The sequence below is a fragment of the Ursus arctos genome, unplaced genomic scaffold (assembly GCF_023065955.2).
Source record: "Ursus arctos isolate Adak ecotype North America unplaced genomic scaffold, UrsArc2.0 scaffold_14, whole genome shotgun sequence".
Lineage (NCBI taxonomy): Eukaryota > Metazoa > Chordata > Mammalia > Carnivora > Ursidae > Ursus > Ursus arctos.
In genome coordinates, this window is record NW_026622808.1 from 14,358,565 (window position 1) to 14,481,698 (window position 123,134).

Genomic DNA, 123,134 nt, shown 5'->3' on the forward strand with positions numbered 1-123,134 from the left:
CATCTTTGAGTTCCCCCCCACCATGGTGTTCCCCCGTGTGTGCATCTCTGTCCACATTTGTTACTGATGAAAACGCCGGGCCTGTTGGACTGGGGCCCCTGGAGCGATCACAGTGTTAGCTTGCTTACCTCTGTGAAGACCCTGTCTCCAGTACGGGTCCAAAATAGGGGTTTTGGGTGGGAGACACGATTCAACTCATCACACCTTGTTATCAATGTAGACGGTTCGCTCTCCTGGCTGTATAGTATTCCCTTGTGTGAATGTGCCTCCCCTTCTGGTCTGTTCTGATGGGCGCGCGGCTCGGAGGCTGTTTCCAGGGCTGGGTTCTCAGCGGTGAAGGTGCCGTAAACGTTTGTGTGTGGGTGCGGCCCCGCGGCAGCACGTTCCTGCGGGGTGGGCGCCTGGCAGTGTGGCCGTGTGGTGACAGACTGCTTCCCCGGGGGGCTGCCACTGCCCAGACTCTCATACACACGGATGCGCGCGCACACGCACACAGGCACGCACACTGACGCACGCACACGCGCGGGTTCTCCCAGCCTGGGCAGCTCCTGCCTTTTTCATCTCTGCCCCTCTGGTAGGCGTGAGTGTTGCGGCTCGTGGAGCCAGCACACCCCGGCCATCGGCCTGGCCAGCTCGATCCCCACTCTGTTCCGAGTGCCCGTCGTGGGACAGAAATCCTTCCGTTTTTTGTCAAATCCACCGTGGTCCGCGCTCTGGCTTGTGCGCCGGAAATTCTATTTAAGTGTCCCCAAGTCGTGAGGCTCGTCCGCTCTAGTTTCTTCTATTAACTTTCCTGTGTAAATTCTTAATCCAGGTGCCCCCACACACATACTTCGGGGGATGTCAGTCAGGGGGTCAGGCTCCCATACTCTGCAGATGACAGGTGGGGAAACTGAGGCTTGGGGAAGGAGAGTGTTCCCAGATTTCTGCCGGTGAGGGGGTGGGGAGAGGCAGCACTGGAAGCTGGGACAGGGTGGAGGGATTTCATCGGTTTGATGTCTCACCGTTCATCTAAAGCAGGAGTTGCAAACTCTCTCTGTAAAGGGCTAGACGGTCAATCATTTCGGCTTTGTGCCCTGGACGGTCTCTGTTGGGACCACTCAGCTCTGCCGTGCAACACAAAAGTAGCCACAGATGACATGTAAACAAGTGGGTATGGCCGTGTACCAATAAAACTTTATTTGTGAAATCAACGGGTAGGCCAGACTTGGACCCTGCCTATAGTTTGCTGACCACCAGTCTAAATGTTCGTCAAGCTCCTACTGGGTACGGAGCCCTGTTCCAGGCCCTGGAGAGCCAGCGGTGACCAAGACAGATGTGCACAGACACGTAAACAGATAGGATAACATCAGACAAGCGGCCAGAGGGGAGAAGGGAAGGCAGGAGAGAGTGTTCCTGAAAGATGAGAAGAGGGCAGCATTGGGGAAGGTCTTCCAGGCATGAGGCACAGCCTGTGCAAAGGTCCTGGGGCAGGACTGGGCTTGGCGTGTTGGAAGAACAGCCAAGAGGCCCGTATGGCTGGAGCAGAGTGAGCTACAGGGAGACAGTGGGGAGGAGAAGGCAGGGATGGGGCAGGTCCTCCAGGGCCTCGTGGGCCCCTGAAAAAGAAGACTCGATTTTATCTGAAGGGCAACGAGGAGCCATAGAGAATTTAAGAGGCACATTTTAGGGATGGGATGGGATGGGGTGGGGGCAGGAGTGAAATCCCGGAGACCAAGGAGGGGCTGGAGCAGCCTCCACGGGGCCAATGGCTACACCTTTCAGCTCCCCTGTGAAGGGAAACTCAGGGCACCCCCTGATTCACACAGCAAACCAAGAGCCCCGGGGTTGTCCTCGGGTGCAGGTCTCGGTGGGATGCAGCTAAGCTCTGAGCTGAGCTGGAGGCAAGATGTACATGCGGGCCTATCAGCAGCCTGCAGGCCGTGGGCCCTGCACAGATGCTGAAGGGGGTGAGCCGAGGCTGGAATCGGGCCACTGCCCCTCCGAGGAGACAAGGTTTGGGGCAGGAACCTCTCCCGCCTACTGCCATTCCTGCTGTCTGGTTCCGTGCTGGCCTCAGGGAGGGCCCCAGAACACGCTGCCCCCGGATTCCGCGACTATCGGGTCAGGAGACAGGTGGCCAGGTGGGACCGCATGGATCGTGGAGTGGAGTGCCGGGGGGAGAGGGGCAGCCTGTGGGGCCGTCTGGGGCATATCTGGGGTCAGGGAGCCTCCCTGTCTCCAGGGATGCCAGACACCTGCTAGGGGCAGCCGGCCGGGCTAGGAGTGGGGGCAGCGGGACTTCCGGCCACTTCCCGGCCCAGTCGGCTGCCGCTGCTGGCCCAGGGGAGGCCATGACCTTTCTCCCAGATCCCGGAGCTGAGTAACGGTGACGGAGAATAACTCAGCCAGCTGGGTGGCTGCAGTGTGCCCTCGGGAAGGGGGTGCACAGGCTCAGTCCCCAGCCTGGCCGCTGGAGTCTGGGGCCATGGGACCGGGCTGAGGGTCCCCCTCCTCGCACATCCTCCGTCCCCTCCGCTGCACCCCCATGCCCTGTGCCCTGCGTCGGGGGGCCCTGCAGCCACACCGCTCACTCCCCACACGCGGGTTCCCTGCGAGGCCTGATGGGAGGGTGCAGAAAGAGCCCCAGGCACCCCCCGGCCACCCCCATGTTTCATCGCGCCTTCCTCACAGAGAGCCTGTGTCCCAGAGGAGGAAGTCAGCACCTCGGCCGGGAGCCCGGACATCAAGGGGCTCAGGGCTGTTGCTTTTCTGCAGGGTGATCTTGAGTGGGTGACCCCCCCTTCCTGAGCCTTGGTTTTCTCCTCTGGAAAATGGGAGCTATGAGACACCCCTCTTCTGGCTCTGTGAGGCTCTGGGACAAGGGTGCCATCCCTGGGCCACAGCATGGTCCCGAGTGGCTATCCAACACACGCGAACGTCTCAGCCACCTGCTCCCAGACCCGGGGGGGCTCCTGGGTAGCAGCTCCTGTTCTGGACCCTGAAGGCACCAGCCTTCGCGGAGGGGATATTCCAGACGAGTGCAGAATGTCCATGAGTGCTGAGCGCCACAGGGCAGGTGGGAACGAGCTCACGTTTGCTGTTGTTGAAACCCTATTAATGCATCCCGGCGTGCACGGCCTTCCAAGGCCTTCCAAGGCAGGCGATTGTTTAGTGCTGACTGGGTACCACGCTCCAGACGCGTCGCTCTGTGAGCCCATTTCCCGGAGGACAAAGTGAGGTCTCGGGTCTGTGCAAGGGCCTGAGCTGGTTGTGCCAGCAGGGCCTGGGAGCAGATCCGCCAGGTGGCATGCTTCCGGGACCCCGCCCCCTCCCCAGGCAGAGCTGGTGCCCTCCCAGCTGCGCCCGGCCCCCCACCCTGAGCTTCCCCAAGCCAGGGTCAAGGTGGGCGGTGGCCAGCGCAGAGCGGGAGCGGGGTGCCAGCCACCCACCCCCAGGGCTGCCTGGGGAACGCCAGCACCTGATCCTGGCTCAAGAGGACACGTTGTTCTAGCGATTATATAAACCAGCCTCTCCTCTGTTTGTTTAATTCTTTCAGGCTCCCCCCATCTGTCACTCTTCCCTCATCCTGTTAGCGGGGCTGGGGGTGGGGTACTTTGGGCTTGGCCTCTTCAAGGAGGAGGGTCTGCAGCCCAGCCTATCCTTCCCCCTGTGCCCCGGCCACCCCATTCCCTCTCCATGAAGATCCAAGTGGGGTCTCTGGCCCCCAAGACCAGGTCCAGCTGGTGTGAGGGTCGGGCGCTGGGCAGGTCGGTGGAGCATATCTGAGAGATGGGAGCACAAGGACCCAGAGCAAGGGCACCGAGGTCAGGTTCTGCCCCACTCTGACCGTAGCCATGTCCCTGTGCCTCAGTTTCCCCCTCCTCTGACCTGGTTGTTGAAAAGGCCATGCAGGGAGCATGGATGCTATACAGTAGGAGCTCACTTAGTGCTATGTTACTATGAACCATGAGAAGTGTTGATGCCGCCCCCACCCACACAGGGGGCCCCCGGCCCTGGGGGCCCTCGCTAAGACTTGGGCTTTCCATCTGTGGAATGGGGAGGCTAATATGAAGCTCCCCAAATCCAAGCTTCAGGGCGGTCCCAACAGGGAGGTCTGGGTTCAGATCTCAGCTCCTTTACCAGCCACGCAATCCTGGGCACTTTGCCACTCAGTGTCCCCATCTGTAAAGTGGGGATCATGAGAGTGTCCCTTCCTCCTTTGGGGTACCTGAGAAATCCACAGAAAGGATTTAGAGTGGGCGCTGGTGGACACGAGTGTCTACATATATGCTAAGAGAAAGAAAGCTAGAACCCATACATAAGTAAATAAATACGCCGGGCCCATTGGACAGATGGGCAAACAGAGGCTGGGGTTCGCAGGGCCAGTCAAGGGCAGGGCTGGGAGTTGCGAAACTAAGTCAGCTGCCTTCACCCCTCCACCCTCATGGTGCCCAGGGGAGGGATGGAGAGTGCCCAGCCCCAGTCGGCCGGATTCAAACCCCCGCCAGCTGGCTCCAAGACAGTAACCATCTTGCTTTGACCCTGCATTTCCCGCCTCTGTCAGATGGGACCGGTGTGGGTGGCGATGTCAGGGTGCCCGCCTCCCCACCCTGCCGCCCCGCCCCTCGGCAACCCGGGAGCGCAGCCGGAAATCACAGTGCCAACGACTCTCTCCCTCTGTAACCCACTTCCTGCCGTTACTGACCCACCTTGGGTGCCCGCCGCCCGTTCCCCACCCCCTCCCTGGTCCCGCAGTGGCAGAGGGGTCTAGTCCTTCACCCTGGGGCTCCCACCCCAGGGAAGGCACCCCTCCCCCGCCGTGGCACAGCCACCTCGATGTGTCTGCAGATCACCAGTCTCCCTTCTGCCACTTGGCTGGGAGATCACTCGCTTCCTGGCTGCGTTCTACTTGCAGCTGGAGAGCGAAAGGCAAAGGGCAAGGAGCGCACTTTGCAGATGGAGAGAAACAGAAGGGAAATAAACCAATTCGGCAGGACCGCTCAGAGTGGCTGGTGGGACGGGGGGCCGCCCTCACAATACGAAGAGGAGATCTCCGGCCCTGCCCTGGAAGGGAATGTGTTGGCCACAAGGCCAGTCCTGCCAAGAGACAGTCACAGTCTTCATGTGGCTGGGCCCATTTTACAGATGGGGAAACAGGCACAGAGCGAGCATGCTACCTGGGTGACCTGCCCAAACCCACGTAGAGCTGGGGTTTGAACCTCCAGGGGCCTGACTGCTGTGGGCATGGGGGGGTCAGGGAGGGAGGCCTTGGTGGGCTCTGTGGGGCCAGAAACCACAATGGCAACTCCCACCCCACATTTTGGCCCGGAAGAGAATCTCTTCCCTGCAGTGACTGCTGCCAGGCTTGTTAGAGAGTTCCTGTTGGACAGGTGGGGAAACTGAGGCCAGGAACACAGAGGCCACTCGCCCAAGTTCCCACACCACTGCTTAATCTGGGCAGTAATAGGGGATGTGTAGGCAGGGTCCCCAGGCCCCATACCTTTCAGCGGCTCCCACCTGTGAGGGCCTGGTGCACTTGGGCCTCAGTTTCTCCCTCTGAAGGGAGAGAGACTAGAGAGGTGTGAGCGGGCCTCGGGAGGCTGGGCCCGGGGCCGGCGTGTGTGGGCAGGCTCTGCCCCGCCAGGCGGTGCCCGTGCCCACACCCAGGTGCCCACACCCAGGTGCGAAGGGGCTGGGCAGAGGCCTTACTCCGTCTCCTCCACGGAGCTCTGGGCCTGACCCCGGCTGCACGCTCCCGGGCCTTGTAGCTCTCCCTGAGCAGCAGAGCTCCGTCCCGCCTCCGGACCTTTGTCAAAAGCCACACAGCAAGCAAGTGCAAAACCAGCTTGGCCAAACTCCAAAGCTACAACATCTGGAGAATTCCAAAGAATTCAGGGTGCCAGCTCCCGGGCCAGCGAGGAGCCCCACCACCCATGGGGGAGGGGCCATACCTGCCTGAGCTGCAATCTCCTTTTTCTTCCAAAAGTGGCATCACTCACCTGCTCTTTGCTCCACTTTCAAGGGCTTGAAATGTGTCCAATGGGGGAGAAAAATTGGGTAGATTTCCTGCTCCACTGATCTCCAAGCTCGGGAGGTGCTGCCAGGTGTCTAGCTGCAGTCTGTCTTGCTGCTTGGCTCCCCCTCCCAGCTGTTTGGAGTGGAGCCCAGAAGCCCTGGGCACATCAACAGCCGTACATCCCACCTTTGGGAAGGGATGGGGAGAGGCTGGGGGAGCCCAGCTCTGCAGAGACCCGGGCAGCAGCCTCTGGGTGTCCATCATGGTGCCCTGCAGGGCTCAGGTGCCAGTCGGAGGTGACCTGGGAACTTGCGTGTCGTAGGAGGCCCCGGAGCCCCGGAACAGATGCGTGCCTCTCTGGGCCTCAGTCCCCCATCTGCAAAATGGGGTCCGGGCAGTAGAGCGTGTCAAGGATTGAGCACCGGGTCTGGTGCCCAGCAGGCTTCGGGCAATACTGGCTATTGATATTCCTGCTATGATACGAGCGAGTGAGTGTGTCTACACCGCTTGGTGCCACCTGAAGCATTCAACACCCGCCGGAGCCCAGGCTGACGAATGAGCACAGACGCTGGCCGCGGATGCCAGACACGGGCCCCTGGGTGGGGAACAGGCGGCGCTCTCCCAGGCGAGAATGGGGCTGGACCATGGGAGCGACTACTTCCTGCTCTTGTGCAACCCAGGGCAGAGCCGGGGGGGGGGGGGGGCAGCAGTGGTCACCAGGGAGGGGACCAAGCCCCAGGCAGGACGTGGCCTTGAGGTGGAGGGCTCCTAAGTTGGCTTCAGGCTCAGTTTGCTCAACTGTGAAATGGGTCCGAAGTGGCTGCATCCCAGGGTGTGAGATAAGCTCGTGGCCGGAAGAGGTGCGCGTGGTGCCCAGCACACAGTAGGTGCACAATAGATCTATCATGTTTTCACCGTCTGCTCCTCCCAGAGCTCTCGTGACAGGAAACGCTGGCTCCCTGGCCCGCAGCAGCAGCCAATAAATGCTTGTTGAGTAAATAATCAGGCAGCGCCTTTCTTGCATGCAGTGTTTTCCAGTTTCCAAAATGGCTAGGCCTCTCCTGCACGGGTTCCCCTGTTCAGCACGGCTGACATCCAGCAGGGTCGCTGCAGGGCCGGTCGGGGGCACTGTGGTTGGGGGGCTGGGGCGGCAGTAGCATCCCCGGCCCCCTCCCACTCCTGCCCGGAACACCCCTGTTATGACAACCACAGATGGCCCAGTCCTCCCTGGGGGCAGTACCGCCCCCTTGGGAACCACTGCTCTATGGCCTCATTAGCACCCAGAGCAGCGGGGTAGGGCGGCAAGGCTCCGAGAGGGGCCGCACAGCACCCGGCGTGGAGCCAGCCCCTGCGGCGGCCTCGGGCATCCGCGCGGTGGGAGACTCGGGGCGCACCTGGGGAGGGGTGGGCAGTCAGCACCCCGGCCATGCCTGGGTTCCAGGAACTGGCAGAAGAAGCCCAGTGCATGCCACAGTTGCAACATCTGAGGGCGGCATGCCGGCATGCCTGGGCAGGGCCATCGCCTCGGCCCGCGGGCACCGCCAGGAAAGACAAGGCAACTCAGAGCCGGGCACCAGGACAAACTGCGGAATCCCAGGCACGGGATGGCAGGGGGAGGAGCGCGGCCCAGGTGGAGCCTGCGCCCTGCTGCGTGGCCTATCGGGAGAAACTGGGTACGTCCTGGCCAATGAGAAGGCCCCAGCGAGTCAGGCCACACCCCCGGGGAAGCCCATTGGCGCAGTGAAAGCCTTAGGGGTGGGTCCCTCAGGTCCCCCAGATCCAGCAGTCCTGGTCCCTTACAGCTGTCCTTCTGCTAGTGCTTCCTAATATGGGGCCGCTGTGGGTTGGTTTGAGGGAGCCCTCTCAAACCTCATGTGTGCTCAGATATGTGTCCCCGGGCTGTTATCACTTTCTCAGAGCCAGACTTATGCTTAAAATTTCAGTAAGTCATTTACACGCCGCATTCGAGGGAGGGCTGGTCCCTCAGAGGGCACAGCGTGTGCAAAGATCCTGGGGCAACACTGGGCTGGGCAAGTTGGAGGAACAGCCAGGAGGCCTGTGTGGCTGGAGCAGAGTGAACGAGACGGGGAGAGGGAGGAGCGGAGGGCAGGGGGGGAACGGGGCAGGTCCTGCAGGGCCTGTTGGCTGTGGGGAGATGTGATGTGGCACCTAAGGACTGTGGGATTTGCGGCAAAGGCCTTTCCGTCCCTGGGCTGTCATCTCCTTGTCCATCAGACGGAGAAGTAATGATACCTACTTGCGGAGCTGACGTGAAGAACAGCTCAAGCGAGGTGCCTGGCACATAGTAGGTGCACAACCCGCATCTGCTAGAGCCCTCATCGAGGCCCACCTGAGCAGTGCATCCCCCGCGTCCTGCTCCCCAGGCTCCTGCCCTCGCCCTCCACAGTCCGTCCTCCCTGAAGCGGCCACCAGAAGGCGCCCGTGAGCACCTGAGTCTGGTTCCACCCTTCCCTGCCCACCGCCCTCTAGGCCTCACACCCTTCTGGGGGTAAACACCCAAGTCCTCCCCGCGGTCCCCAAGGCCGTGGATGACCTGCCCCCCATCCCTCTCTCCCCCTTCAGTCACTCTGCTCCAGCCACACGGGCCTCCTGGCTGTTCCTCCAACGTGCCACGCCCATTTGTGCCACAGGACCTTTGCACAGACTGTTCCCTTTGGAACCCTCTCCCCCCAGACAACCACATGCCTCCTTCTTCACCACCCTCATGTCTCAGCTCCTTCAAATTGCACCCCCAAGCCTGCTCCCCAACTTCCCCTCCCTCTGTCCCCCAGCATGGTTTTTCTCAGTGATACCCCTCCCAGCACACTCTATATTCTACTTCGCATCTCACTCACCGTCTATCCCCCCACTGGATCATCAGCTCCGCGAGGGCAGAAATTTTGACTTTTTGTTCCCTGCTGCATCCTCAGTGCCCAGAACAGCCCTTGGCACACAGCTAGTGCTCAACAAATGTTGATGAATGAATTCATGAAAGATGACTATAATTATCCTTATTCTCCCCCCCACGTCAAGTTCCAGTCCGTGTCTGTTCCCCTTCCTGTCCTGCCCCACCCCCAGCCCTAGGGGAACCCCAAGGGTTCATTGGGCTACAAGAGGGAGAAGGAGGCATGGCAAGGAGAACCAGGCGGGGGTACCCCCTGTGCCTCAAGAGGCTGGACAGGGGCCCATGTGCTGGCAGAAGAACAGCCAACCCCCGCAGCTTTCAGCCCCCTTGTACAGGACCATGTGATCCCTGTTTGAATTAGAGGTGGGGGGTAACTGAGGGGGCACCAGCTTGTGTTTGTGGGAAGGTTCTGCGGCCTGGTGAGGCCTGGCTAAGCAGTTGGTCGGGCCTTGGTTCTGGCCAGTGTCAGAAGTCAGCCAGCCCAGTTCCCGGGGAACAGAGGAGACGGGTCCATGTGGGTGTGTGTAGACAAGTGTAGGGGTCTTGAAACCCCACCCAGCCCAGAAGGCCACCTTGGACCAAGGGGGTTAGGTGGCCGAGGCCTGGGCCAGCCCTCTCCTCCTCCACTTTGGGCCCAGGGTTCCTGCCCCTCAGCTTCCGAATCTCTCCGCCAGCAAAACCCCAGTGCTGAGGTTCTCAATGATGAACAGATGGTCTTAGGTCGGGGGTGGGGGGTGGGGGGGTGTGGAGCTGAGCCCTGGAGGGGGCCGGGGTCCCTGGAGCAGCCCTGCTGCCCCCCTGGAGGGAAACTGAGGCAGGGAGCTCCTCCACACCTCTGTGCCCAGGGTGGGGGGGTACCATCCGCAGAGGGTCTCCTGGTTTGGCCACGTTGCACTTGGCAGAGGACAGCCTGGGGGAGGGCGGAGGCCAGGGCCCTCTGCCAGGTCAGATTCCTCCCGGCAGTGGTTGGGGGGGAGGGAGAGGGTTGTTTTTTTTTTTTTTTTTCCAACAGAATCAAAAGGAGGAGAGAGAGCTGTTGGCAGGAAGAAGGGATTGGAACGAAGCCTAGGCTGGGCTCACCCTGAAAATCACACTCCTGGCCTTGCGCTTGGCGGCTGGGAGTGGGGGTGGCGGGAAGGGAGTTTGGAGGCTCTCATCATCCACCCGCATCCCTGCATTTTGCAGAGAAGGGGGCAGCCTCCTCAAACGACAGCGGACATGGCCTTCGAGCCCCTGCCCCCCGCCCCGGCCCCGACTGCTGCAGCCCCCTCTCCCACTGGTCACTCAACAGACTTAGCTGCCTCCACACCTTTGCTTGGCTGTTCCCTCTGCCTGGGACGCCCTTCCCATCTACCGCAGGGCACTCTCCAGGCCCCCTTGGATTTGGTCTTCCATCCCCCTGGACCTCCGGGGCTGAGGGGTGCCAGGTGTGAGCCTGAGGCCCAAACCACAGATCAGTGATACTGACCTTGTCTTTATTTACACGGGGTTATTTTCTTACTTGCAATGTTGAGGCCCCCCAAGAAGTGCCTCACCCTCCTTTTGGCTCTGAGGGTCTCGCTGGAGCCGGGCCTGAGCCAGAGCGTTGGGGGAGGCTACAGCAAGGCCGGAGATACGCAGATCTCAAGTCTGGCCTCCACCCCTGGAGACAGACGGGGAGAGGGGAGAGCCTTGAGAAAGGGGCCTCAGCGGTGGGGGTCCCAGGGGACACACTTAAGCTGGTGGTCGGCTCCCTGTGAAGAGAACTTAGGCACTGAGCGCGCAGGGCAGTCCCAGGCCTGCCCAAGGGTACAGGACACCAGCCGACCTGGTCACATCAGCGTCCCCACCGTGTGACCCTGGACGAGTCATTTCCTTCTCCGGCCTGAGTGATGCCTCTTGGACCAAACGTGCCAATCAGGGCTCCCCTGTCCGCCTCCAGGGCTGTTTGTGCACTAAATGGGATAATAGCCGGAAATGGCTGCCTACACAATGAAAGCTGCTATTAGAGCTCCAGGGCCACCTGCGGGCCTCAATTTCCTCATCTATAAAATGGGCGTAATGATTCCTGCTACAGCTCACCTCCAGGGTTCCGGAGGACTGGGCGGCGGGATGACGAGACTTTGCAGAGGGAACATCTGAGGGTTGAGAAAGTTCTGCAAAGGTGGGGACACTGGCTTCTGTTGCAAAGTCTGAACACCCCTCCCCCCATTATAGTACACCTCTTACAGCAAATTGAAAAGGAGAAAGAGTTTGGAAAAAAAAAAATCGGCTCACACCATTGTTCCCGTTGTGATCTCTTTTCTCCTGGTCTGTTCCCCCCTCCACCTTTCTGTTTTCCTACCCTTTTACACAGCTAAGAGCTAGAAGGTAAGGTTGTCTGGGGGTTAGGCAGATGGCCCTCATGAGTCAGACTGCCCAGCTTTAAATCCCAGGCTTACCACATATTGGCTGTGTGACCTTGGGCAATTCTCTCAACCTCTCTGTGTCTCAGTTTCCTCATCTGTACAATGAGAATGATGATAACATCTTTCCCGTGGAACAGTAGCGATGAGTTAAGGCAGGGATCAGCAAACTACATTCCAGGGGCCAGATACTTTTGTGTGCAACACGGGCTAAGAATTATTTTTACATTCTAAAATGGTTGGAAGAGATTTAAAGAATAATATTTTGTGACATGTGAAAATTTGCGAAATATACACTTTTGTGTTCATAAATAAAGTTTTATTGGTACACGGCCCATCTGTTGACAGGCCATCCCTGGTGGCTTTTGGCTTTCGAGCTACAAGGGCAAAGCTGAGTAGGTGCATCAGAGACCATCTGGTTGGCAAAGCCAAAATATTTACTCTCTGGCTCTTTATGGAAGTGTTTGACCCCTGAGTAACTTTGAGCGGTGCGGGGCACAAAATGAGCATGGTATACTTGTACTCACTATTGTTAGGAAATACGTGGTTTGTACAAAAATCACATGCTCTTTTCCCCCCTTTAAATGTCACATCACCAGCATTTTTCCCACACCCCTGACAATTCTGGGAAGCCTGCCTGACTCCCCCATCCTGTGAAATTTCCTCTACAATCCCCTACCACTGGGCATTCGGCTTATTCCCAGTTCCTAAGGTAGAGCTGCGGTGGCACACGGCCTCACGCCTCCAGCTGGCTTTGTTTTCACGTTCCAGACCCTCCTCGATCGTTTGCCGCATGGCGGGCTGCTGCCGTAGGTACTTTGCAAATACGAACCTATTTAGTCCTTGCTACGGCTACTGTGATCTTCCCATTTTACCGACGGGCACACCGAGGCTCAGATTGTTGCCATGACTGGCCCAGGGGGACACTGCCAGAATTTGAACCCAGGTTGGGTGGCTCCTTGACTGCTCTCCTCGTTCCTTGAGGTGGAGACCCAGAAGCCAAATCCTTGTATCAAAGGGGGACAGGATTCAAAGATTGGGGCTGTTCCCTGGCACACTGCCCCTGCTGTATACATATGGAGATCACGCAGGGCGAATGTGAGGTTTGATGCTCAAAACCCAACTTGGGCCTCTCAAGGGCAGGTCCTAGAACCCAAGTGTCGCCAGGAGAATTGGCCATCCCTGCTAACCCCTGGTTATAAGTCTTCAACGATGAAGACTGGCATCCAGCATTTATGCCAGAGCATAGCCAGAGCCACAGGGTCTGGGGTGAGCCCTGGTTATAATCCAGGTGCCGTGGCTGTGCCCCAGACCTGCAGCTGCTTCTCTCCTGGGGACCTGGGGGGCATGGCCAGCAAGGTTCTGCACAATCCAGCCCCTGCTCAGTTCCATCCGTCCTCTTGCCTACCCCCTCACCCCCCACCCCTGCTGCCACTTTCCCCGTCATTTGCCCAGTCTGGAAGGATGCCTCTGCTCCTCTGTTTGTTCACGCTTAGCCGCCAGAGGTGAGGGCAGCGAGGACCCCCACCCCTGCTGTTGGGTAGTGCCACCACTTTGAAAAACAGACACACACCTACCACCACGGGATCCAGCGTTTTACCCCTGGTGTGATTGACGCAAGAGAAAGGAAAGCCGATCATGGTGCACAGCCTTCTGTATAAAGGCACTCAGCCTGTGGCCCCCTCCGCTCCCAAACAGTCACCAGGAGGAAAGAGAGGGAATGCCCATGAGACATTGCGCCCAGAAGTTCCAGCAGCTTCCTATGTAACAGTCTGAGGAAACACCGCAGACACCCATCGGCAGGTAACCAGAGAAGCAAGCAGTGACTTCTCCGGACAACAGAACACTAGCCAACAACCAAGAGGCATGAGCTATTGGGATACGTGACAGATGGATGAGCCTCAGAATAATTACGCCGATGGGGCGCCTGGGTGGCACAGCGGTTAAGCGCCTGCCTTCGGCTCAGGGCGTGATCCGGGCGTTATGGGATCGAGCCCCACATCAGGCTCTTCAGCTATGAGCCTGCTTCTTCCTCTCCCGCTCCCCCTGCTTGTGTTCCCTCTCTCGCTGGCTGTCTCTATCTCTGTCAAATAAATAAATAAAATCTTAAAAAAAAAAAAAAGAATAATTACGCCGAGAGAGAAGCCGGACACGTGGCCGCGCCCGGGTTTACGATTGTCCAGGACTGCTTCCCTGCTGCTGGGGCAGAGTTGAGTAGCGAGGACGTTCGCGTCATCAGCAACTCTCTGGGTCTCAGTCCCCACAACCGCAGGATGGGGCCGGGCATGGCTCCTGCCCCCCAGCCGGGGTGCCTGCTGCAGCGCCCCGGGCGCCTGTGGCTCTGCTCTGGCATAAAATATGTCTTCGCCATTCAGCAATTTGAGTTTTCTCCCCCCCCCCGCCCCCGCCCCAGAACAAAGCATTTCGGACATGGGTTCAAGCCAGTAACCCCGGGTGTGTGTGTGTGAGATTCTTTAAAATATGGTTAATTATTTAACATATTTAATATATACACATACATAATATACGAATATGCATCATGTAATAATAACAATGCATAATAACTTTGAATGCAAATACATTTTATATGACTTTATACATATTTAAAGCATAGACATTTTCTATAAATAACTACATAAATTATAAAATCATGAATACATACACGTTACACAGTTTATATGCATATGTAATACTTAGTACATATCACTACATTGTATACACATAAACATACATGATTTGGCTTTTTCTTCCCTTTCTTTTTTTTTTTTTTTGAGTGGAAGGTGGGGAGGGACAGAGGGAGAGGGAGAGAGAGACTTAAGCAGGCTTCATGCTCAGCATGGAGCCCGAGGTGGGGCCCGATCTCACGACTCTGTGATCAGGACCCTGAGATCATGACCTGAGCTGAAATCAACAGTTGGACGCTTAACCGACTGAGCCACCCAGGCGTCCCAATGATTTGCTCTGAAATGGGCTTTTACAAGGCCTTTGGTCCCTCTGAGGCTTCTATTCATTCAACAAGTATTTACTGAGCACCTACTACTACCAGGAGCTGTTCTCAGGGTCAGGGACACAGCTGTGAACCAACCAGAAGACCACCCCCCACCCCCGCCGTCTGGAGCCGACAGCTTCCTCTCACGCGGTCCTCTGAGCTAGTGGTTCCGCAGTGCATTTGGGCTTTAGACGCACGAGTGAGTTCAGTCCCCGTCTGACTCATGACTGACTCTCATCACGGTTCCATTTATTGTAAATTTTAAAGTTTGCTAGTAGGATAAATACCCACCAACTCAACACCACCTGGCAAAAGAGAATTTCAGCAATGACCCCATCCTGCTGTCTGGGTTCTCCCTCTAAAGTGACCACAGCACCCAATCTGGAATTCAGCCTTTCCCCCCTGCTTAAAAATAAGTGTATCTCCAATTGTTATCCCCCCCCCCAAAAAATGTCATTTCGTTTCAAGTACTGTAACTTCATAAGCAGGCTATCATGCTATGTGGAACATTTGGGGGCTCCCCGCCCACTCGATGTCCTGTTGCTCCATCCCTCTATACTGTTTGCCTGTGGCTGAGGACACCACAGGGCCACTGATTAATATGCCAGGAAGTGAATTTCCCACGATGCATCTCTCCGTGCTCTCAGTGATGGGCATTTGGGTGGTTTCTGGGTTTTTGCCTTTTTCCCGGTGCAGTGGTGATTGTCGTGGGGCGTGTTTCCCGGAAGCAACAAGCAAAGGTTTCTTGTGGATCTGTACCCAGGAGAGGAAAGACCATGTTATGTGGCCCGTGGATGGCCAGTGTTGTGATTCACGTCAGCCTGTTTGCCAGAGTGGTTGTGGTGTGGAAATGCTCTGTGTACCCACAACCTCGTCGACATTTGGTTAATTTATGGCCATGACATGGGGGGAATGGGGCCTTGTTACGGTCTTACCATGCTTTCCCTTGATCCTTAAAGAGGTTGGACATCTCGTCGTGCCCTGGTTGGCCACTCCTGTCTCATCATTTATAGTCTGCCTGTTCATGCTTTCTACGTTTTTTCCCCTTTTGAGTAGTTGTCTTGTTCTTAATGGAACTTCATTCTTTTTAAAGGACCGTATCACATTTCATCAGAAGGCGACACCGTGATTGGTAGCATGCATTCTCAAGAGGGGCAGAAATTGGTCTGCGGGGGGGGGGGGTGCGTAAAATCTTACTCTTCTAATGTGTAAAACACCGACGTACATAAAGTCTAAAACGAAACATGCCACAGATCCGTGGTATTGAGATTTCATGAGAGGTGATCAGGAAAGAAAAAGTCTGAAGCAGTTCAAGAGAGGATATCATGAAACAAGGGCTGAGAAACACTGTTTTGTAGCAATTTCCACAAGCATATGGCGAGGGGCATCTTCAGGGCCATTCATATGTTAAGTTGGAGACAGGTTCCCAGAAGCTGGACCACGAGGCCTGAACTTGAACATGAGGCCTCTGCCATGCATGCCAACTGCTTTCCCAATTCATACACACATTCACCTCCAAGCAGCTTATGAAAATGCCTGCTTCACCACATCCTCACCAGCACTAGCTTTTATCAGTGTAAAAATCTTTACCCACTTTGATGAGTGCTAGAGATGGTATTTTCTTACTGGTTGTTGTCCTTTCTTTGGTCCCTGGAAGGCTGGACACTTTTCATATGTTTACTACTCAGTCTGCCTCCCAGGAATGTCTGGAGTAAAAGAACTGCAGGCCAACACATCTTGAGGAAAGGGGGTCCTTGTTCTGCACAGACAGAAACTCAGGAAACAGGAGTTGATGATTTGAGAGATTCTCAGCTGATTCAGATCACAAAAGAAGCTAAAATTATGAGGAGGTTAGTCAGGAAAGCGTCTTCTAGACCAGCTGGGTGACCTTGGGCCCCTGTCTAAACTCCTCTAAGCCTCAGTTTCCCCACTCATGAAATGGGGATGGAGTTAATAGCACCCACCTCATAGGGTTGCTGGGAAGGGTAACAGAGCTGGCCCCCACAAAGCACTGTTCCTGCAGCCCTGGGCGGGAGGGCCTCTGGGAAAAATGATGGGTGGGGGCTGCTTCTGTACCCCCTGACTGTCCTCTGAACCCCAGTCCCTGGGGTCTGGCAACTATCAACCCATTCCCCCCTCTTCCTCTCAGGTCCCTAAGAGGGAGGGGTAGAGGCTTCAAGCTGGGGATTAGCAGAGGCAGATTAGGGATGGGGGGGAGTGGAAAGAGGGAGAGGGTGAGAGAGACAGAGGGTGGGGGAAGGAGGTCTCTATCCACTTAACCCTTCCCTCACCAGAGCCAGAGTAGCCACCCCACTTCTTCCGGCTTCAGGTCTGTGAGAGGGGAAGCCACCCGCAGAACCTTCCCCTCCCACCAGCAGAGAACCCTGGAGAAGGTGTTAGCATTAGGGTCCTCAGGCTTCGATGCTGGTTGACCAGAAGAAGATGAGGTCCCCTCTCTGGGCCTCAGTTTTCCCTTCTGAAAAACTGGGAGAGCGTACAGACGCGATGAGACCTCAGTTCTCAGAGTGGGTCCTCCCGGCCTGGTGGAGATCTGCTCCGTGCAGCCCAGACTTACTGAGCACCTACTATGTAGGCAGGGCTGCTGTCGCATCTCATTTGTCCGAGACTTCCCAGCCTCTGGGATGCCCAGCAGCGCGCACAGAACCGCAGAATCAACTTCAGAAGCCCCCAGAGTCAGCCATGGCTCAGAAGGGCGGTCCAGGGCCTGATTCTCGTCCTGAGATGCCGCCGGCCCCCACCCTAAACCCTGACGACCTCCCTGGGGAGCTGGGAACCACTTCTCCAAAGGGGTCCCTGAATCCTGGTGCTCCAGTGCGGGGAACTGGGGTCACAGGCTGAGGGAAACCCAGACAGAAGGACGATAACAGACTCTCCTCCACCCACAGGGCTCGGGCAAGACCCCTCCCGTCGTCCCCCAGCTGCGCCAGACGCAGAGCCGGGGAGGGGGGGGAAGGGGGCGGCGCCTGCTCTGCGGCTGCCGGAGGAGGGGGACTGCGGGAGAGCGCTCAGGGGTGGGGGGGCGCTGCGGCACCGCGTCCCAGCTCACCGCTGCCCGCGCGGCAGGGGCGGGGGGCTGACCCTCCTCGGCCCCGCCCCTCCCCCCGCTGCAGAGGCACCACCATTAATCCTGACCCGGGGAGGGGGCGCCCGCTCACCCCCACCTGTGAAGCCGCCGCGCACGCTCCCCGCCCCCTGCCCCGCTGGAGCCCCTGCGGGACCCCCAGGGGACCCCCGCCCCCCAGGTCTGTCGCCCTCGGTGTCCGAGTCTCTGTCTGTGTCCCCATCTGTCCCGTCTCCCCGCTATGCGTGCTTGTTGTGACTGCGTGTATCCGGAACACCTGCACTCACGGGCCCGGGTGGCTGGCGCGATTGCCTGGGGGAGGGGTTCTGGGGGTCGGTGTGCAGGTCAGTCCGAGGTCTGCAGTGTCTTTCTAGGATTGTCAATCTGTGTGAGTGTCCAGGTGACACCCTGAAGCTTGTGAGTCTGTGTATGTAACAGCGTGGAGGCTGTGGTTGTCTGGGTGACACCCCACAGGCTGTGAATATGTGAGTCCCCGAGTGTCTGTCTGGGTGACACCCGCAGGCTGAGCGAGTCTGTGTTCGTGGCATCCTGCAGGAGGTGTGCGTCCGAGACACCCCACCGGCTGTGAGCGTGGGTCCCCGTGTGTCTGGGTGACACCGCCGGCTGTGTGTGTCTGTAACACGCTGCAAGCGCGACTGTGTGGGTCTACGCGCGTTGGTGTGCCTTGTGTGTCCGTGTCGGAGTACAGAAGGCCCGGGCCGCGAGTGTCCCTGAGCCCTCTGCGCGCGTGTGTGTGTGTGTGTGTGTGTGAGTGTGTGAGCGCGCGCGCGCCGCGGCGAAGGTGGATCCGCTTCCTCCGCAGCCAGCCCGACCTGGGCCCCACGACCCGCCGCGGCGGCCGCTTGCTCGGCCTCCCCTCGCGCGGGCCGGGCCGGGGATGGAGCCGCAGCCGGAGCCGCCGCAGCCGGGGCCGGGGCGCGGAGCGGCCTGAGGCGCGGGCGGCGCGCGGGGCCGGGGGGAGGGCGGGCCGAGGGGAGGGTCCTGCGGGCCGGGGGGGCGGGCGCGGCGCGCCCCCTCCCTCGCGCGCTCGCTCCCTCCCCCGCGCGCCCTCCCTCGCCGCCTCCTCCCGCCGCCTCCGGCCCCCCCTCGCCGGGGACCGAGCGCGCTCGCTCCGGCGCCGGCCTCGCCTCCTCGCAGCAGCGCCATGGTACGTCGCCGCCCCCACTTTCGTTTTCGCCCGGGGAGTTTTTGGGGTGGTGCGTGGGCTCCCGGCGAAAGTTGCAAGGTCTGGGGGGGGCAGGGGGCGGGGGCCGCCCAGGGGAGGGGCTCGAGGCGGGGACCCCCCCCCACCGCCCGCGGCTGCGGGACCCCCGCCCGCCGATCTCCCTCCCTCCCCCGCGGCTGGGGGCGGAGCTGGCGCGCGGGGCTCAGCGGGGGACCCCAAGTGGGGGGCCCCTGGCGGGCGCCGCGGAGTTGGCGGGGAGGGCGGGGCTCCCGGGAGAGGGTCCCCCCCAGACCCGGCTCCCGCCTCCTCCCTGGCCCGGCCGGAGGCGGGAGGGCGCGGCCCGGAGCGCACGACCCCCGAGCGCGCAGCCCGCGGGGGAGCGTGGGCCGAGGAGGGGGCGCCCGGGGGGCCGTGCGGTGCGGGGGTCGCGGCGGCCCCAGCGGGGTGCCCCGGCCCGGGCGAGCGCCGCGCGCCAGCTAGCGGAAAATGGCCGCTGCGGAGAGGGGCGGAGAGCGCGCAGCGGCCGCCGCCGGGCGCCTTGAACTTGGAGCCGGGCGGGCGGCTCGCTCGGCGCCGCGCGGGGGCCGCCACCCGGCCTGCCCGTGCGATGCCTGAGCCCCGCCCCCGGGCCGACCCCGGCCCCTCCGCGGCGCGCACTGGGTCCCAGCCGGGAGGGGTCACCAGGTCTCGGCCCGGCGCGCCCCAGGCCGGCTAGCGTCGGTGGCTGCACTTGAGGGTTCCGGTGTCCAGTCTGCGGGCGTCGGTGACACCCGGCACTCGGGGGGTGCGTTTGGGGGCTTCTGTGCTTCCAAACGGGTCAGCACTGGAAGCCGGGGATGCGCCCGTGTGTCTGTACGGCTGGGTGGTCCCGTCTCTGGCCATGGGTCCGTGGGTCTCGAGGCGTCGAGTCCTCTCCTTTATGTGTCTGTGTGTGTCTGCGCATCCACGTGGCTGTGTGTGTTGTGTTGCGTGTGTGTTAGAGCATTGTGCGGCTAAGGGACAGTGTGTGTGTCTGGGTTACCGTGCGTCCCTGTGGGAAGGTGTTGTGAAGCTGTGCGGCGAGGTTGTGTGTCCCCGTGGGCCGTGATGTCCCTGGGTGACCCGTGGGATGTCCCCATGTGAATGTGTGGCGGTTAGAGGGTTGCTGGTGAGTGGGAAACTGTGTCGTGTGCTTGCGTCCCAGGGGACAGTTGGGTGTCGCTGTGTGCGTGTGATTAGCGCCGAGTGACTATTCCTGGGGATGGGTCTACACTCTCCCTCGCCCCCCCCCCCAGTTCCCTTTTTCCTGTAACCGGGGTTGCAGAGTGAGTGACGGGTGTTTCCTCTACTATGCCAAAACTCTGCCCCCGCATCTCACCCCCCACACCGTCCCCTCCACTTCCCTCCGTCTCGGGGTACCCCATCCGCGGGGCCCCAGGTTGTCCTGGCTTGAGGATCGGGCGCGAGGTGGCGCCGGGACACGATCACACGGTGGCGGCGCCTTCTCCCGCCAGGGGCTGCGCGTGCGCGGGGACCTGCCCCAGAGGGAGGCGGGGCGGTGGGGGTCCCCCCACTCCGCGGTGGAGGAGGTCCCGGGGGATGGCTGGTTGCAGAAGCGCGCCGGCCAGGTCGGGCTCAGGAGGGTGGCCAAGGAAACCCCCTCACCCCCATGCTGGAAGCCACCCCCCCAGTCCTGCTTCCCTGCACTTGCCCCCTTACGAGGCCAGACGGGGCGGGCACAAAGTGTTGTTTTCTCCCCTACAGGGGAATCCCCGCCGCACCCCCACCCCCATGCCAGGGCACTTTATATAATTTTCTAAATATAAAAGCACCAAGGCCAGGCCGGAGTCTGCTTTTTTCTTTGAACTTGCATCCCATTTTGGGGGGCTGTTTGGGAGAGGGAAAAAGGCAGTCCTGCATTGACACAGGGATACATTGGCACCCAGCCCTCAGGGTCGCAGCGTCTGGTACACTTCCCAGCCTCTGCCAGTCTTCACCCTCCCCTGCCCTGGCCGCTGGTGCTGAGACGTTCCCACCACCGCCCGCCCGGTGGAGTGGGACACCTGGGCTGCCCTCCCAAGCCTCTCCCCTTGTCGCAGGTGCAGCGGGAACACTCACAAGGACACACCCAGGACACAGGGGTACATAACACCATGCACACAGAGGCACGCTCACGGCCACACGCAGACCCACGAGGACACTCACAGCCGCAGACAGGCACCTGCCCTTGGGAGGGTGGAGAGATGAGCCGCCCCACCCGCCCCCACCTGCAGCCGGACCAGGGGAGCACTGAGCCTGGCTCTGGGGGGAGGCCTGGGACAGCCATAGGCGAGGAGCGGGGATGTGGTCCTCTCACGCGTGTGTGCCAGTGCCTGCCTGAGTAGGGATACTGGGAGGGGTCTGCTTGAGGCGTGTGTGAGCGCAGGTGTGTATGGTTGTGTCTGGGTGTGAGGGTGTGATTGGGAAGGAGTGTATGTGTGTTGGGTCATGGTTGTGTGTGCACTTGAGTGGGTCTGTGTGTCTCCTGAGTCTGTCCTAGTCTGTGTGTGTGCGCGTGCTTTGTGTGAGTCCGTGTGAGCCCGTGTGTCCCTGAGTGCCCTTCTGTCCAGATGTTTGAGGCCAGGTGTGGGGAGGTCTCTGCGGGTGTGCCTGCGTTCAGGTGAATTTCTGTGTTTGTGTCACTGGGTGTGTGACTGTGTGTGTCTGCATTTGTGTGACGTGAGTATCTGTGTGGTGTGGCAGGTATGTCTGTGTCTGTGTGTCTCTCCGTGGCACGTTTTATGTGCTGTGTGTGTCTGCCAGCCTTGTGTCCCGTCCCACCTTGACTTACCAAGACCGAAGACCTTAACATCCCCTTCTAGAACCTCAGTTTCTCCTCTGTAAAATGGGAACACACAAGGGCTGAAGAGGGGTGACACTGTCCCAAGCGTGCGTTCCCAAGGCCTGGCGTGCTCTGTTCTCCACGGGGTGGTCGCTCTGGAGTTACTGGGCGGACACCTGTGGTCCCTGCCTGAGCTGCCCTGTGAATACCACTCACTTTCTGAGAAGTTTGTTTTTAATGACACAAACCATTCGTGAACATCTAGAGAGGATACCAGAGTATCCCAGCCGAAAACCTACCTGCCTCATCACCCCTCCCTGTGTGGGACCCCCAGTCCAGGGGAGGCTCTGTCTTCATTCAGCTTCGTCTGAACCCTTGCACATGTAACAGGTACATAGTCGAATAGAGGGTGCTTGCATAGTCTGTAAAAACAATCCCCAATGAGATCTTGAGTCTGCTTGCAGCATTTATGGGGGGGGGGGTCCTCACCCAGGGACTGTTCTGCTCCAGGAGACACTGGGCCATGTCTGGGGACATGTGTGGTGGTCAGGACGGGGGGGGGGGGAGTGCTCCAGCCAGGGATGCGGCTCAGCACCCCTCCCCCACAGCATCCAGGATGCCCTGAGCCCCAGCAGGGAATGACCCAGAGCACCCTCGGGAGAGCAGCGCCGGTCTCCAGCTTGTTTCCCGCCCCCCGCGTGTGTCTCTTGGAGACCCCTGCAGATGGGAGCCTCTTGTTCTTTTATGGAGCTGCGTAGTATTCCAGCCTGTGTCCATGCTGGCGTTACTGAGCTGGCCCCCCACAGAGGGACACCGGCTTGTTCCCAGATTAGTGCCTTTGGTGGTAGAGGGTCAACACACTTGTGCGTCTGGGTCAGGGACAGTTAGAGAGAAGGCAGAATGAATGATAAGGAGAGTGCATTTTAAATTTTTTAACCAATGAGGTAAATTGTGCTCCAGAGTGCCGGGAGCTAAATCACGGCCCCGCCTCCCCTTCTGGACCCTTGCACAAACAGGTCCAAATCCACCAATTGCTTTGTTAGATAACCGCTCCGGGCAAGGCGCTGTACTAACCTCAGTCCAGCCGGTCCCTGTTCACCCATAATAACCCAGGGGGTGGGAGCTACCCTCGCCCTTTTTCACCGAGGGGAAGCTGAGGCACACAGGAGTGTCGCTGCTGCTGGAGGAGACGTAGATCAGGCTGCAACCCTGCTCTCGAGCTGGCTGGCTGTGGACCTACTATGTGCACGGCAGGGCCCCTCCCTCCCGAACTAGAATATATAGGTATGTGACAGTCCACCGGTGTTCGGGAATTTGCAGAAGGTTCTACTCTCTGCACTGTGTCCACAGCGTTCACACAGATCACCTCAGGACTCCCATCTCCAACCCTCCTCCAGTCCCAGCACTGTTGCCATTTTACAGATGTGGAGACTGAGGCTCCGGGAGGGGCAGTCTGTGTTCTCCAGACTTCACCTTGGAAAGGAGCTCAGGTGGCAGGCAGGGCGGGAATGAGGGGGCCCAGCTGGGAGAACCCTTTGCAGTGAAGTGTAACTTTTAAATGTCTATGAATTTGGAATTTTGTGCTCTTTGTGTTCCTAGCCATATTAAAATAATAAAATACTGCTTATGTTATGTCGGCATTTGGATTCCTAGACACCTGCCTTCCCCATTCAGACTGGGGTTTTCAATGCACCCCCCACCCGCCGCCTGACAGCCGCAAGGGGATTTTCAAACATTTGTGAAGTGCTCATGGTGTGCTAAGCACTGTTTGAATAAGGGACACCCACATGCCCTGGGGAGTCAGTGTGGCCCAGGGGATATGTGTTCTGTAGGAACCCTGCTCCCTCCTAGTCTAGCCTTGGGACCCTGAGCCTGTTCCCTCCCTGTAACACGGGAGAATAACAGGGTTCCTGGCACCTTCCATTACCCTGGGCATGGGGCAGCTGCCCCAAGTTGGCAGGAAGGTATCATTTGGCATCAGGACACTGGGAGAGACAAATCAAAATCAGCAGGCTTTCTAAGAATGTCTCAGTGCACATTTGACAGAAGGTCAAGTCTCGACTAAGTGTCATTATCCTTATGCCCATGGACCCCATGGGTGAGCACTGTTAGTGCACTTTACAGGGGACAACACCAAGGGGCAGAGCGGACACATCACCCTAGTCTGTGGGGTGAGGCTGGGAGGATTCAGGGGGTGAAGGGGGAAGGGTTGAGGTCCTGGTCATCAGGGACCCTGGGGGCTCAGACTGGGGGTGGTCAGGTCGGTGCCCAGTTACTCTAGAGGGAGAACAATGGAGCTTCAGGAAGGTGGGTTCCAGGGCCAGGTGGCCTGGCTGCAAGCCACTGACTGTGCCTCAGTTTCCAGATCCATGAAATGGGCACACTGCTGGGGTCAGTAGGAATTCCGGGGCAACCAGGGAAGAGGCTGCAAGGGTTTATCTGGCCAGCCTGAGGTTTTGGACACATTCTCCTGGGATGTTGGGGAGAGTAATGGGGGATGCCAAAACAACCCCCCACACGCACACCCAGTTCCCGTTTGGTGCTCACTGAAGAGGTGAGAGCAGATTCCTGGAGGCTTTCGGGTTAGTTGGGACATTTGGGGCTGGTGGGGTGGGGGAGGAGTGCACTTGGAGCCAAATCGTGTGCCGGGGGAACTGCAGCCCATGTCTGGCTCTCGGGGGGAGCAGGGGGAGAGGATGCTGTGGGACCCCCGCTCCTGCCCTGCACCCCGGGTCGTACATCTTTAAGGGGAAAGACGCGCGCTGGCGCCGGGCCTCTGCACACGTCACTTCTTCATTCTTTCCCTCCCCCCCCCCCCAACTTGGCTCTTTTCTCCAACTTCCCGGCCAGCGCGGGGAGGGTTGGGGGGTCTTAAAAATCCATCTCCAGCCCCAAAATGTCCAGCAACAGCCCAGCACCCCACTTGACTCGGGTGGGCTGTCCTGGGGGACCCGCGGCGACCGGGCTCTGCGCGGCCGGTTGGTCCCCGTCCGGTGCCAGGGACCAGGGCGGCTCGTAATTCGTAATAATAGCTATGATGGGGGTTCATGGGGCATGGGGGGGGGGAGGCTTTCCTTCCCCGCTCGCGCTCTTTTTCCCTCGTTTCTTTGAAAGTTGGATGTTGAGAAGTGGGAGGTTCGGGTGGGAGGGGAGGGAAATTGGGGGGAGGAAAAGGGGAGGCTGCCAGAGGGAGGAGAGACAGAGACACGGAGAGACAGAGACGGAGGAGGAGAGAGGGAGGGGGGACAGGAAAGGAAGAGAGAGGGAGAGAGAGCGAGCGCGGGAGGGAGGGAGGAGGGAGACCGAGGGAGGAGGCGGCGAGGAGCGCGCCGGCCGCGGCCGCGGGGGGGGGTTTGGAAAAATGACTCAGTAAGTTCAGCGCGCCCGCTCCGGCCGGCCCTGCGCCTCCCGCCGCGCCCGGGATGTATTCGTCCCCGCTCTGCCTGACCCAGGTACGCCCCTCGCCCGGCCCGCGCCCCCCGCGCCCCCGGCCGCCCGGCCCGGTAGTCGGGAAGCCCGAGGAGGCGGGACGGGAAAGGCGCGCGTCCCTCCCGCCGCCCGGCTGGGGTGCCCCCGCCGCGGGCTAGGGGCCGGTGGGGGATGGGCTGGGCTGGGGACCCCCGCCCCGACCCTCCCTCGGGACTCCCGCCCCCGGCGCCCCTGCTTCTCCACGCGGACGCGGGACTACGGGTGCAGGCTGGTGGGACGCTAGCCCCCACCCCACGCGGGAAAGTCTGGGGCCCCCCCCAGCCGAAGGCGGGCCTCTGCGTGACCCCCCGCCCGGACCGGGCCTGCCTCTAGGAGGAATCGGGGGTCCTGGCTGGGCCCCTCGGCACTGTTAAGGAAAGGATCCCTCGGATGTGCTCCCCAGACAGCACCCCCCCACCGGCCCCCGCCAAGGTTGTGCCCCGCCACCCCAGCCCGGGGACGCCTTTCCCCCCATTATTGGCCCACGTGTGCGTAGAGGGGGAGGGGGCGCGGGGAGTTGGAGGCGCCAGCAGCGGGGGGAGGGGGCGCGCTGACATCCAGGCTTGGTCTCCCGCGCCCCCACCCCCCCGCCCCCCCGACACCAATCTGATATTTTCGCCGCATCGATTCCGGATTGTTGCGCCGCCGCCGCTGCCGGGAGGAGCCGGGAGGCCGGGCGTTCCGGGGTCTGGCCCGGGCACTGCGGCGCTGCGGACGCCCTCGCCAGCCCGGCACCTGCCCCTGCCCCCCTCCCGTAGCCTCTCACCCCTGGCCAGGCTCCCAGACTGCCCCGGGCTGAGCCCTTGTGCAACTGGCAAGGGGGTGTGGGGAGGGGGCGGCTGCCCCTGTCCCAGGCCGCACCCCGGGGGATTCCTTTCCTTCTCCAGCTCCTTCTGGGACACCCTCCCCTCAGGCTGGTCTACTTCCAGCTCCCCCCATGTCTTCATGTGTCTTTGGGCCAGTGGGGTTGCGGCCTCAGTTTCTTCTGAGGACTAAGGCAGGTTCTGGAGAGAGGGGGCAGTGTGGCCTCCAGTTTGCAAAGTGCAGGACTCTGGGAGGTGGGAGTCCAGTGGGAGTCTGGGTGGTCGGTCTCCCTCCTCTCTCCCTTATGGGGAGCACGTGGATGCCTAGCTTGGGCCCCTGGATGGCCAGCCTCTGTGGGGAGGGTGTGCTATTCAGGATCTTGGGGTCCCCCTCGAATCTTTCCTGCTGCGCTGGGGAGTTCCTGGCTCCCGCCAGCGAAGAAGGCGGGTGCTGAGGGGGTCTCAGGGCTCGTCCTACCCATGATCCCCTGAGTGACCTTGGGCAAGTCCCTGCCCCTGTCCAGGCCTCAGTTTCCCCTTCTGAACAACTTTGGGGGGCCTCCGGAAGCTGTCATTGCTGCCCCACCTCTGCCTCCCAGCCGTCCTGAGGCTCCCTGTGTACAGCTAGGGTTCTAGTGAGGGTTGCCGCGTGACCTTGGGCCTCCCAGTCTCTGGGCTTGCGGGGTGGCCTGGGTGGCTGTGGGTGCCCCCGCCCCCTCTGCCCTTCTTGCGCTTGCCAGCTCCCGAGAGAGCCGCACAGGGGGGCTGAGCCAGGGAGGCTGTTCCAGGGGAGGAGGTTGGAAGGCCGCCTTTTGTCACCGAGCCCTGGAATTCCCCCATCAGGACTCCTCGGGAGACAGGCCTCCATCCACGTTGCTGCCGAGAGGCGGTGGCGGTGAGAACCCGAGCCCTGGTGCGAGCGTGTGTGCTCACGGGGCCTGGCTCGGCTCTCCCAAGCAGGGCAAGGATCAGCCAGGTGGGCTCCTGGTGGACACGGCACTGAGCTCTACCTGAGGTTTGCCCTGGGCCAGCGACTGGGAGACAGGAGACAGAGATAGGCAGAAAGAACCCGAGAGCCCCCTCCCTGGGGGTAGGGTGGGGATGGAGTGGCCCACATGCAGGGGGCTCCCCTCCCCTGCTGTGCTCCTGCGTATTCTCCCAGGAGGGGAGCCCCGGCACCCCCTGTCAGGCTCCCTGCAGCCTGAGGGTAATTCCCCAGAGCTCCTTGCAGACCCAGCCTGGTCTGCGGTCTCCGGCTGAGCCCTCCCCCGGGAGGACCCTGAATGCCCACACAGGACCAGCGCCCCGGGCCCTCTGGCTCAGTCTCCCCTAAGCACACCACCACCCCGCGTCTCTGCCCATCTCCATCTCCCGCTCCCCGGCTCTCTGTTTCTCCTCCCTCTCGGTCTGTCTCTCCCTGTCTCTGCCTCCGTGTCTCTCTCCGTGTCTGCATTGTCTCTGTGTGTCTCTCTCCCCCACTCCGTCTCTCCCGTGTGTCTCCCCGTCTCTGCACCTCCGTCTCCCCCTTTGCCTGACTAATTTTACAACCTGAGCCCATCCTAAAATAGCTCCCTTTTAGCTGATCCGACCCGGATCCTAGTCGGAGCCTGAGCCCGCGAGCGGCGGGGGGAGCGGTGCCCGGTGCCAGCGCCCCGGTGCCCCCGGCCCTGCCCGCGGAGGGGGGGGCGGTGGCGGCCCTGGAGGATTCTGGGAGCCCCGTCCCTGTTTCAGTGGTGACTCAAGCGCTTTTTCACTTTTACTCTTAAGAGGAACTGTGTGGAGCAGCCGTTACTTCCATAAATCCTGGCGGCGGGAAGGCCGGCCTCCCCGCGCTGGCCCTGCTCCGGGCCTCCCTCCCTGCCTCCCTCCGCCCGCGGCACCGCCACGTTAGTTATTCCGGGTTTGGGGCCAAATCCCTCTTGGCTGCAGTGCCCAGGATTCCCGGGGCCGAGGCCGTGGCCACGCCAGCCGCCAGGGCCCCTCCCTCATTCATTCATTCCTCCCTTCATAGCTGCCCCGCGCTCCCTCTCAGCCTGGCACCCCTTTCACTGCCATTTCTCCAGTGGGGAGACCAAGGCTGGGAGGGTGGCCTGGACTTTTGATGGCTTTAGTAGGTATTTTTTTAAAGTGCTTCCTAGGGGCAGGGTTGGGGGGGGGGGCAGAAGGCAGTGGGGTCTAGGCCTGGCCTGGGCTTTGGGAGGCTGGGAGAGGGGCGAAGACCAGAGAGGGCCAGGGCCTGCCCAGGGTAGCACAGCATGGCTGGCAAGGCTCGGTTTGGGGCCACTTCCCACTTGACTGTTTAGGCAGGCCTGGGCAGGTGGGCGCTCCCTGTGTGTGCCCATGGTCTGATGGCCTCTGGCTCCTGCAAGAAGCACCTCGCTCCAGGTCGCTCTCCCTCTCTCTGTCCCTGTGTCTGTGTCTCTCCCTCCTCCCTTCTCTGCGGTGGAGGTGCCTCAGCGAGCGCCAGGGCCAGGCGCCTTGTAAATCACGAAGCTGGGATTCTGGCCGAGTCAGCGTTCTCTCTCTCTCTCTCTCTCTCTCTCTCTTTCTCCTTCTCTCTCCCTCTCTCTCCTTCTCTCTCCCTCTCTCTCACTGTCTCCCTCCCTCCCTCCCTCCTTCTCCCTCTCCCTCTCTATCTCTCTCCCCTGACCCCTGTCTCTCTCCTCCCTCTCCCTCTCTGTCTCTCTCCCCCCACCTCTTTCTCTGTCTCTCTCTCTTCCTGAACCGACCTCCCTCCCTGTCTCCCACCAAATGGACGGGAAGTGCTCACCACGTCCTGGGCCCTCCTGCCCCACGCAGCCCTCACACGCGAATGCACATGTTCCTACCGCCCCGCACACGCGTGTGTTGCCGTGTGGACCCGTGGTGCCCTGTACAGGGGCTCCCCTGGGACTGGGCCACACACACACACACACACACACACACACACACACACATACAGAGACGTGTGTGCTCACGGACAGCTCACCCGTGAAGACACAGCCCTGCCGCGCCCCCGAGGTGCGCTAATGGGGGTCACCGAGGCGGAGACCGAGGGTGCCGCCGATCTGCACACAGGTCTTGCTCAGGAGGCTCAGAACTGAGTTCTTGGCTTTCCGGCTGCGTGACGCTGGGCAGGGCACCTAGCTCTTCTGTGCCCCCTTGTCCTCACTGTGACATGGAGTCCACGGTAATCTGCTGCTGCTCGCTCCGCCTGAGGATTCGGGGAGGCAGGACTTCTGTGAGGGGCTCTGCGCAGGGCCTGGCACACAGTAGGTGCTTACGAATAGCTGTTGCACGAAGGAATGAATGGAGGGTTCTACCAGCCCAGAGCAGGAACTCTGAGCCTCAGTCTCTGCCCACAAGAAATGCGGATACAGTCACGCCTTTCTCAGAGGCTTCACCTTCAGCACAGTGCCCGGTATACAGTGGGTGCCAAATAAATGTGGCTGTGATTATGGTTGTTGCCAAACTAATAATTGGACTAAACATCTCAGAGGCATTTCTAGCGTACCCTCCCTTCATCCTGTGGCTGTCTGCCCAGCAGGAGCCAGGCCCTGGGCTGGGTGGTAGGAGCAGCCGTGACCCCTGAGGGGTTCTCGCAGGGTCATTCTCCCCTGCCCAGCCTTGTCCAGGTCTTCCTGAGTTTGGCCAAACCCGTGGGGATACCAGTGTCCTCTGTCGCGTGGGGTGCTTGGACAGGTGTGACGTAGGCAGACGGTGGGATTGCTGCAGCCCAGGGGTCCGGGTTCTGGGGGCACAGCAGTGAACAAGAAGGACTGAGTCTGTGTCCTGGAGGGGCCGCAGTCTAGGGGCCGGGCCAGGCTGCCGCTCTGGCTGGGGAGAGGTGCACGTGACCTGGGACTGAGCAGGAGAAGGGAGTCCCACGGGATTCAGAGAGAGCGTGCAGGGTGCAGGACGGGCATCTCTGGGGAGTCCCAGCGACGGGGCCAGACCACATGCTTGAAGGGACCAGGAGTGGGCCTGAGGAGTCAGGCAGTCCACGGTCACAGGGACACAGGTTCAAGTCCCAGCTTGGCTCCTTCCTGGCTGCGCGACTTTGGGTGGTGGCTTCAGTGCTCAGTGCCTCAGTCTCTCCCTCCAGAAAGCGGGTGCGAGGATAGTCCCCATTTTGCAGAATTGATAGCTCAATAAATGCTTAGCGTCTGAAAGGTATGACCCGCACCCTGTCTCTCTCCCTCACACCCTGGCCCTCTGGCGCTGCCCCTGTCATCCTCCTGGGACACAAAGGCACAGAGGGGGAAGGCAGGAGATCCAGGGTTCAGACTCCCCGGTCACTTTGGCAGGATGTGTTCACTCCTACTACTCCGTGTACCCGGATTCCTCCCAGTGGCCCAAAAGACCCTGCACAACCAGCCCCCAGCACCTCCCTGCCCTCACCCCTTCACTCTCCTTCTCATTCGCTCTGTTTCTGCCATGCCACCCTCTTCACTGTTTACGCAACACACGAGGCACGATGCTGCCTCAGGGCCTTGGCACATGCTGTTTCACTGTCTGGAAAGCTCCTACCCGGGACCGTCATTTTTTAGCTTTTCGTTCAAGTGTCCTCTCCTATGAAAACCCCTCCTTGACCACTGCTGGCTGAAAAGCAACCCAAGGCATTCCCTGGCCCTCCCCAAACTCCTTTAAATTTCCTCAGAGCACTTTGTTCAAACTGACATTTTATGACATATTTGTCGGCTTGTTTCACATCCATCCCTGCCCCAGATCAGGACCCAGGTAGGGCTGTGCCTGGGTCACTGCTGGGTCCACAGCACCATGCATGGAGCTGGCACACCTGGGTCCACAGCACCATGCATGGAGCTGGCACACAGTAGGCACTCAGTAAATGTCCATCGAACAATCAAATGAACTTCGCCCTCCTCCTCTGGGAGTTGTGCGTAAGCTGTTATGCTCTGAGCTTGAGGGGAGGAATCACCCGAGGTGAGGGACACGGACTCGGGTGCCAGATGGGCCTGGGTTTGAATATGGGCTCTGCCATTTGCCACTTAACCCGGCCTTAACCTAGAGGACAAGACGTTGGAACCAGGGTTTTGAAGGATGCATAAGAGTTTGGGGTAGGAATTTGGGAGGCAGTAAGATAGTTCCCAGTAGCGATTGGTGAGTCACGGAGTGAATGAGGGAGAGAGAACCCTTCCTGGAAAGCTTGTGATCTGCGACGAGGAGGTTCACAGTCCAGCCCACCCAGCAAGGGCTTGGACCCAGGTGTCCACCTCCCAGGGGCTGCTGCCCTTTTTGGCCAGGAAGTCCCAGGGGGCCGAGTGGCCTTTCTGGGAAAGGCCTGGCCTTGCTCCCCCTCCCCACAGTGTTGCGTCTCTGGTTACCAGGGACTGACAAAAACCCCCAACACCCAACAGCTGCCCTATCCCATTCTGCCCATTGTACAGAATGAGAAACCGAGGCCCAAGGCAGAGCAGTGATTTGTTCCGAGGTCAGACAGAAGGTGAAAATGGAGGCTCTTATGACCCAGCCTCATTCCCTTGTAGAGTCTGCTTGGCAAGTGGGTGCTTTAGCCCTGGGCCTCAGGTTCGGGGGGGTGGTTAGCAACAGAGCCGGATTCAGAACCCCAGCTTATGTGGTCCAGGCTAGGTCTGAGGGAATCCCTGAGGAGAGCAGGAAAAGCTGCCTGAAGGAGAAGGAACACTGGAGACAGGGCTTTGAGGGATGTGTAGGAGTTCAGGAGGATTCTCGGCATCTAGCTTGCCTTGACTGTCTCCTTTGCCTGGGCAGCCAGTGAGGGCATTGGGAGGTGCCTGGGGAGTATGCCTTGGTGGTGGCAGGTCTTGTGGGACAAAGAGAGTGACAGACCTGCCTCTCACCTGGCCTGACCTCCTAGGGAGGACGAGGGAGGATAGGGCAGCAGGTCCATGACCCAGTTACAGACTGTTTGTCTTCCTTCCTCCCAGACCAGCTGGGGTCATTGGTGACGTGGGCTCCCACCCCTGCCCGCCTCCCTGGCACCTCTCCTGAGACTGGGCCCAGAGGGGGTAGGGCACAGAGAAGGGGCGGGGCCCAGAGCAAGGGTGGAGCTCAGAGCAAGGGGAGGGGTTCAGATAGAAAAGGGTTCAAGGAGAGGAGTCTGGGGACCTGTCAGTCAGCCCCTGCTGGCTAACTGTCCAGCTGCCCCTTCCCAGCCACCTCTTATCGCTGCCCCAGTAAGGTGCCAGAACTTGGGTGGCAGCCGTGGCCCAGCATCAACACCATTGCTTGGCCTCCTGCCACCCTGGCGTCCCCTCCATTGGGGGCAGCGACCTGTGCCTCTCTCGATTCCCCACCCCCAGCTCCTCCAGCCAGGCAGCCCGGGCTCTGGTCCCAGCTCTCTGCTGACCGGCTGTGTGACCCTGGGTGAGTCACTCCCCGTCTCTGGGGCCGGCATGTCAGGCGGCATCCAGGCACAGGAAAACCCTGTGGAGGTTGGACAGGGACCGGCTGAGGATGGGCCCCCTCCATTCTCCCTCGGCCTCGGCAGGCCAGCCAGGGTGGGGGTGGGGGGTGGGGGAGTGGGCAGCGGAAGAGAGCCCTGAGGTCCAGTCTCTGCCACAGCTGTTACAGTGACTCACACTTTGGGGGACATTGGAGTGGGGAGCTGGGCTGGCACACGCTGAGCCCCATCCCGCCCCACCCTGGCGAGGGCGGGAGGCTATTTTCAGAGCCTCAGTAATAGGTGAAATCTGAGGTCGTTTCCCTCCCCCCCCCCCCCCACCTCAGGGCCAGAGGTGCACAGAGCTGGGAGAGTGCACTGGGTGGGGGTTCCTGTGAGTGTCCGGGCCTGGACGTGGGACCGAGCCAAGCCACATCCAACCAGAGGGCAGACTGATGGCCCAGAACGGCTGTCTCCTTGAGACCCCAGGCTGTTCCGAAAAAGTAGCCGATGGCCTTCACGGGGCTCAGGGGCCTGGGCTCGGGTCCTCACACAGGCCCTGAGACCCCGTGGGACCCAGGTCAGGTCTCCACCCCTCTCTGGGCCTTGGGTCCCATCACGCAGTGGGTAGCGGAGCCTTGGGCCTTCCCCTGCGTCCTGGAAGATTGTAAGGAACCAGAATAATCATAACAATGTCAGTACTAATACTAATAGGCTAGTGCAGCCTTTCCAGAGCTGGGTGGAGGAAGGGGCTCATATCCCGGGAAGAGACAGCTCTCCCGTTCTGGAAGCCCGCGCAGCCCAGGCAAGAGCGGAGACATGGAGCCCAAGGTTTTCTTCTCTTTGTCTTCCTTTCTCCTGGAGGCTGAGAAACCAGGTCCCAAATGTTCTGCAAGACTCCGTTTCCCTTGATGAACAATGGAGAGGATGAGACAGCCTTCCCACCCCCACAGAAGGGGACAAGGATCTCCCACGGCCCCATCAGGGGGACCCAGCCGGGGCTCCTGTTGTTTTCATGGGGACGGTTCTATGCCCCTTGTGACTAGGTCCCCTCCTCTTGGGGCCTCGGTTTCCTCATCTGTAAAATGGGTGTTGTGGACTCCTAGCACCAACTAGGCACGATGGGGAGGGGCGGTGTTGAAGTCACAGATCTGGCCAGGCCTCAGAGCCTCCCCAGGCCTCGGTTTTTCCATTTGAATGGACTGGAGGGGGCATTCCACAGGGGCCCCTCTCTCCAGCTCTGAACCTCCATGGCCCAGCTCCCCTCCTCTCGTGTATTCTGATCTCTTGCCTTCTTGGGCCTCGGAGCCCTTCGTCCTTCCAGCAGCCCCTGACATCTAGGCTGCCCTAGTCCTGGCCCAGGGACCTCTGCTGGGCCTTTCTGCACAGCTGGTCTATAAGAATGACCCCTAGACCTCTTTTTTTTAAATTTGCGCCAAGGCCAGTAGAGGCAGCCCTCAGACCGCTCCCCCCATCCAGTGTCAGCTTTCTTTGCTGATAGGGACACTCTCTGAGCCTGGTTTCTCCTGCAGTTGTCCAGCACCCCCTGTATGCTTGGCCCTGCTCTAGACATCGGAGCTCATACTTTAACTTAATTTTATTTATTTGTCAGAGAGAGAACGAGTACACGCATGTGCACGCACCAGCAGGGGGAGGGGCAGAGGGAGAAGCAGGCTCCCCCATGAGCAGGGAGCCCAATGCAAGGCTCGATCCCAGGACCCTGGGATCCTGACCTGAGCCAAAGGCAGACGCTTAACCGAGTGAGCCACCCTGGTGCCCCTGGAGCTCATACTTTAGTGCAGGACTTTGCCAACTACAGGCCTGGGGCCCAGCTGCCCCCCACCTGTTTTTGTAAATAAAGTTTTATCGGTACGCAGCCATGCCCATCATCTGTGTGTCCTGTCTAGGGCTAATTTGGCACTAGGGCCCTGAGGATCATTGAGTAGTTGCAATGGAATGGAATACTCACTATCTTGTTCTTTAAGGTGCTTTCAGACTGGGGTTTGCTGACCCCCGTCCTAGTAGACAGCGAATAGGTCCATAACACCCCCATTCGCCTGACCTCTCTTTTCTCGTCTGTACAATGGGCTAGGCCCCATCAAGCCTCTGGGGACCCTCCGCTTGACCTGTCCGTATATTTGGGTTCAAGACAGCCCTCCATGAACTTCAGCCTTGGCCTGCACCTCCCACATAGTCTGAGCCTCAGTTTCCCCATTTGGGCAGTGGGTTCACGCCTGACCGCCAGGCACTTCGGATGGGTCCCCTCTGGCCTTGAGTTTTCCCCAGGAGGTGACCAGGTCTGCAGTGGCCCCCTGCCCACATGCGCCTGGCCCTCCCTTGGGGGGGGGTCTTCCTGGAGCCCCCAGGCCTCAGTCTCCCGGGCTGGGCAGTGGGCCCACGGTCCCCAGCGCTCCTGACCTCTGGCCTCTCGTGCCTGCAGGATGAGTTCCACCCGTTCATCGAGGCGCTGCTGCCTCACGTGCGCGCCTTCGCCTACACCTGGTTCAACCTGCAGGCGCGGAAGCGCAAGTACTTCAAGAAGCACGAGAAGCGCATGTCGAAGGACGAGGAGCGCGCGGTGAAGGACGAGCTGCTGGGCGAGAAGGCCGAGGTGAAGCAGAAGTGGGCCTCCCGGCTGCTGGCCAAGCTGCGCAAAGACATCCGGCCCGAGTGCCGCGAGGACTTCGTGCTGGCCATCACCGGCAAGAAGGCGCCGGGCTGCGTGCTCTCCAACCCCGACCAGAAGGGCAAGATGCGCCGCATCGACTGCCTGCGCCAGGCCGACAAGGTGTGGCGGCTGGACCTGGTCATGGTCATCCTCTTCAAGGGCATCCCGCTGGAGAGCACCGACGGCGAGCGCCTGGTCAAGGCCGCGCAGTGCGGCCACCCGGTGCTCTGCGTGCAGCCGCATCACATCGGCGTGGCGGTCAAGGAGCTCGACCTCTACCTGGCCTACTTTGTGCGCGAGCGAGGTGAGGCGGGCGGGCGGCTGCGCCCGGGCTTGGGGGGGGGGCGGTGGAGACCTGCGCGGCGGCCGCATGGGGCGGAGGAGGCAGCCCACTGGCGTGTGTCCGACTGCGGAGGTGGTTCCGGTGAAGACCGAGACGGGCGGCAGGTGTGGTGGGCGGCGCTGAGGGGTGTGCGGGCGTTAGGGCAAGGCAGGCACCTGCGCTGTGAAGGTCGGAGGCAAAGAGATGTGGTTCAAGGAGAGTCTGAGGGGCCAGGCGTGTGTCCAGGGGGTTGAAGGTAAGAGGCAGGCCCTTGAGATCTCAGGAGATGAGCTCCTGTCGAGGAGCCCCATGAGGCCTTGTTGGGAACAGAGGTGAGGACAGGACAGTGACCAATAGAAGACACAGTCTTTTCCCCCCAGGAAAGGCTGTGAGAGCGCTGGCGTTGCGCCCTGTGAATGCTAGTTGATCAACTCTCAGACCTTCAGCAGAGGCCTGACAGGTCCCACCTTTATGCTGAGTGGGAAGCTGGGTGCTGTGTGACTTTGGCTAGGTTACCACCCTCTCTGGTCCCCTGTGGCCCTGGCTCTGGCCGTTCTAGCTGGGTGTTTGCTGGCTGCATGGTCAGTGCCCCACCTGCAGACCAGCGGGGTCCGTGAGGGTGGGGAAACTGAAGGCAGCTTCCTGGAGAAGGTAGGGTGGCAGAGCTGAGCTCTACGGGGTGGCCGGGCAGTGCTGAGTGTGGGGTGTCCCAGAGGGTCTGCAGCCTGGGTGAAGATATAAAGGCCAGATGTGTGGTCTAGCCTCTGAATGTCAGCAGGGCTGGTGGCCCAGGGGCAGGCCTGGCTGGGAGGGCGGTGGGATCTGTTGCCCTGCTGCTTCCTGACTGCATGTCCACCTTGGGCCTCAGTTTCCCCATCTGTCAAATGGAGGTTATCAGAATCCCTAGCCGGATGAGGCCCCAGAGGATTCGCCAGATCATGCGTGTAGCATGTGAACGCTGGCCTGCCACGTGGCCGGTGTCGGCTGGGAATGTCTTCATGTGGACCGAGTCAAGTGTGCTCATAGAACCTCATGGTCACATGTCACATGCCCCCCACCCCCCACCGGGGCTAAGTCTGGTGCACACATGGGTACACACCTGGGGGCTGCTTGAGGGTGTCAGGTGGGTACACTCAGGTTTCAAGCCCAGCCCTAGCATAGCCCACGGGAGCCCACTCGGTGGCAGTACCAGAAACCTTCGGAAGGAAGGCTGGGGGAGGGGCAGTGGGGGGTGTCGAGTGGGGACAGACTCCGGGCTGCACTGCCCAAGTGCCAGGTGTAGCCCTGCCCTTTGCGGGCTGTGTGACTTTGGACACATGACTGTTCTGTTTCCTCTGTGAGTCCGGGTAACAACCGCACTACTCCTAGCAATGGGACAGGGATTGGATGAGGCTGTAGGGCTCCCAGTCTCCAGGCTGCGTGGGAGGGGGAGGCGGGCGGTTTCCCAGTCTCGACCTTGATTCCTTAACCTTGACCTCTTCTGCCCCCTCCCGTGCCCCCAGACATGAGCCGCAAACCCACTGGGGGCTCGGAGAGGAGCGGCCTTAGAGGCAGAGGGGTGGACAGGGTGACAGGCTGTCCAGGCAGGGGGCAAGGGTGGCCTTGGGGGCCGCAGACGCATTGCCATGCTGGTCCAGGCCTCTCCCACCACTTCCATCCTCTGAGCCTGGCCCTGCCCCCACCTCCTCCGCGCTGAGCTGATAAAATTTTGAAGCGAGTTTTCTGCCGGTGTCAGCACAATCTCCAGGCGCCTCCCCTCCCCCAGCCGGCCCCCTCCCCCCTCGGCTCAGCAGGCAGGCCGGGCCTCCAGGCTTCCCCAGACACCTTCGTGTCCGGCTGCTGCGTTTGCCGGCCAGTCTGATCAGCCGCCTCGCTCGAGGGCTGGGGAAGGTCAAAGCTGTACCCGCCCTGCTTCCAGCGGGCACCACCATCCCCACGGGAACCCTCGCTCAGACTGGCCCCAGCCGACCCAGCCGCAGCTGGCGGGGAGTGAGGGTAGGGCTGATTCCAAGCCGGGCTCAGCGGCTGGTCAGCTGGGTGACCCGAGATGAGTCGCCTCACCTCTCTGTGCCTTCTTCCCTTGTGTTTGAAATGGGAACCTCAAAACAGCTGCCCGCTTGGATCCTCGTGGTGCGTGTCCAACAGACAACCCCCACGGGGGCATGAAGAAACGCCCCGCTCCGGACGAGGGCTGCCCGGGCCCCTGTTCTTACCCCCCTCCCCCTGCTACCCTCCTCATCATGATTACTGTTTGCCAGTTCCACACCGTGCCTCGTTGCTGCCCATGCCGGGCAGGCCTTTCCCATGTGGAAAACTCCTGCGTACGCTTCAGTACCCCAGCTCCTAACTCCAGTTTCTCTCCGCTGGCCATTTTCTGAGTGCCTAGTAGTTCTTTCCCATTCTGTCCACAGCCCGACAAGGTGGGGACCACTGTTGCAGGTGAGGAAGCAGGGCCAGCGAAGGGCCCTGCCTGCCCAAGGTCCCAGAGCCGGGGGGGGGGGCAGATGGGGGTGCGGGCTCAGGCAGCTGCTGTTGAGGACAGCCCCCAGCTCTCCGCCCTGGATGGTGGTGGAAGAGGTGAATCATGGGTTACAAAGTGGGCATCCACGCAGCCTTTTGGGCACCTCGGGGCTGGGACTGTGTTCTAGGCTCCCGCCAGCCAGGGTCGCCCTCCAGGCCCCCCAGCCTCATTCTGGATCCCAGTGAAATCTCTGTTCTTGGTCAGGCAGGCGTCAGTCCAACAGCAGAGAGAGCTGGCCGCCTGCTGCCCTCGTCCTTGCGTCTGTGGGTTCCAGGGCTTTAGGGGGTCGTAGTCTGGGCCGCACCACAGCGCCCCCTTCAACTAGCCCTGCTCATGGATTTGATGAGGAGGCTGGGGACGGGCCTCTAGGGGTGCGTGCACAGGGTAGATGTTGGGGTGGGGCGCCCCCTCCAGCTGCTGGGGTACCACCTCCAATATCAGAGGCAGGACAGCTAGTGCATCAGATCCGGCGCCTCAGGACGGACAGACAGCCTGAGACACACATGCAGAGACAGACAGACGTGCACCGTACTCAGCCCTGCCCTGTCCTGGGACAGGCCCGGCAGCCCCGGGATCAGGTGGATGACAGGGGTGCTCCCAGCCCTCCATCCTCAGGTTTATTTGGGGGGATGAGGGGTGAGGATGAGCTCTGAGAAGGCCCTTTCCCCGCTGGGGCTGCCAGGCCGGTCATAGCCTGGGGTACCTCCTGGGGCTAAATTTGGCTGCCCCAGGCGTCCATCCGGGGCCCTAGGGCCCTGATTCCAGGGGCTGGACTCACCGTGTGCTCTGGGGGCAGCCTAGGGGACAGCTGGGGGAACCATGATGAGGGGGTGATGTGAGCTCTACTTTGGGGTGCAAGGGGTGCCTGCTAACTGGGTGCAATGGGTGGGGTGCAACTGAGTGGGGGGCCCGGAAACTGACAATTCACAGTTCAGTGAATAAGAACAACGGCAGGAAAACAAAGCAGGGGCAGGGTGTGGAGAGGGGTGGGGAGGAGGGCACCCCAGACCGAGGAGTGAGGAGGGAGGGAGGCCCCAAGGAGGTGGCTTTTGGGATGAGGCCTGAAGGAAGCGAGGGAGCCCCAGAGGGATTTGCATGAGTGCGGCAGGTTCGGGGGCAAAGCCAGTGCAAAGGCCCAGAGGCCAGCATGGCCCAGAGCCTGAGGAGCAGAGCAGGAAGGCCTCCGGGGACTGTGGGAGGGGGGAGGCGAGGCCTGCCGCGTGGCTTCACAGTGAGGGTGATAGGGAGGCCGGGAGCGGGTGAGCCCGGCACTCCTCCACCTGCCTTGCATTTGGGAGGGAGCCTGGAGGAACCGGGGCCCAGAGAGGGAAGCCGCCTGCCCAGCCCTGAAGCCCAGCCCGGCCTCCCCGCCCCCTCTGGAGGCCTGAGAAACCTGAGGCGCGGGCGGGCGCAGTGCCAGGGCCGGGCGGGGGAGGGGCTGCCAGGCCCGCCCGCTCCAGCAGCTGCCAGCCCGCCCCGAGCCGGCAGCCCAGATGGTGCCCATCTGCTGGCGCGGCCGCGGCCGGCCTCCCGTTCCCGCCCTGTGCGGTGCCAACCTCCCGGAATGGCGCTGTGGACAGGGGCTGGCTTGGGAAGCGTGCGGCTGCTGGAGGGGCTCCCCAGGGTGCCCTAGGGAGGGTCCCCGAGCCCTTCTGGTTGTGAGCGGGCAGCAGCAATAGTAACAGAGGTATTAGTAACAGCAACCATGGGTTGTGTGTGCTGAACGCTGTGCGCCCAGCTCTGAGCTCATCCCCCCTTCTAGCTCATTTAATTCTCTCCACCGCCCTGCGAGGGAGGGACTGTTGCCTTCTCCCATGCGTCAGGGAAGGAGACAGGCCCAGAGACCATCAGCCGCTTGCCCAAGGTCACACAGCCCTTGAGAGGCAGAGCAGAATTAGAACTCACAGCATCCTGAGTCCTCCAAACCCTGAAAGGAAAAAAATCTGAAAAACGCTTCACAGGTTATCAGGTCGCACCCACACCCTCCCACTTGTGCAGCCGATAGAAAGAGGAGGCGCTGGCTGCACAGCGAATAAATGAATGAATAGCAGTGAACCCCGTTGAAGAGCCCACTGTGACCAAGCCTGGGGGCCTGGGTCACCATCAAGCACACCCTGGGTTCGGATGGCAGGAGAAGGGGCCTCAATCTGGAGCAAGGGGGCCCGGTCAGCCGCAGATCTGCCCCTGGTATGCTGTGTGATCTAGGGCAGAGCCCTGCCCTCTCTGGTCTGAGGGCAGGAAGGTAGGGCCTTGTGGGACACAGAGAGCAGCAAGCCGGCCCCCGACTGAGGGCCCCCTGCCTCCTTCACCCCCATTAACCTTCATCCCAGCCCTGGGCCCGTGGGTGACAGAGGGTGGGCAGGAGGGAGCGAGGGCACCCATTTCTCTGTGTGACCGACACGTTTTGTGTCCACGCTTGTTCCGGGCCGTGTGAGATGCACTGTTATCTCAAGCCTTGGTTTTCCTGTCTGTAAATCGGGAGCATGGGAACTGCGTCCACCGCACTGAGGACCAGAGTCAGTGATCCTCCGAAAGCATACAGGAAGCACTAAATAGATGCTCAGTCCCTTCCTGGGTCCTCTTCCCCAGCCCCAGGAGACAGTTGGGGGGACACCTCAGTTCTGCTCTGAGACCCTGGGCCTCGTTCTTCCCACCCCGGGGAGAGAGCGGGCACCCGTGGCCCAGGACGGGCTCTCCGCTGGCAGCCGGCCGTGTCACCCGCTCCAGGTGTCTGGGCGGCAGAGGGGTGAGGGGCTCCTGGCAGCCTGGATTCCCCCAGGGCCGGGCAGCCAGGTGTACGAGCTGTCTGTCTGTGCAGGGAAGGTGGCTGCACGGGTGTGAGGCCCAGACGCCAGCTGACGGGGTATTTATAGCGATGGCAGGCCTCCAGGCTCATGGTCAGCAGCAGAGAGACACCCAACAGGTGAGGGTTCTGGTCACAGAGCAGGCCGGGAGCCAAGGGGGGCGCTGGCAGTGTCGGGAAGAGTTGGGGCGCGGTCTGTAGCCAGAGGACCCAGGTTCAGATCTTACGGCTCCTGAGTTTCATGGCCTTTGGTAAGTGACGTCACTGCCTAGGCCTCAGTTTCCTTCCCTCTCAAACGCGCTTGATAAGAAGAACACGTGTGCACCTCGCGGGGCCCCGTGGGGTTAAATTAGGGAATGCACGCAGAGTGCTAGAACACGGGGGTACACAGTAAGCACCCGAAAGTGATTCGTCACCTTAGGAAGGAAGGGACCCTGACACCTGCTACGACGTGGACGGACCCTGCGGACACCGGGCTCAGCGAGAGCAGCCAGCCCCAGAAGGACACATCCCGCAGGATCCCACTCCCAGGAGGCCCCCAGAGGAGTCCCGTCCACACAGACAGCGAGGAGCTGGTGGGAGCCAGAGCTGGGGCTGGGGGTGCGGAGTCCGTGCTTCCTGGGGACAGAGTCTCCGTGTGGGGAGACGGAACGTTCTGGAGACGGAGGGTGGGGGTGGCTGCAGGACCGTGAGCTTCAGGCTGTGGGGCTGTGCACTTAGAGACGGTTACGATGGTGAATTTTACGCTGTGTGTGTTTTGCCCTCACGGAAGCGATCATCTGTTGCTGTTGATGACGAATAGTAATGTATCCTGTATGTATCATGTCGCGATAAATAATCCATAAAGATATCAGCCAGGGTGATATGATAACAGTGATTATTACCCTCAACGTGCTTGCGGTTCTCGTCCCAGCTCTGCCCTCGGCCCACTGGGCAACCTCGGGCGAGTTAGCGCCCATCGTGGTGCTTCTGTCTCTCCTGCAAAATGAGCGTAGGGAGCGTCTGGTGACGGGGACGGAGGTAGCGTCTGTGAGAAAGACCCTCTTAGCCCGTGCTGAGCGCTCGGAAGGGGGGAGCACGGCGGTGAGTAGGTGCTCCCCTCGAGGCGGTGTTGCCCCCCTGTGGCCCAGGCAGGGGCGAGGAGGCTCCAGAGGCCGCCCGCAGAGTGCCCCCGTCGCAAGGCCACGCGGCAGGGCAGGGCCCGGCTCCCCGAGGAGCCAGCCGAAGTGGGAGGCAGCACATTGCACCTGTGGCGGCCCTCCCCGGCATGGTGGGGCTGCAGTTGCCGCCTTGGCCCTCTGCCCGGGGAGCCCAGGGGAGGCTGAGGGCAGCTAGGGACATCTCTGGCACCCACCCCACCCCAGCCAGCTGCCAGGCCAGCCCCTCTTCCTCCAGCTGGGTGTGGGCAGGAAGTCACAGATGGTCAGAGTTGGTGAAGGATGAGGGAGGGGGCACATGGGGACACTGCGTGTCTTGTCCAGATGGGGAAACTGAGGCGCAGAGAGGGGTGGGGCATTGCCCCGTGCTGCCCAGTAAGGGCCCTTCCTCTGGTCCATCCTGTCCCATGTTGTGCTCCAGGCTGACTTGGAGGGGTGTTGGGAGATGGAAGTGGGGGGACCCTAGGACCTCAAGGAAGATGACTTGCATGTGGGGAGGGGGTCTCCAAGGCTGGGGGGAGCGGGACTCTGAAATGCCAGAGCTGAGGTGGCTTCTAGATCCTCCAGGAAGCAAGTTCTGGAATTCCCAAGGCCTGAGTTCTAGAATCTTCAGAGCTGGCGTCTTCACCATCCAGGCCATTCTACAGTTCTCCTAGGTGGGGGGCACCTGAGGGGCTCAATGGGTTAAGCATCCGACTCTTGATCTCAGCTCAGGTCTGGATCTCAGGGTCATGAGTTCAAGCCCCGTACTGGGTTCCATTATGAGGGTGGGGCCTGCTTAACAAAAGAAAACTTCTCCGCGGCACCTCAGAACGGATCCATCCAGAAGGACACAGTGTGAGCCTCACAGATAATTTACCTTGTTTTTTTTCTGGTATCCACACTTAAAAGTAGAAATGTAGAGGGGAGATAAGTTTTAACTGCATATTCTGTTTGACCCGGGATATCCAAAATGTTGTCATTTTGACACATAATCAGTAAGAAGGAGTTATTGAGATGTTTTACATGATTTTATCTGTTCTCAGTCTCTGACAGTCAGCGTTTGTGTTACACTCACACCCTGATTCTGACCGGCCACGTGTCAGGGCTCAGAGCCATGCATGGACTCGGCAGCTCGGCTCCAGAGCATCTGAAGTCTAGACAAGTTCAAGGCTGATCTCAAAGCTGCCCCCAGTTAGATAAATGAGAATGTGAGGAGGCATTCTAGAATTCCCCAGCTGGTTTCTTGAAAATCCAAGGAGTAGGTTCCAGAAGGTCTCACCCTGGGGCTTTTGACTATAGAAAGGCAGGGTCTCTCCTCGTGGGCACTGCTGACGTTGGACCAGGCTGGTCTCTGTGGGGGCGTCTGGGGCACTGTGGGGGCGGAGCAGCATCCCCGCCCCCACCCCTGTGAAGCCCGGAGCTCCCCAGTTGTGACAACCAAAAATATCTCCAGACATCACCAGATGTCCCTGGGAACAGAATCACCCCAGTTGAGAACCGCTGTGCTCAGGGAAGCCTTAGAATTCTTTGAGGTTGGGTTATTTAACAATCCAGGAAACAGTTCTAGAGCCTTGATCAGCGAGCTGGTCCCTTGATCTTGAATTCCTCAAGTGTGTTCTTGACCGTCAGGGAGCAGGATCAAGAATTTCCTGAGGTGGGTTTCTGAGTGTCTAGAAGCAGGGTCCAGAGTGTTTTATGTTGGGTGTTTGTTTATTGAGGGACGAGCTCCAGAATTCTGTGAGTTGGGTTCTAGAATGCCCTGGGGCAGGTTCTAGCAATCTTCGAGGGGAGTTTTTTCAGCATCTGGGAACAGATCTCACATATCCTGAGCAGAGTTCTCAGGACTATGAGGATTCCCCAAACTGTAAAACCCTATCAGCCCTTCTCTAATCAAGTATTGATTTCATCAATACCCAAGAAACCCATTAAGTATATTCTTTTTTTTTTTAAGATTTTATTTATTTGAGAGAGAGAGAGAGAGAGAGAGAGAGAGAGAAACAGCCAGCGAGAGAGGGAACACAAGCAGGGGGAGTGGGAGAGGAAGAAGCAGGCTCCCAGTGCAAGAGCCTGACGTGGGGCTCGATTCCAGAACTCCGGGATCACGCCCTGAGCCGAAGGCAGACGCTTAACGACTGAGCCACCCAGGCGCCCCCCATTAAGTATATTCTTGAGCAGTGATGGCAGGTTCCAGAATTCCTCACACTGGGTGTTTGCACGCCTGAGCATAGGCTCTGGAATTTTCTTGAGCTGGGTTCTAGAACTCCCCTGCATAGGTTCTAGAATTCTGTGTGTCAGAGATCCGGAAAGCTCAGGTCAGTCGAGAAAGCCTGTCCTAAAAAGGGGTGACCGAGCAGAATATTTCAGAAAAGGTGCTCACTGAGGGGAAGGAGGCAGGCTTTATTTCTTTAAGGTCTCCTCCAGACTGGCGGAGGCAGGGGCTGCCTTCTTCGGGGCAGCAGGCTGGATGGGGGCGCCAGTTAGGGGCAGATGGCGGATGTTGGGAGCATTTCATGGCGGTACGTGACCGAAAACCCAAACCCAGGCAGTCCCCGGAGGAAGAATCGAGATTCCATGTGCTCCCCGTAGCTGTCTGTCGCTTATTGGACGCGGGGCATGGAACCCTGGGTGTGTTTCCAGAGGCCGTTGTGGGGCCAGGGGACAGCAGGGCAGCTCCTGCCCACAGCTGGAAGGGTGCTCTGCAGGTCCTCAGCTGCAGGCAGGGGCCGTCCTTGGTCACCCGGCGGGAGATAGAGTTACGTCCGAGTGCCGGGGTGTTGGGGGCGCGTATGGGGCACGTATGGGGTGCTTGTGGGCATCCCGAGGGCTCACTATGTTACGCTCTCAGCAGGTGTTTGCTTCTGTTAGCACCTGTCATCGTATCCTAGTCCCAGTGAGGTAGGGATTATCATGAACCGCATTTAACAGTTGGGGAAATTGAGGCCCAGAGAGGTAAAGACAATGGCCCGAGGTCACATAGCTAAGAGGCAGAGGTCTGGTAAATCTGAGGACCCACTATGGTCCCCTGGGCAGGGGCTGTTAAAGGTGTGTCAGGGACCTCCCCAGAATGTCCCAGGATCCCCCCTCTGGGCTTACAGGACTTTGGTGCTAGTGAGTGGGCACCAGGTTCGGCAGGATCAAGGAGCACCTTTGGGGACTGCTTCCTGGCTGGGGGTTGGGCCAGCCTCAGACTCTCCACAGGGGAACCAGGGAGGCAGGAGGTGCAGCCAAGAGGCCAGGTGTCTCTTTCTGGGTCTCTGTCTCCCCATCTCCGTTTCTCTGTCTCTCTCCTAATGTCTGTCTCTGTCTCTCCTGGTGCCTGTCTCTCTCTGTCCCTGCCTTTGCCAGTCTCCTCCCTGCCTCACCCCCAGGCCAGCCTGTGGGCTGCCCGGAGGTGGCAGCGGCAGCTGAATGGGCCCCTTGTTCCTGACCACACCCGCCCCTTGGGGTAACCCCGGGACAAGCCCTGGCAGCCTGCTGCCTTAAAGGGCCAGTACCCAGAAAGAGGGGAAGGAGAGGGGCCACCTCCACTCCCAAGCCACACCCTTCCCAAAGATGGCAGAACTGATATGCAAGGGGGGGAGCTGTTAGGGGGGTGTTATACCCAGACACCCCTGGGGGCTCCTGTAGTCAGATGGCGGGGGGGGGGGGTGGAGAACCGGGGACTGGGGGGGGGCGCGCTGCCTGGGGATGGAGACAGTGCATGGTAGGCCTTGGGTTTGACCTCGGACAAATCCTGGCTCTTGGTATCTCAGTTAGTTTCCCCATCTGTCTCTGGGGCTCCTCGCATCCACCCTGGGGCTTGTTGGGCAGACAGAACAGTATCTGGGCCAGAATTTGGTATACAGTCGGCGCTCTTCCCAAGCCTGTGGGGCCGTCCTCCAGCACCTGAGGCTCGGGCAATGACCTCTCTCCGGGCTAGAGCAGGGCAGTGGCCCTGTGTACTGCCAAGAGGCCAGCCAGTTAAGAGAATTAAAAGGCCTTTAGAGCTCGCCCAGTGCTGAGTTGAAGGCCCCATTTATTGAGTACCAGCTGCATACCAGCCCCTGCTGAGAAAGGTCCCTTTGGTGGCCCTGTTTTATGGAGGAATTTGGAAGTGAAGGCTCTGGCTGAGGTCACACCATCCACGTTTCACCACAGGCCTGCCACCTCCGTGCTCTGCTCGGGGCTGGGAAGTGTTAGGCCACTCACTTGCCCTCACGGGGGCTCAGTCTCACCTTCAGAGCAATGGGAGCGGCCCCTGTCCACTTGCAGACTAGAACCCTTTCGTGTGCCCACACAGAGGACAGCGTGTCTGCGAGTCCGGGGCATCCCCCAAGCAGGAGCCGACCCAGGGGCCCTTGAACAGGGCTGCATCCGGGGGCCACTCTGGGTGGCCTCGGCGCTCCTGCGCCCCAGGCCGGCCCCACAGACGGCCCGGGACAGGTTGCTGCCGGATGGACAAGCCTGTTCCCTGCTTCCTTATGTAACCAGGTTATGCAAGGGCAGCTGGCCTGCTTACATAAGGGGAGGCCGGGCCAGCGCCCAGCTGGGGAGGGGGAAGCTCTTAAAGGGGCCGGTGTCCCCTGAGTCTCCCCTCCAGGGCCCCCACACTAACCCACACGGGGGGACCTTATCAACTGGCTGGTTCGGGGCTTGTCACTGCCACCTTGTCATTGTTATTATTACTGCTGTTGATGTTGTTTACGATCGACTCTGTTCATTCCCAGCGGCAGCGGGTCACCCGGTGGGGCACAAAGCCCTGGCTTGGCCTGCTCTGCTTCTGACACTTGTTTAGCTCCTTCTCTCCCCGGCCTCAGTTTCCCCACCTGTAAAATATGCTTGCCTCGTGGGTTTGCTGAGAGAGAAATGAGTTAAGACCTGCGAGAGGTCTAGGGCGGCACAGAGCACATACAGGCTCAGAGCTCAGCCAGTAGAACTACTTTGTAGTCAGTAAATGGGATTCAGTGATCGGTGTGGGCCTAGCGCAGCTCTGGGTCCTGGGAGAAACAAAGGACCAGAACGAAACGTCAGTTGGTGATGAGGACTATCAAAAAATAAAGGCAAAGAAATAGAGATAGGGGGCTACTTGGGGGGGGGGCTGTCTGAGCACCTGATATTTGAGCTGGGACCTGAGGGTTGAGGAGGAGCCAGCTGTGTGAACAATTGGGAGGAGAGCACTGCAGGTGGAAGAAACAGCCTGTGCAAACGTCCTGGGGCAGCACTGGGCCTGGCGGTTTGAGGTGCAGTGAGGAGGCCTGTGTGGCTGGAGCAGAGTGGGTGAAGGGGAGAGAAGGAGGGGAGGGGAGGGAGGGATGGGGCAGGTGTGATGTGTTGGGCCTTGGGGGCTGCTTGAAGGACTTGGGCCTTTACCCCCAAGGCGGTGGGAGCCCTGGAGGGCTCACAGGCGCCCTCTGGCCACTGTGGGGAGCACAAACGCTGGTGGGAAAAGGGGGGTGGTGGGAGTTGAGGACCCAGGACACTGCATGGGTCCTGGAGAGGGATAATGGAGCCAGCCAGGCAGATACCTATTCCTAGTTGGTTCCGTTGGTTGTCATCTGGGCTCAACGAGACCTGGATCATATGCCCCTTCTGAGACTGGCACTGGCCCTCCTGCCCCCTGTCCTCAACAGGCACCTGCCTGGGCATATGCAGGGGAGGGGGGGTTGAGGTGAGGGCAGGGCGCCCCCGACATGCCCAGGGACCCTCCTGGAATTGGGCGCTGCCGTCAGGCAAGCTGGGTGTGACCCCAGGAGGTCCTTGAGGCTCCGGTGGGGGGGCCAGGAGGGCTGCTGCCAGGTGCCCAGCCCCAGCATGGCAGCATTCCGCCCGTTTTCATCCCCGTTCTCGCCACGGGTGCTCAGGCCAGCTCCCGCCCTGCCCTGCACCTAGTCTCTTCATCTGTGAAATGGGAATGATAATCTGTAACTGTCGAGTGGGCTCGATGAGCACCTAGCATACAGTAGGTGCCTTCTCAGTAATCAGCAGCAATAAGGCAGGAGACTGAGAAGGGAGAGAGCCCGTCGGCATGGGAGGTGTGCAAGTGGAGACCCACAGTACTCACTGAGATGGGCCACTGGGCCGTTAACTGACTTGCCCTCTCTGAGGTCCTGCTTTGTTCCAGTAAAATGGGACCACAGACCCAGAACCACCCCCCCGGTGCCTGGCCAGATTCCAGCACAAAAAGGTGTTGAGGCTGATGTTATGCTGCCCCAGCCCCTCATGTGACAGCTGGGGAAACTGAGACCCAGAGTGAACAAGGGGCTAGCCTGGAGTCACATAGCTGATCTGAGGTCATCTCACCATGTGGCTCTGATGCCCTGGGAACAAGAAGACACCTCTGGAACAGATGGCCTGGCCCCAAGCCACTGGCCATGCCTCAGTTTCCAGATCCGTGAAATGGGCACACTGCTGGGGTCAGTAGGAAATCCTGGACACCGAGGGAAGAGGCTGCAAGGGTTTATCTGGTCAGCCTGGGGTTCTAGACACATTCTCCTGGGATGTTGGGGAGACTAATGGGGGATGCCAAAACACCCCCCACACACACACCCAGTTCCCTTTAGTGCTCACTGTAGAAGTGAAAGCAGATTCCTGGAGGCTCTCGGGTTAGCTCAGGCTTTCTAGCCCATGGAGGGGGTGCCGTTGTAACTAAGCCCCCACCTGGCTCTAGGGGGAGGCAGACCTGGCTTCATCCACTCCGTAGAAAGTCTGGAGCAAGACGGTCTCGCCCACCTCAGACCTTTGCCCGTTGTGTGCCTGCCAGACCCAGACACATTTAGGGAGGCAGCGGGTGGTGGGACTAAGCCTCCCTGCACTGGTTGGAGTGATGTCTGTATACATTCAGCCCAGCCCAGCTTCCTGACCTTCCCAGGCACCGTCAGCCCCTCTGCAAGTCTGTGTGTAGCTCCCGGCATATAGGCACTCAATACATAGAAGTTGTGATGATTATTTTCATACACTAGTCTCACTCCCCACAAGCCCCTTCTGTGCCTGGCAAACTCCTATTCACACATTAAGGCCCCAGCTCCAGTATCCACTCCTCCTAGGAAGCCTTCCTGGGCCCCCAGGACAGATTCCAGTTACTTCCTTGGGCTTCTCCAGCTGCAGGTCCCTCCCTCTGATATTCAGGGGACCTACTCAAGAGAGGATTTCTGCTGATCCTCAAAAGACCCCGGGGTCTGAGATGGGTGATGTTGGGTGACATTCCACACTCTGCCCTGGGCCTGCTATTAGAAACCTCTTGTGTCACACTGATTGGAGTCTGTATCGCCCTCAATCTGGTCTTTCCCTCTGAATGTCCTCCAATTTTCCCAACATTCCTCCAATTCCTTTGACGAGCATTTATTTTGCGCCTGCTGTATGCCAAGCCCTATCAGGGTAATTCTAGTCATTCACGCAACAGACATGTACTGGGTCCCTACTGTGTGCCAGCCCCTGCTGGAATAATCATCACTTGTCCGCAAGCATCGGGTGAGTGCCAGCTACATGTGAGCATGTATTGAGTACCGACTGTGTGCCAGGCTTCCCAAAGAGCGGTCTCAGGAAGGCTGGGGGAGTAGAAAAGTCTCCCCACTACCTCTCCCTTTAGGCTTGGGCCCTCGAGTTTCCGACCTCCTCCTGCATTCCAGGCAGTAGGTTTAGAGTGTGGGCACTGGAACCAGAGTAATGGGGCTGCGATGTGCTTGTCCACTCACTGGTGGTGAGATCTGGGCCAAGCCCCTGCCTGTCTCTGGCCCTCAGTTTGCCCCCCCGTAAAATGGAGTGCCCAACATCTGAGGTGTTTGCACCTCAACGTTCACATTGTACAGAAAGGGAAGCAGACATGAAGAGGGCCTGCAACGTTGGGGCCCTGCCTCCCCCCAGGCAAGCCTGGGACGGGACCCATTCTACCGACCCCACTGCAAGGCCAGGGTGCTTTCCCTAGAGGCCCAGAGAGGGGCAGCGCTGGCCTGCAGCCACACAGTCCTGGGCAGGACTCTGCCCGCTCCAGAGCCCTCCCTCGGTGCCCGCCTCCCTTGGCAAGGCTGCTGGCCTCTGGCCTCCGGCCTCCTGACTCCCCTGGGGCTGCTGAGTCGGTGGTGCGGCCCAAGAAACATCCGAAGCAGGGGTGAGCTGGGAGGGGCCGTGGCTCCTCGGACGCCCCCCTGCCTGGCCCGGCGGCCCCCACCCCATGCCCATTTTCGGCAGAGGGTGTTCTCTGGTGCTCCTGCCCGGCTCCGTCCACCGTGCGGCCACAAATGGTGCTGGGACTGGCCCGTCCCCTCCCGGGCCCGCACATATGTGCTCAGCCCAGGCACATGTGGCCCCGGAGCTCCCCGCCCAGCTCGCCCCCCGTCCCCCCCTGCGGCCGCTGAAGCGGGCCTGCCAGGGAGGCGGGAGGAGGCCCTGGCTTGGCTGCTGGAGAAGCCAAGAATTTGCTCCAAATGTAAACAGCAAGTTATTTTAAGTCTGCCCCCCTCCCCGGGTGGCGTTGACACATTTGACATTGGAGGGGACGGGGTGGGGGGGAGGCTGCGCGTGTGGGTATTTTTAACCTGTTTTTCACGGCCCCGGTGCCACCCGGGGTGCGGAGCGCGAGTGGCAGTGCGGGCCGCGGCCACGTGTGCAGGGCCGCCCGGCTGGCATGCGCGCTCAACCCCTCGGAGGCCGCGAGGGGCCCGGGCGGTGGGGGGGTGCGGAGGCCCCCCCAGCCGCCCCACCCGCCCCAGCCCCGTGCCAGCCCGCGCCTCCTGCGCGGACAAAATGGCCGCCGAGGCCGGCAGAAGCATCTGGAACCCGGGGGAGGGAGAGTGGAGAAAATGGCCGCCAGAGCAATGATGTCATAAGGTGGCGTGGCCACCAGAAGTGTCTCGGGGTGGGACTAGTCCCGGCCTGTAGGCCTCCAGGGGGGCCCTCGGGCCTGCAGAGACCTCCCCACTGGGTGCTCAGGCCGGGCACCCCGAAACGGCCGGGCCAGAGCTCCCGCGGGGCGTCCCGGGCTCCCCAAGTGCAGCCCAAGGCCTCCGGCTGGAGCAGCCAGCCGTGCTGGGGAGGCAGGGGGGGCGGTGGAGGGCCGCTACCCTGACCCACTGGCCCGAGGTGTCCACGGGCGCCCAGCGGGGCCGGAGCCAGGCCACGGAGCAGGCCAGGCAGCGGGGGAGCCGGGCTGGGTGGGAAGAAAACAGAAACTTTTCTTTGAAAGTGACTCCAGAGCAGGTTGGCTCGGGCCCAGGCGGCCGGCGGCAGGGGAGAGGAAGAGGGAAAGTGTGGTCCAGACTCGAGGAACACGCGGGTCAGGAAGCACAGGCGAGGGAGGCCCGGGCGGAGACCGGCGTCCAGGAGGTCACCCGGCCGGGCCCTCTTGCCTCTCGGGTCCCCTGCTTCTTGTCGGCATTTCCCAGACCATTCCCTGGGGGCCGATGAGCACACGCCTTGGACGTCCAGCGTCACTTTTTTTCCTTTGATTTGTCCAAGTGGCCCCTGAAGAAGGGGTTTCGGATCCTCTATACAGAGATGTGGGGGCTCAGAGAGGGCAAGTACTTCCGCGGAGGTCACACAGCGTGGATGAGACTGACAGCCGGTCGCCGCCGTTGTGGCTGGATTTGGGAGTCTGTGTTCTGAGCCCCTGGGGGTATTGCAGGGGGAGCTGGGATTTGTGCTGGAGCTCCTTGCAGCTCAGGGCGGTCTAGCTTCTGGTTATGCTGCCACAGTCCCAGTGAAATCCGAGTTCAGTTTAGCCTGAAGCCCTCCTTCTGTGGCTCGATCCCCGGCCCTCCTCGAATACCTGGGACAAAGCCCTTGACCGTGAACCTTGTGGGGCAGGACTGCAGGTCTGTTTTGTTCATTGCTGAGTCCCCAGATCCTAGAATGGGGCCTGGTGCACAGAAGGCTCCATGCGTGCATTGAATAAAAGAATCACAGTTTTGTCTTATGCTTGGGTTTGTGCAAACACTAGTGTGAGATGGGGGTGGAGGCTCAGGGACACAAAGCTGGTTGTCACATAACTGGACATAGACGGGAGTCTGTTGTCACACTTCTTGGGAGGGACATGAGGAAGTGGATTCCCAAACTTCCCCAACATCAAGCCCAGATCCTGTGCCCCGGGGCTGTGGACACATTAACCATATTTGAGCAGAAACCTAAGTAAAGTGAGGGAATGAGCCAGGCAGGCATTTACGGGAAAGGCCTTCCAGGTAGCTGGCACAGCCTATGCTAAGGCCCTGGGGCAGCACCAGGCCTGGCGGGTTGGAGGACCTGTGTGTGTGTGTGTGTGTGTGTGTGTGTGGCTGCAGCAGAGTGAGCAAGGGGAGAGAGGGAGGAGCAGAGGGCAGGGAGGGGACGAGGGGGGGCAGTTTAGGCCGGGCCTTGGGGGCCACGGGGAGGACTTTGGAATTTCATATATTTATAGACCCAGACTCAGTCCAGTGTGATGGGGGCTAGGGCACAGGTTTGGCCAAGGGGCCAAGGGAGAGGGTGTTCCGGAGAAGATCTTAGAACTGGGCCGAGGAAGGTGGCTGGAGCCTGCCTGAGGGGGAGGGGGGCAGGGAAGGCGCATGGCAGCCGCGAGGAGGACAAAGGCCAGGGTCCTGTGTACGGCATGGCCTTCCAGGACAGAGAAAGTTGAACCTGAGCTGGCTAATGTTTAAAAATGGCTGGTGACACCCGGGAGCTGGGAATTCCAGGGCCTGGCTTTGGTTTCCTCTCTAGCTGGCTGGCGTCGGGAGGCAGACGTGGCAGCCCAGCAGAGCCAGCTCCGTTTGGAAGCCCGCTAAGGTTGGAACGTAAATCCGGTCGCTCACCGTGCTGCGATACCGGCCCAGCAGACACGCCGCAGGGCCCAGGCGGGAACTTCAGGCTCTCCCGTATCCTGCCAGGTTTTAAAGAAGTGTCGCTATGATTTATTTCATCAAGTCCTGTCCCTTCTACATCCCAGCAATAAATTAACGATGACCCCTCTGTCCGTCCCCAGGCCATCGCCCTGGGCCGGGCTGTTATGTCCACTGGGACACCTGCCCACGCCGCCTCCCTGGTCTCCCAGCCCCCAAGATTCTAGAATTCACCCGGCAGCTGGTGATTTTTTTTTAATGTGTGTGTATTTTCTTGTGGTTAAAAAACCATATAACATAAAATGTACCATCTTAACCATTTCTAAGTGCACAGCTCTGTGACATGAAGCACACAGTCCTGCAGCCACACCCACCCACCGTCTCCAGAACGTTCCATCTCCCCACACGGAGACTCCGCCCCCAGGAAGCATGGACTCCCCACCCCCTGCCCCAGCCCTGGCTCCCACCATCTGCTCTCTGCCTCTGTGGACGGGACGCCTCTGGGGACCTCCTGGGAGTGGGGTCCTGGGGGATGTGTCCTTCTGGGTCTGGCTGCTCTCGCTGAGCCCGGTGTCCTCGGGGTCCGTCCATGTTGTGGCAGATGTCGGGATCCCTTCCGTTCTAGGGTTGGATCGTGTTCCATGTGTGGATGGACGCCCGGTGTGTAGCCTTCACACGCTGAGGGACACTGGCGTGGCGTCCATCTGTGGCCGCCGTAAGCTCTGCTGCTGTGCACACGGGGGTGCGAGTATCTGTGGGGACTCCCTGTTTTCCCCTCTCTGGGGGTAGATATGCAGGAGGGGAATTGCTGGGTCGTGTGCGGACTGTGTTTAACTTTCCGAGGAAGCAGCCACGCCAAGCCGGCCTCCCCCATGGCCACCCCGTCTCACGTTCCCACCGCCATGTGCCATGTTTCCAGCTTCTGCCACTCCACGTGGCACTCGAGAATCGGGCCTGAGCTTCTCACGGCAGCCACGTGGCCTGAGTGGCCCAGTTCTCTCCCCTTTGCTCACCATGTTGGAGCCACATGGCCTGTCTCTGGTCCTCAGACATCCTGTTTATTCCTGCCCCAGGGCTATGGCACTTGCTGCCCCTCTGCCCAGCTCCTAGGACCCCGTTGCTAAGGCCTTAGCGCTCACATCACCCCCTCAGAGACGCCCCGCCTGACGTCTGTGCTGAAAGTCTCCCCCAGAGCCACTGTTTGTCCCCTCTTCCAGTTTGATGCCCTCCCTGGAATGTGGAACTATGCAAAATTATCTCGGGCCGCTCCTGCGTGTTCACTTCCTGTCTGTCTCCCCCTCCCTTGGCGCTCTGCCACCCCCAACGCCTGGCGAGTAGTAGGTGATCACTAAACATCTGGGAGGTGAATGTCTGGCGGTGCATTGATCCCCCAGTTACGAGCGGCGGAAGTTTCAGCCACCAAGATGAAGGGAGTTGTCTGGTGCAAAGGGGTGGGTGCTCCTGGGCGGGAAGGGCGGGAAGGGCGGGACCGGAGGCCCGGCGGCGCCTTTGTCATGGGCTGGGACAGACCAAATTTGGGCTCACGGCCATGGACAGGAAAGAACAGTTTGTACACTCCGTCAGTGGGATCCTCTTTACATTTCTATTGTCACCACGGTCATGTGCTTGTTTGAGCAAAAGGCTGCAGGAGGTGGTGACGTCCTGGCTGCACGTGAACACCCCCACGGACCTGGGAAGTCGAGAGAACTGTAGCCAACGGCCTGAGTGTCCCTTGGACACGCGTGAGTGTGGCTAACTATGCTTCATGCGGGTGCTGAAGGGCCGTGTGGGTCTCTCCCAAAAGGAGGTCATTAAGGAAGGTCCCAGAATGACAGGAGAGTGTTGGCCATGTCAATGCTGAAGGAACAGAGTTCCAGGCAGAGGGTACAGCCTGTGCAAAGGTCCTGGGGCAGCTGCCGCCTGGGGTACTAGGAGAACAGCCAGAGCCCCTGTGGCTGGAACAGAGTGAGCAACAGGGGAGAGAAGGGGCAGGGGAGGGCAGGGAGGGGACAGGGCAGGTCTTGCAGGGCCTCGGGGACCGTGGGAGAGGGGAGCCCTGGAGGGCGGTTGGCAGAGGAAGCACTAAGTTCATTTAAATTCTGACTTTGGAAAAACGCTGTCACCAAAACAGTATTTATCCCCTTATCTGCTATGGGCCTTCCTCTCCCGGAGCTCCTCGGATTTCAACCTCACACCCATAAAGGAAGGCAGCACTTGAGAACGTTCATATTTCAGATGGGGAAACCGAGGCTCAGAGCACGGGACTAGTGCAGAGTCACAAGCGGGGCTGTGCCAGGGCAGGGACTCCCGGCCAGGGTTTGTGGCGCGGCTCTGGCTTCCGTGAGGCGCCCAAGATCAAACGGGCGTGGGAGCTGCCGGCCCTCTTTCAAGCCCCCAGTGTGTTTTAAAGGCTCTGGAACGCCCACAGCTGCTCCCGGACGCCGAGAGGCCTGTCCTTTTTGACCGTGACACCCGTGCTCCATCAGGTCTGGAACCACAAGCACGGGTCACGGGCGGCCACATCCTGCCTCAGTTTCTACACAGGAGACACGTCCGCGTTTTCCTCGCGTGGAGAATACCTTCTGAGCAGCACCGAGTGCCAAGTGGGAACGTCTGGTCTGAGGTGGGCTGCAGGAATGGCGTGTTCAGGGCGTGGGGTCTGGGCAGGGGGAGTCGACCAGGTCCCGAGAAAACTCACAAACAACCAAACAGCGTTTTAAAGCTGGCGATGGACGTGGTCTAAAACCCCACAAGGTGTTCACTTACATATGTTTCTAAGAGAGGAGCAGATAAAACCGGTCGGCCCGTCAGCTCTCCTTGCTGTGTGGCTTTGGGTAACTTACTTGCCCTCTCTGGCTAACCCGGGAGTTGCCAGCCTCCATCGAGGGCTGCTCCAGGGTGTCAGAGCAGACTGTCAGACGCATTGCCTAACGCCTGGCGTGTGGGGTGCCGTCCGTGCAGGGCAGGTGTCACTGGCCTGTACAGTTGGACTGGGGGCTCTGCGGAGAGGGGGTGTTTTTTGGTGTAGGCGGAGCAGGGAGGCATGAGGGACTTATGCTGCCCCTTGCCGTCCCCAGCGCCACAGTTAATGGCACAGGGGGCCTTTGGTGGGGGCAGAGGAGTAGGGGACCCGCAGCTGGAGGCTCTATCTGACTGGTCAGAGAACAGGGTCTGCATACCCGGGATCACCCCGTACTACCAACGAGAGCGGGATCCTGGAGCAGGGGCCGCTGGGCCTCACCTTGTCAGCAGCACGGGAAACGTCGGGAAGCCTCACGGTGGCTGTGCGCCAGTTCCAAGCCCATCGCCCCCAGCTGGTGCCACGCGACTTCGAATATGCTGCTGCCTATCTTGTGCCTCAGTTTCCCTATCTGGCAAATGGGAGCGAGAATTGAATGTCTCCCCTTGGGGGGAGGTTTTTGGTTTTGTTTTGTTTTTTTTAATCAAGGTAAACTTTTTAAATAAGTTTTTAATTTTAATTCCAATCTAGTTAACATCCCGTGTTGGATGAGTTTCAGGGGAACAACGTGACTCGTGCCGATGCGTGCGCTCCTTAACCCCCTCCCCTGTGCCCGCTCCCCCCTGGTGACCACCTGTTTGTGATGCGTAGTCAAGAGTCCGTTTTCTGCTTTGTCTCTCTAGCCCCCACCTTCCCTTTGCTTGTTTGTTTCTTCAGTTCCACGTATGAGTGAGATCATGTGATATTTGCCTTTCTCTGACTTATTTCCCTCAGCGTTATACTCTCCAGCTCCATCCACATTGTCCTCCTGGGGGAGTTTTGAAGATTAAATAAGTCAGTGGAGGTGAAACTTGCGGCCCAGTATAGTCAAAGAAATGACTCACTAAGTATTAACTATTGGAACGGACCATTTCACACGGAGTGGCCTTATCAGCCCTCCCAGGAGCTGCAGCCTAAGACCCTCACCCTCCAGGGGCTGCCACCCCGCAGCCTCCCTTGCACTTGGCACAGCCTGTAGTTCTTCTCCTCATTTATTTGCTTACTCGGTCACCCCGCCATCACTTCCCCATTAGGACGTGAGTGCCGCAAGGACAAGGCCTGTTGTCCGTCTTGGCCACTGCTGTATCCCCCAGGCGTCTGATACCCAGGAGGTGCTCGGCGATCAGTTCCTTTCAAAAGGAAAGGAATAAGGGTAGTACGGTTCACATCCAGTTTTTGGATGAGGAAAGGATGCTCAGAGATGTCAAGAACTTGCCAGACGACACACAGCCAGAAGTCAGTCAGCTTTCAGTAAAGGCCCGGATGGTCTATATTTAAGACCAGGCAGGTCTCTTACAGTTTCTGTCACATTCTCTCCTTTCTCCTTTTACAGTCCTTTAAAAATCCACTAGGGTACAAAATGTACCCCCCCTTTTATAATTGTCTCCCCAACAGATCCTTTATAGACATTTTTTTCTTTAATCCCTCCACCCCGTGAAGTTTTACTATCACAGGTAAATCATAGATGTCCTTATATGCCGTATCTATATTTATATATTCATGTTTGATACACAAAAGAGCACGATTCTTTAGCTTCTCTAGCCCACCCCCCAAGAACCGGTTTCACCCCCGCTGGAACCGAGTGGGTCCAGACCAGGGTCTCCCCACTTGGCCCTGCAGACGCCGGGCCGGGTCGTTCTCTGTGGGGGCATCCCCAGCGGGGGGGGGGGGGGTGCTGAGCCGCATCCCTGGCGCCACCCACTCAGTGCCAGCACCCCCCGCCCCAGTCGTGACGACCACAGACGTCCCCAGATAGTGTCCTGAGGGGCAGGATCACCCCAGTGAGGTGACTCTGTGTCAAGCACACAACTTCTTTGACGTGACATCAGCTTTGGGAAGTAGCCTTTCTGAGGTGGGCCTCAGTTTACCAAACCCATCGATTGGGTGGGTTGAATCAGAGGATGCCGGGAAGCTCTTCACACAATAAAACTCGGCAAACGGAAGCTGCTGGCTTGGGGCCTGGGGCATCTTGGGGGCATTAGCCGTCCTTGAGGCATTACCCACTCGGGGTTCATCTGTTCAAACCCGAGCACAGTGCGTGTCCGGGCCGGCTGTCTCCGTAGATGGGAGGAGGAGGGATTACCTGTGCCCTTCACTCCCGAGCTGTCGTGGAGACATCCACAGGCCCTCAGCCCCATGGAAGTTCCTGTGCTGATGGCAGTACTCGGCACTGCGCGATTCGGTCAGCACCGGTCTTCTGGGCTTTGAGTATTAAGAGGTGACCAGTGCCGCTGAAGTCCTGAGATTCTAACTTAGTTTCCGTTTAGCGGATTTAAACTTCAAGTCACATGTGGCCAGTGGCTCCCATACTGGACATTCTAGAAGGTGGGAGTTTTCAGGAGCTGAAATGACAGGCCAATGGTCAGCAGATGGATGAGAAATATTTTAAAGGTTGGAGGTAATTAAAAATAAGATGGCATAATTAAAAGGAAGGACACCCGGACACCATGCTCAGTGAGAGGAACCAGACCCAGAAGGACACGTCCCGCAGGACCCCACTCCCAGGAGGTCCCCAGAAGAGTCCCGTCCACACAGACAGAGAGGAGATGGTGGGAGCCAGGGCTGGGGCCGGGGGTGCGGAGTCTGTGCTTCCTGGGGGCAGAGTCTCCGTGTGGGGAGATGGAACGTTCTGGAGACGGAGGGTGGGGATGGCTGCAGGACGGGGTGAGTGTGCTTCATGCCACGGAGCTGTGCGCTTAGAGATGATTAAATGGTAAATTTTATGCTATGTATATTTAAGAAGAACCAAAAAGTAATTTTTAAAAAAATTTAATGAGATAGCATATAATTACAGCATGATTTTTAAAGAAACTACACTTAATTAAAAAAAAAAAAAGCTCGGGGACTATAGAAAGAGAAGAGAACCCCTTCGGCCCAGGGAAGGGGGTCAACAGAGAGCCACAGCTACCTTTGCACTCAGTGGTGAGAGACTGAGTGAGTTTCCCCCAAGATCAGAAGCAAGAAGGGACCCTTGCTCTCAGCACTTCTGTTCAGTATTGTGTTGGAGGTCCTCGCCAGAGCGATAAGGCAAGAAAAGGAAATCAGAGGCATACGGATAAGAAAGAAGAAATAAAGCTTCCCCTTAACGAAGGACGTGATGGCCTGCTAAGAAAAGTCCAAAGACTCTGTACAAACATAAGTATTGCCTAGAATTACCAAGTGAGTTCGGTGGGGTGGCAGAGTGTGCGATTGATACATGAAACGCAGCCGCCGCTCTCCGTGCTAGCAGCGAACAATTAGAGACCGAAATTAAGAACACAGTGTCATTTTCAACTGCTCCCCAAGCCTACGGTTTTTGAATGTCAGTACGTGCCAACCCTTTTGCATGTATTATGAGCTGACTTGGAGCCCTCACAAAGCGGGGGTGGGTTTTACTATCTTCCCTGTTTTACTCTGAGGAAGCTGAGGCTCAGAGAGGTGGCCTGGCTGCCGGCCAAGGTCACAGAGTGAATGAGCAAGGGGATAAGGGCTCCCAGCTGAAGCCAGCTTAGCCCAGGGCCATCGCCGTCCATGGGTGCAAAGAACCAGCACCCGGGACAGAAACAAGGGAAATCGCACTGATTGTACGAAAGCCCTCCCCCCGCCATTGGTGAAGTGCTTATGATGAGCCCCCACCGTGTGGGGCAGCGTGTTGCATCCATTATCACCTTTTTGGTTCAGAACTGCCTCTGAGAGAGGTGCTGTACTTGCGCCCACTTCCCAGATGGGGAGAGTGAGGCACTGGGAGAGGTGAGCCCCACAGCCCTGTCGCCCTGATCCCCAAGCGCACGCAGGAGGTGCTCGGGAAACACACCCCCCTCCTGGGGCAGCACCCGTGTGCCAGCCGGGCACCGTGGCCTGCTGAGTCCGTGTGGGCGCCGGTTCCGCAAGAGGGTCCTGTGCCCGAGGCCCGCAGCCCGACGGCCGGCTGCCCGGGCTGGGCTCCTCCCAACGCAGGGGCCACCCGTGCCCAGCCGCATGGTCATCCAAGCAGGAGTGGCCAGCGCCAAGGGGCTGCTGGCTGCCCAGCCCGGGAGCAGCCACAGGGCGTGGGGCCGAGCCGGGCACACTCCCCTCGGCTGCCGCCCAGCCGTGCCCGGCCCAGTCGGTCACAATTGGGGTTGCCCCCATCCGCTCCGGTCGTGGGTGGGGAAACGGAGGCACGGGTTCTCGCTCCGGTGCTGTTTAGGGCATCCTCAAGCTTGGCAGCCAGGAGGTACTCCACACGGTGTGTGCAAAGCCACAGGGCAAAGGGGGAGGGCTCATGGCTGTTTTAGGAGGCATCAGCATGTCACCTCCATGGCCTCCCGGGGTTGCTGAGGCCCTGTCACCGCCAAGGCTCCCGGAGCTGGGGTGGGAACTCAGGCATCTGAGCCCAGAAGCCACACGCGTGGTGGATGCCTGGACACACGTGCAAGCTAATGCAGAAAATCAGCCTCCTAAGGGGGGGCCCAAGTGCCGTGGGTGGGCGCTGCTTCGTTGCTCCAACCTCAGTTTTCCTTGTCTATAAGATGGGTCCAATAACGATGCCAGGTGTGTGGCTCTCTTAAGGATTTAAGGGAACGTCTCAAATGGGAACACTAAAGTGCCACATTTCCGGTCATCCTCGGGGTTTAAACATCACACCAATGATGATAATAATGTGACGGACATCCCATGATCCAGTTCTTGGTGTGGTATCCAGTTCTTGGTATTATCTCTTTACCACCTCTTGGTGATGCTTAGACCCATATGAAAGAGAGAACCGAGGCTCAGAAGAGTTCAGCAACTTGCCTGAAGTCACACAGCGATTATGTCTGGCTTTGGGATGTGGCAGGTGGAAGGGGCTGATTCTCTTTCTTTGGCCTTTGATGGTGAGTCCCACCACCTTGGTCTTTGACCTGAGAGACGAGTAGGTAGGGCCGGGGGTCCGTCTGGCTGGGCTTGGCCATGTGCCCCTCCCCCCCCCGGCATCCATCCTGGGTGGACGTGGTGGGGGCTGCAGAGGGGGGTTGGCGCTACTCGCCATCCAGGCCGCCAGAGCTGATAATGCTGAGCTCAGCGTCTGTCTGCGTCGCCCGTCTGCCAAGGAGCCTGATTATTTTTAGATAAGATGGAGAGGCGGGCGCCAGGGTGGGAGGGAGCCCCCAGGCCAGGCGGGTGGGTGGCGGCATAGAAGCTGTAGGGGGACGCCCCTCCGCCCCCTCCTGGGGGCCCTGGGTGACAACCCAAGACCAAGGGCTGGACCCCCAGGACTTTGAAGACAGAGGCCGAGCGGAGGGGGCCTGAGGGCTCAAGGACCCATCTCTCTGACCCTCAAGTTTCCCCATCTGTAAAATGGGCATAATGATCGCTCCTGCCCCCCACGGTTCAGGCAGGATGAATGAGTTACCCTCCTGAGTTAGTAACTGAGCTACCTTCACTTCATAGATGAAGAAACAGGCTCAGGGAGCGAAGATCTCCAGCCCGCGACTGAGCCAACCCCTGCACACAGGTCCTGCCAGACACCCATGACCCTGTGGGGCAGCAGCCAAGCGGAGACCCCGGGGCCTGGGCGCATTGGGGCCCACTTCTCCACGGCACTGCCCAGCCTGGCCCCGGCACAAGTGGCTCCTCTCCCGCTGAGGTGGGGTTCCCTGCAGTGTCACCACCTCCTTCTTCTTCTCTCTGCAGACGCAGAGCAGAGCGGCAGTCCCCGGGCAGGGATGGGCTCCGACCAGGAGGACAGCAAGCCCATCACACTGGGTGAGTCTGGGGATGGTGAAGGGGGCGGGGTGGGGGAGCCCCATTGCCATCTTTTATTTAGGAGTCATTTTTGAGCCGTCCCATGTGCTCTTTGTGGCCCTGCGTGGGCACCCCATCGACATTAACGGATCATTCGTCACAGCCATGCCAGGGGCAGGTGCTGCTGTTGTTCCATCGTGTAGATGAGAAAACCGAGGCTCAGAGAGGTTCAGGGGCCTTCCCAGGGCACCCAGGAAGCTGGGGTTGGAACCCACAACCCTCAGCTGCCAGCATCTGGGCCCTGAAGTGCTCACCCCACAAGAGAGGCCCCAGCGGGCCCTGCAGTCCCATGGGACATTCAGTGGATGAGCAGGGCTGGGAGCAGAGCCCTGCAGAACAGAAAGGATCCAGAAGCTGCAGAGGCCCTGCTTCTGCCCTGGTCTGTTCCCATAATTGCCCTCCTGGACCAGAGCAGTCACCTCCACCCTGGTGCCCTGGCTTCTGCCCTCACCCTCCCCAGTCTGTCCTCCCTAAAGTAGCCAGAGAGTGCCTGTGAGCATGTGAGTCAGGTCCTGCCTTCCTCCAGGGGTCCCACCTCCCTGGGGGTAAAAGTCCTCCCCTGACCCCCAAGGCCCTGCAGGACCTGTTCCTGTGCCCTCGCTGCCCTCCCCTCCACCGTGTCTCCCCCTCACTCTCTCTGCTGCAGCCACATGGACCTCCTAGCCATTCTTCCAATAGTCCAGGCCCAGTTCCTGCCTCAGAGCCTTTGCATGTGCTTTGTTCTCTATTTGGACGGCTAATTGCTCATGCTCTCTCTCTCCCTCTCTCTCTCTGGATCTCCCAGGCCTCAGCTCACATGCTTCCCTCCCAGAGAGATCTTCTGATCTCAAGCAGCCTTAGCCACTCTTAATGGTCACCTTCTGTTTTATTTCCTTCTGAGGAAGTTAGTGATTGCATATGTATTTGCTCAGTTGCTTAGTGACTGCACACGTGTTTATCTCTTCTACTACAACGTCACCTCCTTGAGGGCAGAGGCTTTTGTCTGTCCTGATCACTATTGTGCTCTCAGTACCTAGAATAGGACCTGGTACACAATAGGTGTTCAATAAATATTTGTGGAAAGAAAAAAAGGAGAGAGGGAGGGATGAAGCAGAGAGAAAAAGAGAAACTAGAGAGATGGTATACCAGGGGCTAGAAGGGAGGAGAGATGAAAAGGAAGGAAAGAAGAATAGAAGAAAAAGCAAGTGGGTAAGGACATCCCCATTGGAAGGACCAGCACAGGGAGGCCGGATGGTTCCAGGAGGTTCACAGGCCCCCAGGCTGCTCACCACTGGCCGTCTGTGACCTTGAGTCCTCCTTGGCCTCCTGTGATCTCCAGGCGCCTGCCTCCAAGCCAGATGTTCAAGGCAGGCGGGGGCAGCGGCGCTTGGCCTGGTCCCATGGGGAGCTCCAGCGTCTGGCGGAGGAAAGCACTTCCTCCCACCCGCCAGGGAGTCCCCTGGAGATGGAGCTGGGCGAGCGCTGCACAAACAGGAAACCCCGGTGGGGGGAAGGCGGAGGGGCGTGCTGACACCAGCTGGCCAGCTGGGTGGCAGGAAATGGCCATGGCCACTTCCCCTGGACACTGGGGGGCCGTCACCCTGTCCTCCCAGGGATGTTGTGGCCCTGAGCCCCCCTGCATGGGGGTGGGCATATAGTAATTGCACAATAAATGGTGTTCACAAAGCTCGTAAGCGGGGAGGCTGGAGTTTCTGGACTGGCCAGGGCTGGCTTGGGTCTCCCACAGCTGGGGAGACTGGACACCAAGGTCGGCTCCCTGTGGCCCGTGCTGCCCCCTGGGGGCCTAGAGAAGAACTGCTCTCGCCACCCCAAAAAGCCTAGAGCTGCCCACCTGCTGATCCCATTCCCACTCTGACCGCCCTCCCTGGCTCCTTTCACGGCAGCCTCTTTGGCCTCCAACCCCAGGGCCTTTGCATGGGCCACTGGTGGGACTATCATGGCCCTCAGGAAGGCGGCAAAACACCACGTTTAAGATCACCCCGATCACAGCAGCCAACACTTGCTCTTCTTGCCATCTCCCAAATTCTAATGCACCCACTCCTCTTATCCACCCCTACCTGGAGGTCTTGGTAAAATGTCACCCGCAGCAAGGCCTTCTGAGAGTCCTTGGTGTAAAGTAGTTCCCCTTCCCAGCAGGCGCCCCTAACCCTGCCTGCCCACCACTGCCTGACACGTGGCGCATTTGATTTCCACGATCTTAAATTCTTTTTATTGTGGTTAGAGTCACATAAGATCAAATGTACAGTTAGTGGCATTAAGTACATTCACGCTGTTGTGCAACCCTCACCTGCATCTGTCCAGCCCTGAAAAGAAACCCTGTTGCCATCAGCCGTCACGCCCATCCCCGTCCCCGGCCCCCGGCCCCCACGAGCCCCCTTCCCGTCCGTGGATGGGTCTGTTCTGGGCGTGTCGCACACGTGGACTCACGCCGTGGGGCCTTCTCTGTCTGGTTCCCTCCCTGAGCGTCGTGGGCTCGGGGTCCGTCCCTGGGGCAGCGCGGGTGGGCGCCCCGCTCCTGTTCGTGGCCGAGGGCCGCTCCGGCGGATGGACCACATTTTGTGTATCCATTCATCTATTGATGGGTTGTTTCCAGTTGGGCTGCTGTAAATCACGCCCCTCTGCGCATTCACGTACCGGGTTTTGTGCCTTATTGACGTCACGTGGTGTCCATGGCCCACACTGGACAGTGAGTCCCAGGAGGGCAGCTGCTGCGTCTGCCTCGTTCCCACAGTGTCCGCAGCGCGCAGCTCAGAGCTGGACACTGGAGGCACTTGGTAAATGCTTGTTGAGTAAGTGAATCCTGCCTGTGTGGGCCTCTGGGGACACAACGGGCCTGCTCCCAGCTGTCTGAGGTCAGCCAGGGCTCCCGCCCTCTTGGAGCCAACCTGTGTCCAAACCCATAGAACAGGTCCCAGCCACCCACACCAGAGAGGAGGGTCCCTCTTCCTCTGACATCAGGCAGGAGTGGTTCTGGGAATGCTGGGGATTTTAACTGCTGCAGGGGGACCCTCCACTCAGCCTGTGGTTCTGAGCCCCTGCTGTTGCCAGGCTCTGGCCTGGGCACTAGGGACACTGTGGGACCTGGGCACACAGAGCTCCCAGTCTGGAGGGGGACAGGTAAGAAGCTGCAGCACTGCCTGGTGTAAGCAGTGATGCAGAGAAAGCCAGCCAGCCCCTCCTGGGCCATTGATTCATATGTCTCAGCCGCCAGATGGCAGGGTACATGGCCTTCATTTCCGAGATTAGGGAGCACGGAGGCTCAGGGATGGGAAGTGACTTGCCCAAGATCATATCCGGGCAGCAGAGCTGAGATCTGAACCCGGGTCTGGCCTGTACCTCCATCTTGCCACAGGGCTGCAGGGGGTGGACAGGGTGACCACTCCAGTCCCCGGAGTGTGGGTAGCCCAGGGTGTCGAGGAAGGAGAGAGACCCAGTGAGCCCCATTTTCTCCCTGTTCCAGACACCACGGATTTCCAGGAGAGTTTCGTCACCTCTGGTGTGTTTAGTGTCACCGAGCTCATCCAAGTGTCCCGGAGTAAGTGTCCCCGCCCACTCTGTGCTGGATCCGGGGAGGGGAAGGACTCCCACAGGAGAGAGGCACTGGAGAAGGAGAAGGGGCTTTGGGAGGGGGGCTCTGAGAGAGAAGGGGTCTCAGGGAGAAGCGAGGAGCCCATCACTCTGTCACCAAGCCAAGGTTCCTAGGAAGGGCAGCATCCGGGCCCTTCCTAGAGCCCAAGGTCAGAGCAACATGTCCCTCCCCAGGAAACAGACTCCACATGCTGGATGGAGGGTGCTGGAAAACCTTCTGCGCTATGTCCTTTCCTGGGGCCTCCCAACCCCTCCAGGAGGAGACCCCAAAGGGCGCCCCCCCCCCCCCGCCGCCTCCTGTTCCCTTACCTTCGTAATGGACCTGCTGGGCACCCACCCACTCCACTCCCCTGACATGCCCATCTGAATTCCACCCCAGGGAGTTCTGGGCACTGTCTGGCTTTCACCCTGTCATCCTCCCTGTCCACATCAGCAGAGCCTGGCCTCAGGGAGCACTGGGAAGCTTGGCCTCCAGCCCTGGCTCTGCCTCTGCTTCACAGTGTGAACCTGGCCTCTATTGCCGGCTTTGGTCTTCTGATCCATAGAATAAGGGCAGTTTCAGCCAAATTCGGAACCAGGCCAATCAGGGAAGGGGTTCCCTTTCCGACTGGCCAGCCCCCAGATGGCTCTCCCCACCTTCCAGGGCACGCTGCAGCCCTGGACCTTGCGCCCTCTCTCACTCTGCTCTCTCTTGCCCTCCACAGCCCCCGTGGTGACTGGAACAGGACCCAACTTCTCCCTGGGGGAGCTGCAGGGACACCTGGCATACGACCTGAATCCAGCCAGCACAGGCATGAGAAGAACGCTACCCAGCACTTCTTCCAGCGGGTACGCGCCCTGGTCCCCGCCTCCGGGCATTTAACGACCCCCACGTCCCCCACGTCCATCTGACCCCAGCTGGTTCATTCCTCTCCCTGCAATGCCTGTTTTCAAGATCCACTTGGTAAACTCCTACTGATCCTTCAAAACCCAGCCCCAAGTGCTGCTTTCCCCAGCCCTGACACCCGAGAGTTCCCACAGCCTTGAGTCCCGTGAGCCCAGCCCTTAAGAGTCCACGAGAAGGTAGACACTGGTTCTTGCTGAGATGCGCTGTGGACCCTTGAGCTGGTCACACTGTTTGCGTGGGTTTCCCCATCTGTAAAATGGAGCCATAGTCCTGCCAGGGTGTTCCGGGGTTTACAGTAGGCCCCATGATAAGCCAGGCCTACGGGGTTTTAGTCCGCAGCCCGCTAGCTTGCCGCCTGCCCTCGGCCGAGTCCGTCACCGCCTCGGGCCCCAAGCGTCCCATCGGAGCAACCGGCAGGTTGAGACAGGTGTTCACGCAACTCGCTGAGAACCCGCGGCCCCCGCGACGTCTCGCGATAGCGCCCTACTCGCCCTGCCCTCTAGGGACCGGAAGTTAGCACAGCCTGCCCCACACCCTCGGGTCTCCGTGGTAACCGGCCTGCACTCTCCTTCCCTCACCCTTTAGGAGCAAGCGGCACAAATCGGGCTCGATGGAGGAAGACGTGGATACGAGCCCCGGCGGCGATTACTACACCTCGCCCAGCTCTCCCACGAGTAGCAGCCGCAACTGGACTGAGGACATGGAAGGAGGTGGGGCTGGCGGTGGGGGCGGAGTCGGCCTCCCGGTCGGGGTTACCGCGGCAGGGACTACATATTCCGGCAGGCACTGCGCGGGCCCCAGGGTGCAGGAAGCTCGGGGGGGCTGGAGCCGCGGAGCCTCCTGGGAATTGTAGTCGTGCGGGTTGCTCGCCGCTGGAAGTCCGGGCTCTCGTTCCCCAGCTTTTTGGTTCCGCTGAGGCCAGGGAGAGCGGAGACTCTCCCTCGCGCGACTTTCCTGCGCTCTGCCCGGTAAGGCTTCATCCCCGTGGGGTTCATCTCTGCGGGGTTCCAGAATGGACTCAGCGCTTCTGGTCAGCGGGGCGCTCCTTCCCGGGGTCGGCCATCGACCCTCATCTAGAGGGCCCCCTCTCCCTGGGTCCTCGTGTTCTTACGGGATTCCCATCCCCGCGGGGTCTTTCCGCGTATGAGTCCAGTTCTCTCCGAGCCCCGTCGCTTTTCCCTCGGTGTCCTTTCCGGGGAGATCGAGTCCTCTCGCGCTTCTGTCTTCATTGGCCCTTCCCGGATCGGGGTCCTGTTTTGCAGGAGCGGCATTTCCATCGGCTCCTTTCTGTGCAGCGCTGTCTCCCCAAGGGCCTCCCCCAAAGATTTCCCTGCCCTGGGGTCTCGGTCTCCACCGCGGGTCTCTCCTCGGAGGAATCCGAGGTTCCGCTCTGCAGCGGGCGGGCCTCGGGGATGCTCGCGAACTGGGGCGCAAGGCGGCCCGCGCGCTTGTCTTACCCTGGGCACGGCGTTCCTGGCGACGCCCAGATCCTCAGCGGCATCTGTGCCCCAGATTTCAGAAGCGTCACTTTGCCCAGACCCTTACCCCTTGTCAAGGGTTCACCCCACGGATTAGCCAGTGGTTGCCAGCTGGACTCTGGGGTGCACCGGCTCATAAGCCTCTGGTGAGCCCACTTCTCGGAGTCTCAGTTTCCTCGTCTGCTACCTGCAGTACCCATATGAGGTTGTGGGGATTAAGTGAGTTAATGCATTTGGTGTCCCTAAAACATTACCGGCACATGATATGCACCAATAAACCTTAGGAGTGGTTGGCTTGTCTGCTCCCCCTTTGTGCCTCCTCCCTATCCCTAAGGGCCAGCTTTCCTATAAAACTCTGTCTATATAGCGTGTCATACCTACAAGATTCCTGGAAAGCAGTATAACATTACAGTTAAGACAGCAGGTTTAGACGGCAGAGCGACCGGGGTTCAAAATCCATCTCTGCCATTGGCTCGCTGTGTGGGCTGTGTAACTTGGGGCAGGTGACTTGACTTCTCTGAGCCCCAGTTTCCTTATGCGCCAAATGGGATTGATGAGCTAGCTCTTCTCTCCTAGAGTTGGAAGGAGGAAATGGCAGAACGTGCCTAAAGCTACTCTCTGGCACATAAGTGCCCAGGACACAGTTCATTGTTTGTGTCTTTATAAAATTCCCATCTCTATGAGTCGGTCTCTAACACATCTGGTTGTAACATTCGAGCCCCAGGGGTCCTCCCTCTTCCATGTGTTGGTGCAGAGCAGGTACCTAACTTTGGGAGGATCTGTCTATTATAGGCTCTAATTTATGGGTCAGAATGGCTCCGTGGCTCGCCCTCTGTGCGTTCCCCATTTCTGTCAGGTTTGCCTCTATAAAAATCCTGTATTTAATAAGCTTTAAATTTGATTGTGAGGAACAGAAAACCCAAAAGCACAGGGCATTTCTCTCGAAATTAAATGTTCATCCATCAGCAGCCCTGGACATGTATGTTGTGCAAGACTTAGGCTCCTGCCTTACGCTCCAGTGAATGTGGCTTTCATTCCCACCTCGTGGTCCAAGACAGCTGCTGGAGCTCCAGCCATCATGTCTGCTTTCCAGCCAACAGGAAGGAAGAAGGGTCAAGTCTGAGCATGTCTTTGCCCTTTAAGAATAATTCTCAGAAAGTGCGCTTACCTCTTCTGCTTGCCTCTCTGTCCCTGAGTTGGTCATGTGGCCACACTCTGCCCCAAGGGACCCTGGGAAATGTCTTATTTTCGGCAAGTATGTGCCCATCTCAAATTTAAGGGTTCTGTTACTAAGGAAGAAGGATAGAGCAGATATTGGGAGACGGTTGACTTCTGCCCCGTCATTGACTGCTGGGGAAGCCGAAAGCACTTCTCATTGGCTCTGTGATTGACGAGACTGTCGACATATAAACTGTACTACTGAGAGGTGGAGGACAGCCTCTGCGATGTAGCCACAGCAGCCCCGAGAGGAAAAATTATAGCCTTAAGTCTATGGATTAGAAAAAGAGAAGGGATGGAAGTAAAAAAGCTAGCTTTCAATGCAGGAAGCTCAAAAAGAAAAAAAAACAAAACATTGGAAGGAAATGTTCGAGAGTCACTGGATGTTGGTCTGAGCTTCCTGCCTTGAGCGTGAAGTGGCAGCAGGGTGGGAGGATGGGGAGGAAACCCACACCCGCTTCTGTTGTGTGCTGGGGAATCGCAGGGCCAGACAGGATCTGTCCCCTCTAGCCTCTATTGGTTGCCTCGGGTGATGGCAAACTCGCTTCCTCTGCGGGACCCTCAGTATAAACCCCCGCTGTGTGGCTGTCTGGGTCCACAGGTGCTCATGGCCTAGTGGGTAAGATGGGTTCATATCCTCCCCCCTCCTCTTCCTCTTCCTCCTCCTCCCCTCCCCCTTCTGCCCTGCCCTCTCCCCTTCTTTTCCTTCCTCTCCTGCCTCCTCCGCCTTTGCCCCTCCTCCCTCTCCCCCTCCCATCTCCTCCCCCCTCCCCCACTTTCTCCTCCTCCTGGCTTCCTCCAGCTTCCTGTCTAGACAGCCCCCAATTAGCTGCTCATTAAGGGGGTTAAGCTGATTAGAGCACTCTCTCCCTTCCTCTGCTCTGGCCACAAGGGTAGTGCTCTGCCAACAGCCCCCCACCCCCAGCATCCACCCTCCCTCCCCTAGGAGGGGCGGGGAGCCCTGGGGGTGGGGGATCATGTCAGCCCCACCCAGGCAGCATCCCCACAGCCACACCTCTCAGGCCTTTGCCCTCTCCGTGCCCAGGTTAGAAGTGCCTTTCCTCCTGGCCATCCCCTCCCGAGGCCTTCCCTGACTACCCACCCACGAGGGCTGGAAGGGGCACCCTCTGCCCAGCTGTCAGAGTGCTCAGTTCTTGCTGCTCCTGGGGCCCTCCCGCAGGGGGTGTAGGCCCCCCCACATGCAGTTATACTGGGTGAAGCAGGCAGCTCCCTTCTCTCTGTCACATGGGGGGCTTCCCCCACGTCTTGTAGGACTGGGCGGAGGGGCGCAGAGCAAGGCCGGTGGAGGTAGTGATAGGTCTGAGTCAGCTCCACCACTTCTCTGCTCAGTGACCTTGCATCAGGCGCCAGGGCCCACGTCTGTGAAGTGGGGGTGACTCCTGTACCCCCGCACGGGGCAGCTGTGAGCAAGCTCAGACGTGCTCTGCCCACGATCTTGCAGAGGGTCCGCACCCGGCCCGCTCTGCTCCCAGGGGACTCCAGGCTGATGTCAGGACATCCGGGTTGTCAGTGCTCTGGGGAGGGGCTCCCGGCACCGAGGTGCTGGGGCCGGGGATGCTGCTCGGCCCCGATGGTGTGTGGATACCCCCGCGGAGAGTGACTGGGCCCCACGTCCACGGTGTGGAGGTGCCGAAGGGCACCCCCCATCCCGCATCGCGCATGCTTGCCAGATGGCTGTTCTCGCCAGTCACTCAGCCCCGCACACAGCACAGTGCGCCAGCCCGCGCCCTGGGGCCGCGAGACTGGGCGGTGGAGCTGGCATTCCAGCGGGGACAGGCTTGTGTGTTGAGCAAGTGGACGCATGTGCAGGTGGGTCCCCTTGTTAGCGGATGTGCTTAGACAGGTGCCAGCCCGGCGTGGGGGGACATGAAGGAGGGGTGCTGCAGGCTTGCGTGCTCATTAAACGTGGCCATTCTCAGACGGGGCACAGACCTGGCGCCTGGATGGAGACATAGAGGTATGTGTGTTGAGCAGAAAGGAGGCTGCTCGGACCCAGGGGTGGAGGGTACACGGGCCATGTCCTAACCAGAGGTCAGCTGCTCACACGGGGGCGTTGCAGGCAAGTCTGGTGAAGCACTGAGGGGTGCCCTGATGCAGGAGTTCACACTCAGGGCCTCCCGGGGCCTGTCCAGCAGCCCGGGCGGCTAGTCTTTCTTACAGGGCCCGGGTCAGGCTCCCCCTTCCCTCCGCCTGCCCTGGTTCCCCCAGTCCCCATCTCAGGAAGCTCTAGAAGGGCCTGTAGAGACGCGGTGGGGGGTGGGGTCCAGCCAGGCTCTTTCCATCCAGGACAGGCTGTTCTAGGAAATCCTCCTAAGTGAGCGTCTGCTGGCCCCAACCTCGTTCCCACCGCAGCAGCCCCGTGGCAGCAGGGAGCCTGTGGCCTCTCCTACACACACACACACACACACACACACACACACAGGGCCGACCTCCTCCCTGGCCGGCCACCCTCTGTCCCCCCAGCTCCTTCTGCTCCTGGGAAAGCTTGGCTGCCAGGCCTCTGGGGCCCGCTGACCCAGGTCCCAGGACTCACTCGCTCACAGTGCCAAGTGTGTTCAGGGCTGCCGACCAGGGTTATAACAGCAGAACCAGCTGACTGCCCTGGTGGCCATGGGGGGGCTGATTCCCAGCTTGGGTTCACCACCAGCGTGGCCGTCAGAGGGACCACAAGAGGCAGGACTGGGCTGGGGGGCATGCGTGGCAGGAGACCCCAGAAACCATGACAGCAAGCCTCAGAGGAGGGAGCCACTCTGCCCAGGGACGTCTGTGGTTGTCACACTGGGGGCTCCTGGCATGGGGGAGGGGCGCGGGCAAGGATGCTGCTGGCCTGCAGTGAGCAGGAGCGCCCCGCCCCATGACCCGCCCTGACATCAGCGGTGCTGGGTAGGAGGGAGGCACACCCCTCACCGTGTTTGAATCCATCCACTCTGGGTCTCAGTGGGTGCGTGTCCCTCTAAATTATATTTTTAAAATAATTTCTAAGCATAGCCATCTGCAGGCCCCGCGTCCCTGAGATTCCGGTTGCAGGGGTGGAGCTGGGCCCGGGACTCTGCACTGGTCACCCTCCACCTGCACATCTGGGGGACGGCAGGGGTGGGGGTGTCGGGCGGAGGGTGCAGAGGGCTCACCCCGTGTGCCCAGCAGCGGCGTGTTCTGTCCCCATCAGGACGACGGGGACGCCTGTGGCACGGTCTCTGCGGAGTCTGTGCGGTCCCGATTTACACTGTTCAATCCTGGAGGGAGGTGCAGAGCTGAGCTGGAGGCTCTTGGGGTCCCAGGGGGCCGGGGCCGCCCCAGGCGCCCAGGGAGGGGGTGAGGCCCCTCTGCACGGGATTCCCGCAGGTTGGTGTGTGCCGGGCCCTGGTCTAACGGCTGTAGTGTCCGTCTCGCTTCAGCCTCACGATGGCCCCGCGGGGAAGGCTCTGTTCCTCACCCCGGTGAGGAAGAGGTCCGCAGGCGCAGAGCCACTCACGGCCTTGTCTGCGTCGTGCCAGCTCACGTGTGCCAGACGGGGCTTCCAAAGGGACCCTGTGGCCTTGTCCAGGGCCCTGGCGGCCCCTGGGGTGGGGCAGCCCCGAGCGGACCTACCTGTGCCTAGAGGGAGAGAAGGCGGGGGCCGGGCTGACGTCCGGGGGCCTCTGTGGGCACCAGGCTCCTTGTCCTGCGGGCCATGTGACCCTGGGCAGCCCCTCTCTCTGCTCTGAGCCTTGGTTTGCAACCGTGCCTGGGCGAGTGGGCTCCCAGCCCCCGGCCCCCCGGGGTGCTGAGAGGAGGAGGGGCCAGGCTCTGCCCGCAGCCCTGTGACCCTCCGGCTCCTCCCACGCAGGCATCTCGTCCCCGGTGAAGAAGACAGAGATGGACAAGTCACCTTTCCACAGCCCATCTCCCCAGGACTCACCTCGCCTCTCCAGCTTCACCCAGCACCACCGGCCTGTCATTGCCGTGCACAGCGGTGAGCACGGGGGCCCCGGGCAGGGAGGGTGGCCCCCCTCGGCCGGGGACGTCCCACAGGCCATCTGACCATGAGTCCTATTGCTGTCACCTCCCGGCCAGGTGAGAACACCCGGAGGTGTCAGAGCGCCTGGCCCTGACTGTCTCCTGGGCCTCAGTGTCCCCTTCTGTACAGGAAGGAGGAACAGTCTGGGCTTGCCCCTTGACCTGCTCGCCTTATCTCACACTCAACCCCCACAGGGTGGGGAGGTCCCGGAAGGGGGTAGACACAGGCCAGGCCACACGAAGGCCACCCAGGGGATACAGGGGCGCCACGTGGTCAGGTGGCCTCACGTGTAGCCGAGGGAGACGGACTCAGGCAGCCACGGGGCGGGCACTGAGCTGGGCACGGTGCCCCTGGCTCTCCATAAATGGCCGCCTCCTGGGCTGTGTTTAGGACCGAATGAGCTAAACCCAGGGCTTGAATATCACGGGGACCCCGTTGTTAGGATGGTAGTGGTTTAGCACAACACAAGGTAGACGCACACACAGGGAGGCAGGTCAAAATCAGCACGGTGCCGGGGTGCAGCCCCCGGGTCGGCAAACCAGGCCCACGGCTGCCGGCTGTAAATCAGGGTCCGTGGGTGCATGGCCACGTCCACCTGTTGACACGTCGTCTGTGGCCACTCTCAGGCTGCGGGGGGGGGAGAGTCCAGTAGCTGCAAGAGAACTTAGGACCTGAGGAGCCAAAAGTAGGTCCTGCGTGGCTGGAAGCTAGAGCGAGGAAGGGGGAGGGAGCAGTAGTGGAAGCAGGGCTGCCTTTGGGGTGATGGAAATGGCCTAGAATGTCAAAGTGAATATACGAACAGCGTCTGGATTGTTCAGAAAAAGAAAAGAAAGCAAATGTTACGCGGGCACATTACTCACCCGCGAACAGGAGCGAGGTGCCCACCCGGCGCTGCCCCAGGGACGGACCCCGAGCCCACGACACTCAGGGAGGGAACCAGACACAGAAGGCCCCACGGCGTGTGAGTCCACGTGTGTGACACGTCCAGAACAGGCTCGTCCACGGACGGGAAGGGGGCTCATGGGGGTTCGTGGGTGCTAGGGAGAGGCTGGGGGGTGACCGCGATGGGGACGGAGTTCCTTTCAGGATGATGGGAATGTCCTAAAAGAAACTGTCGGGGTAGTTGCACAGAGAATGTGCTAGAAACCAGCAAACTGTCTAGGGAAAGAGCCCGCCGAGCCCTGGGGTGGGCTGTGGGCTACGGGGCCAGACCTTCCCCTGTGCCTGCCAGCTGCTTGCTATGTGGTCTGGGGCGGGGGACATAACCTCAGAGAGCCCCCATGTCCTCCTGTTCCAAAACCAAACGAAACTGGGGCGCCTGGAGGTCTCAGTTCGGCGTCTGACTCTTGATCTTGGCTCAGGACTTGATCTTGGTCGTGAGTTCAAGCCCCACATTGGGCTCCATCCTGGGTGTAGAGCATACTTTAAAAACAAACAAACAAACAAAAAAAAACGGGGGTGATACCAGAACCCCGTGGGCTTATGGTAGAAGTCCTCGAACTTGAGGGTATAAAGGGCTGGGTTTTGCTCAGGGGCTGGGAGACCACGCCCCCAGCCAGAGCCTCCACTGACCGCCCCTGCTGGTCTCCACAGGGATCGCCCGGAGCCCTCACCCATCCTCGGCCCTACACTTCCCCACGACCTCCATCCTGCCCCAGACGGCCTCCACCTACTTCCCACACACGGCCATCCGCTACCCGCCCCACCTCAACCCCCAGGACCCGCTCAAAGATCTCGTGTCGCTGGCCTGTGACCCAGCCAGCCAGCAGCCTGGACCGGTGAGTTTGGGGGACTTGGACCTCCCCTCTGCCCCACGGGGCCGCCTGCCCATACATGGCTCCAGGGGACCTCCCCGGGGGCCCTGGCACATCACGCGGCTGTCCCGGGCAGCCCTCTGCCAGGCAGCCTCTGTCGTAAATGGTTTCTTGGATGGCAGGGCCGCGTTCCCTCGTCTGAAGTGCCCGGAGCCCGGCCAGGTCAGAATGAAGGCTTTTCCAGGTGTTGGAATCAACAGCACACGGTTTACCCCAAATCACACGTGGTCCCATGGCCTCCGCGCAGGCCCACCTTTGCCAGACTTCACAGAAGCTTTTGGTGTTCAGAGCCTTTGCATTTTGGAGCTGTGGGCGAGGTGGTTGGATGAACTCATCCTCGTAGCGAACGAGGGGAGCATACGGACCCACTGGTGGGGTCGGATGTTGTTCAGGGTGACGTGGCGTCTCGTGGAAGGAACAGACGGGTAAAGAGTGGCTTAAGGAGGAAATGCAGGGTCCCAGGATGCTTCTGGAGGCCTGCGGGGTCAGGCGAGCGGGCGGCAGCGGCACCCACCAAACTCGCCTGGTCACCAAGCCCGGCCCTCCCCCGCAGGGCCACCGACGGCCGCCCGAGGCAGAGGGGGCGCCTGCCGCCTTAACCACCTGTCTCTCTGTTCCTCCCAGTTAAATGGAAGTGGTCAGCTCAAAATGTCCAGTCACTGCCTTTCTGCTCAGATGCTGGCACCCCCGCCCCCTGGGCTGCCGCGGCTGGCGCTCCCCCCCGCCACCAAACCCACCTCCGAGGGAGGAAGCACGTCGCCGACCTCGCCCTGTAAGCACTCGGGAAGTGGTGCCCGTGGCAGGGCGGGCGTCCCTGAGGGGCCCCCTCCCCTCCCCTCCCCGACTGCTGGGGTCAGGGGCTTGGGCCTGGCCTGCTGGGTACTGGTGAGTTTGGTGGGTCCCCAGATAGAGGCCCTGGGGGGCCATGTGGTCGGGCCCACGTGGGGCCAAGGCAGGCTTAGGGAGCGGCAGGAGAGGGCCAGGGGGGCATCTGGGGTCCCGCGTGCCCGCCCCTGGCCTCTCAGCCCTCCTCCGTGCAGTGAGCAGGTGGCAGTAAGTGAAGATCTCAGACTGGGGGCCCTGGGGGCAGAAATCGCCCCCAGATGCCTTTTATTTGTGGAAAATGAGAATTTCTTGTTGTCTTAGAGTCAGGACAGTTCACATGAAAATTCCGGAGTTATGCGTTCTTGGCAAAAAGCAGCAGCCACGACAGGCCCCATTCCTGCTGGTGACCCAGGCGGGGCCATGCCTTTAGATGGGACAGTCCCGACCTGCCCACCTGACCCTAGGAGACCTTGAGTTGATTGCCTCGCCTTCTAGAAACTTCCACCCTCTGGACGTGGTTCCAGATGACCGCTCGCTGGCCCCTCCTGCACCCCCTAGTACAGGGCAGCTCCAGGCTGGGAAGTGGCTCCCAAAATCGCACTCCTGGGGTCCGGCCCCATCAGTGGTGGCTCTGCACCCAGTCTCTCCCTGGACCCCAGTGCAGGCTCAGGTGGGCCGTCCACCCTCTTCCAGGACGCTGCACCCTGGCCCGCCGGCCTCTGGGTGTCCCCCAAGGCTGTCTCAGCCGCTGCCCTGAGCAGATGATCTCAGAGACCCCAGACCTCTCCGTCTGTCCCTCACACTCTGAGCTGAGTAGGAGGGCCAGCAGCTCGCCCCCTTCCCCGCAGGCACACCCCTGCCCCCACCATCCAGGGCTGGCCAGCACCCAGGGTAGCTGCATGAGCAGACGGGCCTTCTCTGAATGCCAGATGCGGTGCGGGGCGCTGGGTTTGAATCCCGTCTCTGCGCTCACTCCCCACGTGTCTTCACAGAAACGTCCTTGCTGTCTGAGCCTCCCGTTTTCTCAGCTGTAAAATGGGACGGTCACAGAGCGCCCAATCTCAGGGTGGTGGGGAGCGAGGGGAAGAGCTAGGTCGGGGAGAGCATCGAGCGCCAAGCCAGGCACAGAGTAGAGAGTAAATACTGAATGCACCGGCCGGGGTACCCCGTGCTCTGCCCACTCTCTCGTCTGCAAGACGGGAGCGATCACCACGTTTGCTAGATGGAGGCCTCCGCTGGTCCACCGGCCCGGGCCTGAATTCCCTCTCCTTCTGCACCTGGTTTTAACGGCACGTGCAGCCTGCTCGCCTCCCCCTGCCAGGGCCCCCAAGCCCCCCCCCCCCCCCCCCCCCGCTTACCCCGGCCTGGCCGATACCACGCAGGGACGCGGGGACTCTTCCCGCCACGCCGGGGCCCGGCCTGTCTGAGGCCCCCTGCAGCCCTGGGCTGTGAATTATTCACTTGCCAACAAAACATAGCTGGTGGGATGAAAACATAACTATAAACGTCAACAGAAATATGAACTTGTGTGTGCGCACACGCGTGTGTCCGCGAACGCCCGACCTTCCCTGTGCAGTCTCCAAGAGGAAGCTTAATAAATAAAGGGCCCTCAATAATTGATGGCACCACCTCCCCTCCCGCCGGCGCGGGACGCAGGCCGCGGAGCAGCCTGAATAATTCACGGGCGGTTTCTGATGATGCCTCTTTTATCTCGTGCTTTCCCTCTCAGCAGATGCCCCGCCTGTGTGACCCCAGGGCCCGACAGCGTGGGCTTTCCGGGGTGTCCGGATCGGCTGGGGAGGGCAGCAAGCTTGGAGGCGTCGGGTGCTGGGTGCGAAGGCCCGGCTGTGTGACCCTGGGCAGCGGCCACCCTCTCTGGGTGCTCCCGCACAGCCCCCTTCGCTAACGGGCTCTCGGTCTCTCTCCTCCCCGCAGCCTACTCTACGCCCGGCACGTCCCCTGCAAACCGTTCCTTTGTGGGATTAGGACCAAGGGATCCAGCGGGCATTTATCAGGCACAGGTAGGGGCCGAGAGGCCGGCTGGTGGGGGGCAGGGAGGGGCAGGGCAGAGGGGCCCGCCTGGGTGCGCAGGGAGAGGCCGGCCTGCTGGTCCCATGCCACCCCTCCAGCTGCACCCCTGGCACGGTGGCCATTGCGAGTGGCAGGGGGCCAGCTTCCCGTACCCTTCCAGGGCCTCGAGCCCATGCCCGGGGACGTGGTATGGCCCCCAATCCCGCTTTGCCGCTTCCCAATGGGAGACACTCACAGCAGAGCTGCTGCGAGGCCAGGGCTATTACCACCCCAGGCCCATTTGTACAGATGGGAAGACTGAGGCCCGCAGAGGCGAGGGGATTTGCCCAGGATCACACAGCACGTCAGCCCAAGCTTGCAACCCCCAGCCTTTGTCCCCTTCCATGCTACTGGCCAGAGGGACCAAGAAAAAGCGGGGCAGAGGGGAGCCGTGGGCTCTAGGACGCCAGCGGCAGCTGGGGAAACGGAGGAAGCCTATGGCCGGGGTGGGGCCTCCCAGTAAAGCCCGTGCACCCCCACCCCAGGCTGCAGTCCATGACGCGGAGAGGGGAGTCATAGAGGCAGGCTTGGCATAACTGCTGCTAAGTGCGCACCAGGGCCGGCGGAGGGGGAGGGGCCGAGGACCAGACCCCGAGGCTCAAAGAGGAGGAGCGGCTCAAAGAGGAGGAGCGAGTGGCCTGAGGCTGCGCAGTGGAGGAGGGCAGAGCCCTCATGGGTCCAGAGCTAAGAGTCGTGGCTCCCAGCTTCCCGCGCGGGGTTGGGGTCGGAGTCGAGTCTGTGCCGCATGCTGGCTGGGAGTGTGTTGGCAGATGGTGCATGGGGTGAGGGCTGGACTCTGGAGCCCCCGCCCCCCAGTGTGTGTTGGGGAGGGGGTTGTAGGGTGTCAGACAGCCCAAGGGCAGTGCCAGGCACTGCAGTCCCTCCAGTGCCCAGGTGCACAGAGAGGGCAGCCCGGGGCTCCCCAGCATCCCCAAATTGCCAGAGCCACAGAGCATGGGCATTTGTGGGACCCGGGGGCCACATGTGGTCCCTCCGGTGGCTGGGGGAGGGTTTCCTGCAGTAGGGTGTGGGCGGGGATTGAGCAGGAGGTGGAGAGATAGCTGCGCCCGCCCCCCCATCCTCAGCTAAGACCGGAATTGGCTGGGGACCCTCCTGGGCAGACCTGGTTGCTGCTGGCAGCTCGCAGGGGCCGGAGTATACAGAAGGCCTTGGCCCTCCCTCCCTGCCCGGGCCTCAGCAGTGAGTGTTAGGGCCAGGAGGTCAGGGCTCACACCTGGCTCTGCTTTACCCACTCTGAACCTCCGTCTCATCTTCTGGCCTTGGACACCTCCCAGGGAGCATTTCCTCAGGGACCAGTTTTATCTAGAAAGGGCACCAGAAGGCGAAGAGATCGCCCTACATACCCTTGTAAACCCCAAATATTAAGCATTCTGCCTTGCAGAACTCCGGCCAGGACCCAGACAGGGATCTCTTGTGGGGTGACTCCAGGACTCCCCGCTTTGGGTTTTGGGTACACCATGGCCACCCTCTGTCAGTCCCAGCGTGGACACTCCCGCTCCCCGGTACTCTGGAGCCTGGCATTTCCTGTCCTGCCCCCACCCCACGGCCCTCCCCCAGTGGGAGGCTGAGAATGTCCCAACTGCTTCTGAAACCAAGGGTAATACACAGTGACCAGGAGGAGGCCTTGCCTGCTAAACTCTTCTCCAGGCCCCCAGCCCCCGCCTCACCTCCCCGTTATCGACCTCTACATGGGGGTCCCCCCCAGCAGACGTCCTGGAAGAGGAAGGAAACCGAGGCAGGCCAGGGCAGTACTTTGGCTCTATGGGCTTCTCATGGCCCCGTCTTGGCCGGTGTGCCCCAGTCTGGTGGGGAGGCACCTCAGGGAGTGGGCACCTAGCCCCTGCTTGGGTTGGGAGGGATTGGAGCTGGTACAAAGACTAGCCAGCAGAAGCCCAGGACAAGGGTGCCCGGGCAGGGGCTCGGCACTGACGAAGGCTGGAAGTGCTGGAGAATCAGCTTGAATGTGGGCTTTGTCCTGAGGGCCATGGGGAGCCACGGAAGGTTTTTAAGTGAGGGAGGGGCACAGCCAGATCTGGAAAGGAGAGAGAACTTTCTGGGGCTGGTGTTGCTGGGGGACATGGGACATGGAAGGGATTGGTGAGAGGCTCCCAAGGGAGCCTGGGTTGTGGGCGAGGTGAGTCCCCAATCTGGGTAATCAGGGAGGTCCGCTCTGAGGGGAGCCCCTGGCAGCGCTGCTGCCCCTGGCTAGACCACAGGGCCCTGGACTAAGGGCACCCCAGTTCCCTAGTGGGGTCAGGCGCCCCCTCCCTGCTCCCTGCAGACGCTGAAGGGAAGGGAGGAAACCATGAGACCCTGCCCCCCCATTCCGGAGCCCGTGTGTGAAGGGCTCAGAGCTTAGAGGCCTCTCGTTTCTGACCCAGTCAGCACTTCTGCCTCCGCCTTCATTATTCCTGGGAGGTTTGCTTTCCTCTGGCCCCCCAACCCCCAGCCCCGCCCCCCCAGCCTACAGCAGCTTCTCCTCCGCACACCCTTCCATCTCTGTCTTCATCCTCCACCACGTCAGTGCCCTTCCCCAGCCAGTACCCTCTCCCCTATCGATATCCCCTTCCCCTTCAGTGTCTCCCCCATCAATATCCCCTCCCCCAGCAGTGCCCCTCCCCCATCAATATCCCCTCCTCCACTAGTGCCCTTCCCCCTGATCAGCATCACCTTCCCCCCATCAGTGCCCCTCTCCCTTCGGTCCCCCCCCCCCGCCAAATCCAGCTGATCTCCCCCTGGTCAGTTACCTACCTCCTTCATCTCCCCCATCAGCCCCCCCAGTCCTGAGCCATCCATCATTTTGGTCCCCAGAGCGGGGCTCCATGGGCCCATACACCTCTGCCCCCTCCGCTGTGATGGGACCCCCACCCCTGGCTGAGCATTTTACACCAGGACCCTTTCTGCCCAGAAGCACATGACGCATCCAGCAGATGAGTGAGCCGGGGACCAGAGGGGTTCAGCCACGTGCCAGAGCCGGGACCTCACCCCCGGCACCCCTGGCCGCAGCCTCCTCGGCTGAAGGGGAGGATGTTAAGTTACTGGGGCCAGAGGCCTGGGAGGGAGGAAGGAGGAAGGGCCGAGGGGCGGCCACCATGGGGTAGGATCACGCCCAGAGTCTGTCTGGTTGCCAACAGAAACCAGACATGAGGTAATGGCCAAGATGAACTTGAACTTGGCTGGAGGTGGGGGGCTGGGAGCCAGGGCGCCAGTTCACTGGGATGGCCCACGCGGCAGCCTGGTTGGAGGGGCCCATCTAAATTGATTTAGAGCAGGGGTGAGGGGCAGCGCGGAGTCCCCAGGGCCCCAGGCAGGTGCGTTGGATGCATTTCCGTTTCCGGGGAAAGGGCCTGTATGGGGGCTTCCCTGTGGAGACCCAGGCTGGAGCTGTCCCTGAGCCTGAGCCTCAGTCCCCCCACCCCCCGCCTCCGTGGAAAGTGGAGGTCATGACACCTCAAGGGCCAGGCTAGAGGTCAGACCTGGGCAGGGGCCAAGCAAGGGCCGGAAGAACCAGGCAGGCCCGAGTTGGAATTCCACTCTGGTGCTCCTGCGCTGGTGGACTTAGGAAAATGACTTAACTTCTCTGAGCCCATATTTTCTTTGCTTTGAGACAGGATGGTGGGAGGCATAGTCTCTCCTTCATGGGGATTCGGGGGGGGATCCTTAAATGGGAAAACGTTTGTTTAAAAAATGAAAGCAAACAGCTCTGGTTGTGGTGCCTGGACAGGGTGGCCCTCGGTAAAGATTCGGCTTGGGGAGGGAAGCCCAGGGCAGAGCCGCGTCCTCTCCCCGTTGTAGACTCAGGGCTCCAAGGCGCAGAGATCTGGTTGTAAACAAGACTCCAGAACGCTCAGATAGATTTAAATTGCAGATAAACGAGAGATTACAAATAAGTTTGAAGGAATTGCTTTAGCACAAGCGTGTACCAGAAGTTGCACAGTATACGGGTTTCCCTGTGGCTCCTCCAGAATTCGGGTGTCGCTGGGCACCCCGTGGTTCGTCCAGCAGCCTTGTCCAGGGTCCTCTAACAGGTCGTGTCACGTCCGGGACAGGGGAGACGGGTCCCAGGGTGGCGGGTGCGGGCAGTGGCCAGCGCAGTCAGTGGTGGAGCCTGACCCCCGTTTCTCTCTCTCTCCTCCCTCTCTCCTCTCTCCCCGTGTCCCTGTCGGGCACCCAGTCCTGGTATCTGGGATAAGAAAGATTTTTTCCCACGCCCTGCTCCTTCGTCGCGGGAATCCCAGCAGGGGCGGCACAGCCGGCCCCTGGCCCACGTTTTCAGTGGAAAGTTAGAGCGAGCAAGAACACCCCGCCGACTCCCAGCCTGGCCGAAAAGACAGAACAGACACAGGAGGGAAACAAGCAAAAAGAAAAAAAGAAAAAAAAAAAGACAAACGGAGAAAAACACCATAAAAATAAACCCACACCCATCCAAGAAGACAAAAGGTAAAGACGGCATCCCCTCAAACTCGCGGGACGCCGCGGCCACACCGGAGGGCCAGGCCCCGCCACCGCCCCGAGGCCACGCAGGGCACCTTCCTCAGTTCCTCATCTCTGGCTGCTGCTGCGCCCAGGACCAGGTGAGCGCGGCCCGGTGCCCCTGCCCAGGCCCCACGGGCAGGACACCCAGCAAGGCCACCTCTCCCTGCGTCCCCGCTGCCGCCGGGATGTCGGCCGGCCTCCGCCACGGTGTCTGCCGAGAGGGGAGGCCGGCGCTGCGGGGAGGCTGGGGGGGCCGGCGAGGACCCCAGCGGCGGGCAGCAGAGGCCGCCATGGAGGCCCGGGTGGGCAGGGAAGCGACGAGGGCAGAAGAGGGTTGTGGGGAGACCCTGGGTGTCGCCAGGGGACTGGGACGCGTGGCAGGAACTTTGTAAGAAGCGTCCTGCCGCCGGGGGACCGCCGTCTGCCCCAAAGCGTGCGCGCTCGGCCGGGCTTGCTCGGGACTTGGTCGTTCAGCCCCGTGCCTGCCCTGTTTGGGAGAAGTCTCTATGCAATTGACCCCCAGCTCCACCCCGCGGCATAGGAGGCCACCCCACCCTGCACCCCGCTGGCCCTGCTCCACACCCGCCAGGGGAGGGACCCACGTTGCACACACTGTAAGAAATGCACTTTCCGAGGAAGGGGCTGGGGGAAGTGGAGAGACCCGGAGCTTCCCAGGAGGGGACACCTGTCCGGAGCCTCCATCCACCCGAGCCCCGGGAGGGGAGGACCCCCCTCCCCGCTTAGCCCACGGAGGTGGGAGGTGAGAGCGAGTGGTTTAAGTGCCTGATTCCCACCGCCCGCCCCCCTTTGTCCAGCTGAAATGGGAAGTGGCCACAGGCCCCTTCCATTCCCTCCCACAACCTGGCCGCCTCCAGTCGCTGACCCTCATTGCTGTGCTCCCCTCAGAGCTAGAGAGATGGGACCCCCCCCAGTTGGCCGCAGCGGCAAAGCTGGGCACCCCTCCAGCCCTGCTGCGCTCGGGCGCGGGGTGGGATCAGGGGAGCCAGCAGGCCCTCCTTCACCTCCTCTGCCAGTGCCTTACATCCTGGAGCGACACCCCCTCCCTGGTGCCTCCCAGCCCAAAGGGGGACCACGGTTTGCACTTTCATCTTCCCCTGCCGAAGCGGGGTGCAGCCGGGGAGGTGCATCACAGCTGGGCCCCCATGAGGAAAGAAGGCCGGGCGACCGTAGTCCATACGAGCCTGGATGGGGTTGGGGGGGTTCTGGCCGGGGGAGGGTGGGTTGGCGCCTAGGGGGTCCCCTGTGGCCATGTGGGGGACCTCCCATCTGCTAAACGTAAACGTTTTCCGTTGAGCCGCTCCAAAAACACTAAGCTGGGGACACCGGGTGCCCCCCAACCCCGGCTCCCTGGCCCCATCCCCACCCCCACCCCAGGATGGCCATCTTGGGTGGGGGGCCCGGGAGGGGGTGTTAGGTGTTCTAGGGTCACCAGGCCTGAACACAGGAACCCCTCCCATCCCATCCCATCCCATCCATCTGAGTCCCAACTGGCCGCCTCCACGCCTGGCCCTGGGGAAGACCTTCTGCACCACGACGCCCCACCCCCTGGCCTGGGCCAAAGCCATCATCCTGGGCTGGGCCTCCACCTCACCTGCTCCCAGCCTGGCCCTCCTGGCCCTCTCCTGGTACCCCAGGCCTGGCCAGCCTCCTCCCACCTCCCCAGAAACTGGACTTTCCTCCCAAACCAGCCCAAGGGGCTTGGCAAACCCAGTCAACCGTAAAGAGAAAGACCCTTCCCCATCAACCCCCCTCCCATTGTCCAGAGGCATTCAAGTACCCTTGGTCCGTCCGTCTGTCCCCAGGGCCCCCTCCACTGGGTGGCTGCCGGGGACCAAAGCGTGGGCCGCTCTCCGGGAGGGTAGGAGGGGGTGGGTCGTGCAGTTGGGGTATCCGGAAGCTTCTCAGCCGGGAACCTTAGGGTGCGGGTAGGCGGGGTAGGAGAGGGGCACCTGGCGGCCCCCAGCTACCTAACTTTGCATGGTGCTTAGTCGGGGATTCCTGTGACCTGGCTCCTGATGTCAGCTCACCGCGGCTGATACTGCATGGCAAATTATACCTGGCTCTATCTCCCTCCCCCAGCCCTCCCCCAGCCCTCCGACACTACCCCCTCCTCTTTAAAAAAAAAAAAAAAAAAGATACAAAAAAAAAACCTTAAAAAAAACTCCATGTTTCCTAATTTGCACGAAATTTTCTACCACATGATGTGCCTTGCCTTCCGAAAATAAGTATTACCTTTAAACAATATCAGCGCACACAGATAGCTGCATGCACTGCTCGTGTAGTTAAAAACAAAAAGACAAAACAATGACATGAAATAAAAAATAAAAATTGAAGAGGGATGTATCTCTATTTGTAAAAAAAAATTAAAAATAAGAATTAAAAAAAGAAAGAAAGCAAGCTAGAAAAGCAGTCCACAGAACAGTCACCCCATGGTCTGCCCCGCCCCCACCCCCACCCCAGCTCTGTCTCCACGGCTCCTGCTGCAGTGAGGGTGCGCCCTGGTGCTCTGCTGCCCCCAGCCCCACCCCTGGGCTCCAGAGGAGTCCCTTCCGAGGCCCCCCGCCCACAGCAGCGGACAGACCTCAGGGGTGAGCCCTGGCCCCACGGGGTGGCCATCCTGCCTCCACCCAGACTCCCCGTCCCACCCCTCCTGCAGGCTGGCGTCCCCCTGGCTCAGGGTCACATTGCCGCCCCACCCCCCAGGCTCCCCTCCTTGCCCCACACCCCCCTGCCTTCTTGCCAAAGGACTCGCAGTCCCCCCTCTCCTGGAGACCAGCCTGGGGCGGCGCTCCCCTCCTGCCCCCTCCCTGCCCCCAGCACCCACTTCTGTCTTCCAGCTGTGACTGTGGGGGGTTATCTGGGGTGAAACAAACAGAAAACAGAAGCCAAACCCAATATATGCAATATCTGTCTGTCCACCACGGGCCCAGCGAGGGGGCCCACGGGGACGGCCCCTGGGCACGGGCCTCTGTCTGGTGGCTGCTCGCGCTGGTGTCTTGTCCTTGATTTCATGTCCTCTTATTTTTTGCTTCCTTTCTGTTTTTTCCTTTCTTTCTTTGTTGTTGTTGGTTTCTTTGGGGTTTTTTTTCCTCCAGTTTCCTTTGCTTTTTACTCGACCAAAGCTGAGACAGTAGCAGCCGGCTAGCGGGGTGTCTGAGGGCTGGGTTCTTCAAGCTCCGGCCCCCCATGCATCTCCTGTGGGGACACGGCAGGCAGAGGGTCCCCCCCCCAGAGCAGGGAGGGGCCCCGTGGGCCAGCCCAGCTTCCATCCACCATCACACACTCATCCCATGTCTTTTCAAAAGACGCCCCCCGCAAGTCCCGGGGGGCAGGTCGCACTCTCAGTGGCCAGTGGCCGTGGCGCTGCCCCTAAGAACTGTCCTTTGGTCCGAGAGCTCAAGGCCCTGCGTGTCATGTTTCATGAGGCAGATTTCTGGGTTTTAGTCTCTTCCCCCCAGAACTGGGGAGCAGACACCTAGGGGGGCAGCGTCCCATCCAGGACCCCTCCCCCAGGGCTTCGCGGGGACCATGCTGTCCCTCCGCAGCCCGCCCCCAGCTGTGTGCCCCGCTGAGTAGGTAGTGCGGTCCTGGGCCTGTCTGCTCCCCCCAGAGGAAAGGCTGCAGACGGAATAAGGCGGTGACCCTGGGACGCAGACCCTTCCCCAGCTCTGCAGTTCGGGTTGGTTTCTCCAGGCCCGGGTTGCGTTGTTTTTTACATGTGTGAAACTAACATGTTCTCAAACCCCATCCCCTCCCACGCCTGCTGCCCCCCCCCACCCATTGTTCCCCACCCACGGGAGGCCCCCCAGCCTGACCCTGGGCTCCAGCCGTGCTGTGGGAGAGAAGAGAGGCCTCCCAGATATATGCAAGTGGTCCTCACGCCTCCCTGCCGTGAGGGCATGGGATCCTGACCGGGGTGGAAAAGGAGGTGCGCAGGGGTGGGAAGCCCCGGCCCTGTCCGACTGAGGAGAAAGAGGGTCAGGGGGCCCCAGGCCCGGGTCCGCCACCCAGGCTCCCGCCGAGTTCCGAGCCCAGACCCCCCGCCCTGAGCTAGACAATCAGAACCAAGAGGAACCCTGAAGGAGACCTGGGGGGTGTCTGCACCCCCTAAGCAGCAGACAATTCCAGCCTCCCCCACACATCCCCGTCTCTGCTCTGGAACCTTCTGTCTGTCCCCAGGGACGACAGCCCGTTAGGCAGGAGCTTGGGGCTAGGATCAGCTTGCGGACCCTCTCCCCGCTCTGGCTTCTCCCACGGTACTTAGACCTCCATGTAGGGACACACACACACACACACACATACACACGTATAAATATATATAATTTTGGAGCTTTTTCTCATAATACAGGTTCTGTGGCTACTTTTTATTTTGACTTGGATTCCCTCTCTGAGGCCCTGGTTGCTACTTTCTTCGTGGAGGGTGTTGGTAGAAAGGTTCCAGAGACCCATCCTGACATCAGCTTCCTCCGCATGCCCCCATCTCTCCCTGTTTCTGCCTCTCTGGACCCCTGAGAGTCCCACCTCTAAACCGACCCGGCCTCCCCATCGGTCCGTCCGTCCACCCCGTGCCGCCCCCGCCCCCAGGCGAGGCAGGGAGCCCACCCAAAGCCGCACCCGCGGGACTTGTCGCCAGCGATACCAAAACAAGACTTTTCCCAAGCAGTGCCTCACATGTCCGCTGGTGCAGCTTTAGGGTCCTCCCCTGTGCCCCAGGGGCCCCCCAGGCCTCAGGAAAGAGGACGTGGGATCCAGCAGGAGTCAGGGCTCGGACAGGAAGGAAGTCACGCACCCCCCCAAGCTGCTGCCCTCCCCACAGCCCTCCATTCACACCTCCTGGCTAGAAGGGGCCCCCCCCCCGGGAAGGGGACGAAAGCTGTCCCAGCCCCCTCCAGTTAGGAACCCCCAAAGTCCCCTCCCCAAATGCATCAACACCGCATCCTCCCATCTTGGGTCCCAGCCAGGCCTCCAAAACCAAAGTCCCTTCGAATTCGGGGGTCCTGGCCTCTGCCCCCAGCTTCCTGCCCTCCCACCCCCAGGACCCCACATGGGGGAAGACAAGAGAGTCTGAGGGACAGAGCACCCAGCGCGGAGGAAGGACAGAGACCCACCTGACTGAGTTTCCTTTCTCTTTCATCCCCCTTCCTTCCTTCCTTCCTTCCTTCCTTCCTTCCTTCCTTCCCTCCTTCCTTCCTGTCTTTGAAAACTTTTTGGTGGTGTTGCTCTTTATTTTCATTTTCTTTTCCCTCCAAGATATTTTAGGGTTCTCCCCCCCCCATTTTGTATTTTACTGATATTACCAGGATAGTTTACTCTGTCTCTCGCTTCCTGCTTCCCGCACACACCGGATCACACACACACACACACACACACACACACACACACACACACCATGCTCCGAACCCCGGTCGGGAGAAGGGCCGGGCCGGGGCTGCCCCCGCCGCGCCGGGACATCCTGCAGACCGCCGGACCTGCCCCTCGCCCGTCCGCCCCCCTCACGGCATACTCTGGTCATAACCTTGTATATTACGCAGTCCTTTCGGGTTTTTGCAGTCGCGCCTACCTAAGTACCATTTACAGAAAGTGACTCTGGCTGTTATTATTTTGTTTGTTTGTTTCCCTATGCAAAAAAAAAAAAACAAAAACAAAAAATGGAAAAAAATGAAACAAGGGGGGGTTCCATAAAAGATTCAATAAAAAGCAAAAAAAAAAAAAAAAGACAAAAGAAGGAAGAAAAAATGTATAAAAATTAAACAAGCTATGCTTTGACTCTCGCTGACTGTCCTGGGTCCTCCTTTCCGTGCTGTTCGGGTAGTTCTGTGCCAGAGTGAAGGGAAGGGGCTGCGGGGCAAGCGGGCAGGTGTTGAGACGTTTGCGTCCATCCGGTGGCTCCCAGGGACCCTCCACAGTGCGTGGGGACGTTTGTTGGCAGGGGCGCTCCTGGCATGGAGGGCTGGGGGTGCCGTGCAGCCCCCCACAGCACCCAGAGCACCCCCACAGAGAGCGATCTGGCCCCATGTCGGTGTCCGCAGAGCCCGCGAGAGGGACTTGCCTTACACGCTGACTTCGGTGAGCTCTGGGTTCAGGTCCTTCCCGCAGTGCCCCCGGTGGCTCCAGTGGTCTTCCCACTCCTACGAGGGGCCATTTCACACCCCTGAACCTTGGCTCCTGCTCTTGTGCTGCTCATCGCTGCCTCCCTGCTCTACGCAGACCCTTCAGGTCCCACAACAGCATCTTCTTCCCCCAGGAGGCCAGCCCACCTTTCCCCAGTGTGGCTTCCTCCCCGACCAGCCTTGAATCTCCCCAGGGTCTTCGGGCAACAAACTCCATGGGCATCTACGGAGCATCGATTCTGTGCCAGGAAATTCCGCCCCCACCCCGGCTCCAAGGACAGAACCTGGCACACAGTCAGTGCTCCATAAATGTACAGAATGCTTTCCCTCTTTTTCCACCTGGCAAACTCCCATTCATTCAGCAAAGATTTCCTGAGCATCTGCTGAGTACCAAGTACCAGGGACACAGCAGGGAACAAAATGCCCAAAATAACTTGCCTTCACAGCCCTTACAGCTCCAAGTTGGGAAGATGCATGGCAAACAGGAAAAATAAGTAAAATATGTATCAGAGGAGGTAAGTGCCGAAGAAGTAAAGCGAAGTAAGGGGTAGGAAAGCGGGTCTCACATGAGGAGGTTAACATTTAAACAGAGATGAATGGAAGGAGGGAAACAGCCCCCTGGAAATCTGACAGATGAGTGTTTCAGGCAGATGGCACAGTCTGTGCAAAGGCCCTGGGGTAGGACCCTGCCTGGCATGTTGGATGAACAGCCAGGAGGCTCCACGTGACTGGAGCAGAGTGAGGGACCAGGGGAGGAGGGGAGGGCAGGGAGAGGAGGGGACAGGTCCTAAGGGTCTTGTGGGCCTTGGGGAGGACCTGGGCTTTTACCCCAGGGAGGAGGGAGCCCTGGAGGGCTGTGGGCAAAGGACAGCAAGACCCGCCTTCGTTCTAACAACCTCTCATCCTGGAGGCCTTCCCCACCCGCCTGGGCAAAGTCCCTGTTCACGCTCCCAGCCCCCAACCCCTCCCACCCCAGCCCTGATCACTCAGGCCTGGCAGCAGTCCTGTCCAGTTCTTCCCCCAACGCCGGCAGCCATGGGGGCTTCTCAAAGGCTGGGGTCGGAGAGGAGGGAGGCTGTGGGGCATAGGAGCATCGCAGGTGTGAGGGGCGCTTACTTCCCTTTTTTGGTGGGCTGGGATCTGTGAGTCCTGGCCCATCATCCTACCCCCCACTTCAAGTCCCCCAGAGACCTCCAAGGAACCCCAAGACGGGCAAGCAAAGCTCCGCTGCCCAGGCTCCTTCCATACTACCCAGACCCACCCCGGAGGGACGAGTACATCCCTTTTTAGTGATGGGGACACTGAGGCACCCAGGCGCAGTGCCCTGCACTACACGCAGATGCACGGCCCCACGCCACCGTCCAGACAGGAACGGACCACAGTCGTCAGTGGCGTGGGAGGGGTCCCAGGCCCCCCAGATCCCACACGTTCCCTTCCCACGCACCACCCCAACAGGGCTGGGTGCTTCTGACCTCAGCAGCGAGGTTCTGGCGCCCCCTCGTGGGCGGGGCGAAGATCTGGACCCAGAAGCCAGGTCTTGGGGGGAGGGGCCACCTGCGCCCCAATCCCCACCGTCCGGCCCCTCCCCGCAGCGGGAAAGGGGGCGCTAGCAGGAGCTTCTTTTGGGGGTGAAGGTTCAGGCTGTTATGGGGCTCTGACAGGGTTGGGGGCTCATCTCGGGTAGAGGCTCAGGTGGGATGGGGGTTCAACCGGGGCTCCGGAACACAGCCACGGTTGAGTCAGGGTTAAGGGTCAGTCAGGGCTAAGGGGCTCAATAAGGGCTGGGGGGCTCGCCAGGGTTGGGGGGTCAGTCAGGGCTGGGGGGGTTAACCAGGGCTGGGGGGCTCAGCCGGTGGGGGTCTGCCTCAGACCGAGGTCGGGGCTCAGCTGGGCGGCGGTGAGGGGGCAACCTGGCCCTCGATCTCAAGGAAAGCCCCAGTGTTTTTCAGACACTGGCCCCTGAAGTGATGCCTTCTTGGCTTTGGGGGCTGTTCCAACACCGCGGGCTGTTTGCCATCCCTGGGCCCCCACTGAAGGCCATAAAAGGGGGGCAGGCTTGTGACAGCCACAAAATGTCCCCCACCATTTCCAAACGCCCCTAGGGGAGAAGACACGCCCCCTGCGGAAAAGAAGGAGTCACACAGCCCCTCCCCCTGCCACAGGACCGCAGCGCCGCCTCCCACTGGGACCCTCCAGACCCCCCAGCCTGAACCCCCAGGCCTGGCGCGGACTAGGGGTGGAGGGCACACTGTGCCCTTCAAGATCCCCCAGGTCTGGGGGGGGGCTCCCGTGCACACCATGGGGGCCCCATCCACACCATTTCAGCATAACAAAAAGCTGACATTTACTAGACACTTTTTGGGTTCCGGGTTCTGTGCTCGAGATTTTCATGGACATTATTTCATTTAATCCTCATGACAACTTGTAAAGCATCAAGTTACTTTCCTCCCCCTTTTACAGGACAAGAAGCTTATGCACAGAGAGGTTAAGTTATATGCTTAGGGCCACACAGCAAAGACGCTGGGAGTTCAAGCCTCCCGTGGAGTGGCCACCAGGAGCGCAGCACGGGAGAAGGGGGTGATGACACTGCGTCTCCTCCCACCCTCAGCACCCGCACCCAGGCACAGCTAGCAGACAGTGACCAGAAAATCAGCACACGGTGGGAGGCCCCTCGTCTCCCAGGAAACGGCCTGCGGAGGGCTGGACCACCTCTGGGACCCACAAACACCGCAGGGCCTTTGCACGCCCCCCCCCCCACCATCCCTCTTACTGGCGCGAAGGAGGCTTGGGAAGGGGGTGTATAAACACCCAGTAAATGCAAAGGGGGGACTTGAGGCGGGGCCTGAGCGCTCCTGGTTCAGGGACATTTCATCTGAACCCCCACATGGAATAATTTCTCTGGCCCCAGGACCAGGTCTTTGCTTGTAGGGTGCGGAGCAGGCTTTGGGCAATCCTGGGAGGCCTGCCTGGAGGAGGCAGGTGGGAAGACTTCATTCAGAGGAGCTGGCCACTCTTTCATGGTTGGGAGGCCCCTCTTTCTCCTCCTGCTTCAGCCCCCAGTTGCCTTCTGCTTCTTTCTCTTCCATTCTCACGGTCCCCTCTTCCTTCTCTTTATTGCTGTGGAGACAAGAAGGGTCCAGAAAACCGCACTTAATAAGGATTGACCGTGTCCAGGCCTCTTGCGATTCTCCCAGAACCTCTGTCTTGCACTCTCGTCATTCCCACCGTGCAGTAGCTGTGCTGAGGCTCGGACAGGTTAGGACACTTGTCCCATTTGGACGAGCAGGAAGTGCGGGAGCCCACATGGGAGCTGCGGGAGCCTGAACCCCGCTCTTAACCTCTGGCCTTCCTGGCTTCCCGGCTCTCAGAACTGCGGGTGAGTGAACGGGCAGAGACGGGGAGATGGACCGACTGATGGGTGGCTCAGTGAACGAGTGGATGTGTGGATGGATGAGCAGATGGACATGCGGACGGGGGGTGGGAAGGTGGACGGAGGCGCAGACAGTGGGATGGACACACAGGAATGGACGGACAGATGGAGGGATAAATGCGCGGGGTTTGCAGGGAGGCGATGAGGACTTTACAGATCCCATCTGAAACACATATGAACGATGGGGGTCTCAGGGAAGCCACCTCAGTTTTCAGGTAGGGAGTCAGGAGGGAAATCCGTGAGGTTATACGAGGCCCCATCGGTTCTGGATCAAAGAGTTACCCCCTGGCCCTGCCCTGCCTCCTCTGAGGCTCGAAGAGGAGCGGAGAGGGGCTCTGAGCACCAGCGGTTTGGTTTTGGGGAGGCACTCACGCAGGACGGGGCCCACCTGTCGCGGGCCTGGCGGCACCAGATGGCGTAGACCATGGTGAGGACGAAGATGAGGAAGAGAATGACCAGCACGGCCCCCAGCCCCACCAGCCACGGCTTCCTCTGGGCCACTGCGGGCAGGGCAGGGCGGGGTCAGCGGCTGGGCCGCCAGGTGGGGGCTCCCTTCCCACCTCCTCTCCCTCCCGAGGCCTTACGACAGGGTTGCGCCTGAACCAGCCCCAGGACCAGAGCTGCCAGAAGGGAGGCTGGGCCAGCGGTCATCCAGAATCTGCCCATCCTTGTCTGTCTGTCCTCGCCTCTATCCAGCGGGTTCTGGGGTGCCACCCATCAGAAGAGGAAGTGGCTAGCCCCGGACACCCCAGGGCAGGATGTGGCCAGTGCCGCAGGAAGTGGGGGGATGGGGCCCCCTTCCCTGGATTCCGGGTACGCTGGGGAGGGGTCCAGCGTCCCAGGCGTCCCAGCACCCTGTCTCCTTGAGGCCCACCTTGGCCTTCTCACTCCCCACAGCCAGAGCCATGGGAGAGGCTCAGGAGAGGTGAGGGACGCATTTCCTGAGCGCCTACTATGTGCCAGGCCTTGCAATGGTTTGAGCCCTGGCACCTGCTTCAAGCCTCCTAACTCTCTTGTCCTCAGGTTGCGGACGAGGGGCTACCTCCCCGAGGGCCACATAGCATTCCAGAGGGACACAGGTCTCCCAGCTGGGAACCAAAGCCAGGAGCGGACACCCCGCGCTCCAACCCTCTCCCACCCTAGGACATTAACCTCCAAATCGGGTCTTAGCCAGAGTTTACAAACTCCCTCATCCTTTGGGCAGTCTGGGCTTCCATCCGAGCTGGATGGAACAGCAACCCGTGAGACCTGGCCAATGGCATCTCTCTCTCTACGCCTCAGTATTTTCATCTGGAAAATGGGACTGACTGTGTCCTGATGGAGACTGCGGACAAGATACTGAGGGCTCCCTGGAAGCATCTATGAGGGCGTGTATTACCTTGATTTTATTTGTTTTTTCCACCCCCTGGTGGACGATCCTGGAAGTGTTCTAGCAGCCTTGTGAGTTACATCCTACCAAGGACCCCAGCGCCGGGGCCCCAGAACCGAGCCCGAATGCCAGCCTTTATCAAGGTCCTTATTAAGAAATCGTTAACAACCAGGGCAAGGTCCAGGGCCTGGAGAAAGTGGAAACTGGGAGGAGAAAGTACTTGTCCCTTCCCAGGGGAGCGCAGAGCCCTGGAGCACACAGCCTCCCGGACCTAGTTCCCGGGAATGGAGTCATGTGACCCCAGATGAGGGGTGGGGTAGCAAGGATTTCCCAGGATACGGCCCTCTCGGGGCTCAAAGTCCGAGGTTCACGGCAGCCAAATCAAGATTGCAGGGAGAGGGCTGAGTGTGCCCGGGGCATCTGGGCACAGTACAGCCTGCTCTCTCATACCTGCGCGGGCATTGACCCCAACCCCAAAAGCAGCCTCCCCCAGGGGGAAACTGAGTCCCAAGAGACAACAGGAGCCCTTCTGAAGGGCTCTTATCAATTCTTTAATGCAGGTCTCTGAAAGGCAGCTTTGGCTCCACGTTGGTCCCGAGGCTGAGTGGGACGGGGGAGGTTCTGGCCAACAGATAGCAGGGAGAGGGAAAAGAAATCAGGCGGTGGGTAGAAGTAGGTGAGCCATGAGATGGTGTGGGCTTGGGGGTGTATCCACAACCAAGAATGCACTCCTAGTGCAAGAAGAATCACTAGGCAGACAAGTCAGGAAGGAGGTGCGTAAAGCCCACGCACGCAGCACACGGAGCCCTTCCTGGGGGGCAGGGCACGTCCCACGCCTCTTCATTCGGTATTTGCAGCTCTGCGTGGAGTTATTATGGTGGCTTCACGTCCAGATCATTGCTTACACAATGTGGAAGGGGCATCTCTGGACGGCTGCCTGGAGGAAGTGGGCGCCGAGTCTTCACATGGCTGTGTTCGTGACTTTCTCATCACCTCTGGACTCCTCTTTCTCCTCCAGCTCCAGCCCCAAGTTTCTCTCTCCTTCTTTCTCAGCCTTCTTGCCCTTCTTGTCCTTTATCTCCTCTTTCCTCTCCCTCTTGCCTTCTTCGCTGTAGGGATACAAAGGGCCCAGACCACAGTGAGAAACAGTCACTCCCACTTAATTGACACGTACCCGTGCCAGGTGTTCTACGCCTTTGTTGAATCCTCAGAACAGTCCTCATGAGGAAGCCTTGCTATTTCCATTTCACAAAGGCAGAAACTAAGACTCAACCATCCCATGGATGGATGGTGGATGGACGGGTGGGAGGCTGGATGAAGAAGTAGATAAGTAGAGAAGTGAAGAGAAGGTTGCATGGAGGGCTGAACAGGTAGAGAGTGTGGCAGGAGAGCAGATTAATTAGAGGAAGGAAAGAGTGATCAGTCAAGGACGGATGGACGGGAGTGTAGATCGTCAGGCTGACGGGTGGGGGAAATGGATGGGTGGATGGCTGGGTGGGTGAGTAGGCGGCTGGGTGGGTAAGGGAATGAAAGGGTGGATGGTTCGATGGATAGGTGGGTGGATGGGTGGGTGACAGGCAGATAAGGGGTTAGGTGAATGGATAGCTTCATGGAGAGATGAAAAAATGAATGGGAAGATGAGTGAATGAACAGGAGGAAGAGAATGACAGATCAATGGATGGGAGTATAAGTGCGTGGATGGATGGAAGTGTAGACAGGTGGATGGATGAACGGATCAATGGCTTACTGGGTAGGGAGATTGACAGATGAACGATGGATGGTTGGAAAGTGAAATGTGGGTAGGCGGATGGATGGATGATTGGATGAACAAGGCAGGGAGAAAACTACCAACGTGGGAGCTCAGGTGGGTTCTAGAACCTCCGGCACATCCGGGAGTGGGAATCAGATGTTGCTGGAGCTGCTCTGGGTCTTAGACAAAGCAAACAATCAGGCCTACAGCTCTCCTTCACGTACGTCTTAGGCTTGGCTGAGAATCTTCCAGTCAGGCTGGCCTCCTCCCATCTCCCACACTCCGACTCCCATCCCCCAACCTTTTTTTTTTTTTTAAGATTTCTTATTTATTTATTTGACAGAGAGAGAGTCAGCCAGCGAGAGAGGGAACACAAGCAGGGGAGTGGGAGAGGAAGAAGCAGGCTCATAGCGGAGGAGCCTGATGTGGGGCTCGATCCCATAACGCCGGGATCACGCCCTGAGCCGAAGGCAGACGCCCAACCGCTGTGCCACCCAGGCGCCCCTGCCATCCCCCAACTTTTGCCCAAGTTGGGATATTGCACTGAAAGAGCCCCCAGCCCTGCCACCTCCCTGAGCCTACCACCAGAATCGTGTCTGGAACCAGTCAGGACCACAGAAGACACGGAGTCCAGGAGAGTTGCCCACCCCAGATCGGATGCTCGTGCACAGACACCTACACGATCCCACCACGGTCTTGTTCAACAGACCTACTGTGCACTGGGCCCTGTGCTGAGCACTGGGAACACAGCCAGGACCAATGCTAAGTTCTATTCATCTATTGGAAGCTACCAGCTAGCGTCGAGGAAGGGGTAAAAAATGACTAAGATAAATTCAGCTGCTGGTCAGCGCAAAGAAGAATGGACGGCTGTGGGACGCAGAGTGTCAGGAAGGCTGGTGGTCAGGGTGGGCTTCTGTGAGGAGGACATATCCGAGCAGGGACTGAAGCCAGCCAGGAGATACAGAAAAGGGTGTTCCAATCAGAGAGAACGGTAAGTGCAAAGGCCCAGGGGCAGGAGTGTGCTTGTAGAGTTCAAGAGCAGAAAGAGGTCATCTGTGCACACCCATTGCTCCCCACCCCCAGAGGGGGCTCCCACAAACCCCCTGACCCCGCACACATCCACACAGGCTCACACAGGCAGTACCTCAGGGCCATGTCCTGATACGGGTTGGAATCCACTCCGAACGCGAGCTCCTCGTCCTCAGCTCTGTAGGAGAGATAGAGATAGAGGGGTGAAGGTGGGTGAAGGGCGGAGGTAGCCTGCATAGTCTCCCCTGCCTGGGGCTCACGAACCGCACAAAGAGAGGTGGACGGGCTGCATGGCTGTCCCGGACTGTGAGGCTGTGAGGCGGGGGGCCTGAGCAGAAGCAGGGAAATGGGGAGACGGGGAAGGGACCCGAGAGAGTCAGGAACCGGGAGGGGTGCCCAGCACTTTGGGGAGAGGAGGAGGACAGGGACAGCGGCTGTGGGGAGAGGGGAGAGGGGCTCCCACCTCACTTTGGAGCACCAGACGCGGTTGACCAGCATGAGGACGAAGACGATGAACAGGAATCCGACGACAGCAGCCAGGCCCACCAGCCAGGGCTTCGGGCGGTACTGCGAGGCTGTCCGAAGGTGAGGCAGGCGGGATTCAGCGATGGGGCAGGGCCGGGGCCTGGCCCCGAAAGGGGAGAGGGGAAGGGTGCTGGGGGATGCTCAAGCCGGTGGGGTCTTGGAAAGGGGCTGGGTGTCAGAGACCAGTTCTAGAGAAGGGGAGGGGGCTGGGGGCCCTCAGGGATGGGGAGGGAGGCCCAGAGGGAGTGTGGAGATCTGGGGGGCTCCAAGAGGGGTCTGGCCCAATTCCTCCTCTGCCTGCCCCCTCCCTTCAGAAGTCTCGGTTCCTCATCACAAAAATTGGGGAAATGGTGAGCCTATGAATTAGCCCCTCCCACGACCCCTCCCCACCGCCCCCCACCCCTGGCCCCAGCCCCCCCCCCCAGGTCCAGGTCAGAGCCCTACCCTGCTGAGCCTCTGCAGGTGACAGGAGCAGGGCACTGAGCAGGAGAAGGGCCTCCAGGGTCTCCATGGTCACAGAAGAGCCAGCAGCGGTGCACAGTCAAGGTTGGCTGGGTGAGGCCCTGCCCAGCCCCTGATATGGTGGCAGCCGGGCCTAGGGGCGGGGCCGGTCCAGACCCGGAGGCCAGACTCTGGACCTGGTATAACAATTAACGCGGGGAGTCCAGCCCCTCCACCCTGTGTCCTGCCCCAGGACCAAGCCTCCAGTTCCCCCAGGCTCTGTGCTGCAGGGACCAGGCAGAGACGGGCCTGGGCTCAGGCCTGCCAGGCATCATTATGTCTCCTTCTCTGAACACCCCTGTTTCTGTCTCCATTTTGCAGAGAAGCCCAAGGAGGCCAGGAGCACAGAGGTCACACAGAAATAGCTGGAGCTGGGATCTGAACCCAGATCTCCCCCACCACCGGCTGATGCTGCCACGTCCTGGCTCCCGGACCCCTGGGGACCCACCGCCAATACTGGGATGAGCACAGGGACAAGAAGCGATGGGCCACGTGCCCACTATCCATCTCCAAACCCAGCCACGCCCCGATGGCCGCCGGAGGCCCAGGTAGCAGATGACTCAGGCTCCAGGCTCTCCTGTCCATCAACCTTGGTCCCTGGCTGATTAGATAGGGAGCCTTGCCCAGGAGAAGGAGCGCCCCACCCCAGCTGCCACCGGACAGCCACGGCCCAGGCACGTGGCAGGAAGCCCCAGTGGAGGGTGGGGGGCTCCGCAGGGCCCTCGGGGGCTGGGGGGGGTGCCGGTGTCACTGCACGCACCTTTATGGAGCCCCTATGCATACCCAGGGCCTCCTGCCTCCCTGAGGTCTGACCATCCACATTGCACAACAGGCCATCCAGTAGAGCGATGGAGCTTAGGCAGCTGCCCCGAGCGCGCCCGTCTCAACCGCCCGAGTCGTGCCTGCGAAGCTCCTACCGTGTGCCCTGTCCTGTGCCAAGCTCCGAGTGGAGGGAGGAAGCCTCAGGCACTGTCCTGCGGGAGTTCTCAGGTTAGCTGGGAAGTCAGGACCCCCAGAGACCAACAGATCCAGAGGGCAGAGCCGCAGAGCTGGGGAGGAGGTGGGAGGTGGGGGCGGAGCAGGGTCGGAAGAGCAGGGCCCGAACCCCGCCTTGGGGCATCTGTGTTCGAAGGCCGGTGTCGGAACTGGCCTGTTTCTGCAAAAAGTTCTCTCTGCTCCAAGCAAGTCATTTCTGGGCTTTGTGGCTCCATGCTCCCAGCTGTTACACGGGGGCAAAAAGTCCTGGCCCGTGAGGATTAAATGAAATAATACGTGGAAACGGCTCACCGAGCACAGCAGCAGGGACATACTAAGCACCCGGTTACCATTGTTTCTATCTGAAAAACTCTTCTTGGCGGAGGTTGGGTGGAATCAGGCTCTGGGGCTATGGGGGTTGCAGGAGTGTGGAAAGTGCCAGTGATCAACCGCTGGAAACTGCCGGCCCAGAAAGAGAACGTTCTCTGCCCAGACGGGGCAGATCAGTGGAGCAAGGGATTGGTGTGCACAAGTCCGCTCTATACAACTGCCAAAGGCGTTCAAACCCGGTCCCGGGCCAGAGGGCAGGGCCCAGCTCAGTGCAGCCTCCAGAAGGAGCTTCGAGCAGCTGGGTCCTTGAAGGCAACGGAAGGGCGGCGGGGAGCTGGGGCAGGGGCTTCTGCAGGGGCGGTGTCACCACCCCCTCCAGGGTCCTCATCACCCCGCCAGGCCAGGGCCAGCTGCAGGTCCAGCTCCTCCAGATCCTCGCCCTCGAGGCTCGAGCGCAGCTCCCGGGGGGCATCCTCCTGGTCTGGCTTCGGGCCGAAGGCCCAGTCTGCAGTAGGGCGCTGGTGAGGAGCCTCCCGGGGCCTCACCCACCCTCTGTCCCCTCCCTGGCTATGAGAGGCCCTTGCACACACACCCCCAGCCCCAGAGCAGCCCAGCACTGTCCCAAGTAGGGCTCGTGGTAGGTAGTGGCTCACCGGCCAGGTCGTGGGCGAGGTCCTTGATGAGATGGCCCACGATGGCATAGGCCACAGCCACCACCAGGAGCGCCGCCAGCAGCAGGTACAGCGCGTTCCTGGGCAGGCGGATGGCATCCAGAGGTGGCGGGCGGTACTCCTCATACAGCGGTGGGGCCGGGCTCCAGCCCTCCATCCCCTCCTCGACCGCCTGCCCTGGCATGATGGCCGCCTGGAGCAGGAGAGGCCCGGAGGTGACCCGCGTGGCGGAAGTATTTAGGGGCTTTGGGTAAGAGGATTGGGGCTCCTCCAAGGCCACCATCTGCCTGGATTAATCACCACGCAAATCACTTCCGCCCAACGCCCCCTCCCTCCTTCAGCTCCAGCCAACTTGGCTGGTACTCTGCACGTCCATCCCCACCTCAGGGCCTTTGCTCGAGCTGTTCCCAGTCCTGGGAAGATCCCTGCCTTCATGGAGCTGACATTCAAGATAGGGGGATAGACTCTGAGAAAAACATAACCTCAGAGTGGGTTAGAAAGCGAAGAGTGGTATTGGGGTGGCTCTGTCGGTTGAGCGTCTGACTCTTGATTTGAGCTCAGGTCATGATCGTGGGTCGTGGGATAGAGCCTGAGGTTGGGTTCTTCGCTCAGCAGGGAGTCTACTTCTCTCCCTCTCTCTGTCTCTCCCTCTGCCCCTCCCCACCCCACCCCCTGCTTACGCACATGTGTATGTATGTGCACATGAACTCTCTTTCCCTCTAACATAAATAAATAAAATCTTAAAAAAAAAAAGCGGTACTGGGGTGGAGGTACCATGGTCTAACGGTTGGGACTACTAACAGGGAAGTTAGAGCTTAAAATAGGGCAGCCAAGGCCATACAGAGAAGCATGTGAGCAGAGACCCAGAGAAGGAAGGGAAGCAGGTATGGGAGCACCAGGGGGAAGAGCAGTCCAGGAGCGGGCACAGCACATGCAAAGGGCCTGGGGCAGGACCGGGCCTGGCATGTTGGAGAAGAGTGAGGAGGCCTGTGTACCTGGAGCAGAATGAGCAACAGGGTGAGAGGGAGGAGGGAAGGATAGGGAGGCCCCCTCCCCCACAGGTCATGCAGTGCCTTGGGGGTCAGGGAAGAATTTGAGCTTTTACCCTGAGGGAGGCGGAGCCCTGGAATACTGGGGGCAGAGGAGGGTGGGGCCTGGCTCAGGTGCCCACAGGTGGCCTCTGGTGGCCCCTGCAGAGAAGACAGATGCTGAAGGGTGAGGGCAGCAGCCAGGAAGGCATGCTGGAAGGGACTGCGGTGGTCCAGGTGAGTGATAAGGGGGGCTGGACCCCTCTGGAGGCAGAAGAGGAGCTGCACTTCACCGTTTTTTCCAATATTTTTTTTTCTTGCCATTATAAATACTGTTGCAACCAATGCTTCTTTTCCACATTCCAAAGTTAAAACACTTTTCATATGTGTTTTCCTGATTAGAACACTCCAGGCTTCTCTTTCCGTCAGAGGAAAGCCAAATCCTTCTTATGTCTGGGTGTCTCTCCCCCAACTATCCCCACGGCTCTTTCCCGCACCTGCCCGGTGGTTACTCGGACGTCACCACCTGAGACTCTGGGCGCTCCGAAGACTTCACACCGCCCTTGAACTGTACTGCTTAACCGGTCACCACCTATCACGTATTTTACTTATTTATTTCTTGTCTGTCTCCCTCAGACAACCAGACTGTGAGCTGTTCGAGGGTAAGGATTGCAGGCTGTCTTGTCCTTAGCCCCCATTAACTATTTGTTAAGCGAACGATGAACGAACGACTCGATGGGGTCCGAAAGGACAAGCTTCCTCCCTTCCGCAGCTCGAGTCCAGCCACCTGACGCCTTGGCCACGCCCCCCGAAGTTGGGCACGCCCCCAGAGCTTGACCACGCCCTAGGAACGCGGCGCCTGCTCCTTCGCTACCCGGCGCCTGGCTCCGGACTGAAGCGGCACAGACCATTTTCACTTATCGAACTGGGTGGGGAAGCCGGAGAGAATGTCTTCCGCGGAAAGAGTGGACGTTGCCCTTCCCTCGCCTGAGGGATATCCTTGAACTCCATCTGTTTTGGGAGTGTGAGCTATGGCACCGATGCCGACTCGTGCTTCCAGACCTCTCTCCTGCCGCGGAGTCTTTGACCGGAACCCCCCCCCACAGCGCTGCGTTGGTGCCGTCCGCCCGGTCACGTGGGCGGGAAGATGGCGGCCCCCAGAGGGTGCCGCGAGCGTCGCGGTTGGTGAAACGCTGGTGCCGGCGGTGGGAGCGGTTGGCTCGGCGGCCTCGTCTTCCGGGAGCTCGTCTGGGCGTTTCGGCGGCAGGGAGCACGGTGCGTGGCCCGGGCCTGGTGGGCTGGCGCGGGGGGACGCCTCGTGGGGAGGTCCCGTCTCTAGGATTCTTTGGTTGCGGGGGGTCGAGGGGCTTCCTCCTGAGGGGTTTCGAGTCCCAGCGAGCTCCTTCCCCAGCTTCTGGGGACCCTGTCGCCGGGGACTGGATTCCCAGGTTGGAGGACCCTGGGAGCGAACGCGTGTCGGGGGCGGGTCCCGTATTAGGCGATCCCTCTCGAGTTTTGGGAGAATCAACAACGATGTGAGGAATCCAGGACTTGGGGACCCGCGTAGACAGATTTTGAGTCATCCGGTTCCTCGGGTTCTCTTCCGAGGGGAGGGATCCTGCGAGCAGCCCTGAGGGAATCCCGTGTTGAGACGACCCCTTTCTGGGGGAGACTTGGTAACCGGAGATGTTTTTGTTGAGAATTCTTGGTTTAGATAGGTCTCTGGTGGGGGTGGAAGGTCGAGGATCCTGGTCTCCTCTTTCTCCGTCACTTACTAGTTTATCAGGAAGCTTTCACACGGATGAACGGATTCCCAGATTCTGCCTTGGTTAGGGGCGATCCCCTCAACCCCACACCAACACCCTTGCCCTGCTTCCCACTGAAGAATGGGCTGAAGGTATGAGCTGTGGGCTTCCAGGAGGCTACGTGTGCCCTCCTGTGTACAGAGAGGGGGGTTTTGGGCTCCCTGCAGGAATATTTAATACTAGCTCTGGTTTGTCAAGTGCGTACTAGGTGCTCCATCAACACGCCCTTTTTTTTTTTTTTAAGATTTATTTATTTATTTATTTATTTATTTGACACAGAGTGAGTACAAGCAGGGAGAGTGGCAGGCAGAGGGAGAGGGAGAAGTGGGCTCCCTGCTGAGCAAGGAGCCCAATGCGGGGCTTGATCCCAGGACTCTGGGATCATGACCTGAGCTGAAGGCAAACGCTTAACCCACTGAGCCACCCATGTGCCCCTAAGGTTTTATTTTTTAAGTGATGTCTGCACCCAATGTGGTCCTGGAACTCACAACCTTGAGATCGAGAGTCGAATGTTCCACTGACTGAGCCAGCCAGGCACCCCTCCACGAGCACACCTTCATTCACAGTAACTGTGACGTCCACGTGCCCCTTCTACCCATTTTACAAATGGTACAGATTCACAATGGTGTATGAAGAGCGTAGTACCATGGCTGATGTACAGTGGGTGTTCAGTTCACTCAAATACGGATTGGGCACCTCCTGGCATGGTGACAGATCCCGTGCTAGGCTAGGTCTTGGGGACACAGCATTGAACAAAGTAGTATAGATACCCATGTGTGTGTGTGTACACATATGTGCATTTGATACAAATTTTTCTATTTTTTTTTAAAGATTTTATTTAATTGACAGAACACATGTGCACTAGCAGGGGGAGAGGGAGAGGAAGAAGCAGACTCCCCACTGATCAGGGAGCCTGATGTGGGGCTCGATCCCAGGACCTGGGATCATGACCTGAGCAGAAGGCAGACGCTTCACCGACTGAGCCACTCAGGCGCCCCCAGATTTCTCTTTCTTTGTATATATGGATGAAGTTGTGTCCCCTGGGCACTCACTTTCTATAGTGAGAAACTGACCAGTTTGGGGCGCCTGGGTGGCTCAGTCATTAAGCGTCTGCCTTCGGCTCAGGTCATGATCCCGGGGTCCTGGGATCGAGCCCCGCATCAGGCTCCTCCGCTGGGAGCCTGCTTCTTCCTCTCCCACTCCCCTTGCTTGTATTTCCTCTCTCGCTCTCTCTTTCTGTCAGATAAATAAATAATATCTTTAAAAAAAAAAAAAAGGAAAAGAAAAGAAAAGAAAAGAAAAAAGAAAAGAAACTGACCAGTGAAATGTACCGGACGCCAGGTGCTGTTAGATGCTGTGGGGAAACTGAAGCCACCACAAACGGGAGTGCAGCACCGCAGGGCTTGCGTCGCTGTAGCCAGCGCTCAGAGAGTTCCTGCCTGCACATTGAATATCTGAACAGAGATTAGAAGGAAACTGACTTGTGAGCCATTAATAGTTTTCTTCCAGATGCAGAAACCAAGCCCAGAGACTTTTTTTTTTAATTAATATTTTTACTTTAATGTAATTTAAATGAATTTTTTTTAAATGATTTTTTATTATATTATGTTAGTCACCATACAGTACATCCCCGGTTTCCGATGTAAGGCTCGATGATTCATTAGTTGTGTATAACACCCAGTGCACCATGCAATATGTGCCCTCCTTACTACCCATCACCGGTCTATCCCATTCCCCCACCCCCCTCCCCTCTGAAGTCCTCAGTTTGTTTCTCATAGTCCATAGTCTCTCATGTTTCATTCCCCCTTCTGATTACCCCCCCTTTCTTTATCCCTTTCTTCCCCTACCGATCATCCTAGTTCTTATGTTCCATAGATGAGAGAAATCATATGATAGTTGTCTTTCTCTGCTTGACTTATTTCACTTAGCATTATCTCCTCCAGTGCTGTCCATGTTGTAGCAAATGTTGAGAACTCGTTCTTTCTGATAGCTGAGTAATATTCCATTGTATATATGGACCACAACTTCTTAATCCAGTCATCTGTTGAAGGGCATCTCGGCTCCTTCCACAATTTAGCTATTGTGGACATTGCTGCTATGAACATTGGGGTGCATATGGCTCTTCTCTTCACTACGTCTGTATCTTTGGGGTAAATACCCAGTAGTGCAATGGCTGGATCATAGGGTAGCTCAATTTTTAACTTTTTAAGGGACCTCCACACTGTTTTCCAGAGTGGCTGTACCAACTTGCATTCCCACCAACAATGTAGGAGGGATCCCCTTTCTCCACATCCTCTCCAACAATTGTTGTTTCTTGCCTTGTCTATTTTTGCCATTCTAACTGGCGTAAGGTGGTATCTCAGTGTGGTTTTGATTTGAATTTCCTTGATGGCTAATGATTTTGAACATTTTTTCATGTGTCTGTTAGCCATTTGTATGTCTTCATTGGAAAAGTGTCTGTTCATATCTTCTGCCCATTTTTTGATTTGTTTATTTGTTTCTCGTGTATTGAGTTTGAGAAGTTCTTTGTAGATCTTGGATACCAGTCCTTTATCTGTAGTGTCATTTGCAAATATATTCTCCCATTCCGTGGGCTGCCTCTTAGTTTTTCTGACTGTTTCCTTGGATGTGCAGAAACTTTTAATCTTGATGAAGTCCCATAAATTCATTTTATCTTTTGTTTCTCTTGCCTTTGGGGATGTGTCATGAAAAAGGTTGCTTTGGCCGATGTCGTAGAGGTTGTTGCCTATGTTCTCCTCTAGAATTTTGATGGATTCCTGTCTCACATCGAGGTCTTTCATCCATTTGGAGTTTATTTTTGTGTATGGTGTGAGATAGTGGTCAAGTTTCATTCTCTTGCATGTAGCTGTCCAATTTTCCCAGCACCATTTATTGAAGAGACTGTCTTTTTCCCACCGGATGTTTTTTCCTGCTTTATCAAATATTAGTTGCCCAAAGAGCCGAGGGTCCATTTCTGGGCTCTCTATTCTGTTCCATTGGTCTATGTGTCTGTTTTTGTGCCAGTACCATGCTGTCTTTGTGATCACAGCTTTGTAGTACAGCTCGAAATCCGCAAGCCCAGAGACTTTTGCCTTGGTTCCGGTCTTGCTCTGGAGGTCTGCAGCGCGTTTTCTCCTCACGCTCCTCTCCCGTAGCTGGAGCTGCCTTGGTGGCCAGATTTCCCCTTGTTCCCGGGAATCTAAGGACTCTGGGGAGTAGGCAGTGAAGGGCCTTGTCTGGGTGTCTTGAGGGCGACCCTGCAGAGCCTGGGAGTCGGGAGTCCGGAGTCCTGTTTGCCCTTGGCTTGCCATATGACCCCACACAGAGCGCAGGGCCCCTGACGCCTTCCCAGCTCGCTCACGCCTGGCTTCTGTGGTTTCTGGTGCTGCCTCCCGTGACGGTCACCCGTGCTCAGGCAGCCGCACCTCCCCCACGAAGCCCAGCCAGTCCTGCTGACGCTGCAGCGAGCCCGAGGCGGGCCACGGCACGCTTTATGAAGCGTCCACCAGCTCCTCGTTGGTCTAGAGGACAGAGATGGAGCCCCTCCTCCAGCCTGGCTGTGTCACTTCGTCTCAGTCCGTCCACTCAGCATAGCATTTACAGTTTAGAGCTTGACTCTGGAGCCCAGCTCCCTGGATTTATTGCTCCTTACGCTGCTCATAAGCAAGTTATTAAGCTCTCTGTGTGTCTGCTTTGTCCCCTGTAAAAGGGTGACAAGCCTGGTGCCTGTCTCACAGGATTATGGGGAGAGGTGAATGAGTTCGTGAGTGTGAGGGGCTTAGCAGGGGTGCCTGGCACATAGTAGGTCCGCTGTAAATGTCAGCCGCTGGTACTGGTAGGGCTGTTGTTTTTACTGAAGGCCTCCTGAGTGCTGGGAGTATAGTGGTGAGGACGATAGACTCAGTCCCTGCCTTCAGAGTTCTGGTGCGGGATAAGACCGACCATAGGCAGCTAAACTGGTAAACGCCCTATATGATATCTCATGTGGTAAATGCTTTGAAGAAAAGTAGAACAAGGGAGAAGAGTAACAGTGAAGACTGTAATCAGGGGAGGCTTCCCTGAGAAGGTGACATTTGAGACCCAAGAAAATGAGAGGGTGAGCATGGGGGGCATTTGGGGAAGAATGTTCCTGAGGAAGAGAACGGCCCATGCAAAGGTCCTGGGGTAGGAAGCTGGAGGGGGGTAGGAAGGAGGGGAGGACTGGCAGGGGTCGGGGCAGGTCACGCAGAGCCTTTGGGACTGTGAGGGAGTTTGCAATAACGAGCCATAGGAGGATTACGCAAGGGTCCGGTTTACATGCTGAAAGGATTCACATCTCAGTTACCTGTCATGTAGCAAATTACGCCACGCTCAGCAGCTTTGAGCAACAGCAGACGCGATCTCCCACAGTTTGTGCTGGCCAGGGGCGAGGCCTGGTAGCGAGGTGCTTCCGGCTCTGATCTCTCGTGGGGTTGCACTTGAGACATCAGCTGGGGCTGCTTCAGCTGAAGGCTGGACCGGGGCTGGAGGAGCTGCTCTCAGCTTCCTGCTTTCACGTGGCAGGCAGCCGAGGCCTCAGTCCCCCACCACGTGGGCCCCTATGTAGGGCCAGGGGGGCTCCCCACGGTCCAACTGCTGGCTTCCCCCAGAGCAGACAAGGAGGAAGCCGTAGCGTCTTACGACCTACCCTCTAAAGTCACGCTGTTGTTTCTTCCATACCCTGCGGTTCGCAGTGGTCAAGCCTCTTCAGTGTGGGAGGGGCCGCACAGTGGGGATCGTGGCGGACCATGTTGGCGACCAGCTACCGCAGCCCCTCTGGCTACTGTGTGGAGGGCAGACCAGCGGGAGTCATTGCTGATATATAGGCGAGAGGTCCAGAGAGGGAAAGTAACTTACGGAAGGCCACACAGCAGGTAGATGGGGCCAGACCCTGGCTCTCAGCCCAGATGCCCACCCCACCCAGGTCCTCACTCTGAAATGAACAAATCCGTGAATGGATGAAAAACGCCTCTCACGTGGGCTCTTGGTTTTCTGCCCATAGGATCTTGTGCCCGGGAGCCCCAGTCTCAGCACAGGCGGGGCTGCAGAAGGCCTGGGCCGCTAGGCAGGAGGAAGCCAGAGGCACCATGGTGACAGACAAGGAGGTGGAGGCCATCGGGCAGACGCTGGTGGACCCCCAGCAGCCCCTGCAGGCCCGCTTCCGGGCGCTTTTCACTCTGCGCGGGCTCGGTGGGCCTGGAGCCATCACCTGGATCAGCCGGGCCTTCGGTGATGACTCCGCCCTCCTCAAGCACGAGCTGGCATACTGCCTGGGCCAGATGCAGGACTCCCGGGCCATCCCCGTGCTGCTCGACGTGCTGCGTGACACCCGACAGGAGCCCATGGTGCGCCACGAGGCAGGTGAGTGGCCAGGGCAGGGGCGCCTGACCTTCACCCCACCTGTCCCTTCTGCCTCACGTGCCCGCTCTCCCTCCCGCGTGATCTAGGGCAGGGCTTGGCAGACTTTACCTGTGAAGGGCAGGTGGTAAAACGTTCAGCCCCATGGGCCAGGCAGTCTCTGTTGCCAAGACTCGGCTCTGCGCTCGTGATTACAAGCCAGTGAACACTGCCGTCCGCGGAGAGGTGTGGCCACGTGCCGGTGGGACTTTGTGGGCGCTCAGATTTGAATTCCACGCAAGTTTCACATGTTGGGAAACATCATCCCTTTGATTAAAAAACAAATTTTTTAGGGGCGCCTGGGTGGCACAGCGGTTAAGCGTCTGCCTTCGGCTCAGGGCATGATCCCGGCGTTGTGGGATCGAGCCCCACATCAGGCTCTTCCGCTATGAGCCTGCTTCTTCCTCTCCCACTCCCCCTGCTTGTGTTCCCTCTCTCGCTGGCTGTCTCTATCTCTGTCAAATAAATAAATAAAATCTTTAAAAAAAAAAACAACAAATTTTTTAAAAAATATTTTATTTTTAAGTCATCTCTGCACCCAACGTGGGGCTTGAACTCACGACCCTGAGATCAGTAGTCACACATTCCACCAACTGAGCCAGCCAAGCGCCCCTTAAAAAAAGACACTTAAAAACATAAAGACTGGGCGCCTGGGTGGCTCAGTCGGTGAGCCTTTGACTCAGGCCATGATCCTGGGGTCCTGGGCTCGAGCCCCACGTCGGGCTCTTCCGCTATGAGCCTGCTTCTTCCTCTCCCACTCCCCCTGCTTGTGTTCCCTCTCTCGCTGGCTGTCTCTATCTCTGTCAAATGAATAAATAAAATCTTTAAAAAAAATAAAAAATAAAAATAAAAAAAAAAAACATAAAGACTGGGCGCCTGGGTGGCTCAGTCGGTGAGCCTTTGACTCAGGCCATGATCCTGGGGTCCTGGGCTCGAGCCCCACGTCGGGCTCCCTGCTCGATGGGGAGTCGGCCTCTCCCTCTGCTGCCGCAGCTCCCCTGCTCATGCTCACTGGTTTAACTCGCTCGCTCTCTGTCAGATAAAATCGTTAAAAAAACAAAAACATAAAAACCATTTTTTGCTCATACAAAACCAGGTGGTGAGTCCACCAGCCCTGGTGTCTCGTTCATTTGTTCATGTTACTCACCGGGCCGGTGTGTACGGAGCACCTGCTGTGTACCAGGCCCTCTTATCTCGAGGGACATCGGAAACGAGAAATGAGTACACTCCGTGGCAAGCCGGTGCTGTTAGGCTGTGTCTCTAACGAGTCAGCTTTGCAGGTGGGGCGGCAGGCGGGGGAAGGGGCTCTGCTTCCATCTGCTCTTTTTTGGCATTTCTCATATTCCCTGAAGTCTCCAACTCTGCCGAGGTGCCCCCGCCCCCAGGCTGCCCCAGGTAACTCTCAGTGTGCCAGCCACTGTTTTTGTGGGAGCTCTCCTTACTAAGAATGTTCTCCAAACCTCACCTTTCCCGTGATTTCTGCTATTTTGAGCGTGTGGTGTCGCAGAACACCTTGTGGGGTTGCGGTGAGAACACGTAAGTGCTAAGGAGGAAATAAAGCAGGGAGTAGGATGAGAGTGCCAGAGGTGCTACCCTTTGTAGCCAGTGGACACAGATCTGAATGAAGGCGGGCAGTTGTCTGGAGAAAGGTGCTTCAGGCAGAGGATGCAGCCTGTGCGAAGGTCCTGGGGCCGTATCCTGCCTGCTCCTTGGAGGAGTGGCAAGGAGGCCCCTGTGGCTGGAGCAGAGGGAGTGACGCGGAGAGAGGGAGGAGGGGAGGGCAAGGGGCAGGTCCTGCAGGGCCTGGTGGGGGGCCTCAGGGAGAATTTGGGCTTTTACCCTGAAGGAGGTGGGAGCCCTACAGGGCTGCGGGTGTGGAGGGCAGACCTGACTCAGATTCAGGTCCGTTAGGATGTTCCTGATGACGGGCAGCTGTGTATTCTACCCACTTGCAAAGCGGGGGAGGGCTTGAGTGGGGAGTGAGTGTTTGCTGGCCGTGGGTCTCTTCCCTCTTGGCGCGGGTGTAGGCCCCCCCCGCCCAAGCCCAGCCTCGCTCTGCTGACCTTCCTCTCTCACATCGCAGCCTAAGACCTCCTCCTCCGGGGCTCACCCCGACGAGCTCTACTCACCTGGGTGTTGTTGGGGCTCCATGTTAACCAGTGTCCCCAGGTTGTCGTGACACGCCCGTCTGTGTCTCCCCATCTAGACCAGGAGCATGGGGCACATGGGCCCAGGGGTGGGGGTGGGGGTGGGGGTCCCAGCCCAGGTTCACGCTCCTGCTCCAATCTGCAGGTCACAGATAGAAGCAGAGCCGTGGGGGGCAGGGAGCACAAAGGAGGTGGTGTTGCTGGTCTCCCCCGCCACAGTATCTGCGGCATTTCCTAACCAACCGTGAGCTGTCTGTGTGGTTCTTCTCAGGCGAGGCCCTGGGGGCCATCGGGAACCCGGATGTTCTGGAGGTCCTAAAGCAGTACTCCACCGACCCAGTCATCGAGGTACCGTGGCCTGAAACCCCCGCCCCTGCCTGGACCAGCCTCCCCTGGAGTCTGGTTGCCAGGGCGACCGCTTGGCCGGGCTCAGCGGGGAGAGGGCAGCCGCCAGGGTGGTCGCAGGCCACTGCCCTGTTCGGCAAAACCAAACTGATTCCCACACTAAACCCTGCCCGGCTGACCCGCCTCACCTCTCCCCTCCCACCCAGTCCAGTCCTTATGCCAGGATCCCGCTGAGCCCACCCACTTGTGTCCGACTCCGCCGCCGCAGCCCGCCTGGCCCCTCCCAGGTCTCCCCACTGCCTGCCTTTCTTCGTTCTTCTTCAGGGAGCAGCTTTACTGAGATGTGATTCACATGCCACAAAGTTCACCCCTTGAAAGGGTACACTTCAGTGGTTTCTAGAGCATCTACAGAGGTGTGTGACCATCCCCTAATTCCTGAACATTCCATCACCTCAAAAGAAGCCCTGCCCCATCAGCGGTTACCCCCCCATTCCCTCCCCCCTTCCCCAGTCCCCGGCCCCCACGAGCCCCCTTCCCGTCCGTGGAGGAGTCTGTCTGGATGTGTCACACACGTGGACTCACACACCATGTGGCCTTGTGTCTGGTTCCCTCCCTGAGCTTCGTGGGCTCAGGGTCTGTCCCAGGGCAGCACGGGTGGGCACCCTGCTCCTGCTCGCGGCCAATATTTCCCTGTGTGGTGGACGCATCTTGTTATTCCCTCACCCACTGATGGACATTTGGGTTGTTCCCACTTTTCGGCCACCTGAACCGTGCTGCTGTGAACGCGCGTGTGCGGGTTTCTGGGTGGGCGCATGTGTGTCTCACCTGCTTCTCACCTCCCAGAGCTCAGCCCCAGCGTCCTTTCGGCAGCTGGGGGTGACTGCAGAACAGAGGTCTCCTAACCTCTTTTGGACGTAAAGCATTCGTGTTTCCTCATGACCTTGCGGACAGAACCCCAGGTTCTTGCTGCAGCTCCCAGGGCTGAACAGTCAGGCCTGGCCTCGCCCTCCGCATGGTCCTGCGCAATGGGCTCTGCACCGGCCATTTCCACCCGACTCCCCCTTCACCTGCTGCGGGTCTCCCCCCGCCGCCCGGTCACCTCCATGTGGAGCCGCGCCTGGCCCTCCGTCCATCCTCATCGCTCCCTCATCACACAAGCCCCTGCTGGCTTCTCTCCTTCTAGAATGGCTAGAGCCCCCGAGGGTGGGGAAGGGGGTCCATCGCGGCCACCCGTGTACCCCTGTCCCCGCAGGTGGCCGAGACGTGCCAGCTGGCGGTCCAGCGGCTGGAGTGGCTGCAGCAGCACAGTGGGGAGCCGGCGGTGGCGGGGCCCTACCAGTCCGTGGACCCCGCTCCTCCAGCTGAAGAGCGCGACGTGGGGCGGCTGCGGGAGGTCCTGCTGGACGAAGCCCGGCCGCTCTTTGACCGCTACCGAGCCATGTTCGCCCTGCGAGATGCCGGTGGTGAAGAGGCCGCCCTGGCGCTGGCCGAGGGTGAGTTGGGGCGGGGGGCTGGGGTCACGGTCTGGGCGCCTGGGTGAGGCTCGGGAGCTGCACCTGTGAAATGGGGCAGCAGATGACCCGGGGAATGTGCGTCCTGGGCCCGGCGCCCAGCACTTCCCCACCGGCTTGGTAAGAGCTGGGCGGGCCGCCTTCCCTCCAGTTCCCCAAGGGGAGGCCGAGGCCAGAGGCGGAGAGCGTTGCCTGAGCAGACACTGGGTGGTGAGCAGCGGAGCTGGGATCGGATCCCTGGCAGTGTGGCTCTGGCACCCTTAACCCCCTTCGGTTACTGCGGCTTGATGCTCTGCAGGCCTCTCCCCGGGCAGCCCGTGGTCCCCTGCGCCCCCAGGCCCGGGTGTGCCCACAGAGGATTTGGAGCCCTCTCTGCCCTCCCAGGACTTCCTGTCTGGCAGGGAGGTGCCTGGTCAGCACCTGGACCCTGGGCCACGGGCTGGGGGGTCCCACGTGATGCCGGGCTGGTCATCACCTAGACCCTGGGCCACAGGGTGGGGGTCCCAGGTGACGCCGGGCGGGAGCACAAAGGGGCTGGGTGGTGCTTGGGAGCAGGGGCCGCAGTCGGGCAGGTGGCCTTGAGCCCTGGCTCAGCCTCAGGGGTCTGGTCTTGGGCAGTCATCAGGCCTCTCCCGGCGGTCGTCTTCCCATGTGAAAGCATGACCTGTCTGTGGAGTGGGGGGAGGGTGCCCATGACTGTCCCCTCATTAGACACTCGATAGCATAACACAGAGGCCCAAAGAGAGGTGGGAGCAGCTGGAGGGGACCCTGGGCCCGGGAAGGCCACGCCTTCCCCGTCTGGCCTCCCGGAGCGCAGGGTTGTGTTCCCAGTGCCTGTCGGTGGGGAGCTTGTTACCGGGCTGTGCTCTGTCCAGCTTCTCCTGCTCCTCCAGCTGTAGGTCCCTCCCTCCGAGCAGCACTGACCACCGGGGCTGGGGTGGGGTGCCCTGGAAACAGGGAACCCCCTTTCCACCTCTTCTGGTCCTTCCCGCCCTCTGGCACGCTGCCCTGAGTCCCGCGCCTGCTGCGATGGCACTGCCCGGCCAGTGAACACACTCACCCTCCTGCCCGCAGGCCTGCGCTCTGGCAGCGCCCTCTTCCGCCACGAGATCGGCTACGTCCTGGGCCAGCTGCAGCACGAGGCGGCCGTGCCCCAGCTGACAGCGACCCTGGCCCGGCAGGCCGAGAGCCCCATGGTGCGGCACGAGTGCGCTGAGGCCCTGGGAGCCATCGCCCGGCCCGCCTGCCTGGCTGCCCTGCGGGCCTATTCAGCAGACCCTGAGCGCGTGGTGCGAGAGAGCTGTGAGGTGGCCCTGGACATGTACGAGTATGAGACCGGGTCGGCCTTCCAGTACGCCGATGGGCTGGAGCAGCTGCGCGCACCCCCCTCCTAGAGCTGCCCGCCCGCCCGCCTACCTCCCTCCAGGACTCGGCACGTGGGCTGCATATAAACCAGGCTTGGGTGGATCGGGTCTGGTTTCCCCGTCCCCCCGGGGGCTGTCTGCTTGGCCCAGTCTGGCTGCTTTTGCATCCTGACTGCCCCAGGGCCAGGCTGAGGTGTTCTGTGTCCCCCACTGGGGGCCTGGCGCAGGGCTGCAGCACCCGGGTTTCCAGTCACGGGGGTGGGATGTTGGTGTGGGAGCGGGGGTCTGAGGGTGCGGGACAGGGCTGTGCTCAGGGGAGTTGGGGTTGCCTTGGCCCAGCCTCTCGAGGAACCAGGGTGCCTGGAAAGGCACTGTGGGCAAACCCAGACCCCTTGGGCCTGGGCGAGGGCTCGGCGTTCCATGGGCTGCCCCTGGGGCCTCTGCCTCCGCAGCCCGGGACTAGGCAGGGTGGGAAGGTTGTTAGGGGCTCAGGGGCCGGGGAGGGAAAGCAGACGCTAGGGTCCAAATGGACTATTAAATTATTTTTGCCAGGCCATGACTCTCAGAGTATGTCGGGGGCTCTGTAGGCCTGCTCCAAGGAACAGCTCGCGGGGAGGGGGCCAGGGTGTTTGAAGAGCTCCGGGCCATGTCCTGCTTTCATCTCCAGCCGGCCCGCTCCCAGGGGCTTGGGGGAAACAGCCCTCCAGCCTGGCCTTCGCCACACCCTCATTCTCGCCCAGCCCCTCTTGGGGTTTAGTGGTATGGCTAAGAGCCCAGCCTGTGGGTTCCCGTCCCAGCTACCCGCTTCATTCTCCAGGTGCAGCCTTGAACACCCTGTTTCACGGCCATACAGTGGGCGTCACCATAGCACCTCAGCTCATGTGGGTCCCACCTGCTTCTGTCTGCTGGCCAGCAACATCCCTGACTGGTCAAACGAGGGCATAAATGCCCAGAGTGGGGGGGGGGGGCTGTGACCGTGAGCTGGTTTTGCCACGCTGATGCCTTCTGCCCCCAGCCCTTCTGACAGGCGTCTCCACCCCAAGCAAGTCATCTCTGTGGGTGTCCTACAACTCGATTCAGCTCTAACGCTCACTGCCCGAATTCACGCAGCCCCCCCCCCCCCGGGTCCCCTCCGCACGATGGTTTGCTTGCACAGCTCACAGAGCTCAGGAAAGCACTTGACTTGCCCGTTTCTTGTACAGGATGCCACGAGCAGCCAGACGAGGGGTCCCGGGTGCTGGAGCTTCCCGCGGAGTCTGGGGCATGACCCCCCTCCGCCACGTGGATGCATTCACGCACCCCGCAGCTTTCTGAGCCCCTCGGTTGGGGATTTTGTGGAGGCTCCATGTGTAGGCGAGGCCGATTGAATCAGTGGCCGTTGGTGATTCCCCCCCCCCCCCCCCCCCCCGGGGTTGAGGGTGTGGCCGAGGTTTCTCCTTCCTCCAGCCCCCAGCCCCATCCTGAGGCCACCAGGAGCCCGCAGCCCCCGGCCTTGTTGGCAAGCCCAAGTGTGGTGGGAAGGCCTTCCTCTGGCCCTTGCCTCTCAGGAAGTTACAGGCTTTTTTTTTTTTTTTTTTAAGATTTTATTTATTTATTTGAGAGAGCGCACGTGCAAGTGTGGGGAGGGGCAGAGGGAGAGGGAGAAGCAGACTCCCCGCTGGGCAGGGAGCCGGACACAGGGCTCCACACGGGGCTGGATCCCCCAGGACCCTGGGATCATGACCTGAGCCAAAGGCAGACGCTTCACCGACTGAGCCACCCAGGAGCCCCAGTTAACAGGCTTTTTAGATTTTATTTTAAGATTTACTTATTTTAGAGAGAGCAGGGGGAAGGGCAGAGAGAGTCCCAAGCAGACTCTGCTAGGCACGTAACCTCACACAGGGCTCGATCCCACAACCCCAAGATCACGACCTGAGCTGAAACCAAAAGTCGGTCACCTAAGCGACTGAGGGCCCCAGGCTCCCTGGGAAGTTACAGACTTTTAAAAGTGTCTGGGGCCCAGGCCACACATTCTCTGTTACCACAGTGTCACAGGCACCTCAGCTACTGGCCCACCAGCCACCCTCCCTACTCTCCTCGGATTTACCTGTCCCCAGCAGCAGAGACCGGCGGGAATTTCTTAGAAACAAGGGAAAAGCAATCCACAGCCTTCCTGAGCTCAGGGCATGCCCAGTTCTGTCTCCGCCCACTTCGTGCTTCTCTCCAGCAAGGGCCCCGGGAGGACGGCTTATGGAGCCTCCCTACCGTGTGGACATTCAGTGTCCGGAACAAGTGGTTGGTGGCCTCTACAGTGTCCTGAACAGGAAGTGGGGTCACCTGTTTGAGGAGTCCCAGGTGGCTGGCACTGGCATGTTTGTCGTGAAGGGCTACCTGCCCGTGGAGGAGTCCTTCGGCTTCCCTGCTGACCTGCGGTCCAACACTGGCGGCCAGGCTTTTCCCCAGTGTGTTTTTGACAACACACTGCCCGGGGATCCCTTCGACAACACCAGCCGCCCCAGCCAGGTGGTGGCTGAAACCCACAAGTGCAAAGGCCTGAAGGAAGGCATCCCGGCCCTGGACAACTTCCTGGACAAATTATAGGCGGCCCCCCCTGCAGCCCACCACCCCGGGTGGGACTCAGCACAGCCCCTGCCCCCGGCTGACGATCGACCACAGCAACAAGCCCTCACATTCTCCACGACACCTCGAGACTGTCCAGACGGGGACGCGCCACCAGACAGGTTCTGGGGCTCACTCGGTGCCATCGCTCAACGTGAACACTTGATGCCGTTTCTTTCTATATTTATTTCAAGATTTCAGAGGCAACAGAAACGCCCTGGCAGCATGGACTTATTTGGCCGGTGGGGGTGGGGGAGGCGGGATGGGACATGCAACACTTTTTTCATTTCAGAAACTCAAATGTCCAAAAAAGTAGTAACAACGCATTAAGAGGTTTATTTGGGTAAATGGCCTGTAGTGAATTTTCCCCCGGAAAGGGGGAAGGAACGAGCGGGTAGACCTTTCTCTTTGGACAGAAGCTAGAAGGCAGGAAACTGCGGTGTCACCGTGAGCTCCTCCAGCTGTATTAGTACCATCGGGATAATAAAATTGATGTGGTGGGAAAAAATAAAGAGCCCCAGGCGGAGCCAAACCCTGACCACCCCCCAGGGCTCTCCTTCCGCTCCCTGCGCCAGCCAGGCTGTGCCCTCCTGTCCCCGCACCTGTCGGTAGTCTCTGTCCTCCTCCCCTCGTGCAGTGTCTCACTGGCCCGGCCCTCTCCCTCTCCTGGGAACTCCTTAGGGACCTTGCTCCCCTCCCACCCCTCCCCCGGTGCCCAGGCTGGGTCCTCCGGCCTCTTCCCTCCTCCCCATCCCGCTGTCTGTGGCGGGAGGATGCCCACAATTCTGTTTCCAGCCTGGGCCTCCTCTGAGCTCCAGACTCGGGGTCCAGCTGCCCTGCTACGTCTCCACTTAGATATTGCTGAGGCAACCCGAACGTAGCGTGTCCTTAGGATTCCTCACATTACCTCCCAAAACGGGTCCCCCCACAGGAAGTGGGAACTGTCATTCCAGGGGCTCAGCCTAAAAACATGAGGGTTGAATCCGTTTAAAACCTACCCAGATCTGTCCACATCTCCCTACTCCTGTGCCCCCAGCCACCATCATCACCTGCCTGGGCCTGCACAATCGCCTCTGCCCCCCCCCCCCCCGCCGCCACCTCCCTTCCCCCAGTCCGTCTTCCCCGCAGCGGCCACCAGACGGCGCCTCTGAGCACTCGAGTCAGGTCCCAAGTCCTCCACAAGGCCTTGCACGACCCTCCCCTGCCGTGTCCCCTTTCTGTTGCCCACTCTGCTCCAGCCAATCAGCCTCCTCAATGTTCTTCCAACAGGCCAGGCCCAGTTGTGCCCCAGGACTTTTGCATGTGCTGTTTACCTGGAATCTTTTCCCCTCCGGGTACCTCTCTGAAATGCCTGCTCCTTTGTTCAAACATCCTCAGTGAGGCTTGCCTGAGCGCTTGAGTGAAATCACAACCTCACTCCTAATGCTCCTTTATCCTGTGCTCTGTTTTCTTTTTCTCCATAGCATCTCTAGTTTCCTGTACACTTTTCTTCATTGGTTTATTGCCTGTTTTCTCCGCTAGAATAAGAGCAGGGGTTTTGTCTGCCTTGTTGTCCGCGACATGACAGCTGTGTGGTGGGTAAGCGGCAATCCGGAAAATAAAAATAAAGTCTAGTCTGCCGTGTTTGCCAGTTCCTATAGTTTAAATCTTCCCACCAGGGTCCACGCGTGCAGTTCCTGACCGTGACTTCTGTAGTCTGTGCCCACGGGCTTCCACACACCAGTAAGTGGCCCCCTAGCACGGGGACACACCAGGGAAATATTTGAGGAACACCCATCCACAGGGGTGCTCCCTAAATAGTGGCAGTGCATTTACACGCTAACAATCAGACCGTCAGAAGGATGGGAAGACCTACCTGTGTTACAGGAAAGCAGTCCAAGTTTGACCTCCAAACGCGGAGCCCTCAAGCAGGATCGTGCGATCTCATCTGCATAAATGGAGTTACGTATGTAAATTACATAGGGGTAACATTTCTGAAAAATCCCCAAGCACTTACCCAAAGTACTTTCAATTGTATACCTTCCTGTGCTACTTGGAATTTTTTACCACGGTATTTACTTTGACATTTATTAGGGATGGAGACGCTGGCCCCTTTACGGGCAGCGCACAGCTTGCAGAAGGCGGGGTCAGGATTCGCCTGGCCACTCAGGTTCTTGCTTCCTGGGCCCGGCAGAGAGCGTAAGGGAGTGAGGCAGGCATGAAGGCATGCTGGCGTGCACCTGTGCGGCTGTGTTCCCGTTTTTAAGGGAAGACAGACAGCAATTGACTCGATGCACCATCTCTCATTTAAGAAATGTGCATGGGGCGCCTGGATGGCTCAGTTGGTCGAGAGTCTGCCTTCGGCTCAGGTCATGATCTCGGGGTCCAGGGATCAAGTCCAGTGTCTCGCTCCCCACTGAGCGGAGAGTCTGCTTCTCCCTCTCCCTCTGCCCCACCCCTTACGTGCGCACACACTCTCTCTAATATAAATAAATAAGAAGCTAAAGATAAATAAAAGAAATGTGGGCCATTAATTAAAAACATCAAAATGCCACGCGTAACGAAGAAGTCACTTTGACAAGACCAACTACTGGTTTAAACATTCAGGTGTTCATTTCACAAATATTTATTGAACACGTACCATGTGGCAGGCAGCCCCAGGCACAGAGGGCATAGAACGAGATCGTCTCTGGTCTCCTGGACTTGATGTCGTGATATTATTTTTTTTAAGATTTTTTTTTAAGTGATCACACCCAATGTGGGGCTTGAACTCACAACCCCAAGCTCCAGAGTCACATGCTCTACCGACTGAGCCAGCCAGCCGCCCCCCGATATTATTGTTTTCAATGTCTTCCGATGTGTTGGAGAGCGGACCCCAGATTGAGTTTGCAGTGACCTTGGCTGGCCTGCAAGGTCACCATCTCCACTGTGTTTTGTGACTCAGGCTAATATTCATGCCAGGCCTCCCGGGGGGCCGGGCACCGTGTGGATTCCGGAAGGCTCCCTGGCAGAGTGCCAGGTGTGATTGGCCCCCAGGATGTGCTGGGGAAGGAGCTAGACCCAGGGGTGCAGGAAGCAGATATGGGAAGCCACACCCAAAAGCAAGACCTGTATACATCAGGGAGCTTGGAATCTTGAACCTCCAGACCTGCGACAGACTGATAGCAGGACAGACATCTGTGCTAAACGCAGACATCCCACACCTTCCGTTCTGTGGCTCCTGCGCACCTGAGCAAGTCCAAGCTCGAAGCGTCAGCGGCGCTCTGCTCACCCTGAGGCTTCTGGGGAGGACCGTCCCCGTCTCCTGCAGCTTCTGGTGTTGCTGGCCATCCTCTGCCTCCCTTGGCTTGTGGACACATCGCTCCAGTCTCTGCCTCGTCCCCACATGGTCTTCCCCCTTTCTCCGTGTCTGTGTCCAGATTCCCCTCTTACAAGCACGCGCGCACTGGCTGTGGGGCCCACCCCACTCTGGTATAACCTCGTCCTAACTTGCTGACTACAGAGACCCTATTTCCAAATAAGGGTCCATTCCCAGTACTGGGGGGTAGGACTTCAACATGTCTTTTGGGGGGACACAGTGAAACCCATAACGCCCTGTTATACTTCTGATGTCAGGTCAGGTGTCGGCCCAGCCCCTGCCCCAAGCCAGGCTGAGTGAGAGAATTCATCTGGGCTCCTCCACTGCCTGTTCTCAGCGCCCAGGGCAGAGCTCAGGAGTGACTTATGGAATGTTGACCAGGCTCTGTCACCCCTCTGGACTTCTAGTTTGTCAAAAATAGGCAGCTCTGCTTTAAAAAAAAAAAAAAACGGGGGCGACTGGCTGGCTCAGTCTGTTAAGCATCTGCCTTCGGCTCAGGTCATGAGCTCAGGGTCCTGGGATCGAACCCTGCGTTGGGCTCTCTGCTCATCAGAGAGCCTGCTTCTCCTTCTGTCCCTCCCCCTGCTTGTGCGCACGTGCTCTCTCTCTCAAATAAATAAAAATAAAATTTTTAATAAATAAATAAATAGGAATTCAATGATGCCCCCCCTCCAAGTGCAACCAGAGAGAGGAAAGGGCTTGTTCAGCAGTATGGCAGGTGAGCCCCAAATTGAACGGGGTGCCAAAAACCTCAGCACATAAATCGGTAATATTTTAATGCATTTTTTTTTCTTTTTAAAAATCGACACGAATGTTGAGATCATTGTAGAGCCCCACTGCAGGTGTAAGAAATAACCCCAGAAGGCCCAGTGCAACCTTCACCCAGTTTCCCCAGCGGTGACGGGGCACAAAACCCACGCAAACCCCTCTTGCAACATCATGACCAGAACGTGGGCACGGATGTAACACACGCATCTTACTCAGACTTCCCCAGCGTTAACTTGGACTTGGGCGTGTGTTTGTGCGTATTAAGGTCTATACCGTCTTATCCCTGCGGAAGTTTGTGTGTCCACCAGCGCGATCATAATACGGAACAGGGCCCACACCACGAGTGTGGGAGGGCTGAATAGTGACCCGCGCCCAAAATGCCCGCTCCCTCACCTGTGTGCTATAAAAGGAACTTTGCAGGTGGGAGTAAGTTACAAATCCTGATGTGGGGGCGACCCTGGGTTCCCCGGGGGGCCCGGTGTCCTCATGAGAGCAAGGCAGAGGGTGGGAGTCCCAGAGATGGGCAGACCCCGCGCTGCTGTAGATGAGGATGGAGGGGGGCCGCGGGCCAGGGATCTGGGGCCTCTGGAAGCCCGAAAAGGCAGGAGCCGGGTCTCCCTGGGGCCGCGGGAGGGACCAGCCCTGCCCGCGCCTGGGTTTTACGCCGGAGACTCACGTCGGATTTCTGACCTCCAGAATGGTGAAATAACAGCTACGATGGGCTGAGCTAGTAAGTTTGGGGGGCTCGTCGTGACAGCAGTGGGAAACCACACTGGGTACTGTCCCGTGCTATCCTCTCATAAGCCCCCCACATTCCTCCCTTATTAATGAGTTATTTTTAAAAATCAAATTTAGTGCAAAACAATCCAAACTTTTTAAGTAAAGACAGGATCCAACTTTGACCTCGCACGAGCCCCCTCCCTGGGCTCAGGCAGATCCCAGCCCTGTCGGAGGCTGTCTTGGGTTTAAAATAAGACACCCACGTCAGAGGGCAGGGGTGGCATTTTGATTCACAGAAATCTTGCTCCCTCTCCTCCCTCCCCGGTGTGCGTCCCATTCTGTTGGCAGCGAAAGTAAGAAGCACCAGGGATTTGGACACTTTTTCATCACCATCAGGGTGGGTTTTTGAAAATCCAGCATCTGAATTGTCCCATTTCGCTCTGCGGTTCCACTTCAGCGGGAATGGTGGTGGTGTGGTGTGAGGAGCCGTGAGAGTAGACGGAGATATTGAATCTGGGGGGGGGGGGGGTCTGAGGAAGGGTGACCAGACCTAGTCTGGGAGGGCAGACATTCAAGAAGGGCCTTCATTTGACCAATGTTTGATGTTAAAGAGTTTATTTACTGTTTAAATTTTTTAAAAATCATTTATTTTTTTAAGATTTTTTTTTAAGTAATCTCCACACCCAACATGGGGCCCAAACTCACGACCCCAAGATCAAGGGTCACGTGCTCTACCAACAGAGCCGGCCAGGCGCTCCACTTCATTTACATTCATTGATCTACTCTGTGCCTGCACTGCTCTGCACCTTCTTTGTTCAGTAGCATTTTCTACGATAGACATGTTCTTTTTTTTTTTTTTAAAGATTTTATTTATTTATTTGACAGAGAGAGAGAGACAGCCAGCGAGAGAGGGAACACAAGCAGGGGGAGTGGGAGAGGAAGAAGCAGGCCCCTAGCAGAGGAGCCCGATGTGGGGCTCGATCCCACAACGCCAGGATCACACCCTGAGCCGAAGGCAGACGCTTAACTGCTGTGCCACCCAGGTGCCCCTACGATAGACATGTTCTGTGTCGGCATCATTCATTATGATAGCTATGGGCTGGGGGGCGGAGCTGGGGGCTTTGGAGCATTTCAAAGGTGGCCAGTGTAGCTACAGAACTGACTTTTTAGTTTTTTAAATTTATTTTAAATAGAGGCGGAAAAATCCGACATTTGATTCAGTTATTGGAAACGTTTTAAGCATGCTTGGAATACCTAGGGTGCATGAATTTACTTGTCCCACTGTCGATTTTATAAATTATAGAGATCAAATATTTCCTTTTTTTTTTAAGATCTTATTTATTTGACACACACACACACACACACACACACACACACACACACACACAGAGGAGAGACCAAGCACAAGCAGGGGGAGTGGCAGGCAGGGGAGAAGCAGGCTCCCCACTGAGCAAGGAGCCGGATGTGGGGCTCCAGCCCAGGACCCTGGGATCATGACCTGAGCTTCAAAGGCAGATGCCTCACCGACCGAGCCACCCGAGCACCCTAGAGATCAAGTATTTCCAACGAAAATTAGCACCCAAACTGAGATGGGGTATAAGCGTATACACGCTGGATTTTATTTTATTTTATTTTTTTTTAAAGATTTTATTTATTTATTTGACAGAGATAGAGACAGCCAGCGAGAGAGGGAACACAAGCAGGGGGAGTGGGAGAGGAAGAAGCAGGCTCATAGCGGAGGAGCCCGATGTGGGGCTCGATCCCATAATGCCGGGATCACGCCCTGAGCCGAAGGCAGACGCTTAACCGCTGTGCCACCCAGGCGCCCCACACGCTGGATTTTAAGACGTTATGAGGAAAGGAACATAAGATATCTCCTAAATGTTTTGACACATTAAGTATATTAAAATTAATGACACTGGTGTCTTTGTATTTTTTAAATGTGGCTACAAGAAAATTTAAAATTACTTATGTGGCTCACGTTGTGTGTCTCCTAGAGGACGCTGGTCTAGATCCTACAGTGTTTGCTGAGTTCCCTGACATCAGATATAAGTATGTCGCATAACATGGATCATCTCATACCGAACGAACCGAAATCGTGTGCCCCATGGTATATTCTTTTCTTTCAAACGTTTGCCCCAAAGTCCCTGATCGACTATGTTTGAGACTCTAATTCCTCACTCCAGATATCTCTCCTTGTTTTTTAGTCTTCTTTTTAAAAATGTATTTAATTATTAACATACAGTGTATTATTTGTTTCATGGATACGGGTCTGTGATTCATCAGTCTTACACGATACACAGCACTCCCCACAGCACATACCCTCCCCAGTGTCCATCACCCAACCACCCCATCCCTCCCACTCCCTCCACTCCAGCAACCCTCTGTTTGTCTCCTGAGAGTAAGAGTGTTTTATGGTTTGTCTCCCTCTCTGGTTTCGTCTTACTTCATTTTTTCCTCTCTTCCCCTATGATCCTCTGCCTTGTTTCTCAAATTCTACAGATCAGTGAAATCATAGGATAATTGTTTCTCTGACTCATTTCGCTTAGCATAATACCCTCGGGTTCCAACCACATCACTGCAAATGGCAAGATTTCATGTTTTGACGGCTGCGTAATATTCTACCGTATGTATATACAGACCACATCTTCTTTATCCATTCATCTGTCGATGGACATCCATAGTTTGGCTATTGTGGACATCGCTGCTATAAACATTGGGGTGCCGGTGCCCCTTCAGATCACTACATTTGTATCTTTGGGTAAATACCCAGTAATGCAATTGCTGGGTCTTAGGGTAGCATCTTTCCTTGTTTTATTACTCTCTATGCTTCAGGTCCAGGCAGATGGGAATTTTTTTACAACCGCTTTATTTAAATACAATTCACATACTATAAAATTCACTCAAAGTGTATAATTCACTGGGTTTTAGTGTACTCAGAGTTATGCAAGCATCATCACATCAATTTTAGAGAACTCCATCACCCACCCCAGCAAGGAAGTTCCTAGCAGTCACTCCCTATGCCTTTTCCTCCCCCCATCCCCAAGCCCCAACCACCACCAACCTACTTTCTGTCTCTACACATCTGCCGGAACATTGTGGACATTTCATATAAGCAGAGTAATACAACACAATACAACACAACACAACATATACAATACAACACAATGGCCTTTTGTATCTGGCCTCTGTCACTGAGCATCGTTTCTGCCAGGTTCACCCTCGTGGTAGGGCGGTCAGCGCGTCACTCCTTTTTACCGCCAAATAATATGCCATGACTTGGATATACCGCATTTTGTCCACCTAACCATCCGTTACAGACATCCGGGTTGTTTGTACTTTTTGGTGATTGTTAATAATGCTATGAACATCCGTGTAAAAATTTTCATGTGGACACGACTTCAATTCTCCCGAATAGATAGATACCGAGGAGAGGAATCCCTAGGTCCTCTGGTAATTCAACGTGTAACTCTTTGACCGTCTTCCACAGTGGCTGCCCCATTTCCCATCCCACCAGCGACGTAGGAGGGCTCCGTCGCTCCCCGTCTTCACCAACGCTTGTTGCTCTCCCCCCCCCTTCTCATAGGCGCCCCAGCAGGAGTGAAGTGGGAGCTCACTGGTTTTGATTTGCATTTCCCTGATGAGTAATGGCGATGAGCGACTTTTCGTCCGCTTCTTGGCCAGTCATCTATTTTCTTTGGAAAATGTCTGTCTGGATCCTCTGCCCATTTGGGGGTAGGGGGGCAGAGATGGTTAGGACTCGTCCCCTGCTTCCATGGCCTGGACGAGCACTGGGCAGGAGCGCAGTAAATGCTGACCGACTGACCCAACGTCCTGCCGCCGGCAGCGGGGTCGGCCTGACCCTGACATGCACCTGTTGTTGAGCCCATCTGTGCTTATCACGCAGTGCGACTGCCCTCATGCGGGTCCGCCCTTGAGTGCTCGGTCCTGCGACTGTCCCCTACTAAGAGCCACGTCCTAAACTAAGCAGAGCCATTCCCGCAGATCCCACGCAACAGGCTCCTCGGGGCGCCGGGGACC

At 59.1% G+C, this 123,134-nt stretch overlaps 5 protein-coding genes across 10 annotated transcripts; 3 read left to right on the forward strand and 2 right to left on the reverse strand.

Moving 5' to 3' along the window:
• The first annotated feature begins 18,420 nt into the window (after positions 1 to 18,420).
• On the forward strand, positions 18,421 to 81,267 carry NFIC (nuclear factor I C). 5 transcript variants are annotated; one of them, XM_026481039.4, is made up of 11 exons: positions 18,421 to 18,526; positions 34,417 to 34,948; positions 60,840 to 60,911; positions 64,411 to 64,485; positions 65,243 to 65,366; positions 66,010 to 66,134; positions 71,968 to 72,093; positions 73,732 to 73,916; positions 74,577 to 74,724; positions 76,713 to 76,798; positions 81,043 to 81,267. In XM_026481039.4, exons 1-11 carry the CDS (start codon positions 18,524 to 18,526, stop codon positions 81,058 to 81,060), a joined length of 1,494 nt encoding a protein of 497 aa, XP_026336824.1. In that variant the 5' UTR covers positions 18,421 to 18,523; the 3' UTR covers positions 81,061 to 81,267. The 5 variants fall into 5 exon arrangements, with proteins under 5 accessions (XP_026336824.1, XP_048082635.1, XP_026336826.1 ...); XM_026481038.4 differs by lacking the exon at positions 18,421 to 18,526 and adding an exon at positions 24,651 to 24,796; XM_026481040.4 differs by lacking the exons at positions 18,421 to 18,526; positions 74,577 to 74,724 and adding an exon at positions 24,654 to 24,796.
• Positions 81,268 to 89,843: 8,576 nt separating this feature from the next.
• On the reverse strand, positions 89,844 to 96,157 carry SMIM24 (small integral membrane protein 24). 2 transcript variants are annotated; one of them, XR_008959151.1, is made up of 5 exons: positions 96,023 to 96,157; positions 95,517 to 95,628; positions 95,169 to 95,231; positions 92,284 to 93,383; positions 89,844 to 90,592 (listed from the first exon to the last, which is right to left on the reverse strand). XR_008959151.1 is itself a non-coding variant. In XM_044377997.3 (4 exons), the coding sequence occupies exons 1-4, from the start codon at positions 96,087 to 96,089 to the stop codon at positions 93,236 to 93,238; spliced, it is 390 nt and encodes a 129-aa protein (XP_044233932.2). In that variant the 5' UTR covers positions 96,090 to 96,157; the 3' UTR covers positions 92,278 to 93,235. The 2 variants fall into 2 exon arrangements, 1 of the variants encoding a protein (XP_044233932.2); XM_044377997.3 differs by lacking the exon at positions 89,844 to 90,592 and having other exon boundaries at positions 92,278 to 93,383.
• A 1,493-nt stretch (positions 96,158 to 97,650) lies between these two features.
• SMIM44 (small integral membrane protein 44) lies at positions 97,651 to 98,239 on the reverse strand. The gene is made up of 2 exons (XM_048226634.1): positions 98,038 to 98,239; positions 97,651 to 97,889 (listed from the first exon to the last, which is right to left on the reverse strand). The coding sequence occupies exons 1-2, from the start codon at positions 98,237 to 98,239 to the stop codon at positions 97,651 to 97,653; spliced, it is 441 nt and encodes a 146-aa protein (XP_048082591.1).
• A 1,730-nt stretch (positions 98,240 to 99,969) lies between these two features.
• DOHH (deoxyhypusine hydroxylase) lies at positions 99,970 to 112,224 on the forward strand. Its single transcript, XM_026481043.4, has 5 exons — positions 99,970 to 100,358; positions 105,909 to 106,267; positions 108,722 to 108,798; positions 110,048 to 110,288; positions 111,381 to 112,224. Exons 2-5 carry the CDS (start codon positions 105,994 to 105,996, stop codon positions 111,698 to 111,700), a joined length of 912 nt encoding a protein of 303 aa, XP_026336828.1. The 5' UTR covers positions 99,970 to 100,358; positions 105,909 to 105,993; the 3' UTR covers positions 111,701 to 112,224.
• A 1,011-nt stretch (positions 112,225 to 113,235) lies between these two features.
• On the forward strand, positions 113,236 to 115,887 carry LOC113242663 (elongation factor 2-like). The gene has a single exon (XM_057312027.1). The coding sequence runs from the start codon at positions 113,900 to 113,902 to the stop codon at positions 114,248 to 114,250; it is 351 nt and encodes a 116-aa protein (XP_057168010.1). The 5' UTR covers positions 113,236 to 113,899; the 3' UTR covers positions 114,251 to 115,887.
• Positions 115,888 to 123,134: the final 7,247 nt, after the last annotated feature.

Coding starts and splice junctions, on each gene's coding strand:
- SMIM44 (XM_048226634.1), bottom strand. CDS start 98,239: ATGCCAGGGCAGGCGGTCGAGGAGGGGATGGAGGGCTGGAGCCCGGCC. Junction 97,890..98,037: donor CCTCGCCCACGACCTGGCCG/GTGAGCCACTAC, acceptor GCCCTACTGCAG/ACTGGGCCTTCGGCCCGAAG.
- DOHH (XM_026481043.4), top strand. CDS start 105,994: ATGGTGACAGACAAGGAGGTGGAGGCCATCGGGCAGACGCTGGTGGAC. Junction 106,268..108,721: donor CATGGTGCGCCACGAGGCAG/GTGAGTGGCCAG, acceptor GGTTCTTCTCAG/GCGAGGCCCTGGGGGCCATC. Junction 110,289..111,380: donor CGCCCTGGCGCTGGCCGAGG/GTGAGTTGGGGC, acceptor TCCTGCCCGCAG/GCCTGCGCTCTGGCAGCGCC.
- LOC113242663 (XM_057312027.1), top strand. CDS start 113,900: ATGGAGCCTCCCTACCGTGTGGACATTCAGTGTCCGGAACAAGTGGTT.
- NFIC (XM_026481038.4), top strand. CDS start 24,767: ATGTATTCGTCCCCGCTCTGCCTGACCCAG. Junction 60,912..64,410: donor CAGCAAGCCCATCACACTGG/GTGAGTCTGGGG, acceptor TCCCTGTTCCAG/ACACCACGGATTTCCAGGAG. Junction 73,917..74,576: donor CCAGCCAGCAGCCTGGACCG/GTGAGTTTGGGG, acceptor TGTTCCTCCCAG/TTAAATGGAAGTGGTCAGCT.
- SMIM24 (XM_044377997.3), bottom strand. CDS start 96,089: ATGGAGACCCTGGAGGCCCTTCTCCTGCTCAGTGCCCTGCTCCTGTCA. Junction 95,629..96,022: donor ACCTGCAGAGGCTCAGCAGG/GTAGGGCTCTGA, acceptor ACCTTCGGACAG/CCTCGCAGTACCGCCCGAAG. Junction 95,232..95,516: donor GTCTGGTGCTCCAAAGTGAG/GTGGGAGCCCCT, acceptor TCTCTCCTACAG/AGCTGAGGACGAGGAGCTCG.